Genomic DNA, 144,179 nt, shown 5'->3' with positions numbered 1-144,179 from the left:
TTGGGCCAAGAAACATATTGCAGCAAAATTCACCAAACTTGGCATTTAGTCCACTACAATAATTAATACTTTTTTACTAGTTCAAAATTATGTAGTTCACATTGTATCACATTTCTTCAGGCAACAGACTTCTGATGAGATATGTATTTTTTTTGTTGTTGTTTGTTTTTGTTTTGTTTGCCTCCAGGGTTATTGCTGTATCTCAGTACCTGCTCTAGGAATCCACTGCTCCTGGAGGCTATTTTTCCCATTTTGTTGCCCTTGTTGTTGTTGTGCTTATTGTAGTTGTTATTGTTGTCATAGCTATTGTTGTTGTTGGATAGGACAGAGAGAAATGGAGAGAGGAGGGGAAGACAGAGAGAAATGGAGAGAGGAGGGGAAGACAGAGAGGAGGAGAGAAAGACACCTGCAAACCTGCTTCACCGCTTGTGAAGTGATGTCCTGCAGCTGGGGAGTCGGGGGCTTGAACCGGGAACCTTATGCCGGCCCTTAGGCTTTGCTCCATGTGTGCTTAACCTGCTGCACTACCGCCCGACTCCCGAGATATGTATATTATCCCGAGATATGTATGTTGCAGCATTAGAGAAGATGGTTTAGTTTTTAAGTTTCACTGCATATAAAGCAGGGGAATTGGATATGATAAATACTAGAAGTTTGATGTGAACATGCTCACAATGCTCATTTGCTCCTACATTCTCTTCTGGATGAAGCCATGCATCTGTGTAATTTATATTTCATACAGTCACATCTCCTTAAAAATAACAGAATGTTTGAATTTTCCTAAAACATTGCCATATTTTATGATAAATTTATTTAGAACCATTTCCTATTATCAAGGTCTCAGCAGGATTACATTATACGGTTTCACTCATGAATATGTTGGAAGAAATAATTTTTCAAACATTGATGTAATACTACTTACTATTTCCATGTAGCAAGGTCATCTAATACAAAACTCATATGTGGAAATTCCTTAGTGTCCAATGAAAATGTTGAATTTCCTCTATAAACACATTATGTTTCATAAATAAAAATTTTAATCAAGAAAATATAAAGTAAATTATTTTATTTTATTTTTTATTTTCCCTTTTGTTGCCCTTGTTGCTTGTTGTTGTAGTTATTGATACCGTTGATGTTAGATAGGACAGAGAGAAATGAGGGAGAGAGGAGGGAAAGACAGAGGGGGGAGAGAAAGATAGACACCTGCAGACCTGCTTCACCACCTGTGAAGCGACTCCCCTACAGGTAGGGAGCCGGAGGCTCAAACCGGGATCCTTATGCTGTTGCTTGCATTTAACACCGCGTGCGCTTAACCTACTGCGCTACCTCCCAACTCCCAAAGTTAATATTTTTTTAAGAACATCAAAGTGAATAAGTGTGTATAAAGTAGATAAAATCAGAAACTTGTGGGGGAGTCGGGCTGTAGCGCAGCGGGTTAAGCGCAGGTGGCGCAAAGCACAAGGACTGGCATAAGGATCCTGGTTCGAACCCCGACTCCCCACCTGCAGGGGAGTCGCTTCACAGGCGGTGAAGCAGGTCTGCAGGTGTCTATCTTTCTCTCCTCCTCTCTGTCTTCCCCTCCTCTCTCCATTTCTCTCTGTCTTATCCAACAACGATGACAACAATAATAATAACTACAACAATAAAACAACAAGGGCAACAAAAGGGAATAAATAAATATTTTAAAAAATTATTTAAAAAATCCGAAACTTGTACAGAGCTAATATATTGAAAATTTAGTTAACTATCTCATCTTCCAACTTGTCTCCTGATTATGTTGATAACAAAATATCATAAAGGAAAGATGTGCAGTTGGCTAGGTTTAGAATTCTAGCTTAGCATATGTGAGGGTTCAAGTTTAATCACTGGCACAGTAGAGGCAGAAATCATGCTCTGTGTATGTTTATGCATGTGTGTATGTGTGTATTATGAAAAATAATTTATTCCACTTTGATTGAATAATGATTCCAGGCCCTAGTATCCCTCCTAGAATCCCTCTTGTTAACATCAACAACAACATTCCTTGCTGTTTCAATGTATGGAAAAGTATGTACAGAAATTGATTTCCTTTTTTTTAAATTTGATTATTGGTACTTATTTATTGAATAGAGGTAGTCAGAAATTGAGAGAGAAGGGAGAAATAAAGAGGGAGAGACAGAGAGACACCTAAAGCCCTGCTTCACAACTTGCAAAGCTTTCTCCCTGCAAGTGGGGAACTGGATCTTGAACATGAATCTTTATACGTCATAACATGTGCTCTCAACTGGGTTGGCCACAGTAATGGACAGAAATGTTACTATCGAAGTGGCAAAGCACACACACACACACACACACACACACCATTATCCCCAAGGGGGTAAAAATCCTTTCAATACATAATGAAAAACCATATGCAGAAGAGTTCTCTGAATTCACAGATCTTATTATTCCTGGTCAAGCCCGTGGAATGTACTGAGTTGTCAGTAGCTACGCTGAGATCCCACCTACAATCAAGAGGCTGCTCAGCACCTGCAACTTGGTATTTCAAGTCATCACAGAGATTCAAGCAACTCTGGTTCCAGGTCCAAACTGAGCATTACACATAACAAGAAGAGGAAATTACATGCACTATTGAACCAAGGCATCAAGTGGAATAAAATCCCACACAGAACAGAACTAAGACAGACTGGGGGTATAGACCCACCTGTCAACGCCATGTCCTGCAGAGAAATAATTACAGAAGCCAGACCTTCCACCTTCTGTAGCCCATAAAGAACTTTGGTCCATAATCCCAGAGGGATAACAAATAGGTAAGCTTCCAATGGAGGGAATGGGATGTGGCACTCTGGTGGTGGGAATCATATGGAATTGTACCCCTCCTATCCCACAATTTTGTCAACCATTATTAAATCACTAATAATAATAATAAGTTGAAAAAGAAGAAAATACAAAACAAAACTTGGACTGGGTTTGGTGTTTTGCACCAAAGTAAAAGACTTTGGGCTTGGGGAAGAGTTCAGATCCTAGAACATGGTGGTAAAGGACCTATAAGGGATTGCATTGTTATGTGCAAAAATGAGAAATGTTACACATGTACAAACTACTGTATTTTACTTATGAAATAAACCATTAACTACCCCCCAATAAAGAAAAGAAAAAAGTTAAGGTCCCAAGTATACTCACTGAGATGAGTTAAAAGAAAAAGAAAAGAATGAAAGTGAAGATATTAAAAGTCATGACAGAAATCAGACTTTAGAATATATAAGTTGATACATATACATATACATATACATATACATATACATAACAACTCAAAGCTTAAAAACATAAGATAAGGATAGAACAAAGGAAAACACATACAGATATAAGAAAATAAAATATGACTGAGACAGATGAAAATAACAGTTATAGGACATCAAATAGGCCACTAATTTCAAAAGATATATGTTGAAAAAAGATAGGATAGAACAAAAGAGACAGAACAAAAGAATTCTTTTTATTTTTAATTTTTTAATTTATTTATAAAATAAAAACATTAACAAGACTATAGGATAAGAGGGGTACAATTCCCACCACCAGAGCTCTGTATCCCATCCCCTCTCCTGATAGCTTTCCTATTCTTTAACCCTGTGGAAGTATGGACCCAGAGAGAGAATTCTTATTTGAATCAATAGTAGTCTGGAATTTCTTCAACAAAGTAGCAGACATCATATCCAGGAAGCTCTAAGAACTAAGAATTAACAACAACATTAATAACAGATACAAACCTAAGCTTACAAAGGTATGGGGTAACTAAATGGCAAAGATCACAGATAAAGAGAGGCATATAAAAGTAACTAGAGAAAAGTAAGCAATCACCTTTAAAGTACATCATATAATCCCAAGAACTGACTTCTCAAGATAAGCCCTAAAGGTCAAAGAGTGACAGCATATTCTCCCCAGAGTCATATACAAATTTAATGCAATGCCCATCAAAGTTCCACCAAGCTTCTTTAAGAAAATAGAACAAACACTACAATCATTTATCTGGAACCTGAAAACACCTAGAATAGCCAAAACAATCTTGAGGAAAATAATCAGAAATGGAGGCATCAAGTTCCCAGATCTAAATCTACATTATAAGGTTATCATCATCAAAATACCCTGGTACTGGAACAAAAATAGGCACACAAACCAGTGGAACAGAACTGAAAGCCTAGAACTAAACTCCCACACCCATGGACATCTAATCTTTGATAAGGGGGCCCAAAGTATTAAATGGAGAAAGGAAGCTCTCTTCAATAAATGGTGCTGGGAAAACTGGGTTGAAACATGCAGAAGAATGAATGTTGAAAAAAGAGATGATAGGACAAAAAAGACAATTTTTTTATATTTTTAATTTATTCATAAATTGGAAACATTGACATGACTATTGGATAAGAGGAGTACATTCCCACAACCAGGGCTCCGTATCCCATACCCTCCCCTGATAGTTTTCCTATTTAACCCCATGGGATTAAAACATGCAGAAGAATGAAACTGAACCACTTTATCTCACCAAAAACAAAAATCAAATCCAAATGGATCAAGGACATGGATATTAAACCAGAAACTACCAAATACTTAGAGGAAGACATTGGGGAACATTTTCCCACCTAAACTTCAAGACATCTTTGATGATACGAGCCCAATTGCAAGGAAGACTAAAGCAGAAACAAATCAATTGGACTACATCAAATTGAAAAGCTTCCGCAAAGCTAAAGAAACTATCACACAAACAAAGAGACCTCTCACAGAATTGGAGAAGATCTTCACATGCCATTCATCAAACAAGAGACTAATAATCAACATAAACAAAGAATTCAGCAAATTTAGCTACGTAAAAACAAATGACACCATCCCCATCCAGAAATGGGCAGAGGATATGAACAGAACATTCACTCCAGAGTAGATCCAAAAGGCTAACAAACACATGAAAAATTGTTCCAGGTTACTGATTGTCAGAGAAATGCAAATAAAGACAACATTGAGATACCACCTCACCCCTGTGAGAATAGCATACATCATAAAGGACAGCAGCAACAAATGCTGGAGAGGCTGTGGGGACAGAGGAATCCTTCTGCACTGCTGGTGGGAATGTATATTGGTCCAGCCTCTGTGGAGAGCAGTCTGGAGAACTCTCACAAGGCTAGACATGGACCTTCCATATGACCCAGTAATTCCTCCCTAGAGATATACCCCAATGACTCCATAACACCCAATCAAAAAGATATGTGTACACCTATATTCATAGCAGCACAATTTGTAGTAGCTAAAACCTGGAAGCAACCCAGGTGCCCAACATCAGATGAATGGCTGAGGAAGCTGTGGTATATATAAACAATGGAATACTATGCAACTATTAAGAACAATGAACCCATCTTCTCTTACCCATCTTGGATGGAGCTAGAAGGAATTATGTTAAATGAGCTAAGTCAGAAAGATAAAGATGAGTATGGGATGGTTCCACTCAGAAGTTGAGAAAGAAGAACAAAAATGGAAACTCAAAGTAAGATCTGACTGAATTTGGAGTAGGGCACCAAACTGAAAACCGTGGGTTGAGGGTGAGGGTGGATTTTGGCTTCATGGGGCAGGGGGCAGGGAGCTGGAGGGAGGATGGGATGGGACACAATTTTTTGGTGGTGGGAATGGTGTTTATGTACACTCCTATTAATTTGTAGTCATATGAATCACTATTTAATTAATATGAGAGGGGAAAATTGATTGAATAACACAAACTTTTTAATGTACAGAACATAGGCTGAGTCTTTGATATTCTGACTCTCTTAAAAGCTTAGACCAGGGAGAACAGAAGCAACCGGTGGCACAGCTATATACAAATAATGTCAAAGGACATAAATCAGGGTGATGTTGTGTATGATACATCAAATCCTAACAAAGGGATATTTCGAAGTTAACCCAATTGCCAAATAATGTGACTATAGCAATAATTATCTATTGCCTTAAACCTTAAGACAGCAGGAACATCCTGGTTCCTCTATAGAGTGATATATATATATACTCTGAGTCACATTCATAATAAATGTTATACAGATGAGCTAATTAATATTTGAAAAATAGAAATTATCAAAATCACCCATTGTCTTGCTGATAATACCTGGGAATAAACCCAATTAGTCCTGTTCCAGACTAAACTGTTAACTATCATGATATACCCATCTGCTGCCCAACTGAGAAATAGAGAGATATCTAGATCTCAGAACAGAAGAATAATCTAGTTAAAAGTCCTGCCAGAGCAAAATTTAAGGCAATCATTACTTCATCAAAACCCATAATTCCCTTCTTTCTAAAAGTAGCCGTGTACTTGTCAACAATCACCATTTTAAGACCAAAGATATTCATGTACTAAAAATTACATTTGTACATTTTAAAAGAAATGTTTTCCAATAAATGATCATATAAGCCCAATTGATCAATATATTTCTTATGACTAACTTATTGCGCTTGAGTGTGCCTGTTTCTTTAATTTTATTTTTGAATAAACAATTAGAAAAAAATAGCATATAGGTCTAGGCACTATAAACTAGGAAATGTTATTTTTTCATTTTTCGACTGTGTGGAAGATAAATCATTGCTGCCTATACATATCTGCTTCACAAAGAATAACTCTCAATGTCTAGAATTTATTGCACATTGTAGCTGAATGTTTTCTGGATGTCCACTGAGATTGCAAAAATGATGAAGTTATAGAGACATTATTATCATTTTGATAGTCCTGTTGGCCATTTTCCTCTTACTTAGTATTTGACAGAACAGAGACAAATTGAGGGGAAATATAAGATAAAGAGAGAGAGGTATCTGAAGCACTGTTTAACTGCTTATGAAGCTTACACATGTAGATAGGGAACAGGAACTTCAACCTTGGTCCTTCTACATGGTAGCTTTACTGCCCCTGTGTACTACCCCAATTAATACTTTTATAGCATAATTTGGTGATTACTATATTACAATATATTAAATTTTTGATTTAGTATTCGTGATTTAACATTCATACAATTTCAATAGCTACTTGAGATTATATAGTTTTATATAGACACTTTGCGATTCATTGTTTCTGATATGCTTACTCACGTTTTGTGAATGACTCGTTAAAATTCATGTGAAAATTGTGTTGGATTATTAATGTTCTTTCTTTGTGTTACCTGGTAAATTAAAAGCAGTATTTTAGTGGGCTGGGCAGTAGCACAGCGGGTTAAGCGCACATGGAGCAAAGCACAAGGACTGGCATAAAGAGCAGCATTTGAGCCCCCCAGCTCCCCACCTGCAGGGGGCTCCCTTCACAGGCAGTGAAGCAGGTCTATAGGTGTCTTTCTCTTCTCCTCTCTGTCTTCCCCTCCTCTCTCGATTTCTCTCTATCCTATCCAACAACAACAATAGCTATAACAACAATAATAATAACCACAACAAGGGCAACAAAAATGAGAAAAAATCGTCTCCAGGAGCAGTGGATTCATAGTGCTAGCACCAAGCCCAAGTGATAACCCTGGAGGCAAAAAAAAAAAAAAAAAAGCAGTATTTTAATATTGAAAATCACACACTTTATAATAACAATGTACTATATGTTTTATAGTACCAAATAAAGATATCGTATTGTGTTATGGACATTCTAATTCTTGCTAAGCAATTTTTCAATTTGAGTGATATGATTTTAACATTTCATGATTTTATAACTAACTTAGAATTCTCTAAATCACCATTTCTCTTCCTTAATTTACTGACTTTCAGAAGAGACAACAGGCTTGCAAAATATTTATTATGCAGTACTTTGAGAAGTATCAAGACATTATCCTTAAACCATGGCCTTTTAAATCTAGAAATCAAAATAATATTTTTGATTAACATTAATGGAAATTATTTTAAGAATTAAAAGAATAGTTTGGGGTAGGGAGATGGCACAATGGGTAAAGAGCACTTGGCACAAAGGGCAAGAGGAACGGCATAAAGATCCTGGTTCGAGGCCCCGGTTCCTCACCTGCAGGGGAGTCCCTTCACAGGCGGTGAAGCAGGTCTTCAGGTATCTATCTTTCTTTCCCACCTCTGTCTTCCCCTCCTCTCTCCATTTCTATCTGTTCTATCCAACAACAAATGACATCAACAACAACAATAATAATAACCACAAGAAAGCTATGCTGACAAGGGCAACAAAAGGGGAAGAAAATGGCCTCCAGGAGCAGTGGATTCATGGAGCAGGCACTGAGCCCTAGCAATAACCCTGGAGGCAAAAAAAAAAAAAAAAGAAGAATAGTTTGAATATTTTAATCTCAATGGTACTATTACCTTGCTTCCATTATGTTCCCTGAAGAAGGTAAAGTATGAGTAAGCACTCATAGACAGGAGTTGACAAATAAGAACAAAAGGGAAACTCAAAATCTACACTTTTTTATTTATTCCCTTTTGTTGCCCTTGTTTTATTGTTGTAGTTATTAATGTCATCATTGGTGGATAGGACAGAGAGAAATGGAGAGAGGAGGGGAAGACAGAGCAGGAGAGATAAAGACAAGACTACTGCAGACCTGCTTCACCGCCTGTGAAGCGACCCCAGTCTCCCGCAGGTATGGAGCCAAGGGCTCAAACCAGGATCCTTATGCTGGTCCTTGCGCTTCGCACCATGTGCGCTTAACCTGCTGCGCCGCTGCCCGACTCCTGTAATCTATACTTAAAATAATGTGTACTTAGCTAAATGTGTTTATATTCCATCATTTCTAATAACTTAGTATTAATGTCATTGGTTCATCCTCAGATACTCAGCTCTCCAGAAAATGAAGAAGGGAAACTAAAATGTAGTCTTAAATGTAATCTATATGGAGATTGTATACCACGATTTCACAGATTTTTAGAAAATGGGGACAAGTCAAACCCTAACATAAGGGAGGAATTAAGGGATCAGACTAACTGCCATATCATTACAGGGCTTCCTTTTCTTTGAAATTGCCACCAGGATTATTGCTGGGATTTGGTGTCTGCACAATGAATCCACAGCCCCTGGTGGCCATGTTTCTCTTGTCCTTTTCTTTCTTTCTTCCTTCCTTCCATTCTTTCTTTCTTTTCTTGTTTTCCTTTTTTGATAGAGAAAGAGAAAAGGAGACAGAAAGAAAGTCACTCTTCAACACTCACGAAGCTTCACCCCTGAAGGTGGAGACTAGTATCTTAAACCTAGGTCCTTGCCCATGATAATGTGTGAATTCTATCAGGGACTCCACTGCATGGCCCCTCAGCTTCCCTTTCTTTTTTTTTTTTTTTCCAAATTTTATCTAGACTTTTTCAAAATTTTCTTTATTGGGGAATTAATGTTTTACATTCAACAGTAAATACAATAGTTTGGACATGCATAACATTTCCCAGTTTTCCATATAACAATATTATCTAGACTTTAATAGGAAAAAGAAATGTGGGGGGGAGGGTATCCTTTGACAATGTATAAAAAAGATAACTGATGTAGTCACAGATAATTATTTAACCTTTTAAATTAAACACTAAAATATAAAAGGCAATTATTCTCTTAAGAGACTTGACATTACAGTTAATATATCCATAACTGCCCCCACCCTTGACTCTGGTAACTATTTGTTCTTCTCTACTTACTGTAAGGAACCAAACGGTTTTTTTTTTATTTCTTTTTTAAATTTTTTAAAAATTATATTTATTTATTTATTGGATAGAGAAAGCCAAAAATTGAGAAGTGGTGGTTGAGAGCGAGAGAGGTAGAGAGACACCTGCAACACTGTTTCTCCACAAGTGAAGCTTCTCTTCTGCAGGTGGGAACAGGGGCTTGAACCTGGATCCTTGTGCACTGTAACATGTGCACTCAACCAAGTGTGACACCACCCAGCCCCCAAAAGTTATTTTAATTAAATAAATCAGTGATATTGAAGGAAAAAAAAAAGAACTTCAAAGAGGTTCTGGTTGCTACAAACGTGTTTATTACTTAAAATTTGGAATTCCTACAAACTTCTAAAGTAGAAAAGATTTTTGCTCTTGGATGTGTTCATGCTGTCTTCTTTTCTCTTGATCCATTTTGGAATGATTCAGCTGAAAAATCTAAGTATTAAGAAGTAGTAAAGTTATGGTGGAATGCTTAACCTGGCAATGAATCACAGGGGTGATGTCTGTCAGTATCTCTAGGAAAACTAGCCACAGACACCTGGGCCACCTTCAGCCCTAATAAAGCCCCTCTACCACACTGACTTCTGCTGTCAATCTTTTAACTTCCCTTATCCAAGATCTGGGATAACTAAAAGGAAAGTCTCCATTGTGCTGTTTCCAAGGGCATTAGCTCACAAATTTAAAAATAAAAAGGTTGAGTCATTAGCACCAGAATCATTAGCATCACTGATCACTGAGTTAGATGACCAGGAAATGACTCTTGTGTCAACCAGTCAGTGGTCCTCTTGATGCTCCTTCCATGCAAGTCAGCAGGAGACCCAGAAGAATCTCCCCCACCTAATGTGAGGAATGCAAGTCAACAAGGAACAGGGGGGAAGAATACTACTCAGGGGAGGTTCTGTTTCCCTACTCTCTACCTCTGCTTACAGGTTTCCCCCCCTTAATCCATCTTTTCACTCATTCTGTATTCTGCCTTTCCCACTCTTCTCCCTTTCTCTCCGTCACGTTTCTCACTTCCTCTGTTTCTCTTATTTTATTTTATTCATTTAATTCATTCTTTTCTTTTCTGCTTTCTCTTCTTTAAACACTTGTCTTTGGGCCAGAAAAATATCATCCCTTACCCCCCCCTTTTTTTTCCAGTAAATTCTGTTTCCTAAAATAGCTTTTCATAAAATAACATACAGCAATGAAAATAATTTCAATGTGTGAGCAAGGCATAGTGATTCTGGAACCTGTACAGAGAATTGTGCATTATCCTGATGAAATCAATGTTTTTAATAATGCGGATATGAGTCATAGAACCAAGACCAATATAGTTAATTTGGCCTCTTGAATATTTCCGCCCAACACATATACCTTTTGAAAAGCCATATTATTGCTTTGTCAAACTGTAAATATTTTTTCTTTAGTATCAGTTTTTTATCCATTTTCTAATGATCTCATTCTTTATGGAAAGCGTTCCTTATTCTAAGTTACAAGATGTTAATAAATGAACCACTTTCTCCAGCTGATAGTAAACATTCGGTATTCCTTTATTCAATGTAATTATAGTTTGATATTTATATGATGTTCTATGACACAGAAACAGTAAAGCATTTTATGAGATTTTAAAAAGAAATTATGATATATATTTAAATTAAAGAAAACATGTCCACATGGTATATTGTCAATATTCGCATTAACATCTTATTTGAAAGATCAATGTATTTTTGGACCAATAGTTTAAAATTCAATACTTTTAGCTGTTGTTTGTATGTTTAAGGAGTTTATTCCAACTACACAGTCCTTCCATGGCTATGTTTCTGTGGCATGACTTTAATTTTTTTTATTATTATCTTTATTGGATAGGGACAAACAGAAATCGAGAGTGAAGGGAGAGCTAGAGAGGGAGAGATACAGAGAGACACCTGAAGCCCTGCTTCACCACTTGTTAAACTTCCCCCCCTTCAGGTGGGAACTGGGGACTCAAACCCAGCTCTTTGTACAAAGCAATGTGTGTGCCTAACCGGGTGCACCACCACCTAGCCCCAGCGTGAAGTTTTAAGTTGACTTACAAGTTAAACAAGAATTTACTAACATTTTTCTTATCCCCATAAACATATCTAAGCTTTAATTTTTATTTTCTTCTCCTTTTTACACTGGTACAAATAATACTAGTTAGAAAGATACTTTAAAAACATGACCCAGACTTATGCTGTCAGTTGTACAGTGGTAGTGTTGAAAGAAATAAGAGAATAGCAGACTAGAAAAGTCTCTACAGTCATTCCATATATTTCTTTCAAATGCTGCTCTCTCTATATACATTTCTAAACCTCATTGACTACATTTGTTAAAGTACTTCTGTCTACTTACCAAACTCAAGAAAACATCCCTACTCAACCGTCGTAAGGAAAATAAAGGTAAAACAAGTTGAATAATCCTTAAGATTCTTAAGGTTAAGGTTTCAAAATAAGTATACCCAAAGGTAGACAGCAGATGTAAATTATTCTTGTCTGTATTATGTATTCAGAGACATTAGAAGTAATACAAAATTTTCTCTACATAAAATAACTTTTCTAATTTTTCTAGGAAGAAATGGCCATGATTTCAGATAATATTTTATAATCAACTAAAAATCTGCAAAATAACTTTTAAAAGTGAAAACTTTGTCACTGTAAAGTTCAGTGCATTTTATTTTTACAATTCAAAACAGTTTATTCCTAACATTGGTTTAGAAATACACAATCTTCTCAAGACTGTTATCATGAAAAATAATGTATCTATTATTCACAGTTTGTTATTGTCTTCAATCTCTTCCCCTATCCTTTCACATATATACATACATATATATATATATATATATAATCATGGATATATATATATATATATATATATCATTATCAACCATTACCTGAGTGAAGAAACTTTTTCCTTTTCTGGCAAAAATAAACTCATAAAATTCCCAAAGAGACAAGTAGAAAAGATAAAACCTCTCACAAAGAACAAATTGTTAGTTGTTCTCCATTCAAAGTTGAAGAAACAGTTGTAATCATCTACCATTAATGTATTTGGGAAGAAACAGTTTAGTAAAGTGCACAAACCATTTAGCCCTCTTGAGATAGTACTCTGCATTTTGAAATATATTGAAGACGATCAAAATACAGTGTGACCTTTCCAGAATGCCTACATTTTAAAATGCTCCTTCTATTACTGATTTCTTTCCTATTGGGCCAGTGGCTTTTAACAGCTGCTAGATAATAAGAAGCCCTTGGTTTGACATCATATTTTCAAGTAGTAATTTCTCATCTCAGGTTTCATATTTACATTTGGCTTAATTCTAAATTTATTACATACTAAAAAAAATCTGAAGGATATTATGTATGCCATCTAAAATCAGTTCTTAAAGTTCAGTGATCAAGCAGTGTCACTAGAGGTTAGAGACATGGCCAAACTGCTATCATTTAAAGCAAATCAAGAGTTTAATTATGTTACATTAAATACAGCAATTATATGCAAGATGTCGTGTTGGAAGAAATAAAAGGACACTAGGCAGTTTATTGTATTAATCAAGAACCATTTAGGAAGTAAAATAATTATTTCCCAAAATAAAATCTCAGAGAACAAAATTTTAAGAAACTATACTTAAGTCGCTGGTGTATAAATAGATTGTATAATCTTACTTGCACTGGGTATTGAAATCTCCTGAGAAAGAAACTAGACAATTTGTCTTCCACCTTTATGACACTTAGGTTATGTTTCAGATCTATCTATACCCAACCCATTCCCATTTTACTCTGTAACTGAACTATTCATAGCATAACCTGCATAATCTAGAATTATGTAGGAAAGCAGCTACTTGTTTTTTCTTTGTAAACAAAATTCACTGAATTCCAAGGACAACAAATCAGAATTCAGTTATCTTAAAAATACCAGCTTTCCAAACAAAACAAAAACACAAACAAGTAACTGCCTTGCCGGGAGCCAAGGCCTTAGCTAAGACTCTCATATAGCCGGTGAGAGGACATTCCGATCATTGGAACTGAGATTACCATCTAGCTGTTTGGAAAGTTGCTCACTCACCTCCTTCCCCCACTACCTTAGCAGAACTTCCTCCTTGTTTGTGCATATATGGCGGTTGAAAAATAAAATTTTCAGAGCTTGATCAGACCTCATGTCTTGCTCTCGTTCTTCGTGTCTCTTGTCCCCTCCATTCTCTTGCCCCCTACTCTAGGTTTCTGTAGATAACCCTGCAGGCTGGGACAACTGGAGCCCGATGTGGGACCTTTTTGGGTCTGGGGTCCGAGAGAACATCGCTTCCCAGTGGTCGACCACAGAGCATAGGACTGCCACTTCAGAGTAGGAGTGAGTGAAGGTTCGCATAGGATCGCCGCTATAGCCCAGAGTGAGTGAAGATCTGGATGGTGATCACCGCAGATTCGCCCGTCTGTGAGATTGATCCGTTTTGAGGTAAGAAAGAGCGACGCAATTATGGTACAAGCACTGAGTAAACATGATTTGTTGCTTAAGGGCCTCAAAGACTCCCTCAAGACATGAGGAGTAAGGGTTAAGAAAAGGGATCTCAAGAAGTTTTTTTTTTATTTTGTGAGTGATGTTTGTCCATGGTTCCGCTTAGAAGGGACTATTGATGAAAAAAGATGGGCCACTCCATCATCATCAAAACAGCATGGTAATGGAACAAAAATAGGCACACAGACCAGTGGAACAGAATTGAAAGCCCAGAAGTAAATCCCAACACCTATGGGCATCTAATCTTTAATAAGGGGGCCCAAAGGATTAAATGGAAAAAGGAGGCTCTCTTCAATAAATGGTGCTGGTAAAACTGGGTTGAAACATGCAGAAGAATGAAATTGAACCACTTTATCTCACCAGAAACAAAAATCAACTCCAAATGGATCAAAGACCTAGATGTCAGACCAGAAACAATCAAATACTTAGAGGAAAACATTGGTAAAACACTTTCCCACATACACCTCAAGGACATCTTTGATGAATCAAACCCAATTGCAAGGAAGACCAAAGCAGAAACAAACCAATGGGACTACATCAAATTGAAAAGCTTCTGCACATCCAAAGAAACTATTAAACAAACAGAGAGACCCCTCACAGAATGGGAGAAGATCTTCACATGCCAGAGATCAGACAAGAAACTAATCACCAAAATATATAAAGAGCTCAGCAAACTTAGCCGCAAAAAAGCAAATGACCCCATCCAAAAATGGGCAGAGGAAATGAACAAAACATTCACCACAGAGGAGATCCAAAAGGCTAACAAACATATGAAAAACTGCTCTAGGTCACTGATTGTCAGAGAAATGCAAATTAAGACAACACTAAGATACCACCTCACTCCTGTAAGAATGGCATACATCAAAAAGGACAGCAGCAACAAATGCTGGAGAGGATGCGGGGACAGAGGGACCCTTTTACATTGCTGGTGGGAATGTAAACTGGTCCAGCCTCTGTGGAGAGCAGTCTGGAAAACTCTCAGAAGGCTAGACATGGACCTTCCATATGACCCAATAATTCCTCTCCTGGGGTTATACCCCAAGGACTCCATAACACCCAACCAAAAAGAGGTGTGTACTCCTATGTTCATAGCAGCACAATTCATAATAGCTAAAACCTGGAAGCAACCCAGGTGCCCAACACCAGATGAGTGGCTGAGAAAACTGTGGTATATATACACAATGGAATACTATGCAGCTATCAAGAACAATGAACCCACCTTCTCTGACCCATCTTGGACAGAGCTAGAAGGAATTATGTTAAGTGAACTAAGTCAGAAAGATAAAGATGAGTATGGGATGATCCCACTCATCAACAGAAGTTGACTTAGAAGATCTGAAAGGGAAACTAAAAGCAGGACCTGATCAAATTGTAAGTAGGGCACCAAAGTAAAAACCCAGTGGTGAGGGGTAGACATGTAGCTTCCTGGGCCAGTGGGGGGTGGGAGTTGGCAGGAGGGATGGGTCACAGTCCTTTGGTGGTGGGAATGGTGTTTATGTACACTCCTAGCAAAATGTAGACATATAAATCAGTAGTTAATTAATATGAAAGGGGGAAATCAATTGTATGTCTCAAAGTTTCTCAAAAGACAAACTGAATCTTTTTAATATATAGGCTACGTATTTGATATGCGGACTCTCTCAAAAGCCTAGACCAAGTAGATTAGAAGCTTCCAATAGCACAGCTATATACAAGATACTGGGTACTGTACAGCAAACCATAACAAAGGGACTTTTCAAAGTTAACCCAATTAACAAATAATGTGATAATAATATTAACTATTGATGGTCTTTTTGAACCCTAAGACAGCAGGAACCTCACATCTTCACTATAGAGCCCCTACTTCCCCCAGTCCTGGCACCCTTGGATAGGGCCCACTTTCCCGTATGCATCTCCCAATCCAAACCAAATAATATTGCATCCGCTGATCACAACCTAACCAAAGCAACGATTGCCATCTCAACATGCTTCACCTCAGACTGTATCCAGAGACTTCACCTGTGGAATGACAACCCATCAGCTTCATTACTTGGGTGAGACCTTTCCTTTAATAGTACACTTTAATTTCATCTCAAGTAGTTCACTTTCTAACAAAGTCCCATAATCTAGATATACACCAGTTTCTGTGAGAGAGAGCTTATGTGCACACGTATCCATAAACTACTGCAAAATATATACCTGAAAGCAGGATTACACTAGAGTTTGCAGTGAGTACCTCCCTAACACTTCCTCTCCACTATTCCAAGCTTGGGATCCATGATTGCTCAACAACTTGTTTGGCTTCATATGTTAACTCTCTTTTCAATCACCAGGTTCCAGATGCCACCAGGATGCTGGCTAGGCTTCCCTGGATTGAAGACCCCACCAATGTGTCCTGGAGCTCAGCTTCCTGAGAGTCACACCCTACTAGGGAAAGAGAGAGGCAGACTGGGGGTATGGACCGACCAGTCAATGCCCATGTTCAGCGGGGAAGCAATTACAGAAGCCAGACCTTCTACCTTCTGCAACCCTCAACGACCCTGGGTCCATGCTCCCAGAGGGCTAGAGAATGGGAAAGCTACCATGGGAGGGGGTGGGTTATGGGGATTGGGTGTTGGGAATTGCGTGGAGTTGTACCCCTCCTACCTTATGCTTTTGTTCACTAATCCTTTCTTAAATAAAAAAATTAAAAAAAAAAAAGAAAAAAGATGGGCCAGAGTAGGAAACTGTTTAAGAGATAACCTTCTGTTTGTGAGTCTGTCTCTATTCCCATGCCTGATTCAGGAGACCCCACCCCTGAAGCCGCCACGATCAATATGGCTCCTGCTAAGTCTCCTCCTGTTAAGATTTACCCCTCTTTGATAACCTTAACATCCCCTGCCAAAGATGGGCCTGATGATAATATATAAAGTAAAATATAGGACAGTTTCATCCTTCTGATAGCTAATATCAGCATTAATTCATTAGTTAAAAGATTTTCTGAGATCTCTAGGTGTGGTAAAACACCTCTGCAGTCTCTCTTACTCTTGTAAAAATTCTAAATACTACCAGCACCCCAATACCAACTGCCACTGTTTGTTAATTTGTTGATTCCATGTTTGAACTGGCTTTCTAATAACCCAGTCAGTGTAGAGCAGTGGCCTTGCCAGGAAAAAAGGGTTAAACATGATATTCCTGGCCTGATAAAATTTTTTTATTCAGCAGATGTGATTCAACAAAATTATTTAGTGTAAAATGGTCATCTAAAAGAAATGTTAACAGTAAAAATGTATTTTGAACATTTCAGCTATGAGGTTTATCTTAGCTTTTTAAGTTACCTATCCAAATCAAAGTGAAAGATCAATTAAGTTGTGTACCCACCCTTGTTCATAGCTGCCCTAAGGGTGTGATAGCTTGTGATAAGCAAAGATCCTAAAAAACAAAGTTTAACATTTTACTTAAAATTGTTTAAGTGATTTCAAAAAAAAAGTTTCCAACACAGTTCTTATGTGGTAACATAAAGGTAAAAATTCATTTGCTAAGACAGCTAAAGATTTAAAGTAAAAGTCTTAAGTATTTAATGTGACAATTCTTCACCTCCAAATTGATATGCAAATTATCTATGTATCTAACTGGAAAAGTTCCAGCACATTCTGGAGGGCCCCCAGAATGTCCTATGAACCGTTTTGTGGATATTCATCCACAGCAAATTTGTCATTTATCTGACACTAGAAATGTTTTTGAGAAGCAATGTCACTAATGTGTGTTAACTCTTTAAGTAACTTAAGTTTGTTTAAAGTTTAAAGAAAAATTTAGTCAAACTGAATTGGGTTTAGAGACCCTGGTTATGGGAATTGCTACAGGAGGTTAACAAGATAACTTTTAAATTTATGCTCTTTAAAATTCAAACAGAGCCTCTTAGAATTAGATATCATTCACTGAAGATGTGTCTAGATCTTGACTGTGATAAGTAAAAAAAAAAGGTTTTAAAATACTTTCTCAACTAAACAGACAAAACTGGCTTGGGTTAGTAAAAGATAACACAATGGTTATGTTAATTATTTACATGCCAGAGGCTTTTGCTCTGATAAATGAGGTTTAATTTAAATATGATATGTAAAAATTTTTTTTCCAAATAAAACTTATCAAATAAATATGGAGCGGCCTAATGTCAAGCTGTATAGATGTTTTAGCTAACCTTATTACATTTTATTCAAGAAGTATGCCCCTGGTTTCCCTGAGAAAGAACTTTAGATATTAAAACATAAGAGAGACTAGGTAAAAAGTTAAGAGTTTTATGTCTTATATAGACAAAAATGCTCAGGTTAAAACTTTTATTTTAAAACTTGGTAAGAGATTTTTTTATCTTACTCATGAGTTAGTTACTTTTGCTTTTACAGTGACTTACTCCTTCTGATAAAGTTGTTACTGAAATAACGCCCCTATTTAGAAAGACTACAAAAATTATTATCAAATAATTGGCTTTTGAGAGTACAGATTCTACATGTCAAACTTTAATCAGTACTTTCAGAGAGCAAAAAATTATCTGGTTTGTTTTAAGACACTGTCAGAGGTTTATTCTTGATAAATTAAGGTAATACATGGTGCTTCTGGTCTGATAAAAGATTTGTTTTGATAAAACCTGATTTAACATAATTATTATTTTGAACATTTAAGCTATGAGGTTTTATTTTAGCCTTTTAAGTTGCCATATTAGAGTTCTAAGGAGCAAAATCTATTAAGAATTTTATGTCTATACTTACTCATGATAGCTTTGTGATGAGTAAAGATCTTAGTAAACTAAGTTATAATAGTGTGCTTAAAGTGTCTAATCAGTTTAAAATAATGCTAAAAAATGGTAAACATTTTATCATGTCAACACATTAGGTATTGACTTTCTATAACATATTGGTATATTTTAATAAAATACATTCTAAAATCATATAAAATAACTGAAGCCAATTCTAACCATTAGATTATCAATTAACTTGGTACAAGTTCTCTCCCTAAGTAAATTATAGGTACATCTGCACATGAAGAACTGACTGCTCATATGGTAAGATTTAAAACTAAACATTTTTCATTTTTTATTTATGGGTGTGTGATGACTCCTTAAGTCACTCATATCCTAAAATTTTTTCTCTCATTTTTCTGGTTAGTTCTCTGTCCGCTGGTGTCAGCACAGGGCCTACCTTCCACTGCTCCAGATTTTGAGAGCAGTAGCAATGGAGGCTCAGAGATGCACTTGTTGAGTCTCAGGGGAGTCCTCTCCTCCCTTCAGCTGTCCCCTTGTTGGTGAAACAGACTGGAGATGGTGTCTTAACTGATAAACTGCCAGACTGTTACCTGCCACTTAATTTCTCCCTAAGTTCCTCTCTGTCCACCTGCCACAGGTGTTTGCACTCACTGGTGATTTTGTGGGTTCCTGAAGTCTTTCTAGCCCTGTCTTGTTTCTGTCCCAGGTGGTCTCCTTTGGTATGGCTAGTTGATCTGGGAGAGGAGACGAAAGGAAGGACACACATCTGCTGCTGCTCGTAGCCTCACTTCCAGAAGTCTCTTAAATTTTTGTAATTATCTTTATTTATTTATCGGATAGAGGCAGTTAGAATTTGAGAGGAGAGGAGGAGAAAGAGAGGGATAATGACAGAGAGACACCTGCAGCCTTGCTTCACCACTTGTGAAGAGTCAATCTATGGTGTGGGAAAAGTTTTTTATTATTATTATTTTTTTATTTATAAAAAGGAATCATTGACTAAACCATAGGATAAGAGAGGTACAACTCCACACAATTCCCATTACCAGACCCTTTTTTTTTTTTTTAATTTTTTATTTAAGACAGGATTAGTGAACAAAAGCATAAGGTAGGAGGGGTACAACTCCACGCAATTCCCAACACCCAATCCCCATAACCCACCACCTCCCATGGTAGCTTTCCCATTCTGTAGCCCTCTGGGAGCATGGACCCAGGGTCATTGAGGGTTGCAGAAGGTAGAAGGTCTGGCTTCTGTAATTGCTTCCCCGCTGAACATGGGCATTGACTGGTCGGTCCATACCCCCAGTCTGCCTCTCTCTTTCCCTAGTAGGGTGTGACTCTCGGGAAGCTGAGCTCCAGGACACATTGGTGGGGTCTTCAATCCAGGGAAGCCTAGCCAGCATCCTGGTGGCATCTGGAACCTGGTGATTGAAAAGAGAGTTAACATATGAAGCCAAACAATTTGTTGAGCAATCATGGATCCCAAGCTTGGAATAGTGGAGAGGAAGTGTTAGGGAGGTACTCACTGCAAACTCTAGTGTAGTCCTGCTTTCAGGTATATATTTTGCAGTAGTTTATGGATACGTGTGCACATAAGCTCTCTCTCACAGAAACTGGTGTATATCTAGGTTATGGGACTTTGTTAGAAAGTGAACTACCTGAGATGAAATTAGAGTGTACTATTAAAGGAAAGGTCTCACCCGAGTAATGAAGCTGAAGGGTTGTCATTCCACTCGTGAAGTCTCTGGATACATTCTGAGGTGAAGCATGTTGAGGAAGCAATCGTTGCTTTGGTTAGGTTGTGATCGGCAGATGCAATGTTATTTGGTTTGGATTGGGAGATGCATATGGGAAAGTGGGCCCTATCCAAGGGTGCCAGGACTGGGGGAAGTAGGGGCTCTATAGTGAAGATGTGAGGTTCCTGCTGTCTTAGGGTTCAAAAAGGCCAATCAATAGTTAATATTATCATCACATTATTTGTTAATTGGGTTAACTTTGAAAAGTCCCTTTGTTATGGTTTGCTGTACAGTACCCAGTATCTTGTATATAGCTGTGCTATTGGAAGCTTCTAATCTACTTGGTCTAGGCTTTTGAGAGAGTCCGCATATCAAATACATAGCCTATATATTAAAAAGATTCAGTTTCTCTTTTGAGAAACTTTGAGACATACAATTGATTTCCCCCTCTCATATTAATTAGCTACTGATTTATATGTCTACATTTTGCTAGGAGTGTACATAAACACCATTCCCACCACCAAAGGACTGTGACCCATCCCTCCCGCCCGCTCCCACCCCCACTGGCCCAGGAAGCTACATGTCTACCCCTCACCACTGGGTTTTTACTTTGGTGCCCTACATACAATTTGATCAGGTCCTGCTTTTAGTTTCCCTTTCAGATCTTCTTAGTCAGCTTCTGTTGATGAGTGGGATCATCCTGTACTCATCTTTATCTTTCTGACTTAGTTCACTTAACATAATTCCTTCTAGCTCTGTCCAAGATGGGTCAGAGAAGGTGGGTTCATTGTTCTTGATAGCTGCATAGTATTCCATTGTGTATATATACCACAGCTTTCTCAGCCACTCATCTGGTGTTGGGCACCTGGGTTGCTTCCAGGTTTTAGCTATTATGAATTGTGCTGCTATGAACATAGGAGTACACACCTCTTTTTGGTTGGGTGTTATGGAGTCCTTGGGGTATAACCCCAGGAGAGGAATTATTGGGTCATATGAAAGGTCCATGTCTAGCCTTCTGAGAGTTTTCCAGACTGCTCTCCACAGAGGCTGTACCAATTTACATTCCCACCAGCAATGTAAAAGGGTTCCTTTGTCCCCACATCCTCTCCAGCATTTGTTGCTGCTGTCCTTTTTGATGTATGCCATTCTTACAGGAGTGAGGTGGTATATTAGTGTTGTCTTGATTTGCATTTCTCTGATAATCAGTGACCTAGAGCAGTTTTTCATATGTTTGTTAGCCTTTTGGATCTCCTCTGTGGTGAATGTTTTGTTCATTTCCTCTGCCCATTTTTGGATGGGGTCATTTGCTTTTTTGCGGCTAAGTTTGCTGAGCTCTTTATATATTTTGGTGATTAGTTTCTTGTCTGATCTCTGGCATGTGAAGATCTTCTCCCATTCTGTGTGGGGTCTCTCTGTTTGTTTAATAGTTTCTTTGGATGTGCAGAAGCTTTTCAATTTGATGTAGTCCCATTGGTTTGTTTCTGCTTTGGTCTTCCTTGCAATTGGGTTTGATTCATCAAAGATGTCCTTGAGGTGTATGTGGGAAAGTGTTTTACCAATGTTTTCCTCTAAGTATTTGATTGTTTCTGGTCTGACATCTAGGTCTTTGATCCATTTGGAGTTGATTTTTGTTTCTGGTGAGATAAAGTGGTTCAATTTCATTCTTCTGCATGTTTCAACCCAGTTTTCCCAGCACCATTTATTGAAGAGAGCTTCCTTCTTCCATTTAATCCTTTGGGCCCCCTTATCAAAGATTAGATGCCCATAGGTGTTGGGATTTACTTCTGGGCTTTCAATTCTGTTCCACTGGTCTGTATGCCTATTTTTGTTCCAGTACCATGCTGTTTTGATGATGATGGCTTTATAATATAGTTTAAGGTCTGGGAGTGTTTGCCTCCATTTCTGTTTCTTTTCCTTAAGATGGTTTTGGCAATTCTAGGTGTTTTCAGGTTCCAGATAAATGATTGTAGTGTTTGTTCTATTCTCTTAAAGAAGCCTGGTGGAACTCTGATGGGTATTGCATTAAATTTGTATATGGCTCTGGGGAGAATATTCATTTTGATGATATTTATTCTTCCAATCCATGAGCATGGGATATCTTTCCATTTCTTGGTATCAGTTTATATCTCCTTGAGTAGCGACTCATAGTTTTCAGTATACAAGTCTTTCACTTCTTTGGTCAACTTTATTCCTAGGTATTTGATTGATTTTGCTGAAACAGTAAATGGGAGTGATTTCTGGATGTCTTATTCTTCAGATTTAGTGTTTGCATAGAGAAATGCCACTGATTTTTGTACATTGATTTTGTAGCCTGATACCTTGCTATATTCCCTAACAACTTCCAGTAATTTTCTACTGGATTCTTTAGGTCTTTCTATGTATACTATTATATCATCTGCAGATAGTGAGAGCTTGACTTCTTCCCTTCCAATCTGTATCCCTTTGATTTCTTTCTCTTGCCTGATTGCTATGGCAAGATCTTCCAATACTATGTTGAAGAGTAACGGTGACAGTGGACAGCCCTGTCTAGTCCCCGATCTGAGGGAGAATGCTTTCAGCTTCTCTCCATTGAGTATGATGTTGGCTGTAGGTTTGCTATATATAGACTCCACTATCTTGAGGAATTTCCCATCTATTCCCATTTTCTGTAGAGTTTTGAGCATGAATGGGTGTTGGATTTTGTCAAAGGCTTTCTCTGCATCTATTGAGATAATCATGTGGTTTTTGGCTTTGCTTTTATTGATGTGATGAATGACATTGATTGATATACGGATGTTTAACCAGCCTTGCATTCCTGGGATGAATCCCACTTGGTCATGATGAACAATCTTTTTGATGTGTTGCTGTATCCGGTTGGCCAAGATCTTGTTTAATATTTTGGCATCTATGTTCATCAGAGATATGGGTCTGTAGTTTTCCTTTTTTGTTCTGTCCCTATAAGCTTTTGGTATCAGGGTGATGTTGGCTTCATAAAAGGTGGAAGGGAGTATTCCTGTTTCTTCAATCTTATGGAATAGCTTAAGAAGTATGGGTATTAACTGTTTCCTGAAAGTTTTGTAGAATTCATTTGTGAAGCCATCTGGTCCAGGACTTTTGTTGTTGGGGAGATTCTTAATAACGGTTTCAATTTCTTTGTCTGTGATTGGTGCATTTAGATTTTGTAATTCTTCTTGGTTCAGTTTTGGAAGTGCATAGGTTTCTAGGAATTGTTCCATTTCTTCCAGATTCTCTAGCTTGGTGGCATATAGTTCTTTATAGAAGTTTCGCAGAATTCTCTGGATTTCTGTGGTGTCAGTTGTGATATCTCCTGCATTGTTTACAATTCTATTAATTTGAGTCTTCTCTCTTTTTTGTTTGGTGAGTCTGGCTAGCGGTTTGTCAATTTTGTTTAATCTTTCAAAGAACCAACATTTGGCTTCATTGATCTTTTGTATGGTTCTTTTATTTTCGATATTGTTTACTTCTGCTCTAACTTTAGTGATTTCTGTCCTTCTGGTTGCTTTAGGGTTCCTTTGTTCCTCTTCCTCTAAGTCCTTGAGGTGTGTAGTAAGGTCGTTCATTTAGGCTTCTTCTTGGTGTTTAATATGTGATTGTATGGCTATAAGTTTCCCTCTCAGTACTGCTTTAGCTGTGTCCCAAATATTTTGATAGGTTGTGTCTTCATTTTCATTAGTTTCCAGGAACATTTGAATTTCCTGTTTGAGTGAGTCTCTGACCCAGTGGTTCTTAAGGAGCATGTTGTTTAGTTTCCAAATTCTATGTCTTTTAATAACTTTCCATTTGTTAAAAGTTAGTTTTACTCCACTGTGGTCTGAGAAGATACTTGGGATGATTTCAATGCTCTTGAATTTATTGATGCTGTCTTTGTGGCCTAACATGTGGTCTATCCTTGAGTATGTGTTGTGTGGATTTGAAAAGAAGTTGTATTCCAGTTTTTTGGGGTGGAGGAGTCTGAAAATGTCTAAGAGGTCTAGTCTGTCAATCTCTTCATTCAATTCTCTTGTATCTTTATTGGTTCTCTGCTTTGTTGATCTGTCTAAGTGTGAGAGTGGGGTATTGAAGTCTCCCACTATTATTGTATTACTATTGATGTATTTTTGAAATTCTTTCAGTAGGTGTTTAATGTATTTAGATGGTCCCTCGTTGGGTGCATAGATGTTAATAATTGTTAAGTCTTCTTGGCTGATTGATCCTCTAATCATTATGTAATGTCCTTGCCTATCTTTTACTACTTTATTTAATTTAAAATCTATCGTGTCTGAGATGAGAATGGCTGTTCCTGCCCTTTTTTGTGGACCGTTAGCCTGTATGATAGTTTTCCATCCTTCCACTTTAAGTCTGTGTTTATCTTGTTGTGACAGATGGGATTCTTGCAAGCAGCATATGGTTGGGTTATGTTTTCTGATCCATCCCCCCACCCTGTGCCTTTTGATGGGTGAGTTTAAGCCATTGACATTTATTGATATTATGGATTTAATGTATTGTAGTGCCATTGTTCTAAAAAACGATTTGTTTACTCTGATATATTACAAGTATTATACTGATGTTCTTGTTTATAAGAGGTCTTTTAGTACCTCTTTCAGGGCTGGCTTGGTGATAGTTGCCTCCTTTAACTGTTGTTTGTCTAAGAAGGTTTTGATCCCTTCATCTAGCTTGAATGAAAGTCTAGCAGGATATATTATCCTTGGTTGAAACCCTTTTTCATTCAGGGCTCGATAGATATCTTGCCACTCCCTTCTGGCTTTTAGAGTTTGAGTTGAGAAATCTGCAGAAAGTCTTATGGGTTTTCCCCTGTATGTGACTTTTTGTTTCTCTCTTGCAGCCTTTAGGATCCTTTCTTTATCCTTACTTCTTCTCATTGTTACTATGATGTGTCTTGGTGTTTTCAGGTCTGGGTTGATTCTGTTTGGTACTCTCTGGGCCTCTTGCACCTTGATATCCTTTCTGTTATTCAGGTCTGGGAAATTTTCTTGTATTATTTCCTCTAGAATGTTTGCTTCCCCTTCCTCTCTTTCTTCCTCTGGCAGGCAAATTATACGAATGTTACTTCTTTTGAGATCATCCCATATGTCTCTGTTGTTGTTTTCAGTGTCTCTCAATCTCTTTTTAAGCTCTTTCACCTCTTTTTTAGTTTTCTCTAACTCATCCTCTGTCTGACTAATTCTGTTTTCTGCTTCTGTTAGTCTGCTTTGCCTTCCCTCAGCTTCTTTCTTCATTACAGCTATTTCAGCTTTCAGTTCTCTAATTGTCTCAAGATAATCAGTATTTTCCTTGGGGGTCTCAACTGTTGTTTCCCTAATACTGCCATTCCTTTCCTCCAATGTTGTTTTCATTTCTGTGATTAATAAGTTTATTATTGCTTGCATACTTTTCTTATCTATGGTTACTTCTGGCTGATTTGTGGTTTCTTCTGGGCTCTTGTCTTCATTCATTGGGGTAGCAGTTTTATTTTTTTTAATCTACCCATTTTTTTTTATTTATGTGTTTCTCTCTCTTTTTTTTTTTAATGCTCTGTTGTTCCTCAGTTGTTGTGTTTTGAGCACAAGTAACACTGTACTAAATACCTTTATGACAATTGCACTCACCAACCTCCGGAATTACAGTAGCAACTGAAGTAAGTATTGAAGGAGTTTAATCGTTACCAGTTAGCCAAAAATTTCTCCAGTCCGTGAAAAAATAGTAACCAAATCCCCGTGAAGAAAGAGAAAAGAAAGAGAGGATAGCAAGAATAGACAGTTATGCAAATCTACTATCCAGTGTATATTCTAGGGGTAACAAAAGTGTAAAGGGAACTAGAGCAGAGATACACACATAGAGAGTCCACTCTGGGTCAGATTTCTTCCCCAAAGTAATTCACAAATTCAGAAAGGCACAGAAGAAAGAAGTGTATGACAAGATAAAAATAAATAAATAAATAAATAAATAAATAAATAAAAAAGAGATAGAGAGAGATAAGAGAAAGAAAAGGGAGAAGATAAGAAGAAGGGTTGTAATTAAAGAGTAGTGCGAGGAACTTCCCAAATGTGTATCAGTGATTTAAAAAACAAAACAACAACAACAAAAAAAACCCTGTTTAGTGGTATGGGGTATCCTGCTACTAACTGTTCCCAGGCACTGCTTATGGGGGGTTGGGGGGCGGCGGGAAGGATGTATGCTTGAAAATTAAAAGGAATAAAAAGAATTTTTTCCCCTATTCTAATTCTTAACCCAAATTAAGTTATAGACACCTCCTTGGTATGACCGCTATGGTCCCTTATTGGCTGGCCTGCTAAAGGCAGAAAATCCTATTGTTTACACGAGATGTGTCCGGAGCTCAAAGGCTAGCCGCTTCTCAGTCCGACATCTTCCAGGAAACCCCTCCCTCCAGACTTTTTTAAAGGATTTCTCAAAAATGAAAACTAGCTCCAAATCCTTTGATCCAATGAGAGCTATACTCAAGAAGTCTTTGGATCCGCTCTCAGGGTCGCGGTGGACCCTGCAGACTCCCAAGAGAAAGCCCCCGAGCTAAAGTGCTCTCTCCGGGTCCTCTGCCTGCTGCGCTCTGCAACCGGCGGAGGAGCCACCTTCCTGGGCGGGCGGAGGACAATGCCCGGCGCACTCGCCTTGCCCGGCGCCGCCGGGGAATTCTGGAGCCCCGCTAGTCCGTGTCACCTTAACTCTAATTCTTAACCCAAATTAAATTGTACTCACTTTTGGTGTCACCCCTTATTAACTGGCCTGCTAAAGGCAGAAAATCCTACCGTTGCCGACGATGCGGTCAGAGCGCTCGCTGTCAGCAACTTCTCAGTCCGCCATCTTCCTCCCATCTGCCTACCAGACCTTTTTATCCCATTCTCCCCTACCCTGATAGCTTTCCTATTCTTTATCCCTCTGGGAGTATGGACCCACGGTCATTGTGGGATGCAGAAGGTAGAAGGTCTGGCTTCTGTAATTGCTTCCTTGCTAAATATGGGCATTGACAGGTAGATCCATACTCTCAGCCTGTCTCTCTCTTTCCCTAGTGGGGAAGGACTCTGGGGAAGGGAAGCAAAGCTCCAGGACACATTGTTGGGGTTGTCTGTCCAGGGACGTCTGGTTAGCATCATGCTAGTGTCTGGAGCCTGGTGGTTGAAATGAGAGTTAACATACAAAGCCAAACAAATTGTTGACCAGTCATGGACCTAATTGCTAGAATAGTGCAGATGAAGAGTTGAGGGGGTCTCTGTTTTGTAGAGTATTTTAGTTTTATTTTTTTTTAATGAGGGTTTTTATATAACATAGTCAGATGTTAATCTGTGTGTCTGAAGTAAACTAGTGTTACTTCAGCTAGGACTATATAACAATTCATTTATTTAAGAAACAAAGATATGACTGAGGAGTCAAATGACAGAGAATTCACGTGTTAAAAAAATTAATGTCTCTAGAAAATAAAACTCCAAAGTGTGTAGTTTTGAAACAGCATAGCAAAGCAGTGAACTCAGAATAGAGAAAGACAACCACTGATCAAAATTCAAAGTGAGTTGAGGCACAGGTAATCTATGTCCAGAGGGCTGGGACAGCTCTTCCTGATTAAAAAAAAAAAAATCAAGAAGTCTTGAGAAATCATGTCACCATAAAAGCTATCTGATAGAACTCTGTTCACCAGGAACCAGGAGAGGGAATACTTGACAACCTTTCACAACAATAACTAGAAAATAAATAATTCACCTGTGACACATGGAAACTACAAACCGGTGACATACTTAGAAGTGGTGTGTTGATTGATACCACTAGCAATTTATGTGAATCTCCAAGATGAGAAGTTATTCTCAAAAGGTCTCACAGCCTTGAAAATGTTATCTTTTGTGAATATGGAAGATTAAAAATGTGCTTCTAGACTATGACATAGGGTGGTAGCCAGAATAGAATGTTAAGTCATTGGAAGTTTGTAAATAGTAAGTAGACTCCAACTTACGTAAATACGAAGGGATTCCCCTCATATATAGGGACAGCTCATTTTTTTTTTTTTATTTATTTTTTCTTTTCCTCCTCCAGGGTTATTGCTGGGCTTGGTGCCTGCACCATGAATCCACCGCTCCTGGAGGCCATTTTTTTTCCCCCTTTTGTTGCCCTTGTTGTAGCTTCGTTGTGGTTATTATTATTGCCCTTGTTGACGCAATTCGTTGTTGGATAGGACAGAGAGAAATGGAGAAAGGAGGGGAAGACAGAGAAGGGGAGAGAAAGATAGACAGACACCTGCAGACCTGCTTCACCGCCTGTGAAGCGACTCCCCTGCAAGTGGGGAGCCGGGGGCTCGAACCGGGATCCTTACGCCGGTCCCTGCACTTTGCGCCACATGCGCTTAACCCACTGCGCCACCGCCCGACCCCCGGGACAGCTCATTTTATGGGTTATTTGGGATTCAGTAACTGGGGAGGAGGGAGAGTCCTCGCCAAGTGGGAGGAGAATGAACAAAAGCAAAAATAAGAGCCAGAAGAATGTTTTGTAAAATATAGTATTAATAACTATTTGTTCCAGTAAAACATAGTTTTATGTAAAAATCACTCACTTTTAGTAATTATAATCTGATATAATTTACAAAAACTCCTTATTTGTATTTTAAAAAGAGGAACTGAAAATTTCTTTTAAAATGAAAATTAATTTTACATAATTGTACAAGATTGGATAATTTAATATGCATTATGAAGTACTCTACAGCAGATACTCAATATGTGTACATGTCAAACAAGATAAAATACTTAACTTCATTTCTATTATTGTTCATATACCGACATTGCTTTTTCTCGAATGAAGATTCTCTACAAAAGATGGGTATGCAGGCATTTCATAAGAAAACATATTCACTTTGAAAAAAAGATTAAGGCACATTTTGCAAGAAAATTATAAAACTAATAATGGGTAATGAATGTTCTTACTTTCTGGAATGGAATCATTATCAGAAATTGTAACATTGGAGAGTCGGGCGGTAGCACAGGGGAGTCGCTTCACAGGCTATAAAGCAGGTCTGCAGGTGTCTATCTTTCTTTCCCCCTCTCTGTCTTCCTTCCTCTCTCCATTTCTCTCTGTCCTATCTAATAACAAAGATACCAATAACAACAACAATAATAATCACAACAATAAAACCACAAGGGCAACAAAAGAGAATAAATACTTTTTAAAAAAGAGAAATTACAACATAAAATTACATTCAAGTGTATTGACATCTATTTTTTAAATGAAATGAAAATCAGTTCTGTTTTCATTTTGTGTTACTTTTTAAATAGAAAATAAGTCATTATATAAGAAATTGTTTGTTAAGCGGTTATCTCCCACATGGAGTAATTATCTCCCTACAAACACATCTCCAGGGAGAAGCTTAGCTAAATAATATTGGAAAAAATAGGTAATATAATTTTTTCTTTCTATTTTTATTTGATAAGACAAAAAGAAATGGAGGAGGGGATAGAGAGGGGAAAAAAAAGAAAAAAAATAGACAGCTACAAACCTGCTTCATAAGCTTTCCCCCTGCTGGTAATGTGTGGGGCTTGAACCCAGATTCTTACACATAGTAATGTCTGCACACAATTGGGTGCATCATTGCCCAGTCCCCAATGTAATATTATTACTATTATCATTATCATCACAAGGCTGGATAGTGGCTTACCTGGTAGAGGGCATGTTTCCATGCGTAGGGACCTGGGTTCAAACCATGGGTTCCCAACTGTGGGGAAAGTATCATAAATGGTGAAGCAGTGCTGCCTTTCTGTCTCTCTCTCTCTCTCTCTTGTCTTCTCCCTTTTTCTCTCTCTGTGTCTTTAGACACCCTCTTTAGAAAGAAATAAAGGGAGAGGAAGAAAGAGAAATAGAAAGAAAAACAAAAAGGGGAAAATATTTGATAAGGTGTGAATAAAATAGAAAAATAAAGGCCAGAGATTAAATTTTCTAGCCATGTGTATATAACAAGTGAAACTTATTCTACTACAAATGATAAGGAAATCCTGTCACTCATGACAACATAAAAAAGGACCTTAAGGACTTCATACTAATTGAGAGCAGAGGCAGATGCTGCATAACATAATACAATGCATAAAATAGTGCAATACAACACATACGCACACAACATATATATATATATATATATATATATATCCAAAACTAAGGGAAACTTGGGAGATGTATTTTAGTTTGCAATTTGAAGATGAGCAAATTCTGGAGTGTATAGTGTGAGATTATGGTAAAGAATGTTGTACTGAATTATTTCAAAGTGAATTAAATCCTAAGTGCTCACCACAAAAAGAGAAAAAATGCAGATTATTTGTGCCAAATGTATTTATTAGCTAATGCTAGGTGGTAGTCTTATTACAGCATATAAATGCATTGAGTCAATGTTGCACACAATAAGCATACATGACGGTATCAGTCAACCATATCTCAAAAAAAAAAAATTTTAAACTAGTATGAGAGCTTACCTTTCCCTGAGCACTGTCTTTCAATTAATGGATAATTTTTACAAGTAGGAGAGTCAGCTTCATACTTCTACTTATGCAGGATGCAAACTGATATCAAAGGGTTTATAAGAATCTTTATTCATTCTTATTTTCAGCATTTCTTTTTTTAACATGAATTTACTAGAAGAGATAGAGAAATCAAGAAGGAAGGGGTAAATAAAAAGGGAGAGAAGAAGAAAGACACCTGTCACATTGCTTTACCTCTTGCAAACCTTTCCCCCTGAAACAGGGGCTGGTATTGAACTCTGGTCCTCGAACAAAGTAACATGTGCACTTACCCAGCTGCACAACTCTCCAGCCTCTTGTTATTTCTTTAAACCTCAGCCACATCTATTTTCACTACATCACAGTGGAAATATGAAAGTAACATACATAATTTTCACTTTTCCAATAATAAGACAAAAAACAAATAAGTGAATTTAATTTAAATATATTTAACTCAACTATCCAAAACATTATTTATGTAATCAATATACATTTATGAATGAGATCTTGCCACAAATTGAATTTTAATGCCCTTTCCTGAAAAACAAAATAGAACATTCTTGTCTCAAAAGCCTTTATGGTGGTATGTGACATGGAATCCTCCAAAGGGAACTAGATTTAGAATTATTTTCCTCATGTAAGAGCCTCTGCAGAGTTCTTTTGCCCTTCTGCCATGTAAGGACACAGCTTACAAGGACATGGAATGTAATCATCAAGAAAGATAGCTTACTTACAGTCTCTGCAGGAGAGTAGCAGCCTAAGTCTGATATGTACAAATTAGCAAATTGACTCTCTAATAACATTGACCAAATTTCACCTTTAATATTCTCAAATATTTTTCTACTACCTTATTCAGGGCTTAAAATTCCTCTACTTTGTTTGTTTGTTTGCTTTTTAAGCAAAATTGAATTCAGTTTACTTGCAATAGTTTTGACCCTTACTGCAGCAGTATTATGGTAGAATTAAATTAAAGTTTATAGAATATTGATAACACATCTGGTGTTATCAATATTCTTTGAAAGAATATTCTCTCAAGGACAATTATTTGATATTTAATTATCTGTGTATAAAACCATATATGTTATAAAGTTTAAAGTATGCATTATGTTCTATGATTTTGTGTTTATGTATTTTAAGAATTTGTTCAGGGTCTGGGTGCTGGCTCAACAGTCTGAGTACCTATGTTACCAAGGACCCCGGTGGGAGCCTTCACTCCCCATTTGTAGGAGGAACACTTCACAAGGTGAGAAAGTGTCTTTCTTTCTATCTCCCTCTTACCTCACACTCTCCTCTCAACTTCTTTCCTAAGGACTTTGGGGGCAAACACAAAATGAAACATGGACTGGACATGGTGTATTGCACCAAAGCAAAGTACTCTGAGGAGGGAGAGAGGGGAAAGAGAGGAAGAAAACTCTGGGGCCTCATATATAATGAAATTGTATGTGTATGTCTTTGATTGCACTGCGAAGCAGTAAGCTCCTCAATTAAAAAAGAAAAAGGAAAAAAAAATGGTCAAAAGGAGCAGTGGATTAATAGTGCCGGCACTGACCCACAGTGATAGCTTTTGGTGGCAATAAAAGAAAAAGAAAATATAGCTACCAAGATGCCAACTGGACTTCCCTGGGCAGGAGACCCCACCAGTATGTCCTAGAGCCCCGCTTCCCCAGAGCCCAGCCCCACCAGGAAAGAGAGAGACAGGGTGGGAGTATGGATCAACCTGTCAATGCCCATGTTCATCAGGGAAGCAATTACAGAAGCCAGGCCTTCCACCTTCTGCACCCCATAATGGCCCAAGGTCCATACTCCCAGAGAGATAAAGAATAGGGAAGCTATCAGGGGAGGGAATGGGATATGGAGCTCTTGTGGTGGGAATTGTGTGGAGTTGTACACCTTTTATCCTATGGCTTTTGCCAGTGTTTCTTTTTTATAAATAAAATATTTTAAAAATTACAATAAATAATTATTTCACAGAAAAAATAATAAAATAAATCATTCAAAGATATAGTTATGAAGTCTTCTCCAAATATAAAATCAACATTTTTAAGATTAATAAAACATTAAAAACAAAGGATTAAATAGTATGGAATACTGTATCTTAAATTCATAATGTGAGAATAATTTTCAATATGCATATGAACGGGCTGAGTTTGCAATATATAGTTATATGATTCTTTTAAAATGCTCTATTATACTATTTAGCAACTAGCATAAGCAAGAAATCATAATGACAATGTCCAAATAAGGACATTTATTTATTTATTTTATTATTTAAATGAATAAATAAATTCAAACTTTTGTGTCTTCTTACAAGTTCAGGTCAAATTTTCCTGAATATTTCATGAGAAGAAAATTAACTTGTACACGTTTCATTATTCATTCAGCTGTTTTAATTACCAGAAAACTTGAAACGGTGAAGAAGCTGGGCTTTTTTGGTTTTTTTCTTCAACTATACACCCTCCAGCTATTTTTTTTAACTTCTTCATGTTTTATGCTTTATGATCAACTGAAATTAAAAGGAAGCAGTTTTAATTTAATACAAAAGTTAATTGTTCATCACATTCTGCCAGCTATTCTGGTCTTAAGTCTAAGCACTTTGCCTGAAGCTATACAACTGCAGTTACTCAAAATACATACATTTGGAGGATGCATGTTATTTTCAGACTTCGCACAGACTGGCCACTGAGTTACCTTCTGTTGTCAGTATGTAGTGATCTGTTCATTGAGATATTATTTCCAGCAGATTTAGTCTTCCATAGCCTGTAGCAAATAAGACAAAAAAAAAAGTGACTGAAAAGGTAGCTTTCATTTTTGTAACAAGTGTTACTATGAGGCTCTATAGAATATACCATCTGGAGGAAGAAAAACTTGAGGAAGCAAATGATTTTTATTGTACATGTTGTAGACCCAATTTATTCAGGGTGGTTGAGACAAAAATGTATCTGTTATGGAAAGTAATTATTGGACTATTGAATATCAGAGCTTAAAAGAATACATATAAATAATCATATGGTACAAATATAGTAAATGTTGATTAACACATTTTATTTTTTAAACTTCATTGGAAAGGTTAATGGTGTACAGTGTAGCCCAGGTGTACTCTTTAACACATAGACACAGTTTATATCATCTCCTCTTGATTGGTGTTTAGGCCAAATAACTTCTTTAATGTAGAATTACATAATTTTGCAGGGTTTTCTTTTGTTTGCTTTATTTTGTCTTTTACCAGAGATCTTCTCAGTTCCAGTGTATGTTAATGCAGGGGTTCAAATCTGAGACTTAGGAACCTCAGGGATGGAAGTATTTCTGCATAATATTATGCTGTCTCCCTGGTCCTCCTTTTTTTTCAGTTTGAAAAAGATTGTATCAATATCATTAAGAACAATTTCATGTTCACAGCACAAGTTATAGAGACATCTTGTTGACTTCTGAGTTTTAGCAATTTTCCTATGAACTTGTTGCAAACATTTATGTAGAAGTAAGTTTAGACCTTTGAATGAAAACCAAGAAATGTGATGGCTGTTCTGAAATGATATGAGTATTTTTAATTTGGCAAGAAATGACCAAGTTCCTCCAATAATGTCTCTACCAATTTTGCATTCCATCTGGCAATGAATGCCAGTTAACGTCTATATTCTGACTCTGTTGTTGTCAGTCTTGCATTTTGGTCATTCTAACAGATGTGCATAAGTTTCCAGTGTCATTCTAACTTGCATTTCACTGAAAACAAAAGATGGGGGAGCATTTTGTTATGTGTGTGCTTAACCAAGGTGTGCCACTGCCTGGCCCCTGGGGAGCATTTTAAAATGTGTTTCTATGTCATTTGTATATATCCAGTCATGTTATCCACAAAGCATGCAGAGCATTGTTAGTTAATAAGACCTTAATTGGCAAAAACAAACAAAAACTTGTAAGTGGAGAATAAGTCTGATTAGCACAGATTTTATACTTAACTTTGGAGGTTGGAAAGAAGGTCTAGCTTTATGCTGAGTGGAGTTAGGTGACATAAAAGTCAGTGGATACTTAAGATTTTACCTGTAGGAAATAAGTCTTCTAAGAGAGAGATCACTGAGTGTGCACAGCTGAGGGACATGTAGTGATATGTATCGATATGTGTGTGGATAATAATATGTCACATGGACAGTCAACGATGGAGAAAATACATCAGAGGTGTGTTTTTATTCTGGCAGTGAGAAGACAGGTAAATGTCAAAGTGATTCTTAATCTACCATTTCTACTGGTTATTTGTTATTATTATTATTGTTGTTGTTATTATTTTAATTATAGCATCTTTATTTACAATAGACCAAGAGTGTAAATTACCAAACATACAGCAAGTAAATGAATAAACATAGTGTGGTAATTTTTATATAGTGGATGCAATCCAGACCAAAAGAAATAAATCACTGAGACACATAGCAGTATCAGACCCATTGGTTAGTTTTATTCAGCCATAAGCCAAAACTTTATTGCATCATAAAACTGTAAGTTTTATTCAAGCCATAAGCCTTTAACAACACAAAGGTGTTTGTAAGATCCTGTTTTGATCTAAACACAGTCACTGTAGCACCTCTTAGAAAAGGGTTATAACACTGTCAGACTATGAATATCACCAATTTGGTTTAATGTCCTTTACTTTGGAAAGTTCACATCGGTTTTGATGGGAAGGCACAGTGTTACAAAGTTTTGATTATTTACTTATACTTATTTTCCTAGATGTCTGTTAAACTCTTTCATTGACACATTTCAAATCAGATTGTTTGCTATTGTGAAAATTTGAGAATCATTCATGTTTTTGACTAAAGGCAAACATATATTTTAACAGCATATATATTTTTATCAGAAGATGAAGTTTACAAATATCTTTTCCCATCTTTCAAATTCTCAACAGCAACTTTCACAGAACAGAGATTTTTTTAATTTTAATAAAATCCAGCTTATCAATTATTTCCTTCATGGGTTCTGTCTTTGGTGTTGTATCTAAAATGCCATTGCCAAAATCAAATCCATCTAGATTTACCGCTATTATTCTTGACCTTTTACTTTTTTCCCCATTCCTTTTTTTCAAGGTAAACTCAAAGTACCCTGAAGTTTTCCCTCCCTTTTTTGTCATTGTGATGCAAATTCATTTTACCTCAAACTACCATAAGCTTTCTCTGGAGGGAGCAATTGTGTTTTTACACAAGAGAGAATATTAGAGACAGAATTAATAAGCTCAAGAGAAGCCCTCAACCAAGGACATACACAAAATCAATTTATGAAAACTCCATCTCTCATGCCCCTCAGGTAGTTTAACTTTGACTTTAATTTTCTAAACAGACTTCCAGAAAACATACCGTGAATTATATATACATATTCGCCCCTAAAATATGCATTTATATTACCTTGGAGAAATTATCCTCTTCCTAGTCTCTGGGTATAAGCTTTTTTTTTTAATTATTTGAAGGCATATTTCATTATTCCACAGTTCAGTTTCCTCATGTTATGTTAAAAATGTCAATTTTGTAAGACAATCTTATTATAAATCAGGAGATATGGCTTTATAGACCCAAAGACACAATACTTTTTAAAACAGTGAGTAATAATCCAGTTCAAAACTTTATCAATTACAGAAAATAATTATTAAGTAAAACTATTGCAACTGAAAAACACCTTTGAAGTATTAAGTTTACATTCCAGTTTTAGGAATGGGGGTAGGTAGCATAACGGTTATGCAAAGAAACTCTCATGCCTGGAGTTCCAAAGTCTCAGGTTCAGTTCCCCCCACCACCATAAGCCAGAGCTGAGCAGTATTCTGGTAAAAAAAAAAAAAATCCAGTTTTATCAAGTTTCATTTATTTTCCAAAATGGCTTTATGGCCTTTGCATATGTGAGATTTTTTTTTAATATTTTGTTTACTATAGTTTTTTTTTTATCTGATGAGGGAGGAATCATATATATATTTCTTGTTGACTCATTTTATGTCCTTATTATTCTCCAAGGATGGAGGAGTAGAATTATCTAGTAACTGTGGGAAAAATAAACTGATCAACTCAATTTAAGTCAATGCCTGTAGAGCCAGACAGTGGCTCACCAGGTTAGCGCACATAGTATGAAGCACAAGTACCCATTCAAGGATCCTGGTTCCAGACCCTGACTCCTCACCTGCATGTGGGTGACTTCACAATCACTGAAGCAGGTCTGCATGTCTCTCTGTTTCTCTCCCTCTCTATCTCACCAAGCCTTCTTTTTTTCTTAATTTTTTAATTATCTGTATTTATTTATTGGATAGAAACAGCCAGAAATTGATGGGGGGAGAGGGTGATAGACAGTAAAAGAGACAGAGAGACACCTGCTCCACCCCAGCGGGGGGGGGGGCTTGAACCCGGGTCCTTAGGCACTATAGTGTGTGTGCTTAAACAGCTGCGCTCCCACCCAGGCCCCTACTCCTCCAACCTTCTCAATTTCTCTCTATCCTATCTAATAATAATAAAAGAAAAAATAGTGGGAGGTCTGGCAGTAACGCAGTGGGTTAAATGCACATGGTGCAAAAGGCAATAACCCACTTAAGGATCCCAGTTCAAGTCCCTAGCTCCCCAACCACAGAAGGGGGGCAGGGTTCGCCTCACAAGATGTGAAACAGGTCTGCAGGTGTCAATCTTTCTCTCTCCTTCTCTGTTGTCCTTTCCTCTCTTGATTTCTCTCTTTCCTATCCAACAACAAAGACAGCAAATAACAACAATAATAATAACAACAACAGTAATAAACAACAAGGGCGACAAAAAGGAAAAATGGCTTCCAGGAATGGTAGATTCAAGTACAGGAACCCAGCCCCAGTAATAACCCTGGAGGCAAAAAAAAAAAGAAAGAGAGAAAGATGGCCACTAGGAGCAATGGATTTATATTGCTGGCACCAGGCCAATGATAACTCTAGAGGAAAAATAAAAAATAATAATTATTATAAATTAAATTAATTAGTGCCTCTTTCTTGGATGTAAGGCTGCCTATAACAAATTGATATTCTACTTCATTTTGCTACTGTGTGAGTTATAAAAAGACTACCAGCATACTAGAGTATATATATTCTTTGTTTTTGAACAGTAGTGACTTTTGGCAGAACATTTAAATCAAGTCATTCATTATTATATTAACTATCTTAATTGGCCTGAAACTCTGCTCAAGATCAATGTTATTAAAGAAGCAATTGATAGTTTGTTCATCCATTCATTAGTTTTTAATTTCTATATGGATAGGTTTGCTGAATATATCTGTACACAGCTAAATGAAATAATGTCAATATTAACCCCTTCACATCTTGACTTTATTCCAGACAAACGAATGTCACTTATATATCAGTTCCATAGTTAAAAAAAAAACATAAAATTCAATCTGTGACTATAGAAGGAATTTTGATCTTTCATACCCATTTCCTAGAAACTCCTCTTACAATATATTTTATTATTTTGTATTATATTAAAATAGAGTGAGAAGTTGAGAAGAGTGTTGAGAAACAGAGAAAGATAAACACCTGAAGACCTGCTGCACCACCCATGAAGCTTCTACCCTGAAGGTGGGGAGAAGCGGCTCAAACTCTGCTCCTTGTGCAAGAAAAAATTTACACTTAACTGAGTATGCCATCTTCCAGCACCCCCTATATGTCCTTCCTTTCCAGGAATCAGCTATATTTAAAAAAATTCTTCTGTGCCCAAGACAGAGCCTTACAAATATCTTTGTACAGATAAGGTGCCCATATATCTGACCAAAAAGAATTTGTCAATAAAGACCTTGCTCCAATGCCTTCCTTAATACTCATCTAGTCCCTTTTTATTCTAAAAGTACTATATCTGTACATTTGACACAATTATTTCTGTTCAGAGTACTCTCCCATTGTACATGCTCTTCCATTCCTTTTTGTGAATATGCATATCTTTCCTGAGACACTCCTAAATAAATATATATGCCAGGCTAGCATGAGGGTGCCTCTTCCTGGGCACGTACTCTCTGGGTTGGAGAGAACGCAACCGGAGCCAGCCTGGGCTGCTATTCACCCAGCGATGTGAGGGAGATGACTCATGAACCAAGCTTGTGGCGAGACAATGTAATTCTTTATTGATCAGAGAGCCAAAGCTTTTAAAGGGCAGACCTGGAAGTGGCAAGTCGGAAACAGAAATGGATAGGAAAGGGGCAGAGAAAGGCAAAATGGAGCTGGAAAGGTAGGAACTTTCTTAGCAACTGTTGCGAGGGTTTTAACTGGTAGGATTAATAATACCCTACGGGCAGGGAGGGTCTTGAGGGTAGAAATAAGATAGATCAAAGGAATTGAATGGTTGGGGATCTTTAAGGCAGAACAATGATTATGTAGATAGGCCATAATATCAGGAATGCAGGGTGGAACAAGGGGAACTTGATTAATGTTTTAAGGAATGCCAGGCTCCTGGAGGCAGAAATATGCAGGGTGCTTTGTGAGGCTCCTCACAATTTCCCGACATCTCCCCTTTTCTTTTTATCCAATGGCCATAGTATCAGGAATGTGGGGTGCTTTGTGAGACAGAGAGTCTGATAAGACAGGGCTCACCTTGGGGTTAGTCCTGTCCATCCTTGCTCAACATCTCGGTAGAGAGAGAGACTGACAGGATAGATGCACTCCTCAGATCAAGCCCTGCCAGGCTCTACCACATCCTCACAATTTCCTGTCATATATAGATTGCTGTGACAGCATAGCAACCATAGTGTAACATAACTATGCTAATCAATCACAAAGCCAGATTTTCCCTACTCCATTTTTTAGTGTGTTCTATAGCTTAAGTCAATCAAAATTACTTTCTGACTTGCACTTTGTTTTTTTTCTCCAATAAATTCCTTCTTTAGTTAATTTTCTATATATATTTTATTGATTTCTTGGGTAGAAACAGTGAGAATTCAGGAGAGAAGGGAGAGATAAAGAGGGAGAGAGATAGACAGCTGCTGTGCTGCTTCACTTCTTTCAGAGATGTTTCCTTCAGGAGAGGATGGGGTGGTGAATCTAAATAAATTCCTTTTCATTTCAGATGTCCTTGTGATTATGGGGAAGAAAATACTATTTTTGAACATTCTTTTGTAATTAAGGAAACTTTCCAAACTAAGCCTAGTAAGACATCTTTTCAGAAATAGTGCCATGGTTTAGATTTAGAAGTTCAAAGAAATTCTCAGGAAGTATTTATTTCACATGTACTTCTCTTCAAATATGTAGATACTGTGATGATCCTGATAGATAAAAAGTTTTATGCATTTCCATCTCAATCACACAAGTTGATGAAAAGGTAGAGACCATGCAGTCAGATCTATAACCAGATAATGAGTGTTACACCAATAAAGCAGAACCTCATTGATGCAAAAATAGCAGGAAGAGTGAAAAACAAAAATGGCACATCAAATGAGCCCAGGTAAAGGTGGTCCTTATAACACAACACTGAATTGTGTTTTAATATTAAGCATTCTATTTTGTTAACTTTTTTTTGAGAAGAAGGGGGAGATAAAGTGGGAGAAAGATAAAGGGAAATCTGCAGCCCTGCTTCCTCACTTGTGAAGGTTTTCCCTTACAGTTGGGGACAGGGGACTTGAACCCTGGTCCTTGCACATAATAGCACATGTGCTTAACCAGTTGTGCCACCACCTGGCCCACATAGGTTTTGTACCACACATCATCCCATTTTATTGTTCATTGAATTAAAGCTGATGTTATTGTAATGTAGTTTTGCTCTAATAAGTATTAAATTTGTATGCAATTTATTGAGTTCTAAAATAGAACTTGTCCACATAAATGTGGTAGTAGCACATTTGAGATTGAATCTGATATAAAACATTTTTGGAGAGGTGAAACTTCAGGACACATTGGAGAGTTTGTCTTCTCAGAGAAATCAATATGGAATCAGTAGTGTCTGCAACTTGTTGGCAAGAAGGGAGGAAGATACAAAGCAGGACAATTTGTTTAATAAACAAGAGCCCAAAGATAGGAATAGAGCAGTTTAAATTAGGGTCTTTGGGTTGGAAAAAGCTAGGAAGTCTAGGGAAAGATAAAAAGAGACTGGGGGTATGGATCTACCTTCCAATGTCCAGGTCTAGCAATGAAGCAAATATAGAAACCAGACCTCCTACCTTCTGCACCCCAAAAATAATTTTGGTTAATACTCCCAGAGGGAAAAAGAGTAAGGGAGTTTCTAATGGAGAAGATGAGATATGGAACTCTGATGGTGGGAACTTTATGGAATTATACCCCTGTTATCTTACAATATTGTTAATCATTAATAAATCATTAATACATATTTTAAAGGCCATAAAAATTCTGACATAGAGTCTCTACTTCTTTTTTTTTTTCCTCCAGGGTTATTGCTGGGCTTGGTGCCTGCACCATGAATCCACTGCTCCTGAAGGCCATCCCCCCCCCCCTTTTGTTGCCCTTGTTGTTGTAGCCTCATTGTGGTTATTATTATTGCCATTGTTGATGGTGTTCGTTGTTAGACAGGACAGAGAGAAATGGAGAGAGGAGGGGAAGACAGAGAGGGGGAGAGAAAGACAGATGCCTGCAGACCTGCTTCACTGCTTGTGAAGCGACTCCCCTGCAGGTAGGGAGCGGGGCTCCAACAAGGATCCTTACGCTGGTCCCTGCGCTTTGCGCCACATGCGCTCAACTCATTGCACCACGGTCCGACACCTCCCTGGGTCTCTACTTCTTTTGTGTAGAGTTCAGGAACTTTGCCCAACATAATTTCTACCTCTTCTTAAAGTTTGTTGAGACAACTATAGTCTAGAAACCAGATATTAATGTTAGAATTCATATTAGATCTATGAGTTCTATCATATTAGCTCAGTCTTACTAAGATTCAATCACAACACTCCTGCTGAGTTTTAAAGATGTTCAATTTAACATTTATAATGAGTAAAATGCAGAATATTATTTAGTTCAAAGCCAATAATTTCTCCAGGAAGATTCAGATAGTGGTAATAAATTTGCTTAAGTGTTAAAGATTTATGATTTCACTGAAACTTTTTTTGAGATCACAATGAATTTTTAGGCAGTAGGTGACAAGGCACTGAACAGTTCATCCTGATCTTTAAGTCAATGCACAGCATGAGTCATGGAGGCTATAACAAGCAAATGAAAGGACAGCCACGTAGACTAGCCAGGCAGAAAAATTGCCTGAATTAAATTTTAAGCTCTCTGGGAAGATTGTATGGATAAATTTTGCAGGTTGAATGACCATAATGAATGGAATATGTCAGTCATTAAATGATCATATTTGTAATACTGATTTTAAAAACAGCAGGGAAGATAAAATAGAATACGAATTGGAACAATTAGGTCTAAGTATGGTTGAGGAGTGCTGGAGGAGAAAGGCAAAATAAGTAAGTGGAACATGATCATGCAGTACCTTAAAAATCATGTGAATGAAGGTGAGTGAGAAACCTCACTGAGAAGAGTCTCTAATTTACCGTAATCATGACCCTGGTTTGTTCAAATCTCCACATACAGTGGCACTGATGGTGATATGGTGGTGTTATATGTGTGTGAGGAGTGAAGGTGGGGAAAGGTCCTTCGATGCTATGACCTCTTTCTCTCTCCTCCGTGTACTTTTTTTTTTCTGGAAAATGTCAATATTTTTCCTTTAAATACTGATTTTTGTTTGTTTGTTTGTTTTATTTTAATGAGAGAGAGAGAGAGCGAGAGTGAGAATGTAAGACTGAAGCACTGATCAGCTCTGGTTTAAATTATAGTGATGCAAGGGATTGAATGTGGGATGCTTGGAGCCTCAAGATTGAAATTATTTTTTCTTTTTCTCTTTTTAAAATATTTTAATTTATTTATTAGTGGGTAGAGAAAGAGAAAAATTGAAAGGAGATGTGGAGAGAGAAAGAGTGGGAGCATGAGAGAGTAAGAGACCTGCAGCTCTGTTTCACCACTTGTGAAACTTTCTACTTGCAGGTGGAGACCAAGGGCTTAAACCTGGGTCCTTATGAACTGTAATATGTGTGCTTAACCAGATGTACCATCTACCTCGAAAATCTTTTTTTAATTTTTATTGATTTAATAATGATAAGATAATAGGATAAGAAGGATACAATTCCACATAACTCCACCAGCAGAATTCTGTATCCCATCCCCTCCATTGGGAGCTTCCCTGTTCTTTATCCCTCTAGGATTATGGACCCAGGATCATTATGGGATGCAGAAGCTGGAAGGTCTGGCTTCTGTAATTGTTTCTCTGCTGGGCATGGGCATTGGCAGCTCAATCCATACTCCCAACCTGTTTCTTTTTCACCCTAGTGGGGAAACATTCTGCAGAGGTGGGGTTCCAGGGTACATGGGTGCAGTCATCAGTCCAGTAGAGTCAGGTTGGCACCATGGTAGTATCTGCTACCAGTGACTGAAAAAGCATTACGATATAAAGCAGAACAAATTATTTAATAATCAGGAATCTAATGGTAAGACTCTAGCAGATGAAGTTTTTTGGAAAAGGCTGGTAGGTCTATTTTAGGTATATTCCAAGGGGCCCATGGATTTACTAATTTTTTACTTGGGCCTGAGAGCTAATATGCAGGTGGGCTAAAGGTATTGTCTGGGGAGATGGTGTGAGAGTTGGAAATGTGACTGGAAAGCTGTATCTGGGCAGAGAGTAGCTCCCAATTATGTATTATTATATAATTTGATCTGGGGCCCAGATTCAGCACAAGAGCCTATGTGACTTCTGCATCCCTGTAGGCCTAAGCTCGCATTTTGTGTAGTCATAGCTAGGAAGATTCTAGGCTGCACTCATTGCAGGACCCATTTTCAACAAGTGGCAGAGTATGTTGACATAACCTCCCATTGGAGAATGGGGCAGACTCTACCAGTGTTGACCCACAATGAGGACAAGGCCCTGTAGAAACCCACAAGAGGGTCTACTATATTGTTCCTTATGGAAATGACCAGTGCTATGTCCTCTGCCTGTTTATTTATAGATTTATAGAGAACCAGAACCTCATTCTACCATAGGCAGTTCTTTGTATGTTTGTCTCTTTATCTGAAAAATTCAGCACAGAGCGATGAATCCCAGGTAACAGACAAAAGTAACAGCAAAAAATTAAACAGTTTGTAGTTTTCTTAAAATCAATAAGAATTAATGTGAGCAAGTGAATGAGGGGATAAAATTTACCTTTAGGGGCCCATCGTGGTGCACCTGGGTGAGCGCACATGTTGCAATGTGCAAGGACCCAGGTTCAAGCCCCCAGCCCACCTGCATGGGGATAGCATTGCAAGTGGCAAAGCAGGCTGCAGGTGTCTCTCTGTCTCTTTCCTTCTCTATCTCCCCCTTCTCTCTCAATGTCTGGTTGTTTCTATCCAATAAATAAATAAAGATTAAAAAAAAAAAAGAAAAAAAATGGCCTTTAATGATAGTGGACTAGAAAGAAGAAGATTGGGAGAAAAGAGGACAGATCTGCAGGCTTACTTATCCATGGAAACATAGATTAACACCTTTTGTTTTGATCAAGGATGGGCTGCAAAATTTCCCTACCTTCAGCCGATCTCTCTTTCTGGGACTCTGGCAAAACTAGAAAGGATGCTAGAAGACAAGGGACATTCATTCTCCTAATAAAACCAAACCAAGTTTTTCTCTTAATTTTCATTTCCTCTCACCTAGGATGGTTTTTCTCTCAAGAAATAAGTATGAGAAAATCAGTAGTGGGAGACATTGAGGAGATGAGATAATCACTTTTTATTTTACTGCTTCATTTTTTTATTTATGTTGTTGTTGTGCTTTGTTTTTGTTTCTTAGTCAGTGTCAGGGTTTCAGTACCCTGGGATGACTTTTTCAGACAAATAGAGGAAAATAAAGATAAAAAGAAAGAGGATGAGAGACCAAGAGAGAAATATGCAGAGAGAGAGTGGAAAGACATTACAGCACCCAAGTTTCCTTCAGTGCTGAGCAGTGTGGGTTCTAATTTTGGTCAGGCATATGACAAAGTACTACATTATCCACATCAGTTATTTTGTTGGTTCTTCTTAACTGCTTTAATAAGAAGTTAGGGAAAATATCATGTGCTTTCACAGATTCGTGCTTTATTTTATAGAAATGACATTGATTTATGTGTATTAATTTTCTATGCTAACACTTAACTGAATTTATTGATGATTTCCAGTAGTGTTTATTGTTTGGTAGAATTTCTAGAGTCCTTTAGGCACTTTGTCATGCTACCTACAAAAAATGAGTTGAACTTCTTCCTTTCCAATATGAGTTTCTCTGATGTCCCTTTCTTATTTGATTGTACTGGCGAAGACTTCTTTCACTATGTTTAGTGGTAGTAGTGAGGATAAATATCTTTATTTCCTGTTTTTATGGGGAATTTTTTCAATTTTTTTTCCCATTGGTTATGAGTTTGTCATATATAGGAATTTTCCTAGAAGAATGAGTTTACATTGATTTAAAAGATCAAACCAAAAATATCTAAATGAGAATTGACTAAGTAGGGTGGACATGGAGTGGATGGTGGCAAACATAGTTGAGTGTGAGCATTACCATGTGCAAGGACCCAGGTTTAAATTCTCCAATCCTCAACTGCAAGGGGAAAGCTTTACATGCAGTGAAGCACTGCGATAGGTATTGGTCTCTCTCTCTCTTTCTCTCTCTCTCCCTCCCTCCCTCCATCTCCCTTCTCTACTTCCCCTTTTCCATCTCAATTTTCCTGTCTCTATCCAAAATAAATAAAGAAATGTTTTTAAAAAGAGAGTGAAATGACTAAGTGGTAGGATTTGGAATTAAGAATAAATGTAGAGAACTAAGAAGATAGCTCAGTGTTTTAAAGCACAGGGTTTTCATGCCAGAGACCCAGTAGATTCTGCTTTAGTCCCTGGAAACACCACAAACAAGAGCTGAATACTGTTCTGATCTCTCTCTATATATATATATTTTTTTTTTCCTTTGAATTAAATTATCAAATTGAGTTAGTAATGCATTCATTTTAGTCCCCACCATTACATTCACACTTATTATATAAATTAATCTTATTTAAAAGAAATATTATTGTTATGTTACCATGTCCTTAATGCAATGTGGCATTCACATTCTCCTATTTTTGTATTTCTGATCTAATTCTAGTAATTTTCCTCTGCATAGTGAAAATATTGATGATAAAAAAGGGGTAATCATGGCTGGGCAGTAGCGCATCGAGTTAAGCAAACAGTACAAAATATAAGAACCAGAGCAAGGATCCTGGTTCAAGCTCCCTGGCTCCCCACCTGTGGGATGGTGGGGGTCATTTTGCAAGCAGTGAAGCAGGTCTGCAGGTGTCTTTCTCTCCCCTTGTCTCTCAATTTCTCTCTGTTCTATCCAATAAAAAAAATGGGAACAATGGCCTCCAGGAGCAATGAATTTATGTGAGCCCCAGAAATAACCCTGGAGGCACAAAAAAAAAGAAAGAAAGAAAGAGAGAGAGAGAGAGAGAGAGAAGAAAGAGAAACACACTGATAATGTAACCGATTACTAGAGATTTTTCACATGTGATTTGCATGGTTACAAGTCCCTAGTCCAACACTAACAAAGGAAAACATCATGAGTAGTGAAGCAATGCTGCAGGTCTCTCTCTCTCTCTCTTTCTGTGTGTGTGTGTGTATGTGTGTGTGTGTGTGTTCTTCCCTCTCTTCCCCTCTGCACTCAAATTCTGGCTCTATCAGATTAATAAATAAAATAAAATAAAATATTGAAAAAAATTAAGATGGTCATGTTGTGGTTAACTAGGTTGAGTGTATTCACAAGAAAGCACAGTGATCTCTTTTCAAATCCCATGTCTCCACCTGCAAAGAGATTTTTTCTCTCATTTTTTTTGTCTATATCCACCTCCCAACTTCATTTCTTTCTGTCTTGTCAAATAAAAAAAACATAATATGGCCGGTTGGTGACACACCTGGTTAAATGCACATGTTGTAGTGTGCAAGGACCCGGATTCATGTCCCTGTTACCACCTGTAAGGGCAAAGCTTTGAACCAGCTGTGAACCAGGTGTCTCTGTCTCTCTCCCTCTCTATCACCCCTTCCCTCTCAATTTCTGGCTATCTCTATCCAATAAATAAATAATTTTTTTTTAAAAAAAGAAAGAAAATCTGTCTCTTTAAAAAAAGAAATAATACAATTTTTAAATATGAATAACATATTTCTCATTGAAATCACAGAACTCAGCCTGCAATTTATTATTATTCAGAGAAAAAGTTTGTGTGAACATAGTTTCTTAAAAACCTGCCATTAGTGATAGAAATTTTTCTTTACCTTTCTTCTAGGGCTTCCAAATGTTCTGTTCAGATGAGGGTGCCTATTGCTTTGTTAGCAAACCAAAAATTCCTGTTTACTATCCCAAAAATGCCAGTCAAGAGGCAAGAGCTGGTTCAAGTAAAGCAGATCAATTAGGTGTCAGCAAAACCTGAGAAGATGACAGATTTATGTCTCAAAGAACCATCTTTCTTTGAGTCTGGAGTTCATAAAAGGTAGTGTGGGTGAGTGTCTGGAACAAAGGCTCAGTCACTTAACCATCTGGCTCAAGTGAAAGGTATTACCATAAGGCTGTCCATCTAACTGGAAAGAATCTCATCACAAGATTGTTTCTTCAGGTTTAGAAGGGGTCCATTTAGGGTAGTTTGTCAAACTAGAAGGAGTCCTGTCATTTATGTCACATGGAATGAGGCATGGGAGCTTAGTGATTTGTAAAATATCAAGTTAGAATCATTCAGCAATAGCTTCCTCCACCACCCAAGTCTCCATAATAGGTGTTTCTTTTCTTGGAACTCTAGCTGGCTAGTTTAAGATTTGTGACATTAAAACATAAACATTGGGGAGTCGGCCTGTAGCACAGCGGGTTAAGCGCAGGTGGCACAAAGCACAAGGACCGGCATAAGGATCCCGGTTTGAACCCCGGCTCCCCATCTGCAGGGGAGTTGCTTCACAGGCGGTGAAGCAGGTCTGCAGGTGTCTATCTTTCTCTCCTCCTCTCTGTCTTCCCCTCCTCTCTCCATTTCTCTCTGTCCTATCCAACAATGACAACAACAATAATAACTACAACAATAAAACAACAAGGGTAACAAAAGGGAATAAATAAATAAAAAAATAAAAAAATAAAACATAAACATTAAAAACGTAAATATGGAAAGTAAGATGAAATATGTAATGCTTTTTCACTTGTTCACTATAAGAAAATAATGGATGCAATAGTAAATAAATTATCTAAATTCAAACTAATTTATAGCACTTGTAACACTACTAGGTAGAAGACTACAACTAGTTTTTTCACTAATTTGGAGCCCCACCTCCCCAGATCCATGCCCCACTAGGGAAAGAGAGAGACAGGCTGAGAGTATGGATCAACCTGCCAATGTCCATGTTCAGTGGGGAAGAAATTGCAGAACCAGACCTCCCACCTTCTGCACTCCATAAAGATCCTGGGTCCATACTCCCAGAGGGATAAAGAATAGGGAAGCTATCAAGGGAAGGGATTGGATATGAAGCTCTAGGGTAGGCACTGTGTGGAAATATGCCCCTCTTACCCTATAGTCTTATCAATATTTCCATTTTATAAATAAAAATTTAAAAAAGAAGTGTTTTCATCTTATACATACTTAACTTCCTTATAATAGTACTTTATGTGGTGACTTTGAAATACAAAAGCACAACTGAAATAATTTATAAAATATAATTATTCAAAGCATCACTGTTTTCCCTAAAAATTACCTTTATTTTATAGATAATTAAGTTTCATAGGAACACAATTGGACTAACACAATTCAGGACATTTGCAAACTGAGCAATGAATAAACCAAAAACATATTTAACTCAAGGTAATTTTTAATAGTTAAACTATATATTTATACTTTTAACCAGTAAATCTGTACTGTGACTGACCCACTTCAGAAATGTCATTTGTGGAAATCAAGTTAAAGACCTCACAGGTAAGTAATTTATGACTGTATCTAATTAAACCTATCCAATAAATTAGAAGTTTCCTTCTTGATTTAACTTATTTCATATAATACATAACACTTCCTAAACATGTGTTTATATACATATATAATACAAAGTGTTCATTAATGCTAACATTTTCTCATTAGCTGTTGTTAAAATTCGGAGGCTCTAGCTGGCCGGGCTAGCGTCGCGGCGGTAGACAGAGACTCGGGCAGGGAAGCTGAATTTCTTTATTCAGGAACGATTCATAAACTAAACCAAACTAATCACCAAACAAAACTCTGCTGTATCCTTCCTCCGCGGCAGCGCCAACAATTCTCGAACTCTCCAACTCTGTTACTTTGGAACTCTCTTGGGGTTCCTTGGGGCGGGGACAAGCGGGCCCGTGAAAACTAGCAGGACTGAACCAATTTTCTTGGCGGGGGAGAGCTAGAACAAACCAATGTAAAGCATACAACAATTAGCAACTGAAATTCTCATTTAGATAAAATTTATGGAGAATTCATATGGATTTACAAAGATTTAGCCACTTGGTGACGATAGTAATGGCTAAGTGGCAGAGCTAGAATGTAATTCATATTAATTCATAGAAATTATCATCTTATAAATAATAGTAACATCATGACATTTAAAAGGGAAGTGAATGAGACTAATCAAGATTTGGAAAATTGTCTAATCTAGCAGCAAATTTTATGCATTTAATTTTATTTTTTTAAACATTCAGTACTCATCTCCAAACAAATGTGTTTCAAGCTGTGCTGAGAGAATACTGTCAGTACAGAATAAACAGTAAACATTTATTTGTAGTGTTCTTTGGAAGTTATAAGATTTTTAAAAAATCTCTTCTTATTTTATAGCAATAAAAAGTTGAAAGTAAATACATCCATCCGTATCAAATTCAATTGAGTCATCCAACATATGGTCATTGCATTCCCTTGAATATTGCATCAGAAGATTAATCACCAACTGTCACCCACATAAACTGATTTGATGAGCAAGATGGTCATATATAAAAGCTTGGTTGCTTTTAGCACTTTAAAAATTGTAGTATTCTAGAAATCAGCAATATTTTTCATAGGACACATAGGTAAATATTCATTCCAGTAATGTTTTTTTTTCCCCCCTAAGGTCAAGTTTCTTTATCCTGTGTCATAATATTTTATTATTTGATTGCCTTCTCTCTGGCTAGTATAGTCTAGATCACCAAGAATATCACTTAGAAAAGATAACATAAAATTAATTAACTCTATTAGATCATATACTTCAAATTCTAGAACTAGAGAGGATTTTCTTTGACCTAGAGCTTGATAATAACTTTTAAGATTGCATATCTGTTTGTTTGTAATTATTTCTGCTTTTTTCTTTTTACTGCCTTAAGTTTAGACTTACTTCATTCTCTACATGGTAACCAAGGCACTGACCATGGTTGTTCACTCGATTATTTTTTTTTTCTGAAAAAGAGAAAAATGATTACATCAAGTCTAGTGTTATTTCATAGAGGTTTTTTTCCTTTCTTCAGTGAGAATAATGTACATTTTCTGAACCACTCATTAAAGGTACAGTAGCACCATCTGCTATCTTATTTTACTTTTATATAATTACCAAGGTAGAACAATGTTGAACCAACAGGTATGCTTCTAAAAACCCCTTCTGTTTCATTAGTTTAATCCCCCCTGCTTAACACTGTATTCTATTTACATAACTACTGTATTCTATTTACATAACAACTGTAGGGCATTGGTTCAATCCCCACTGGTTCATGATATGTTTTTGCTCCGCCCCTCTCCTTGTCACACTCTGATTTTCACCAGTCACTTTTCTTTCCACCCTCTCTGTGTCGCATCCTTTTCCCACCCTACTGGGCTAGTATATTTATAAGGACAAGATTGTTTGTAGTTTTTAGGTTAGCTTATCTCGGCTTAGATTGTGCTGCGTTCTGCATGAATAAAGAGATACTGCGTACAGCTCAACCATGAGTCCCTGGTCGTCTGTTACCCGCCCGTGAAGCCAGCCCGTCGAAAACAACAGAACAATAGCCATGGCAAACACCAGGAACAATAGAACTGACAGAATTATTATGCTCTTTCGGGGTGTCTCTCTCCTTCTCCGGCAGGGTGTCCTCCAGGGGAAAGGTAACAGGCTGGTTCTTTCTCACTCACGACAGGGGTGACACGAAGTAAAAGACACCAGGGGACTCTTAGCGTGAATCTAGAATCTGAGTCCTTGAGTCCCAGAATCCTAGAGTCCATTTATTAGCAAAATTGACATGAGTTAAATAGAAAAGCAATGGAAGTAATTATTGTTGCAATATGACAGAAATTACAGGTTTCTTAACAGTCAGCATGCCCCTAAGGTAGGGGGTTGGTATGACAGGAATTGATGAGATACAAGACAGTTATTTTCCATAACACAAGCAACTTAATTATCCAAAGGTATTTGAGAGAAGCATAGGGGTTAAACCCGTAGGGTGAGACAGAGAGAAGATGAATATCAAGAGGCCATATAGTTTGGCATTTCTCTTGTCTGGGGTCTGAGGTGTGTGATGAAGTGTGTGATAAGGTGTGTTCTTCTGTGATCAGAAGGTGACTTTGAATGAGTGAATCTGTGGCCATGTGGCCTGCAGTTAATGGAGGGAAGTATTGGGGTATCTGTGGGCCTGAGAGTCAAGAAGGAAAGAACCAAGTCTGAGTTTCCCCCCCTTATGCTCACCTCGGTTGAGAGAGACTTACCAAGAGGTTATCTTCTCCGACCTCCATCCAAAGATGGGGGTGGTTCTCCCTAAGCTCTATCAGGCTCACACATGTTCCCAGCAATGCTCAGCTTCAGTCAATTAAGTCCATCCTTAGGTATTGGAATAGATTCAAAACAGTCTCTGAAGCATGGGGGATGTGACTTAGTTTTCAGAAACAAATAGAAGAAAACAAGCAACAAAAACAACAAAACTCTGAAATATTGTGTAAAGAAAAATAGGATAAAGGTATAAATCTGCAAGTTTTGTCATACATTTTAAATTTCTCCATTCATTAAGTCATTCATTCATCCTGATTCTACTCATTAATGTAAAAAAATCAGTTTAACTTACGTAGCATGTTTTTTAATTAAGTAGGATACATGTTAAAAATAATATTTTTTAGAAAAATACCAAGCAAAGGTATGTATCAAAATTGAGCAATTTACTGAGAACTATGAGTACTAGATTCCAGCTTTAATGAAAAAAATATGAAATAAGCATCACTAAGTAGAGTTTATTTACTTGGTTATTATTACCTTACTTTTATATTAGTATATGAGAAATAATGACAGAAGTATCCCATTAAATTTAACAAGTTGATCTAGTAGTACTGGAATGAAAGATGCTATTTAAATTATTTTATTATTTTATCATTGTAAAAAAATAGTATAAGGAGAGGAGGCAGGCAGTGGTACACCTGGTTGATCACACCCATTTCAATGTTGAAGGACCCAGGTTTGAGTTCCCATCCGCCACTTGCAGGGGTAACTTCATGAATGTTGAGCAGGTCTGCGAGTGTCTATCTTTCTTCCTATTAACTCCTACCTTCTCAGTTTTCCTCTGTCCTAGCCAGTAAAATAGAAAAAGAAAAATGATCACCAGGAGCCATTGGGTTTGTAGTGCCTGCACGAAGACTCAGAAAATAACCCTACTGGAAAAAATAGTATAAGAATAAAGGAATAAAATTGTGGATATATGCTGATAACAGTAACACACACACACACACACACACACACACACACACAAATTAGAGCTCTGGTACTAGGGAGTTATTTTGTGACCCTTAGCATACAAATCCTATATCTTACTATTGCAAGTCCACTATCAAATATTTAAGAAAAAAAACCCTACTGATTCAGGGTTGCTTGCTATGGCATCATAAAAGAGACAGTCACATTTTAAATTATTATTTTTTTTGTTTAAAGATTTTTTAAAGTTTAACAAGAAGATACTATTCACAACTGAAAAATTTTACAAAAACAATCAGTGCTGACAAGAATGTGGAGGAAAAGCACTTTTACATGGCTGACTAGAATGTAAAGTCATCCACTTTCTTTGGAAAACAGTCTGAAGTTTCCTCATAACACTGGAAATGACTCTTCCCTATAGTACAGCATTTGATCTCCTTGGGTTTTACCCAAGGAATACAAAAATAAAACAAAAGATCAGAAGATATTGATGTACACTCATGATGTACATTAATAATTAACATCTCTTGCATCTATCTATAGTAAAAACATGAACTTAGAGACAACCCAGGTAACAACAAATGAAACATATCCATGTTAGTTACCAGGTTCCGACAAAAGTTACCAAAGTTATGAGACTTTTGGAATATGCCTACAATAAACTTCTTAGCTTCTTCCCACACCAAGACCCTTAGTTCCATTTGCTCTACTCTTACCTTTAGGTTCCTGGTTATTAAACAATTTGTCCTGTTTTATATCTTACCACTTTTCAGTCATCAAGTTGCAGATGCTTCTGTGATGCCATTTTGACTACCCTGGGCAGATGACCTCACCAATGTGTCCTGGAACTCCACCTGTGAAAAGCTTTACCCCACTAGGGAAAGATAGGGGCAGACTGAAGGTATAGGTCTACCTGCCAGCTTTCATGTTCAGTGTAGAATCAATTACAGAAACCAGACCTTCCACCTTTGCACCCCATAAAGAATTTTGGTCCATACCCTCAAAGGGATAACGAATATTGGAGTTTCCAATGGAGGGGATGGGATATGGAACACTGATGGATGGAACTGTGTGTACTTGTACCCCTCTTATCCTACCAGCTTGTTAATAATTATGAAATCAGTAATAAAAAATAAGTCACTTGCATGACTAAAAAAAGTCATGGTATATATACAGAATTGAATACTATTTAGCTGTTAGAAATTACGAAATCTTTCTTTAATCTCTCTCTCTTTCTCTCTCTCTCACACTTTCTCTTTTTCCCAAAACACTGTTCATCTCTGGCTTATGATAGTGCTGGGAATTGAACCTGGGACCCTTAGTGCCTCAGGCATGAAAACCTATCTCCCCAACCCTCTTTTATTTCCCTAGGATAGAATTAAGGATCAACACCACCTGATCTCACTTACAGGTGGAACTTAAGAAAAAAAGGGAAAAATGAAGGTGGAACTTGGGCTGGGTGTGGTATATTTCAACAAAGTAAATAACTCTAAGGGGGAAGGTAAAGGGGGTATGGAGAATTATGGGAACCCAGTACAGGATGGTAGAGATTAACTGAAGTTGATAGTGGGAGTTACAGGGAGAATAGAAATTGTACTCATCAGTAAGTACCAGTAAGTAGCTGTCCTGTAAGCAATTGTTTCCCCCTAGTAAAATGATTTCAGCATAAAAAAAATTTAAATAAACAGAAAAAATTTCTAAAATCACAAAAATTAAGAGGCTTTCAATAGGACTGCATGACTTGTATTGAATTTTTAAGTTCAGTGGAAATATGAGCATATAGTGTGAAATGGGCAGGTAAGTAAAGATGATTGTTGTCAGGTCAGGAAGTGGCGGGGAAATTGGTGGATACTTGATTAAGGAAGGTATGTTGATGAAAAACCCCAACAAAATTGCAACAAAGCAACGTCAAAGGACCATACACCATGATCAAGTTAGAATTATTCTAGTTATACAAGAATGGTCCAACATATGTAAATTTAAGATGCTATACCAACCACATCAATAAAATGAAGTGTCAAACCATATGGTGACTGTGAACAGATACAGAAAAATATTGACAAAACTAACAGTTATTTGTGGTAAGATCTAAATAAAATACATATTGAAGGAAAGCATCACAATATAATAAAGACTATATCTAATAAACAAACAGTATTATACTATAAAGTGAAAAACTAAAAGTTTCCCTTTAATACATAGAACAGGAAGAAGATTATCACTATTGTGTGTGTGTGTGTGTGTGTGTGTGTGTGTGTGTGTGTTTAACATAGTCCTAGAACTCCTATGTAGAGTAACTGGAAAAGCAAACAGCAAATAAATAAATAAATAAATAACAAGGATATGATATCACAATAAGAAAAGAAGTAAATTCTTTTCTTTTTTAAAAATTTTTTAAATGATCTTTATTTATTGAATAGACACTGCAAGAAATTGAGAGGGAAGGGGGTGATAGAGAGGGAGAGAGAGACAGAAAGACACCTGCAGCACTGCTTTCCCACTTGCAAAGCTTTCCCTCTGCAGGTGGGGACTGGGGGCTCAAACCTGCGTCCCTGTGCACTTTAACATGTGTGTTCAACTAGGTGTGCCACCAACTGTCCCTGTCATTTTTACATATAGATCTCAAAAAATATTCATGAAAATTTATTATAAATAATAAACTTAAATTGCAAATCACAAAGCCAATAAACAAAAATGACTACATTTCTATATGTAGAAATGAACCATTAGAAATTAAGAATATGGGGGCAGGGACAGAACCAAGATGGAGACTTGGAGACAACACCTGGTATGAGCTCCAAAAAGAAGTAGCTTACAAACTTGTATCCTCTGGACAGGTTAGGATATCTAGCATATCTGTGAAAGTGTGAATAAGGGTGGGTTAGGGTGACACAAAAAAAAGAGTCCTGTAACCCACTCTTGGGCTGGCAAAAACAGAGGCCTAAAGGACAAGAAAGAAAAATCTTTATTTATTTGACTATTTCTGAACTCACCCAACTCCCAACTCCCCCACTCTAGAACCAGTCACTGCAGGCTGGCCAGACACTCCTAGCAGGCTTCCTGTGGAGCTATTTTCTTTGCCAAGATTCCCTGCTCAGCAGGAGTGTCATTCCAAGTCTTTTTTTTTTTTTTACTTTTCTTTTTGAAGGGGGCTGGAGCTCTATTTGAGTGACAGAATACCTGACCAATCAGGGCCTCACCCCTGCCTGGGAAAGACTAGCTGGAGTTGTTTTTGGGTGTTTTTGATACTTCTTATAAGTGGATGTCTTTACTTGGTTTAGGAAGGGGATCAGCTGCATGCAGCCAGTCTAGAGCAGTCCAAGATGCAGACTGAGTGTTAGGGTTTTATACTCTATTTTATTTTATTATTACTATTATTATATACATGTGTCCCTTTTCCCTCCTCTTCTGGTTGACCAAAATTAGCTGTTGTTGATTTTTCCCTTGATAGGTGACTGACTGTCCTATCCATTGTGGGAGGAACTTGTTTCCCTCTCCTCCTCCCTCCACCCTCCTTTTTCTCCCCTCCTAGCTAATTAATTAAAAAAAAAAAATTCTTTCCCTTCACTGCTATTTGTTTCTTCTTCTTCTTTCTTTTTTTTTTTTTTTTATTGCTGTAGTTATTGTTATTATTGATGTCATCATTGTTGGATGGGACAGAGAGGTCTCTCTCTCTCTCTCTATTTCTCTCTCTCTCCATATGTGTGCAGCTCTCTTTTCTAATTTCTTTACTCATCTTGCTATCCTTAGAATATATAGTGGACAGTAGATTTGCATAGTTGTCTTTTCTTGCTTTGCCTTTTTTCCTTTCTCTCCTTTTTCTTGTTTTTATTTTCTTGGACTGGAGATGTCTTTTGTCTAACTGATATTGGTTGAATTGCACCAGTCCTTATTTCAGTTGTTATTGTTGTAATTCCTGAGGTTTGTGACTGCATTTGTGAAAAGACACTAGTATAACATGGCTTGTTCTCAAATCAAACAAATGAAGAAAGGCAAAACAGAAAAAAACAAACCACATCAATAAAAATAAAATGGTTAAATTGGGAGCAAATAATACTGCTACCACAATGAATCAGGACAGGAACTCAGAAAAAATTCAAAATCAGTCAGAAGTAACCATAGATGAGAAAAGTATGCAAGCAATAATAAACCTAATAATCACAGAAATGAAGACAACTATGGAGGAAAGGACTATCAGAATTAGGGAAATGACAGATGAGAAAATGAGTATTTCCCTCAAGGAAAATACTAGCTACCTTGAGGTAATCAGAGAACTGAAAGCTGAAATAGCTGAACTAAAAGGTCAATTAGCAGAACAAGTTAATACTGTAACTGAATTGAAGAATGAAGCTGAGGGAAGGGAAAGCAGGCTAACAGAAGCAGAAAACAGAATTAGCCAGACAGAAGATGAGCTAGAGAAAACTAAGGAAGAGGTGAAAGAGCTCAAAAAGGGATTGAGAGAAATTGAAAACAACCACAGAGACATATGGGATGATATCAAAAGAAAAAACATTCAAAAATATTTTTACCAGAGGAATAAAGAGAGGAAGGGGAAGTAAACATCCTAGAGGAAATAATAGAAGAAAACTTCTCAGACCTAAACAACAGAAAGATCACTAAGATTCAAGAGGTCCAGAGAGTCCCAAACAGAATTAACCCAGACCTGAAGAAACCAAGAAACATCATAGTTACAATGGAAAGAACTAAGGATAAAGAAAGGATTTGAAATGTTGCAAGATAAAAACAAAAAGTCACATACAGGGGAAAACTTATAAGGCTATCAGCAGACTTCTTCACTCAAACTCTAAAAGCCAGAAGAGGATGGCAAGATATCTATCGAGCCCTCAATGAAAAGGGGTTTCAACTAAGGATAATATATCCTGATAGACTTTCATTTTGACTATATGAAGGGCTCAAAACCTTCTCAGACAGGAAACAGTTAAAGTAAGCAAGAATCACCAACCCTACACTGAAAGAGGTTCTAAAAGACCCCCTATAAACAAGAACATCACCATAATACTTGCCAAATATCAAAGCAAATAAAAAATGTTGAATAATGGAACTGCAATACATTAAGTCCATAATATCAATAAATGTCAATGGCTTAAACTCACCCATTAAAAGGCACAGAGTGGGAGGTGGATCAGAAAACACAACCCAACCATACCATACGCTGCTTGCAAGAATCCCACCTGAATCAACAAGACAAGCACAGACTTAAAGTGAAAGGGTGAAAAACTATCATACAGGCTAATGGACCACAAAAAAGGGCAGGAACAGCCATTCTCATCTCTGACACAATAGATTTTAAATTAAATAAAGTATAAAAGATTGGCAAAGTCATTACATAATGATTAAATATCAATCAGCCAAGAAGACTTAACAATTATTAACATCTATGCACACAAAGAGAGCCCATCTAAATACATCATCTACTGAAAGAACTATAAAATACATCAATAGTAATACGATAATATTGGAAGACTTCAAGAACCCACTCTCACACTTAGATCAAAGAAGCAGAGGATTAACAAAGAAACAAGAGAATTGAATGAAGAGATGGACAGACTATACCTCCTGGACATTCTTAGAGTTATTCACCCCAATAAATTGGAAAACACTTTCTTTTCAAATCCACACAGCACATCCTCAGGGATAGGCCACATATTAGGCCACAAAGCAGTATCAAAAAATTCAAGAGCACTGAAATCATCCCAAGTATCTTCTTAGACCACAGTGGAGTAAAGCTAACATTCAACATAAAACAGAAAGTTACTAAAAGTCACAATATTTGGAAGGTCAACAACATGTTGCTTAATAATCGCTTGGTCAAAGTGACACTCAAGCAAGAAATTCAAATGTTCCTGGCAACAAATGTAAATAAATATACAAACTATCAAAATATTTGGGCCTGATAAAATGCTGTCCATCCCTATTTGTTTACTGCACCCATTGTCTGAAGTAATACCTGTGTAGTAAATCAAGTTCAAGGAGATAGAAGGAAATTTCCATAGATACCAATTCACAAAGGGGAAGAAGGCAAAAGATAACTAAGCAAAGACTGAGCAGGAGAGGTCTTTGTGCTTTCTATAGTGCCCTGGTGTCACACTGTAATTTCATCTTTGCGTTTCACTTGAAATATAAACTCTGCAGTTTGAACAGAAACCTCTACAGACAACTATGCCTAGTGATCTTTTCCAGCAATTAGGCAATAAGGGCAATAATTAAAATTTTATGTGTCTTCTCCCCAGGAAGACTGAAAAAAAAAAACTATCAGTAACAGTTAAACCATTGAAGGAAATATAATTAAATTTCTCCATTGAGAAACATCCAGGTACCTGAATCATTGCACAGAAATAGCCTCATGATTTGAAACATGTTATTTATCCTATGTAATAATTCCTTGTGAAATTTAATGATAGTTGTGTATATAAATAGTGTCTGTTAATATGCTTTTCAGATAAAGGTGAAGTTATGAAACTGACTACCTGCAAAAATCCCCAAGCATGTAATAAGGATTTCAATATTTTTGTTTAGAAATGGTACACTTGGGGGCCAAATGGTAGTGCAGTGGGTTAAGTGCACATGGGGTCGCTTCACAGGAGGTGAAGCAGGTCTGCAGGTGTCTATCTTTCTCTCCTCCTCTCTGTGTTACCCTCCTCTCTCAATTTCTCTCTGTCTTATCCAACAACAACAACAGCAGCAATAACAATAACAAGGGCAACAAAAATGGGAAAAATCACCTCCAGGAGAAGTGAATTAGTAGTACAGGCACCTAGTCCCAACAATAACCCTGGGGGCAAAAAAAAAAAAATAACAGTGCACTTTTTGCAGCCGTGGAATTGTAACTAATGGGATGAGGATAGGTAGAGAGTTTTTGTGTTTACTAAGCAGATAAATAGAAACCTTTAGCTCCTGGTAAACAACATCATGGTGGGGATGCAATTGATATCTAGGGCTATATGAAGTTTTATAAGTTCCACTGTGGAGCTACTACTGAACATGGAGACATTCAGTACTCTATTCATCACAATATGTTTTTTAATAGGTAAGGAAATAATCACCTGAGTAAGATAACCCCTGTTAATTCTCTAGGAGGAATTCAATAGCAGGCGAGTGAGGCATTTTATTTTATTTTACATTTTATTTTTACAAAAAGAAAATAACAGCACTGTATGTCTGGAGACCACTTGTTCAAGTGCCAGGACACTTGCTGTTAATTCTTCCATCTCAGGAGGAATAACGAGCCTTCCTTTATGTCTTCCTTATGTCTTACATGGTGTTCATTTAGCAGCAATTAGAAATAAACTGGGTAATGGCTACAAATCATGTTTTTATTTTTTTATTTGTGATTAATGATGAATTATAAGATTGTAAGATTACAGTGCATATTCCACATGACACCATCACAAAAGTTCTGTTCCCACCCTCTCATCTCTCAAAGATAACCACCATAGTTACTACAAGTCTTAGAAACAGTTTGCTTGCTCCTTTTTTTAAATCCATTTTAATTTGTTTAAGGACTCTCCATACAATCTTCCAAATGATCTTCATCAGTTTGCATTCCCATCAGCAGTGCAGTAGAATCCGTTATTGTTCTGATACGTTTTGGTAATCCTTTACCACAGTAGTTTTAGTAAATCCTTGGCTTTCTTGTATTGATATTTAGTTTATTACTAGGATATATATACCTAAAATTTGAGGTTCACTTATTAGCAGAACTTAATAAAGTAGGGATGAGGAGGGAGAGCAAAAAGTGAAACATGGACTAGACACGGTATAGTGCACCAATTCAGAGGTCTCTGGAGAGGGAGGGAAATGGAAGAAAGGAAGAAAACTTTCGGGACCTGGTAAATAATGAAATTGTATGCATATATCAACGAGTATACTGTAAAACATCAATCCTTTCAATAAAAAGAAAGAAAATAAGAAAGTGTATACATGTGAAAAAGAAAAGAATTGAGGTTCACACAGAGATTCTACATTTTTCTTAAACAAGCAATTCTTAGATTTCTTCAACCTTTCAGTTACTTTTCAGGTTTCAGTAAAGGTTTAATTTGACAGCTCAGACAAAGGCTCTCATTATTTTTATAAAGGGAAATGTTGTGAGATATCCTTACTGTATCACTCGAGATACCTCTTTGGGTACATCACAATTCAATTTAATTTGTGTTGACCTTGTAAACGGTTTATAACCCCCTCCACAAATGTGTTCAGTATAATTCTGTACACAAGAAACTATTTAAACTATTGGGTGCTGGTGCTTTGTCAGGGGTCCTGGTAGGGTAACACATTTTGAGGAAGTGTTAAATAGTACATCTAAAACTTTATAGGCTTGTTACCTCAACAAATAAACTGCTGAAGCATTCAATAAAAATAATGGGCAAAAGATATGCACAGTTCTCTAAAGAAGCGATTCACATGGCCCACAGACATATGTGGAGATGCTCCACTTCACTCATCATTAGAGAAGTACATATTAAAACCACACTGAGATTCCACCTCAAACCTGTGAGAATGGCCTTCATCAACAAAACAAGAAAGAGTGTTACAGGGGTAGACAGCTTAATGGTTATGCAAAGAGACTCTAACACCAAAGGTTCCAAAGTTCCAAGTACAATCCCCACACCACTATAAACCACCAGAGCTGAGCAGTGCTCTGGTAAAAAAAAAAAAAAGAAAGGGGAGTCGGGTGGTAGTGCAGCAGGTTAAGTGTATGTAGCACAAAGCACAAAGACCTGCATAAGGATCCTGGTTCGAGACCTCGGCTCCCCACCTGCAGGGGAATCACTTCACAGGCAGTGAAGCAGGTCTACAGGTGTCTGTCTTCCCCATCTCTCTCCATTTCTCTCTGACCTATCCAACAATGATGATATCAATAACAACAACAATGAAAAACAAACAGGGAAAATAAATAAATATTAAAAATAATAAAAAAGAAAGAAAAAGAAAATGAATAAATAAATAAAAGTAAATAAGTTAGTAAAAGCAATATGGTGATTAAAAATTAAACTATTAGTGTTGAGAAAGAGGGAGAAAGAACTCAGTTACTTTAATGATAGAAATGTAAACTTACACAATCATTATGGAAAACTATGGAAAATCCTTAAATAAATTACAATATAAATACTTTATGATTCAGCAATTAATACTACTCCTAGGCATTTAACCAGAGAGTTGAAGGCCCTAATTTGAAGGGACATATGCAGCCCCATGTTCATAACTGCATTATTCACAATAATAAAAATGTAGAAGCAACCTAAATGTCCATTGATAGATGACTGGATAAAGAGAAGTTCTGAGACTTAACACTTCATAGAATATTACTTACAATTTACAAGGATGATGTTGTGTCGTTTGGTGAAATAAATGGAACTGAATGAAGGTAATCATGCTTAGTGGAGTAAATAAGGAAATGAAGGACAACTATCAGCTGATAGAGAATCTAGAGAACGGAAATACATGAACATTAAAAAAAAAAAGGTTGTCAATCAATTTCTAAGGTCTTAGAAGTAAGGTTGTTATTGTTAGTATGGGGAACTGGGAGAGGAGACAGAACCTTAGTGGTAGGAGTGGTATGGGTCCATATACCCCATACTATGTGATAATCTTATAAACCACTATACATCACTAGTAAAAAGTATAAAAAATAGTTAAAACAGATGGAAATGTGTCCTGGAGCCCCAATTCCCCAGAGCCCACCCCACTAGAGAAAGAGAGAGACAGGCTGGGAGTATGGATTGACCTGTCAATGCTCATGTTCAGTGATGAAGCAATTACAGAAGCCAGACCTTCCACCTTCTGCACTCCATAATGACTCTGGGTTCATACTCCCAGAGGGTTAAAGAATAGGAAAGCTATCAGGGGGAGGGGATGGGATGCACAGTTCTGGTGGTGGGAATTGTGTGGAATTGTATTCCTCTTATCCTATGGCTTTTGCCAGTGTTTCCTTTTTTTTTTTAAAAAAAAAGTTATTTATTCCCTTTGTTGCTTTATTATTGTTGTTGTTCCTATGTCATCGTTGTTGGATAGGACAGAGAGAAATGGAGAGAAGAGGGGAAGACAGAGAGGAAGAGAGAAAGATAGACACCTGCAGACCTGCTTCACCACCTGTGAAGAGGCTCCTCTGCTGATGGGGACTCAAACTGGGATCCTTACCGCGGTCCTTACACTTTTTTTTTTTTGTTGTTGTTGTTTTGCACTTTGAACCAGCTATGCTTAACCCAGTGTGCTACCGCCCGACTCCCCAGTGTTTCCTTATTATAGATAAAAATAAAATTTTTTTAAAAGTACACTTAATAGTAAAAAAAAAAAACAGATGGAGAAAAACAGTGTTAAAAATAAATACATGAATTCTTGACATACAAGGTTATCTATCACTTCATAATGATTTTCAAGGCTCTGTGCAAATCATAATTCAATTTTTATAAACATATTTAATTCATGAATACAGGATTTTCTGTTTAGTGTGGTTTTCTTTTATTTTTTTAGGGGACTGGTTAGTAGCTCATCTCATCTAACAGAGCACATGTGTTGCTACACAGTAGGACCCAGGTTCAAGCTCCTTGTACCAAGCTACATGAGAGAAAATTATAGGTGTTTGTCTTTCCCTCTATCTTGTCTGTCTGTCTGTCTATCTGCCTGCCTATCTGTGTTTCTCTCTGCCTCTCACTTTCTGTGAAAATGTAAGAAAAAAAAAAGGCCACCAAACACAGGAATACAGGACACACAGGACTAGAGCAAGGCCTAAGTCACAGAAGTAATCCTGTTGGCAAAAATAGATAAATAAAATATTTGTTTTTATTTCTTTCAGCTATCTGTATTTTTCTCTTCTTCTGTGTGATTTTAAAGCAACTATATAAAGCAGTACTTATAAATTTAATTTATAGGCCTATAATACAAAATTGTGTAACTTATATTACAGTACCTCTAAAGGAAGATATTTTAACATGTATTTTAACAAGGTTTTTGTAAAGAATGTGAGTGAATTTTTAAGTTAATTACAAGTTAATTTATTGGCTAGAGACAGATAAATTTAGAGGGAAGGGGGAGGTGGAGAGGAAGAGAGAGAAAGAGAGACACCTGCTTCATTGCTTATGAAGCTTTTCCCTTACTGGTGTAAACCTTCCCCTGAATCCTGGTCCTTGTGCATTGTAACATATGCCCTCAATCAGGTGTTCTGCCATTTGATTCTTGAGTGAACTTTTTTAGTAAATCATGTATTTATTGTTGTTTGTTGATAGAGACAGACGGAAATTGATAGGGGAGAAAGTGATAGAGAGAAAGATAACTGCAGCACTGCTACACAACTTATGAAGCTTTCCCTGACAGATGCAGTTTGAGGGCTTGAACCAGGGTCTTTACATATGATAACATATGTGTTCATCTTGGTGCATCATCAGTGCCTTTCCTGAGTGAACTTTATATTAAACCAAGAGCTATTGTTTTAAGTTATATATCATAATTTCTAAGGTATCTAGTGAGAATATATTACAAAGTATATGGGGGGCACGAGGGTTGAGCAATGGCGTAATGGGTTACGAGCACATAGCACAAAGCATAAGGACTCTAGGATCCAGGTTTGAGGCCTCAGCTCCCCACGTGCAGGGGAGGGGCATTTAGCAAGCAGTGAAGCAGTTTCTGCAGTTGTCTGTCTCTCTTTCCGGATCTCTATCTTCCCCTCCTCTCTCGATTTCTCTCTGTTCCACCCAAAAAAATGAATAAAATGGCCACAGGAGCAGTAGATTCGTAGTGCAGGCACTGAGCCCCAGTAATAACCTTAGAGGCAAAAAAAAAAGTGTATGGTAAAATAAATAAGGCAAGGTGTTATAGAAGAAAATGTATACTGTTTGGTCTGTTGCACCAAAGTAAACAACTCTGGGGGAAGTGGGATAGGGAGAGGTTCAGGTCCTGAAACATGATGGCAGAAGAGGACCTAGTGAGGGTTGAATTGTAATGTGGAAAATTGGGATGTGAGGGTCTGGGTGGTGGCACACCTGGTTGACCTCATATGTCATAATGCACAAGGAAGCAGGTTTGATCCCCTGGTCCCCACCTGTGCAGCCTCACTCCGGGTCCCCACCCCCTAGCCAGTGGAAGTGAGGGTCAGAACAGCCCCCTGGGTGTCCTGGGGTGGCTCTGCATGGCAGGGGCAAAGTGCTCATAAAGACAAGCAGTCAGCTCTGGGAGAGCCTCAGTGGGACAACTTGTTTATTGGGGGCAAAGCAGGCAAATATACCCATTGCTTGGGGGGAAGGTTGAGGTAATTATTAACCCAAACACAGAGCAACACAATGCATAGTCACATTTTGACCTACGGACTATTTGATCACAAGTAAAAGGTTACCACACAAGGTTTGATCACAAGCGTCACAATGTATATTTTTTCCAGGGGTAAATTGCAGGCACTTTAGGCAAGGGGGAACGGAAGCAGCTGAGCAATCAGGATATTTGTTGGTGGTTTTCAAGTTAGCCATCACAGTAATTTATGGTCTTTGTTTAAAAAGGGAGAGGGTGACATGTGTAGAGAGGCACCCATGTCTGAGGATCCAAGTCATAAATTCCAGATGTTAGGAGGGACCTGCTGTATCTCAACCCACAGGGGGGAAGGTCTGGGGTCAACCACTCAGACTCTGGTGGAAACAATGGCCTGGACTTCCTGGGCAGTGGGCCCAGCCCACAACACACCTGCAGGAGGAAAGCTTTGCAAGTGGTAAAGCAGGACTGCAGGTATCTCTGTCTCTCTTCCTCTCTATCTCCCTTTTCCCTCTTGATTTTTGGCAGTCTCTATCCAATTAATAAATAAAGACAATTTTAAAAAAAACTGAGAAATTTTATGCAAGTACAAAGTATTGCATTTTACTGTTGTCTATAAACTATTAATCCTCCAATAAAGAATTTTTTAAAAAAGAAGATATACCCTTCATGCAAATAATTAATACAGTGATAGCATATCAAATAAGATATAAATGCATATAAAATGTAAAATTGGAAAGTTTAAATCCCTTATTATAAAAAAAATACAAGGGGACTGGGTGGTTGTGGTGTACCCCGTTGAGCACAAACCTTACCATGCTCAGTCTTAGGTTCAAGTCCCCAATACCCACCTGTAGGGGGGTAGCTTTACAAGTAGTGTAGCAAGGCCACAGGTGTCTCTTTTTCTATTCACCCCTCACATCTCAATTTCTCTTTGACCCATCAAGTTAAAAGAAAAGGGGAAAAAAAGAGAAAAAAAAAAAAGAAAGAAAGAAAAGAAAAGGGGAAAATGGCTGCCAGAAGCAGTGAATTCATTCTGCAGATATCAAGCCCTAGCAATCCTGGTGACAATAAAAAATACACAACTATGAATTCAAAAATCTACTAATCATAAGACAAAGGTTAGCAGAATGGGAGGGGGGACCAAAGTTATAAATATATTTAAAATAAATATTTGTAAAATATATAAAATGTATAGTATTTAACAAGACGTTTAGGATGACAAACTAATATGAAAAAAATGTTAGTAGAAGGGCTTGGCAGTGGTACATCATATAGAGTATACAGGTCACTATGGGCTTCACATGGGTTCAAATCCCTGGTCCTCATTTGTCCGAAGGAAGCTTCATGAGCCATGAATCAGTTATTCAGATATCTCTTTCCTGCTCCCTCTTCCCACTCAATTTCTCTCTGTCTCTGTCCAAATATATATATATATATATATATATATATATATATATATATATATATATATATATATATTAGATGGAAGGGAAAATGGCTTCTGGGAGTGGTGGTGTCAGTTACAGGCACCAAGCCTTATCAATAAGCCTGATGCCAGTAACAGATATTAAATAGAAACAAAGAAGTATCTTTTATTGCAAACATGTCATATATGCTTAGATGGATATAAAGTATCCTATTTGGCTTTCAAGCTATCTTGATTAACCACTATTTACCCATAGCATCTTTGTAAAAACTCATGAATTTTTGGTGCAAAAAAAGTATTATTATTGTTTTTTATTGGATGAGGGTTATTGGGTTACAGTACAGTTGTGGAAGCATAGGTGCAATTTCTTATCTCCTTGTGGTAGGCGTCTGCAAAAATACTCTCACCCCCAAATTAGATCCTTGTCTACCATCATGCAGGACACCAAAGCCCCCCTAACTCTCTTCATTCCTTTCCTTCCCTATAGTCCTTCTGGGTATTTGTTTGTTTCCCTTCTTGGGAGAAATTGCCAGATAAAATTCTAATTGAGTAATGATATACCTTTATGTGAAAAAGAACAAAATGGAAATTTAAATAAAGGACACTGGAAAGAAGAACTGCATGGCATGCCAATCATAGATATAACACAGTTAGTTTTATTGGGTTAGGTCACATATAGTTGCTCTCTTTGGTAATTCACTAAGTTTAAATAGTTGTGATTTTATAGAATCCAATATTAGTGTATTAGAGTCAGTACAGAATTCAGCCCCCTAAAGAACCGTTGTACATCCCTAGGAATACATACATATAGTTTGGAAAATGCATCATGTTACACTTAAGTCACTGCAAGTTTAAGTTATTGTAATAGAAGTGAGCCTTTTCTTCAACTAGACTCATGATTTCTGGAAAACAATGAGTCTTGTCTTATTTTTAATTCTGCAGTATAGAACTTTATATCATCTAAGTATTAAAAGAGTAATCAAATGAATATATAAAAATTACACTTATTTACTTTAATGTATAAACCCACCGTGTAGAATTCATAAATATTAACCTCTGTGATATTTACTCAAATTGCACTGATTTTATTTTCTTTTAATTTTTTTATTATCTTTATTTATTGGATACAGACATCCAGAAATCAAAAGGGGAGAGAGAGAGATAGAGAGGGAGATAGACAGACAGAGAGATACCTACAGCCCTGCTTCACCACTTGCAAATCTTTCCCCCTGCAGGTTGGGACCAGGGGCTTAAACCAGGGCCCTTTTGCATTATAACATGTGCTCTCAACCAGGTGCACCACCACCTGGCCCCAATTAAACTTTCTTAAATTCACTAATATATCTCTCATCTAAAGAACTCCACAAATATCCTTTTACTTCTGCTTCCTTGATTACTTCCCTTCCATTAATTCATTATTCAAATTCTATTTCTTCAGAAACATGTGCAGTGACATATCTTTTGACACAAATAAATTTCCTCTTGACATGTGCTATATAACATGTTATATGTGTGTGTGTGGTGTGCATGCATGATCATTTTGAAAATGTGGAAATTTACAAAGTATTAATTTCAAAAGCATGTATCTGTAGTATTTATATGCTATTTCTTTCTATTGATATTATACAAGTGATAATATATATTGCATATAGTCATATGTATTATATTTTTAACATTCACTTGATACACTCTATCATTCAGACATATGGAATGATAACCATGTTTTGTTGATCATTATTTAGCATTTCATGTGCATTTAACACTTTATAAATAGCAATGTCTCATTAAAATTTCTACTAGGTTGTCATTTATTCCCTAATTTGAACTACTTAGGAAAAAGAATTTATATGTCGAGGTTATAAGATGCTAAAAGACAGCATTTAATTATCCTGTAGTTGAAAAAGAGCATGGAATAGGACTAATGGACCAGCAAAAATGCAAAGTACCATTCAGCATTCAAGTAATTGAGTTGAGCAGTAGAAAAGATTACAGTAAGTGATTACTTCATTAATTTTAAAATTAAAGGGCAAGATAAGGTGGTCACTATCATGAAGTTATTAAGGTAAAACAAGCAAATCAGCACAATTCAAATGTAAAGTTGTTGGCTAATCATCTAATGATTACCAATTTCTGAAGAGTACAAGAGAAAGCAATTTATTTTCACTTTATCAATCAAACCATGCAACTAAATGCTTTACTGAAGAGGAAGAAACCTTCTTAATTTATTTTTTATCTTTTCTTAATATAATTGGACAATCATGCATTCGTAGAAAAACTATTTGAATATGGCAAATTTTAATGCATCTTCATAAACATTCAAAAATAATTTTCTTATCAAAATGATGTTAAATGACAAAGTCTTTCAAGCCTGCCTACACTAACAAGGTCATTGTTAATGTAAACCGTAGGCTATATTCTATCCTCTTTTATAAAATTAAAGTTGTACTAGCACAAATCTTACAATCAAACACCATGTGAAATAATAATATTGTACTTACAAAATGCTAATTCTGGAAATGACGAATGGTACATCAGATAAAAACTTCTTTTTTAAAGTTTATTTATTACATCACAGTTTTTTATAGTTTTATAAAAACTTAGAACAGCTTAACATCTTTGTATATCTCATAACCACTAATGCTTTTTTGTAAATGTTTGTATTTATTTATTTATTTATTATTGGATAGAGACAAAGAGGAATTGAGAGGGATGGGGGAAACAGAAAGGGAGAGAGACCGAGAGACACCTGCAGCCCTGCTCCACTGCTTGTGAAGCTTTCCCCCTGCAGGTGGGACCAGGGACTTGAACCTGTAACCTTGCACACTGCAATATTTGCACTTAATCAAGTGAACCACCATCTGGCCCCCTACCACTAATATTTAAGTGTCATCACATCACCAGAAAATGATACCATCTACCTATTCTCATTGTCTCTGCCTTCCCTTCTGGTAACCACTGTTTTTGTTTGTTTTGTTTGCTTTTATTTGAAAAGATGTTGCTGAGGATAAACTGATTTGTAATAAAGAAAACAGAGTTAAAATAGTTTTTGAAAATAATTATATTAAATTAAACAGAAAAAAGTATTTTAAGTTTAGCTAATATAAAGTTCCTAGGATTGCAGTGGAGTTCATTATGTATCTACTTTAAGAGAAGAACAACAAATTGGTGCTCACGGATGATCTCAGTAGAGAAATAGTTTTATTTAAAATGGATAAATAGAAGATAAGTAAATATTGGATTGATGCTAAATATATGTATCTACTTTAACGTAAGAGAAGAACAACAAATTAGTGCTCACAGATGATCTCAGTAGTGAAATAAGTTTGTTTAAAACTGATAAATAGAAGATACGTAAATATTGGACTGATGTTAAATATATATATATATATATATATACATATATATATATAGTTTAAAATTAAGTTTTACAACAAGATAGCATTCTCTAAAAATGGTGCAAAACACAGAGAATAGGGGCCAGGTAGTGTTGTACGTGGTTGAATACAAACAGTACCATGCACAAAGACCCAGGTTCCAGCCTCCTGCTCCCAACCTGCAAGGGGGATGCTTCATGAGTAGTAGAGCACGTCTGTAGGTATCTATCTTTCTCTCTTCTTTTCTGTCTCTCCAGTCCCTTCAAAATTTCCAATTACTGTCCATGCTATCAAAGAAAATAGGGGGGAACAAAAGGAAAAAAAAATATCACTAGGAGCTATGGATTGACTCATAGTCCAGGCACCAAGCTCCAGCTATAATCTTTGTGGCAAATAAATAAATAAATTGATTTAACTAAAGAGAGAGAGAGAGAGAATATGAAATATATAATTGACTATAAAATAACTACCAGGGATAGAAAACACAATGTCTTAAAGGTAAAATTAATTGATGGAGATATAAAAGTTTAATTATAATCACATGCATCAGTGAACATGCATCAGTGAACATATGAGTTGGACATAGAGGACATAAAAAAGAATGAGTAAATCACTAAAAAAAAGTTGACTCGGGACCAGGCGGTGGCTCACCTAGTTAAGCACTCATAGCTCATATTATAGTGTGCAAGGACCCAGATTTAAGCCCCTAGTCCCACCTGCAGGAAGAAAGCATCATGAGTAGTGAAGCAGGGTTGCAGGTCTCTCCCTCTCTCTCTCTCTCTCTCTCTCTCCTCTCTCCTCTCTCCTCTCTCCTCTCTCCTCTCTCTTCTCTCCTCTCTCTCTCTCAATGAGAGCACTTCTCAGCTCTGGCTTATGGTGGTGCAGGGGGTTGAATCTGGGACTTTGGAGCCTCAGATATGAGAGTCTCATTACATAAATATTATGCTATCTATCCCCACCTTTATTTTTCCCCTTCTCTATCTCCCCTCCTCTCCAAATTATATGTCCCTATGCAATAATAAAAATTTAAAAATATATTTAAAAAAGAAAAATGTTGACTCAATCACTTGTATCCAATGGTATAATATAAAAATATAAGGAAAGGATATGGACACAAGATTCATCAAAGAAGAGATCTAAAGACCCAACAGATATATGAAAAAAGTGTGAAGAGTCACTGATGTACTGAGAAGTACAAATAAAGACAACAATGAGGGGGTAAGCTTACCATTACCATGTATAAGGACCTCATTTGAGATTCCCCCCCCATCAGCAAGGGGCAGGGGTCTCTTTATGAGCAGTGAAGGATGTCTACAGGAGTCTACCATTCTCTCTCCCCCATCTGCCCTCCATCTCAATTTCTCTCTGTTCTATAATATAAATAAATAAATAAATAGATAAATAAATAAAATTAGAAAGAGGAAAAAAATGGCCCCAAGAATGGTGGATTCCTGTGCCAGCCCCAAGTCCCAGCAATAAACCCAATGGCAATAAAATAAAAGAAAATAAAATATTTTTTAAAAAAATTTCAAAAAAGGCAAAGACAGGGTAATACTTCACTCCTGTGAAAATGTCATACATCAGAAAGGACAGTAACAACTAATGGTGAGAAGGTTGCCAGGGTAAAGGATCTCATCTAGGTAGAGAGCAGTCCAGAGAACTCTCAATAGGCTAGAAATAAACCTGCCCTATGACCAGGTAACTCCTCCCCTGGGGAAAAAAAATGGCTAGGAAACAAATGTACCCATTCAGGTATTTATGTATACCTACACTTATAACATCAAAATTTGTAATAGCCCAAACTTGGAAGAAACTCATGTGTCTAATAGCAGATAAGTGGCTAAGAAAGAAAGTTGTGGAATATAGACACAATGGAATACTACTCAGCTGTAAAGAATGATGAAGTCACCTTCTTCAACTCATCTTGGATGAAGCTTGAATGAATCATGTTGAGATAAACCAAAAAGAGAATCATGAATAAGTGATAGTCTCCTTAATAAGTGGAACTCAAAAAACATGAAGAGAAATATTTTTTTGGGGGGTGGGGAACCGGGCGGTGGCACAGTGGGTTAAGGGTTAAGTGTACATGGCAGAAACCACATGGACCTGGGAATCATGATCCTGGTTGGAGCCCCTGGCTACCCACCTGCAGTGGGTTCACTTCAAAGGCTGTTGAAAGCAAGTCTGCAGGTGTCTGTCTTTTACTCCCCCTCTCTGTCTTCTTTACACAAAGTCTACTTTACACAAAGTAAATCTTGGGCTGGTTTGGTGTATTGCATTAAAGTAAAGAGAGCAGAAAGGGGGTTTGAGGGGGGAAAGGCTTTTGGGTGCTGTGATGGTGGCAAAGGAACTAAGTTGGGGGTGAGAGGAGAAATTTTACCTATATGTCAACAACACTACTGTAAACTGCTAATACACAAATAAAATGAAAAAAAAAGGTCTGAAATAATGAAAGAAGTAGAGAAAGGAAGGTAGAGGACACACAAGCATGCACGCGCGTGCAGGCGCGGGCATTAAACTGAACCAAAGCAACTCAACTGCCAGCTAAAACAAACTGCTACTATCAGGAAAAATAACAACAACAAAAAAGTTTTATTTTTTTTTCCCTTTTTGTTGCCCTTGTTGTTTATCCTTGTCATTGATGTTATTATTGTTATTTAATTGCTGTCATTGTTGGATAGGGCAGAGAGAAATTGAGAGAGAAGGGGAAGACAGAGGGGGAGTAAAAGACAGATACCTGCAGACCTGCTTTCAACAGCCTTTGAAGTGAACCCACTGCAGATGGGTGGCCAGGGGCTCCAACCAGGATCATGATTCCCAGGTCCATGCGCTTTCCGCCATGTACACTTAACCCGCTGTGCCACTGCCCAGCTCCCACCAAAAAAAATTTTATTGTTGATAATAAAATTTAACTTATTGGGGGCCAGGTGATGGCACACCTGGTTAAGCGTACACGTTACAGTGTGCAAATATCTGGGCTTAAACCCCTGGTCCCCACCCTGCATTCAAACTCCTGCTTCCCACTGCAGGGGGGGGATCCTTCAAGAGTGGTGAAGCAGATACTGTTGATGTCTCTCTATCTCTCTGTGTCTCTCTCTCCCCCTTCCTTCTCAATTTCTATCTGCCCTATCAAAAAAAATAATAATAAATTAAAAAGAAAACAGTCAGCCATAGCAGTCTATTCTTTCTGCAGGCAATGAATGAGCCCCAGTGTTGGCAATAAAGAGGAAAAAAAATTGGCTATGAAAAGAGCATTTACACTTATTCATATAGTCAAAGTCATACTTATACATATATCAAATAGAGATGATCTTGGAAGATATATTTGCACTCTCATTTTTATTGCAGCATTAGGGGCTATACCTAAAGATGTGTAAACATCCAAAAATGCCCCCCCCCCCAAATAAATGGATTGATCATGAAAACTCCCTGTCTCTCCATGTAGTGAAATTTTACTTTGTAACAATCTGGATGAGTCTGAAGTTTAAGATCATATAATTTCACTTATGTATAGGGTCTAAAATACTCAAATTAAAGCTACTGAGGTGGATCCGTAAAGTATAAGATTTTTTAATTATCATTTAAAAAATTTATTGGATAGAGATAGAAATTGGAAGGAAGGGGGAGATAGAGATGGAGAGGGACAGAGACACACCTGCAACACCTCTTCAACCACTTGCGGAGCTTTCCCCCTGCAGGTGGGGACCAGGGGCTTGAACCTGGGTCCTTGAACATTCTAACGTGTGTGCGCTCAACTAGGTGCTTCACCACCTGGTCCCAAGTATAAGACTTTTGTATGTAAGACTACGATTCCATTCTTGCCACCACACATGACCAGGTGGTTTTTCAGCACCACTTTGGATTGAGTACGGGGGTGGACATACTTGCACAGACACAAAGAATGAAAAAAGTAGTTGATAAGTAGATAAATGTGATATTAGTTAGCTTGATAGTTTGACCACAGTGACTATTCAAAAAACACATCTATATGGCACCTTATACCAGTTCCTTTCTTCCTTCTTTTCTTTTCTTTCTTTCTCTCTCTCTTTCTTTAGTTCTTTCAATCCTTTATTTTTCTCCATAGCACTCCTGAACTCCAGTTTATGGCGGTGCTGGGGATTGAACCTAGGACCTTTGGTGCCTTGGGCATGAAAGTTGTTTTCATAACCATTATGCTTTTTTCCCAGCCCCACTTTTTTTAAATTGCTACCAGGATTACTGTCGTGGCTCAGCACCTGCATGATAAATCCACTACTCCTGGTTTGTACATCTCTCTCTCTCTCTCTTTCTCTCTCTCTCTCTTCCTCTCTCTCTTTCTCTCTCCCTTTCTCATTCTCTCTAATAGGACAGAGAGAAATTGAGAGAGGAAATGGAAAATACAGAGTGAAAGAGAAAGAGAGATACCTGTAACACTGCCTCACCAACAGTGAAAGATCCTGTCTATAGGTGGGGTCCAGGGTTTTGAGCTTGGATCCTTTTGCATAATACCATGTGCAGTCAGTCAGTGAAGTGTGCTATTGTCCCCAGCACAAACACACTCTGCTTCTCATTATTTTTAAAAGGCAGACAAGGGAGTCGGGCAGTAGCGCAGTGGGTTAATCACACGTGGTGCAAAACGCAAGAACCTTCATAAGGATCCGGTTTGATCCCACGGCTCCCCACCTGCAGGGGAGTCACTTCACAGGTGGTGAAGCAGGTTTGCAGGCATCTATCTTTCTCTCACCCTCTTTGCCTTCCCCATTTCTCTCTGTCCTATCTAACAACGAAGACATCAATAACCCTCTTTGCCTTCCCCATATCTCTCTGTCCTACCTAACAATGAAGACATCAATAACACCAACCATAACTACAACAACTATAAAAAAGCAAGGGCAACAAAAGGGAAAATAAATAAATATATATATAAAAAAAGGCAGACAAAATGTGTTGGTCTCTTGGGTATATATGTCTTTTCTTCTATCTCTCCCTAAACCTCTATGTTCTTTGAACATATGAATAAATCTATTTATCCTCTTTTCTTTTAGATTTAGCAAAAGTGTTGAAGTATAATCATATTGGAATGTACAGGTCAGTATAAAGTCCACTGATATTTTTCTAATAAGTATTAACTGGTAGCTTAAAATTAAATTAATAAGCATCTTAAGCATGTGTAAATTTATATATCTCAAAGCTTATTAATATATATTTGAGTAATGAGAAAGCTACAGTGACTCATTTACTAATTGAAGGTTGAACAATAGCCAAGAAAGTGTGAAGCTGAGCCTATTCAATATAAATCTTTTATTTTTCCAGTAAATAAGATACTCTGGGTATAGACATTTTAATTGAGTAAAGAATATTTGTCATAGTACTACATTTAAGATACCAAAAATTCACTTCATTAGTGGTACCAGTCACCGAAGTTCAACTTGTTACTGGAAGTGTATTTTTAGGTCAGCGGATGGCTGAGTATCACTCTTTAATTCCTTATGTGTTAAAACACAAATAACAAATTTATTTTTTATTGTGACAAGATACCTGTGAAGTCATGGTCTTCTATAAATAATTGTACTAAATTTTGGTCAATAAACATATAATAAAGTATAATTTACCTGATCATTTTTGTATATCAAGGATTATAATGATGTTTTTTCTTGAAAAGAAAAAAAAAACATTTAACTTGTTTAAAGTCCAAAACAGCAACTCTATCTGACTTCAACTTTTCATTATTCATTCACAATATATACCATTGAAAAATGCTATCATTTGGGGCTAGGTGGTGGGGAACCTGATTGAGTGCACATGTTACAATGCACAAGGACCCAGGTTCAAGCCCCTGGCTCTCACCTGCAGGGGGCAAGTTCCACAAGTGGTGAAACAGTGCTACAGGTGTCTCTCTGTCTCTTTCACTGTCTATCCCCCTACCTATCTCTTGATTTCTCTCTATCTCTGCTGAAATAAAGAAATAAAAATATAAGAAAAAATATATATCATGTACCTTCTCGTTTAGGTCTCTGCTCTTTCACATTCAATTTTTTATTGGCTTGTGACTTTTCCTTTTACAGATGAAAAAATGAATTAAAATAAAATGATTTTGTTTTACTATGAGACAAGATGTTATCTTTTACCATAGAATCATTAATCTCACCATGCAAAGTAAATAAAAGATTACTTGTGCTTCCTAATTGCAAAAACATTCCAACATGCATAATCCCATTGGGAAAATAGTTGTTTCAGAATGAAGCACTCACTACTACACAGGTTCACATCAAATCAGTGTTTATCTTGCTACTGTCCATGGGAGTCTAACAACTAGTGTTTACTTTACTTTTTAAAAATATTATTTATTTATTCCCTTTTGTTGCCCTTGTTGTCTTATTGTTCTTGTTATTGATGTCATTGTTGTTGGATAGAAAAGAGAGATATGCAGAGAGGAAGGGAAGGCAGAGAGGGGGAGAGACAGACACCTGCAGACATGCTTCACTGTTTATGAAACAACTCCCCTGCAGGTGAGGTGCGGGGGCTGGAAGCAGGATCCTTTATGAGGTCCTTGAGCTTTGTGCCACATTGCGTTTAACCCGTTGCACCACCGCCCAACTTCCAGATATACACAATTTTATACAAAAAAGTATTTTATACAAATTATTTACCTTAGGATCCAGAAGATTAACTACAGCAAAGCATAATCTTCATTACCACTGTAGCATTTTCTTTAAATGGTGAAAATGGTATGTCAGAACTAAACAACACTATGTTATAAAAAAAAAAAGAAGTGAAGCAGCATCTAAAAGATGAAGTGCTGAGCCTTTCCTGTTGTCACTAGTGATTTTCCTAGTTCTGAGTTGTATTTTCTATGACCTTGGTTATATCACTCACTTATAAAAGCTGCAGAACACAGAGAGTAATATTTTATGTAAACTGGATAAAATGCTTTACAAAATTGAGATAATAATATTGGCCACCTACCAACTTCACAGGAATATCCTGAGGAATAATGAGATGGTGTTTGCCACGTTTTATGAGATCAATGGATGAAAGCGGTTATAAATGTACAAAGTCCTGGAAGAAAACCTGCTGTGTTCTGATTGACAGGGATAGTGTCTATGTAAGAAGAATACAGTTTTTTGTGTTAGGTGAACTAAAGGATATTATGAGAAGTCATATGTGTGAAGAACAGTGCCCGATGGGATCTAAGCCAAGATATATATTTTATTAAAATATTTCTTGTTTTCAATTAAGTATTTAAGAACTGAGATGAAATATAATTAGTTTGAATGAGTATGTATTAACAAGAGAAAATACTGTCCTGCTTTTTTGAATCATTCTTTACAAAGATCCTGTCCAAATAATTGTTTCTGGGAAAGAAAAGCTATTTTTCTTAAACTGTGATAGAGGATTATAAACGCAACATCAAAATTCATATTGCCCATTCCACTTCCCCCCTTTCATTAAGTACCTCCTTCCAAGTACACACACACACAAAAGTTTTATAAAGTAATTCAGAATGATTCAACTCAGGCATCAAAGTTCGACATCCTCGAGGAAACACTCACGAAAGACATGTCTATGATATCTGATTACTGTAAAAAATGGCGACTAATCCCTAGCACTGCAAAAACGGTATAATCTGTTTTCCATCTACATCATGCCTCGGCCTCGCGTGAGCTTAATGTGCAGCTTGGCGGTACGAGAATCCAGCATGAAGCCCAGCCAGTCTATCTTGGCGTTACTCTCCATCGCACTCTGTCATTTCACGAACATCTCATAAAAACTGCAGCAAAGGTGGGCGCGAGGAATAACATCATTGCAAGACTAGCTAGCTCCTCATGGGGCGCGAGTGCTTCCACACTACGATCATCATCTCTGGCATTATGCTATTCCACTGCAGAATACTGTGCCCCAGTATGGTTCCGTAGCCCCCATGTCCACTTGGTCGATTCCAAATTATATTCCTCCATGAGGATAATTTCTGGAACCATGCGTTCCACCCCAGTTCCATGGCTGCCAGTTCTTAGCAACATCGCCCCGCCAGATATTCGTCGGGATGCGGCATCATCTAAGTTCATTTCCCACGTCTACGCTAGACTCACGAAAGACATGTCTCTGATATCTGATTACTGTAAAAAATGGCGACTAATTCCTAGCACTGCAAAAACGGTATCATCTGTTTTCCATCTACACCATGCCTCGGCCTCGCGTGAGCTTAATGTGCAGCTTGGCGATACGAGAATCGGGCATGAAGCCCAGCCAGTCTATCTTGGCATTACTCTCGATAGCAAACAAAGCTTGTAAGTGATAGGAGGCCCTGCTGTTTGCCCTGAAGGTAAATGTAATGCAAAAAAAGGGGGGTTGGGTGGGGGTGAGGGGAGTTTCTGCTAGATTTCCTTTATTTTGCAAATTTAGTTTTATCAGTTACTAAACTGCTTTTAAAGAAGTTTCTGTAAACAGATCTTTTATTTACCTCACTTGGTCAATTTCAGGACTTCTCCCCCCCCCCCCCAAAGCTGTCAGGTAGTCTTGTCTTTGGGCTAGGGGATTAGAGGCTGGGTGGATCACAGTTTCACAATCATTTAAATTGGGTAATTACACTATAAATATATTAATAAGAGGGGCAAATGGTGGCACACTGGCTTAAGCACAAGTAGTAGGAAGCACAAAGACCTGTTCAAGGATCCTGGTTCTAGCCACTGGCTTCCCATATGCAGAAGGGTTGCTTTGCAAGTGTTGAAGCAGGTCTACAGGTGTCTATCTTCTCTCTCCCTCTCTATTTTCCCCTCTTCTCTCAATTTATCTCTGTTCTATCCAATAAAACGAAAAAAAAAATGACAGCCAGGAACAGTGGGTTCTTAGTGCAGGCACTGAGCCCCAGCTACAAACCTGGAGGAAATTATTAAATTAATAATATTTCTTTAGTATAAATATGTTTTTACTGTTATTGATAATAAAATTCATACTGTTATTAGAGTGATTATTGATAAAAATCACATAGCTAATAATTTTTAAAAAGCCAAAATTCAAGCGAAAACATTTTATAAAATTACATTTAGTGATCTAAATAATAAGTAATGTTATAATGCTAAAATAGAATGTATTTTGGAAAAAAATATTCTTTTTTAAAAATTTTTTAAAATATTTATTTTATTTATTTATTCCCTTTTGTTGCCTTTGTTGTTTTATTGTTGTAGTTATTATTGTTGTTCTTGTTGTTGGATAGGACAGAGAGAAATTGAGAGAGGAGGGGAAGACAGAGAGGAGGAGAGAAAGATAGACACCTGCAGACCTGCTTCATCGCCTGTGAAGCGACTCCCCCTGCAGGTGGGGAGCCAAGGTTCCAACCGGGATCCTTATGCCCGTCCTTGTGCTTTGCGCCACCTGCGCTTAACCCGCTGCACTACAGCCTGACTCCCAGAAAAAAATATTCTTATAGAATGTTTACTTTGTTAGGAATTAAACTGGAAATTGATATGCTAGTATCCTAAATATCAAGGTAAAAGGAGAGTTTGAGGGAGTCAGGCGGTAGTGCAGTGGCTTAAGCACACGTGGTGCCAAGCACAAGGACCAGCATAAGGATCCTGGTACAAGCCCCCGGCTCCCCACCTGCAGGGGAGTTGCTTCACAATCCGTGAAGCAGGTCTGCAGGTGTCTATCTTTCTCTCCCCTTCTCTGTCTTCCCCTCCTCTCTCCATTTCTCTCTGTGCTACCCAACAGTAATGACATAAACAACAACAACAATAATAACTACAACAATAAAACAAGGGCAACAAATGGAAATAAATATTTTTTAAGGTGAGTTTGAATGATATTTACCATGAGCAAAAGTATTTACTAAAGACATTTTAACAAAGAAATTGTTTACACGTATTTTTATGACTCATCTGGCTTGATATTATTAATGAATAGAATTTATGAAAAATAAAAATAAAGAAGAGTAGTTATGGTAGTACTGGAATCAGCTTATTACAGGATGTATTTAGCTTTCAGTATAACTAATTTTTTTTAGATTAACTGTATTGAGAGAAATTGAGAGAAAAGGAGGGAATAGGGAGAGAGAGGTATCTGAAATTTTGCTTCACCACTTATGAAGCTTTTCTCCTGTAGATATGGATAAGGGCTTGAACCAAGGTCCCTGCACACTGTAATGTGTGTACTTACCCAGGTGCACCATTACTCACCACTCTCCTGCCAGTATGACTAAAGCTTATCAAAGATATAAACGTCTCAAAGATAGTTATACACTCCAATGAAACAGATGAAACAAAGCATTAGAACGTGGTAAAACTAGAAACAATCTAGAGTTTAATCTGCAATTGGAATGGAACTGGGCTGAGTAACTATATGGCTGCTAAAGAATAAGACAAGTATCTGCATATTTAATCTGGGGAACCAAAACTGAGCAAATTATGGAGTACCTGAAATCTCACAGATTACTGGGGCCCTGGAGGCAAAAAAAATTACTGCAATATTAACTGTACACCTGTTAAAAAATTAAAGCTAAGGGAGTCAGGCAGCAGCGCAGCGGGTTAAGCACAGGTGGAATGAAGCACAATTGACTGGAGTAAAGATCCCGGTTTGAGCCCCCAGATCCCCACTTGCAGTGGGGATGTTTCATAAGAGGGAAAGCAGGTCTTCAGGTGTTTATCTTTCTCCCTCTTTATTTCCCTCTTCTCTCTCAATTTCTCTCTGTCCTATTCAATAAAATAGAATAAAATGTCTGCCAGGAACAATGGATTCTTAGTACTGGCACTACCCTGGAGGCACCAAAAAAAAAAAAAAGAGAAAGAAAGAAAAATGAATATTCAGATATTCAGGGCCAGAGAACTGTCTCACTAGAAAGATCACCTGCCTTGTCATAGACTACAGTCCCAAGACCATGTAAGAGTTTCTATGGAATTGGCAAAACATCTGGTATTTAAGCACTTCCCCCTCTGCTTCTCTCATTAAAGGAGTGAATACGCAACCTGGAACAATGAGATCATACCTGTGAGGCCACAGCTCGTGGTGGGGTGAAGAAAGATTATTCAAGACTAGAACTGGGAGATAGTGCTTAGCTCTCTGTGTGTAATTGGCCTCCATTTTTGAGATCAGATCTCAGTCTATATAGATAAGCCACATACACAAAAAGAGTAATGCATAATAATTCTCTAACAAAGAGCACCAGTTAATGTTTAACATTTCAGGTTAACTAAGGGAGAACAGTGCCAACATTGTTGATTAATGAAAAAAAAAGTTATTCTTTACTTTTAAAGTGGTCCACTCATCTTGCAATACCAACTCAGTGATAGCTGTTTATACAAGAGAAAATGTAAAGAACAAAGTTTATTTGAATCTCTTATCTTAGAGAACACCTCTTAAACACAAGAGTGTGGTCAAACTATTAGCTCATGCTCTTTCGTCCAGCAGGTGGTAAAAGTAACTTTATGAGAGGCAGGCTTGGTATGTGGAATTTTCTCAGCGTTTTGCTTTTCACTATTAGACCCTTTCATAGCAAACAAAACCCAAAATTGTATTCCAGCTTCTTATAGAGTTTCAGTATTTGTATGAAAGCAGAGGAGATGTTCCCATCAGAAAGAATTCTGATAAAGAGTACAAGCAACAACATGAATGAATCTCAGAAATATTTCACTGAACCAAAGCCTCTTACATAGAATACATTATCCCAGACAAAGGTAATATGATGGGGAAAAATAACTCAGTGGTTGCCTCTGAAAAATGAGGGTAGGGATTAATGGGCAAGTATAGAAGCAGTTTCTGGTGAATGTTAGCATTCAGTACCTTGATAGGAGCTTGAATTCCACAGTGTGTGTGTTGGTATTTTTAGTATATTTGTAGCTGGGAGGCCGTGAGGGTGGGCAGTAGCACATGGGGTTTAGTGCACATAGTGTGAAGCACAAGGACCTGTTCAATTAAAGGTTCTAGTCCTAGCCTTCCCACCTGCAGGGGGTTGCTTTGCAAGTTTTGAAGCTAGTCTGCAGGTGTCTATCTTTCTCTCCCTCTATCTTCCTCCCTTCTCAATTTCTCTCTATCCTATCCAATAAAATGAAAATATGGCCTCCAAGAGAAGTGGATTTGTAGTGCAGACACTGAGACCCTGGAAGAAAAAGAATATATACATATATATATATATATATATATATATGTATATATACATATATATATACGTATATATATATGTAATATATATATGTATATATATATGTATATATATATGTATATGTATATATATATATAATTTAATTTAATTCTAGCATGCATACCTAGAGTTTCTGTTTCTTTGTTTTGATCCAGAAAGCACATGTGAACTCCAAATATTCATGCTGGAGTATAAAGAGCACATAGCCCTTATGTTTGGAATTTACTTAGCAATATGATAGACAGATGAAAAGACTGAAGAATGAATAGATCTATATGTGAATCAACAACTACAGTAAAATGTTAATAACTGAAGGGTTTCACAGGTGCACGCATTTATTTCAATATAAATCATTTCAATTTGATGTATTCCAAAAGGTCTTTTTTTTTTTACAAAAAATATTATTATAAAAATTAAAAATTGTGGGGGGTGATGGTGCACCTTGTTGAGCACACTGTTATTATATAGTTCAAGTCTCTGGTCCCCACTTGCAGGGGGAAATCTTCACAAGTGGTGTAGCAGTGCTGCAGGTATTTCTCTGTCTCTCACCCACTCTATCTCCCCCATCCTTCTCAATTTTCTTCTGCCTCCAATAATAAATACAAATTTAAAAAATAATTAATTAAAATTTGGTGAGTTGGTCAACTAAAACAATGTTATGAGTAAGATTAGCTACATATTACTGATACTTTCTATTTACCAAGTTGATTTAGCTTCCCTTTGATCTCACTGACACCATTGTAATAATGTGCAAATTATAATATCCATAGACTAGATGAGAAAACTGAAACTTAAAACACCATCTCCACAGATAATACCTTTAGCCCACATACATGTTAGCTGTCAGGGTCAGGCAAAAATTAGTAAAGTCGTGGGCCCCTCAAAATATACCTAAAATAGACCTTCTAACTTTTTCCAAAATGGAAATCCCAAATCTCATCTGCTCTATTCTTGCCTTTGGGTTCCAGATTATTAAACAATTTATTCTTCTTTATATCTTAATGCTTTTTCAGCCACCAAGTTGCTGATGCTATCATGACACCAACCTGACTTCCCTAGACAGACGACCTCACCATTGTATTCTGGAGCCCCAACTTTTCAGATCCCTGCCCCACAAGGGAAAGATGGTAACAGGCTGGTAGTATGGATTGACCTGCCAATGCCCAGTTTCATCTGAGAAACAATTACAGAAGCCAGACCTTCCACCTTCTGCACCCCAGAATGATCCTGAGTTCATACGCCCAAAGAGATAAAGAATAGGCCACTGGTGGGGTTGGGATATGGAACTCTGGTGGTGGGAAATGTGTTGAATTTTACCCCTCTTGTTCTATATTTTCTATTTTATAAATAAATTAAATTTTACCCCTCTTGTCGATATTTTCTATTTTATAAATAAATTAAATTAAAAACAAACAAAAACCTCAAAAAAAAAAACCTGAGCAAATAACTAGTCAAAGGAGTTTTTCTGATAGAAATTCATGCCTTTATCCACACAGACTATACCTTTAAATAAATCAGTACTACTTATACAGAAATAGCTGCTGAATATTTGAAGCCAGCAATATGAAAATGAAAATAAAAGTAGAGAAAAAATCTCAAAAGGATAGACAAGAGTAAATAGGAAAAGAAAAATAGGATATATGTATATGTATATGTTTATATATTTCAGCATAGCCTTTGTAAGAAAGATAGCTACAGGATTGGAGTATAGTGAAGTGATACATTTATGTTGTTAATTTTAATACTCTTGTGTTTGTACCTGTAAATATAACCTGCAAAACCAATAGTATACAATCAATCTAGATAATTAATTAAAGGGTAAATACAAGACACCTATTTTCTAAGGCATTTTGTCTGAGGAACTGAAACTATAAGTATGAATACCAGTGGATTCTTGACTTGAAATAGATTCAAGTCAGGAATAGGGAATATGTAATTAAATATCAACAATATATTGGGTATAATAGATACCTTTGGAGTGATTAATTCTTTTTTTGAAAGCGTGGATCATATATTTTAGTCCATAGTCACTACCACAAACTTTCTGAATGAAATAGTGAAAATACAGTGGTTGGGCTCAATCAGATCAATGTACCTGAAAGCAGGGCAATCTGAATAACACAAGGTTGATATTGAAAGGTGCCATTTTCATGTCTGACTAAATTCATGAAAGGATGTTAAAGTTGTGTGGCGGCTATTTGTCCGTTCTGCAATGTGAGATCCTATTGTTGGCACAATCTTAACTGCTGAGCAATAAAGTGCTGGGTTTGCCTTTTTTTGATCTCCTTGCTCTCTGTATTCCATTTGGCAGAGCGCAGCTTCAGGAACAGCATTCTATAACCGTCTTCAATTCAATGTTACTTTATCAATGAAATTTTTTGAGTCTCAAGGCAGAGCTTTGTACCTTACATTGTAACAAACGACCTCAATTTTCTTCAAGTTTACTGCCAACTTGTAACCACTGACTCAGCATAACGATTTATCATCCTTTCTTATGATGAGTGGGTTCTCTGAATGCAGTTATCAGCATATGGCAGAGTCTATATGACTGGTTCAAGGACTTTTGGAAAGGCTTGCATGTAATTGAGAATTCATGAGCTCTTCCACAACTGTGTCTCTTTGGATGCACACATTTAGCAAATGATGCAGCCAGCTTTCAAAGGCTAGCTTGGAATTACTTATTGCTCCATGGTTTTCATTTCACCGAAAGCTAAAATGGCAATCGAAATGTTCTCAACATAACTGTACTAACTGCATCAAAGTGAAACAGTTTTCTGGTAATGAATACGTTTAATTTGTCTAGGGTAAAATTGATTTTTCCCTATCAAAATTAATTGAAAAATTATTTGTTATTTCTTGTTACCTCTTTGTTCCTGGACTGGAAGTAAAAACATTATTAAAATGACCATTTTACCAAAAGCAATATACTCAGATGCATACACATGTATGTAATATATATGTACATATAAATATAATATGGATGTATCAGTAAAATACCTTTAAGTATACAACAGAATTCTCTTAATGTTAGTTCTCTCATATAAAAAAGCTCGACAACTTGTAAAAATTTTAGGAAGATTTAAATTTTTTTATCTACGTTCTTCTAAGATGAAATGTACATTTATAAAGCTAAAGTTTTGTATATTTTACTGTGAATTTTCTTTATTTTTCATGTTTTGACTAGCTATGCATGTTTTCTACAAAAACAGGAATATAAGGAAATATTTATTTATTTATTCCCTTGTGTTCCCTTTGTTGTTTTATTGTTATAGCTATTATTGTTGTTGTTATTGATCTCATCTTTGTTAGATAGGACAGAGAGAAGTGGAAAGAGGAGGGACAGACAGAGAGGGGAAGAGAAAGATAACTGCAGACCTGCTTCACCGCTTATGAAGCAACTCCCCTGCAGGTGGGGAATAAGGAAATTTTTATTACTTAAATTTTATCATTTGTTCAATTTTTTCCCTAATTCTCTTACCATCTACTTATATCAGATTCTCTTAGCTAATAATGATAATATTTTGGCTTATTGGAATGCTTTACTTTCTAAAAACCTCAAAAACCTTTCAGGCTTATACTTTCAAATTCCTCATGTTAGCTTTTTAGGGAACGTAAACATTACTTCTTACAGTGCAGTTTTAAAATCTGAGAAAAATAAAAAATACATCCGATTTTAATTGCATAGTGGACTACAAGAAAGATAGCTAGAATTTACTTTTTTGAACAGTGTCTGAAAAATAAATCCAAGTGGAAATTTAACCAGTCACTGAAGTTCAGTCAAGATGCATGTTTAATGAATGTGCTATGTTGTACATCAATATTAAATCACTAATACAATTAAAATTAAAAAATGTGTTAATATGTCGAAACTATGCTTATTATTGAACAATTTCTTCAGGAAAAAAGTTGTGTGGCCAGGTGGTGGTGCACCTGGTTAAACATACACGTTGCAGTACACAAGGACCTAGGTTCAAGCCCCCGGTTCCCACCTGCAGGAAGAAAGCTTCATGATTGGTGAAGGAGGCCTGTATCTCTCTCTCTTGCTATATCTACTCAATAAATAATATAAATGAACATTATTTAAAAAGTGGCTGAAGTAATAGAAAAATATTGTGAGAAAGACTTTAGTTTTGAAATTCTAAATGTTAAACGAAAAACTGACCTATTCATGCTGCTATTTTATGTAATGCTTCCAACCTCGGCCCTTTTTTGTCTTTGCTTTAGTTGCCATTTCACATGGACCTCATATTGTCTTCATTGTGTGTCCTCGAATACACTCATATCTGATGGTTGTGCACCTGGTACACTGTACATACATAACCATACAGGAATACTTAGGTTTTTTTCCTCACCTGCAGAGGAAAAATTTCCTTCATGAACAGTAGAACACTACTGCAGTTGTTTCTCTTTCTCTTTCCCTTTCTCTCCCCCCCTCTCTATTTTTCTCTGTCTCTACAAGAAAAAGAAAAGTAGATGCTAAAAATGATGAAGATGTCTCCTTTGCATCCTCTTGGATGAAACTTGAGGACATTGTGTTGCCTGAGATAACCCAAAATGAGGACGGATATCAGTTATTTCACTTATTAGTGGAACTTACTAAAGTAGAGGATGGGGAGAGAGAGCACGAAGTTAAACATGGACTAAACAGCCTTTGCACCAAAACAAAGGATTCTGGGAGTGAGTATGAACAAAACCTTGAGGGCCTGTTACACAGTGAAACTGTATGCATATGTCAATGATTGCAGTGTAAAGCGTTAAACTCCCTAAATAAAAAATAATAATAAAACAAAAATAACCACACACACAAAAAATATGCTTGATACATCTTGGGAAAAATGTGTATATTTTTATCTTCATGTATATTTATTGATGACAAAGGGAGAGAGAGAGAGGTAATCAAAACACCACACTGGTGCATGCAGTGCTAGGGATTAAACTCATGCTTCAGAGTCCAGTACCTTGTCCACTGTACCAACGCCAGAAACACAACCTATACTTTTTGATTTAGAATAAATACATTAGCTAACAAATTAATCACTTTCATTTTATTGATTCTACATTGATGTATGAAAATTAGTTCTTTGGTTTTGCCAGCACCTTTTACACATCCATTCTTCCAAATACACAAATTAATTCCAGTTCTTCATTAGTCTATTTTATAAAAGATTTTCCCATACAAAATTCTGAGTTTATGCAACTTAACATATGCATGAAATATATATATAAAATATCAGTACTGGGTTAATATTCACTAGCATATTGCTATATTCTAATTCTTACCTATTATAAAATGTTCACTAGTATACTCTATTTCTTTCTTAAGCAATATCTCTAGAAATGTCCCTAGTTTTTAAAATGTATGATTATCTGGTATTAATAAGCCTCATACCTCTATGATATAGTTGCAACATGGACTTTCCTTTCTATGAATTTATTATTCAGATTTTTATTGCTATTTTTCAATTAGCTACCAATATACTTATAGTCATTTTATGGCTCTATTTTACTCAAAATTCAATTACATGTCATATATAACATGTGACTTATTTATACATTAAAATATTTTTGGAATTAAATACACAATAGATTTGTGTCTTGACCATAGTTATTTATATAGATACGTTTTTTTATATCTAAACTGAAATTAACAATTCAAGTATTTGTAGATTTAAAATAACAAAACTTTGTACCATAATTTCTTCAGTGGCATTGTTTTTTTTTTTTTCCTTCTGAATGATACATTTCTAGAGATTAAAAGCATCTAAACTTTGACAGCAAGTTTTGCCTTTTAATTTACTATCCTTTAGTTTTGGTCATTTAACATATATTTGATAATTTGTCACATCATCAACAAAATTTCTTTTTTAAATGTAATTTAATAATTTTGAAAGCCAAGTTATTGTTTCACTATCTCCTATTTTAAAGCTTTGCTTTAACAAACTTTTAGTCATATATATTATCCTACACTTTCTACCATTAGTTTTGTAATTTTACTAGTTTAATTTGGACACTTAATCTAAACTATCTGGAAGAGATTATGGAGGAAACATGTTTCCTCAGATCTCTTTCTCTTTTATTTTTTTTCCCTTCAGATTTCTTATAGTTTTGAACACAACAGTTAAACTGAGACATGACCAGTAGGGGAGAGAGCAGGAGAAACTACTTGTAAGCCTGAATAGCCAAAAAGAAGCTAGAGTGAGTGACACCCAGACTGACTCATTATTTAAAGCAGCTGCTTAAAAACAGTCTGTATCAAAGATGATGAGCAGAGTGATCAGCAAATGAAGTCTGCTTTCATGTTATTGTCATTACGATACATTAATATAGTAGAATTATGCCCCCTCATGCTATCAACAACTGCCATGGCAACCACTGGAAAGGACCAAATAAATAAACCCAGATAAGGGTATATCTGAGGAGTTCTTGTTTTTCCCAAATTAATCAGATGAGTACCCCCCCCCCCCCGCCACTACTTAGATTAGAACAGCATAGCACTGGGAGTTGGGCAATAGCTCAGCGGGTTAAGGGCAGGTGGCTCAAAGCACAAGCACAGGCATAATGATTCAGGTTTGAGCACCTGGCTCCCCACCTGCAGGGAAGTCCCTTCACTGCCGGTGAAGCAGATCTGTAGGTGTCTTTGTCTTCCCCTTTCTGTCGTTCCCTCCTCTCTCCATTTCTCTCTGTCCTATCCAAAAGCAATGACATCAATAATAGCAATAATAACTACAACAATAAAAAAGACTTTTAAAAAAACAGCATAGCACTAAGTGTTTAAAATACTAGAAAAAGCTGAAATAATAAGATCAGTAATCCTTTTCCCCAGCCAGGGGGCTGCCAGTTTCTTTTTCTTTTTCTTCCCCCCCCCCCTTGTTGTTGTCATTATTATTGTTGTTGTTGCTGAATAGGACATAGAAAAATTGAGAGAAGAGGAGAAGGCAGAAGGGGGAGAAAAAGATAGATACCTGCAGACCTGCTTGTGAAGTGACTCCCTGCAGGTGGGGGGGAGGTTCAAACCTAGATCCTTACTCAGGTTCTTGTGCTTCACACCATGTGCGCTTAACCCATTGCACTGCCAAAGCTCACCCCCCCCCCGCAGTTTCTTTTGGTACTATTAGCTTATAAAGTTAGTTTATTTTTTTCACTTTTTGGCACACAGTTGAATTTTATTCTCTGCAATGTGAAGGACCCTCTTTTTTCATGACTTTCCCCTTTACCACTAGTAGTAAACACAAAGTAAAAGTCTTTAAGGCTGCCAGAGAAAATAGTACATTACTTATAAGGCAATAATAATAATATACATACACCTCAATTCTCATGAGAAGTAACAGATGCCATTATACAATGCAATAAAATGATTTAAATCTTAAGTTAAAAGATAAAATGCATATGAGAATTTTCAATTTTACAAAACTGAAAATGTAATTTTTAAAATTAAGGGGAAAAGTAAAACCAACAAGAAATGTAATACTGTATTCACTTTTGCTACATTGAAGCCAGACAATATCTTTGTTCCCAGGCATAATTTTTCACTCTTTTAATTTTAGGTGTGTAAAGAAAAAGAGAAGGAGAAATACCACAGTAATGGAGTTTTCCCTGCTGCCATGACAGTCCCATGGGACTAGGAGTAGGGCTCAAATGTATAGCATCTATATGGTCTTCTGATCCCAAACACAAGAATTTATTATCAGCAGTCTTGAAATACAAATATATATATTTGTACCAGAGTACTGCTCAGCTCTGGTGTATGGTGGTGCAGAAGATTAAACCTGGAACCTGGGAGCCTCAGGCATGAGTGTCTGTTTGCATAACCACTATGCTATCTCCATCTCCAAAAAATATTTAAATCATTATGATTGAGGGGAAATGATATGAGAAGAAAAATATAGGTATACAGAAAATAGTGAAGATCATCAGAAGTGATAATTATACAAGTAACTGAAAAATACTATAAATACAACTTTATACACTATTTTTAAAATTTTGTTGAAAGAAAAATTTGTAACACAATAATATATTAGTGACTATGAAATAGCACATAATCTATAAGACAAAAATGGCACTCAGGATGGATATAAGAGTGAAAATAACCCAAATTCCCATTGACATCAATAGTTATGATATCTATATGCTAGTAAATGTTATAAATATTTAGGAAAGAAGGAAATTATTTCATTTACAGCATCATAAATGGAACTCAAAACATTTTAAATGGAATAAGTTAATTAGATAAGGGTAAAATACCACATGGTTCCATTTATTTATTTTATTTTTTTCTTTTCTCTCTTTTTTTTTTTCTTTTTTTTTTTGCCTCCAGGGCTATCACTGGGGTTCATTGCCTGCACTACAAATCCACTGCTCCTGGAGGCTATTTTTTACCTTTTTGTTGCCCTTGCTCTTTATTGCTGTTACTGTTGTTATTGCTGTCTTTGTAGTTGGATAGGACAGGGAGAAATAGTGAGAGGAGAGGAAGACAGAGAGGGGGAGAGAAAGATAGACACCTGCAGACCTGCTTCACTGCTTGTGAATCAACCCCCCTGAAAGTGGGGAATCGGAGTAGAACCGGGATCTTTACACTCATCCTTGTGTGTTGAAGTGGTACTGGTCGCATTGATTTGATTGATATCAGCAGATGCAGTAGCTAATGGTATATATCAAGAAAAGCTTGCAGGAAAATGAGCCACACACCACAGGTTCAAGGACTGGGAGAAATACAAGTTTTATATAGAAAGGGTAAGGTTCTTGCTGTCTTAAGGTTTAAGAAGGCAATAGTTAGTTATTGTTGTAACCATGTTATTTGGAAATTTCGTTTACTTTGAAAATCCCATGGTTAGGATTTGCTGTGACATACAAGACCTCATCATGATTTATGCCATTTAATTTTATTTACATATAGCTCTATTCTATATAATGACACAGCCAGTTGCTTCTGGTTTCCCTGGTTTAAAAAATTATAGGTGATTTAATATTGCAAAGAAATAATCATTATTAGAAATGTATTAACAATTTAAGCCATTGCTAAAATTCAGTCAGGTTACCAATTTGAAGTCTTAAGTGCTTAGATTGAAGGGATAGATGCATAGAACTGGGGTCTATGCATCAAAGAGTTTGAGACATTCAATCTATTTTCCCCTTTCATATTGATTAAATTGTGATTTATAAGACTATAAGTTAATAAGAGTTTATATTAGCACCATTCCCACCACCAAGGGTCTGTGTCCCTATGCCCACACCCCTATAGTGAAGCTGAATGTCTACCCTCACCCTCCAATTTATTTTAATTTTTTATGATTTAATATTAACTTATGAAATTATAAGATAATAGGGGTAAAATTCCACCTCATTCCCACCAACCGATTTCTGTGACCCTTCCTTCTACTCCAGCAAAAATGGTAATAGTTTTTTTTAATTTTTATTTATAAAATGGAAATATTGACAAGAGGGGTACATTTCCATATAATTCCACCACTAATCCTTTCCCTTCATAGCTTGACTATTCTTTATCCCTTTAGGAGTATGGACCCAGGATCACTGTGGGGTACAGAAGGTAGAAGGTCTGGCATTGTTTGATTTACATATGTTGAACCAGCCTTGCATTCCTGGGATAAATCCCTCTTGGTCATGATGAACAATATTTTTTATATACTGCTGTATCTAGTGGTTCAGGATCTTATATTTTCACATCTATGTTCATCAGAGATATTGGTCTGTAGATTTCCTTTTTTGTTGTGTCCCTATCTGCTTTTGGTATCAGGGTAATATTGGCTTCATAAAAGGTGGAAGGGAGTGTTACTGTTTCATTGATCTTTTGGAAAAGCTTTAGAAGTATAGGAATTAACTGTTTACTGAAGGTTTTTTAAAAATTTATTTATAAAGCCATCTGGTCCAGGACTTTTGTTGTTGGGAAGATTCTTAATAACTGTTTTGATTTCTTTTTCTGTGATTGGTGCATTTAGGTTTTGTAGTTCTTCTTGGTTCAGTTTTGGAAGGGCATATGTTTCTACGAATTCTTCCATTTCTTGCAGATTCTTTAGCTTGGTGCCATATAGTTATTTGTAGAAATTTTGCATGATTTTTCTTTTTATTTCTTTGGTGTCTGTTGTGATTATCTCCTCTATCACTTTCAATTTTATTTATTTGAGTCTCCCCCAACCCACTTTTTTTAGTGTGTCTGGCTAAGGGTTTGTCAAATTGTTTAATTTTTCAAAGAACCAACATTTGACTTCATTGATCCTTTGTATGGCTCTCGTATTTTCAATACTGTTTATTTCTGCTCTGATTTTAGTGATTTCAGTCCTTCTGGTTGCTTTAGGGTTCCTTTGTTCCTTTCCTCTAAGTCCTTAACACATGCAGTAAGGTCATGTATTTGAGTTTTTTCTTGTTCTCCTATGGCTAATAGTATGGTTATGAGTTTCCTCCTCAGTACTGCTTTAGCTGTGTCCCAAATATTTTGATAGCTTGTGTCTTCATTTTCATTAGTTTATTGGAACATTTGAATTTCTTGCTTGAATGCCTCTTTGACCCAGTGGTTCTTAAGCAGCATGTTGTTGAGTTTTCAAATTTTGTGACTTTTAGTAATTTTCTGTTTGTTGCTAAATGTTAGCTTTACTCCATTGTGGTCTGCAAAGATACTTGGGATGATTTCAATGCTCTTGAATTTATTGATACTGTCTGTGTGGCCTAACATGTGGTCTGTTCTTGAGTATGTGCTGTGTGGATTTGAAAAGAATGTGTATTCCAGTTTCTTATGATGAAGAACTCTGAAAATGTTCAGGAGGTCTAGTTTGTCTATCTCTTCACTTAATTCTTTTGTTTCTTCATTGATTCCCTGATTTGTTGATCTGTCTAAGTGTGAGAGTGGGGTGTTAAAGTCTCCCACTGTTATTCTGTTAATATTGATATATTTTTGTACTCCTTTTTTATGATTATTAATTTTCCCTTTTGTTGCCCTTGTTTTTCATTGTTCTTGTAGTTATTATTGTTGTTATTGATGCCATTGTTGTTAGGACAGAGAGAAATGGAGAGAGTTGGGGAAGACAGAGAGGGGGAGAGAAAGACAAATACCTGCAGACCTGCTTCACCTCTTATGAAATGACTCCCCTGCAGGTGGGGAGCTGGGGCTCAAACCAGAGTCCTCATGCTGGTCCTTGAGCTTCACACCATGTGCGCTTAACCCACTGCACTACTTCCCTACTTCCGTATTTTTGTAGTTATTTCAGTAGGTGTTTGATGTATTTAGATGGTCCCTCATTGGGTTTATAGATGTTAAAATCATTAAATCTTCTTGGCTGATTGATACTCTGATCATTATTTATTGTCATTGCCTATCTTTTAATACTTTATTTAATTTAAAGTCTATTGTGTCAGAGATGAGAATGGCTGTTTCTGCCCTTTTTTGTGGTCCATAAGCCTGTATGATATTTTTCTATCCTTTCACTTTAAGTCTGTGCTTGTCTTGTTTTGTCAGGTGGGATTCTTGCAAGTAGCATATGGTTGGATTGTGTTTTCTCATTCACACTCCCACTCTGTGCCTTTTAATGGGTGAATTTAAACCTTTGAAATTTCTTGATATTTAAAGTATTGAAGTGCCATTATTCAACAATTTTTTATTTGCTCTGACATATATATCAAGTATTATGGTGATGTTATTACTTATAGGAGGTCTTTTAGAACCTTTTTCAGGGCACACTTGGTGATAGTTGCCTCCTTTAACTGTTACCTGTCTGAGAAGGTTTTGACCCCTCCATCTAGTTTGAATGAAAGTCTAGCAGGATATATTATCCTTGGTTGAAACTGTTTTTCACTGAGGGCTCAATAGATATGATAGATATCTTGCCATTCTCTTCTGTCTTTTACAGTTTGAGTGGAGAATTCTGCTGATAATCTTATGGGATTTCCCCTGCATGTATTTTCTTGTTTTTCTCTTGCAGTCTTTAGGATTTTTACTTTATCCTTACTTCTTTTCATTGTAACTATGATGTTTTTTTAGTGTCTTCAGGTCTGGGTTGATTCTGTTTGGGACTCTCTGGGCCTCTTGAATCTTAATGTCTTTTTTTTTTGTTTAGGTCTGAGAAGTTTTATTCTATTATTTCCTTAAGAGTGTTTACTTCCCCTTCCTCTCTTTATTCCTCTGGTAGGAATATTTTGTGAATGTTTTTTCTTTTGAGATCATCCCATATGTCTCTATTGTTGTCTTTATTGTCTCTCAATCTCTTCTTTTAGCTCCTTTACCTCCTTATTTTTTCTAGCTCTTTCTCTGTGTGGCTAATTCTTTTTTCTGCTTCTGTTCATCTGCTCTCACTACTCTCAGCTTCCTTCTTCAATTCAGCTATTTTTTTAATCTTGCTCAGTTACAGTACAGTTGTTCTGCTAGCTGCCCTCTTAGCTCAACTATTTTAGCTTTCAGTTTTCTAATTACCTCAAGGTATCTAGTTTTTTTCTTGAGGGTCTCATGTGTTGTTTCCCTGTTTCTTATAGCCTTTTCCTCAATAGCTATCCTCAATTATGTGATTAATAAGTCAATTACTGTTTGGATACTTTCCTTATTTATTGTTGTTTCTGATTTATTTTGAGTTTCTTCTGAGCTCCTGTCCTGACTCATTGTGGTAGTAGTTTTATTTGCTTTCAATTTAACCATTTTTTTAATGTGGCTTGTAATTCTTCAGTTGTTGTGTTGTGTGAGTACAAGCTACACTAAACTAAAGTCTTTCACAAATGAAGTCAAAAACCTCAGAAAGTACAACAAGAGTTACTTTGGTAACTGGATTAATGCAGTTCAGCTAAAACCAGTTAGCCAAGCAACACCTCCACTCCAAAGGCAAAAACAAACAAAACAAAAAGAAAAAAGAAAAGACAGAAAATAAAAAAGACAAAGCAAGAATAGACAGTTCTGAAAATCAACTGTCAACTATAAATTCTAGAGATAGGGGGTAGAGAAAGGAAATGGAAACACACACACACACAGAGGGAGAGGGAGAGGGAAAGGGTGAGGGAGAGGGAGAACATCCACTCCAAGTCCAACTTCTTCCACAAGATAATTCACAGACACATGCCAGTGAATACAGAAAGAAAATGAAAAAAAAAAAAAGCAGTGAAAGAAAAGAGATTTTTTTTGGGTCAGCTAAGAGGAAAGAAAAAGAAAAGTGGAGAAAATCAAGTTCCTCCCACAATGAATAGCACATCCAGTCAGTTATCAGTGGAAAAAGCAACAACAGCTAAATTTGGTCAACCTGGAGAGGAGGGAATACAAACAAACACAAGTAACAATAAAATAAATAAAATACCCTAATATTCTGTCTGCAGATTAAACTACTCTACATTTACTGCACACAGCCTCATCCTTTCCCTAACCCAAGCAAAAACAATTACAAGAAGCAACTATGAAACAAATTCAGAAGGTAGATGAAAGAAAGAAAGGTAATCTAATTCTGGCAAGATTGAGGCCCTGATTGGTCACTGAAGGGTCCTGTCACTCAGAGCTCCAGCCCCCTTCAAAAAGGAAAAAAAAAAAAAAGACTTTGCTTAGTGAGATATCCGCCCTCTTTGGATGACACCTCTGCTGAACCAAGAAACTTGATAAAGAAATTAGCTCCACAGGAGGCCTGCCAGGAGCAGCTGGCGGGGGGTTTGGTCTTGGGGTGGGAGGAAGTTTAGAAAGAAATAGCAAAGCCAATCTCCCCAGATGAATCCTTATTTCCTTTGTCCTTTTCGACTTCTGTTTGTCGCCCCATGAGTGGATTATAGGGCTCTTCCTTGGTTCCACTCTGACCACTCCGTTTCACTCCTCCTCCATCACTGGCTCAAAAATCCTACCCTCACCTGAGATTCCCAGGTTGAAAGCAACTTCCTTGCAAAGCTCACAACTGGTGTTGTTTCCAAGCTGCCATCTTGGCTCCACTCCCCCAACAATAATTTTTCTAAGGTCACAGATATGGGTTAACTTTATATCTATGCTAGAACTTCAGTGCATAGAGCTCATGTTCATTGTTATTTCCACAAAAATGTAAAGGCAAAGGGACAAAAGAAAACATCTTTTGGAGGTAATGAATATATGCATGTATTCATTACCTCCAAAAGATTATATATATATATATATATATATATATATATATATATATATATATATATATATTTATGGTGATACTCTCATGGTATATGCATTGTCCAACACATGAAAATGTGTACATTTAAATAGGTTCATTTTTTTCTTGTCACTAGAACTATGCCAGTACAAGCAGCTTTTACAGATACATAGAGAGAGATAGAGGAAGAGACACAACTGCACCAAAACTATAATATTTGTGTATGGTAATAAATTCAAACCCAGGTCATTGGAATAAGAAAGCAGGCAACCTCCAGATGAGTTATCACTCCAACTCAAGAGGTGGGTGATTTTTTTTTTTTTTTGTATATCAAAGATACCTTCAGAATGCTGAAAGATATGATTTTACTGCAAAAGCCAAACATACAAAAATATTATTATAAGAAGAATTAAATAACGCAGAAAGCAAATCTTGCCAGATTATGTATGAGAACTAGGCCTTATACTGTCTAAGAAAAGACAAACTTTACAAATAAAGACACAAATATATTGACAGTAAAAAGATGGAAAAATAAACATCAGGCAATCAATATGTATAAGAATTCTGGAAGGGATTTCTGCTTCACCTATTTATATCTTCTCTCTTAACTTCCCCCTTTCTTTCATCCTGGCTTCTCCTTGCTTTCTGTCCTTCCTTCTTGAAAAATTCACAGCAAAGTTATTTGGTAAACCATGTATAATAATATGCTATATATCTATATGAGATGAATGCATAGGAAACTCAGTAACACAGCATGCAATTTTAAAGTTCAGGCAGGACTAAGAAGGTTTCTGTAGAAAAGTTGGAAGCACTTCCTGGACACAAGTTGAGTCAGGTAACTATGTGTAATGGTGGCAAAAGTCCTCTGATAACTTTCTTATGCCAAGCAAAGCAAGAGTGTTTTCCAGTGATTGGTGATGCATCACAACAATAATGTGGCTTGAAATTCTCAGTGCTATATAAAATAAAACAAGTTCTAGCATAAAAACTTGGCTATCTTCCTTTAGCATATGTGTAGCCCAGGTTCAAATCCAGCATTAGAAAAAGCTTTGGTGCTATGTTGTTCCTCTCCTTCTCCATATCTAAAAGAGTTGACTTGACAACATACATAAATCAATGAATCAAATTATTGTATAAATGGGACAGTTGAAAAGGGTACATTTAACATTTGTAGCTAGGAAAATAAATAGTAATTTTTTCAAAAACAAAAGAAAAGCATTATGACAAAAGGTAAAATGACAATATCAACATCGAGCATCATGAGAATAATATCTCTAAATTTACAGTTTTTTAAAACAAGTTGAGGATATCTCCCATAACAGGAATTTTGCATTACATAAGATTTTGACACTTGTCAAGAGAAAATAATTTGTCTGTATTTCTAAAGCCTTGTATTTTATGTTTAAGATATATTTATCTATTTCTTAAACACTTTTTAAGTCTTGTATGGTAAGGTCATGTAACCATCTGTATAAGACTAAAGTTTCATTTTTTTTTATCTGCACATCCATTCATAATACACAGTGACAATATAGTAAAACATGTGGTACTTCAACTAAGCTATTACAAGAAAAAAAAAGCAGTGAAGACACACACACACACACACGTGTGTGTGTGTGTGTGTGTGTGTGTGTGTGTGTGTATTTACAGTGTTTCCTTTTATTTCAGAGAGGAAAGTGTAGAAGTAGGATTGAAAAACATGTGTAGTTGTTGATATAGGCAACTGAACATCAGGAAATAGTTCAAATATGACATTATGATAATGTGTTCTCATTCAGTGAATGGAAACCAATAAAATGCATAGTTCAATTTTAAAAAGAGATTTGGAGTATTGCACTAAAGAAAATCTGAAAGTCATGAATATTTACTGAGCATACCATTTAACAAAAACTAATATGGCCAGGAGGAAAGCAGCTATTATTTCATATAAGTAAATTTTTATAGATGACGGTATCACTGATAATAAATTCATATAGAAATAAATTATTTTCTTCTGTTGTTTTTTATAGGACAGAAATAAATTAAGAAGGGAGGGGAAGACAGGGAGAGTGAGATACAGACAATTGCAGACCTGCTTCGCTGCTTGTGAAGCTTTACCCTTGCAGGTGGAGAGAATCCTTTTCTTCTGTTTTTTCTGAGCCAAGTCCTTTTAAACGCTTTCTCTATCCCCCTGTTTGGAAGAGGGAAGGAGAAATGATAAGTAAAGTATTCTCTCTCTTTATGACTTTAAGATTATGTTTAGAAATCTGGGGGGGGGGGCAGCAATGGAGGGGGGGAAAGCCATGTACAGCTCACAGTTGTTGAGAGTAACAAATTAAGAAATATTTAATGACTCTCATCTCAACTTTTTACCTCTCCCTATTTCTGTATGTTAGTAACTTTATGGGTGAGAAGCAGGAGGAAAAACGATTACACAACAGAAATACACCAACCCGAGATATTTAGGAGATGATTTTGGTCAAGCTTCATAACTGGGAGACTTAATGTATAAACATCTTGATGAATATTATTTAACTGAATTTTACTCACCATCACTAAAATTGACCTTGTTATTGAAATCGGCTATAGTATTTTTTGGACATGCTTTGCTGTGAACACAGCAAGTTGCATTTGAATTCTACCCCCACCACATATAAACTCTTCAATATAGATCTAAATGTTTCTTAATAAGTTTTGTCACCCATATAATTGAAAAATCAATAGTTAACATGGGGTCATTGAAAAGAATGTGAATGCTATGTGTAAAAACCTTGTGTATCCCTACTTAGAAAAGGAAAGTTTCGGGAGTCGGGCGGTAGTGCAGCAGGTAAAGCGCATGTGGCGCAAAGCTCAAGGACCAGTATAAGGATCCATGTCAAGCCCCCACTCCCCACCTCCGGGGAGTCACTTCACAAGCAGTGAAGCAGGTCTGCAGGTGTCTTTCTCTCCCGCTCTCTGTCTTCCCCTCCTTTCTCCATTTCTCTCTGCCCTATCTAACAACTATGACATAAATAACAACAATAATAATAACCACAACAACAACAAAAAAAGGGCAAAAAAGGGGAAATAAATAAATATTAAAAAATTAAAAATCTGAGTTCCAGCTTCAGTTTTTCATCTTTTCCATAGTATTATTTTACACATGTATGCCTCATTATTTCTACTGTTATTCAGAAGTCTGTCCCCCAGGGTAATGGTCTTTATTCTCTTTAGCCTTTCTCTTCTCTTTTAACAAGATTCTGTAAAGCTTAATGGTTGTAGCTTATCCACACTTCCTTTCACACAGTCCTTGCCAATTGGCTCCAAAAGTATTTTCCTATAGAATACTCAGAGACCATGTTTTGCTGTGTTTCAAAATTTGAAAATCTCCCTGTGGGATATGGCTAAAGTTTTAGGTGGTTAAAATATTTTTTCATATTGAAATGAGGTATCTAAAACTTAAATTCAGGCATTACTAGAGAAAGATGATTGCAACAATTTAATGTTCTTGATATATATATATATATATATATATATGGACATGCATAATCCACATGGAATGTCTGCACTGTGGCATACTTTGTTAAGTACACACATTACCATGAGTAAGGGTCTAGGTTCAAACTTTGGGTCCATACCTGCATGGGGGAAGCTTCACAAGAAACAGTAGGTATTTTTTTTAATAGGACAGAGAGAAATTAAGAAGGGAAGAGAAGATAGAGAGGGAGAAAGATGAACACCTGCAGATCTGCTTCACTGCTTGTGAAACTTCCTCCCTGCAGGAGTCACTCCTCTCTCATACTCTATCTCCCCCTCCCTTCTCAATTCCTCTCTGTCCTATCAAAATGAAACATTTCTAACCTAATTACATAAAATTAAATGACATGCCATATTTATTTATTATACATTAAATTAGAAGACAATTATGCCAAATTGCAAACAGTAGCAATGTACATAATGTAGACTAAATGGGAAAATTACAATTGCATAATACGAACCTCAATATATAAATGTTTCAAAACTAGATATATATATACTGGAAAATGAAATAAAGTGGTCATGTTTGTATACCTATATAAAATTATGCTAGAAACAAGTCCAATAGAAAATATTGAAATTATAATAAAATAAATGTTCTTTCAATAAGTTTCTAACTGAATCAATTTCCTTTTATTGGAAAAAAAGAGGAACGATCATTTCAACTGAAAGTATAATGAAATTTATCGATGTCTGGAGAAATAGCATGATGTTTATGCAAGTATCTTTCATGTCTGAGGCTCTGAGGCCCCTGGTTCAATTCCCAGCACCACCAATAAGCAGAGATGTGCAGTTTTCTAGTCTATCTATATATTTTCAAGTGTGTGTGTCATTTAAGTAATACAATAAATAAAATATTTTTAAAATGTTAGAGCAAACTAAATGGAAAAATAAGACATGCCACTTTGTCCTTAACAATCACTTTGTGCTTTTTTGTTGTTGTTGCTATTCTGTAACATACAGTAGTTAAAAAAATGAAGCTTCTACCAAAATTCCCAATACCTCTTATATTTTGACTTTAGAACTGAAAAAATTCAAATTTCAAGGAAGTATTTCATTGGTAAAGCACAGGATTTACATGCATAGTGTGTCAGAGTAAACAAAACAGGAAAAGAGCCAATGAGAATAGGGATCTTAGTGTGGAGGTAAACTAGGAAATCCATTTTAGGCATATTTCCAGGGGGCTACAGATATTGCAGTTTTTGCTTGAATTTGATTGCTAACATGAAGCTGGATACAGATATTGTCTGCTAAAATGATGTCAAAGTAGAGAAAAGGTCTATAAAGTGGATTAAGACACAGAATAGCTCCCATTCTTAAAAAAAATAAATCTATGAATAAAGTTAACTATTTATCCCATCCAGCCAACCCAGGGCCCATATATATATAGCACAAGAGCCTGTGTCATCCCTGAGTCCCTGTCAGTCTGAGCTCACAGTTCATGGACACAAATAGGAACATTGCAGGCTGCACTCATTTCATGACCTGTCTTCCTCAAGTGGCAGAGCCAGACATCGCAGCCTCCCTTCCAGCACTGGGGCTCTCTTCACCATCCCAGCTTTATGGTGAAGGCAATGTCCTGGGAAGGCCGGCAAGAGGGTTTATGATGGTGTTCCTGATGGAAATGACCTGTGGTGATGGAGAGAGGGATCCATGAGAGGTCTAGGCACATCATATTTGTGTGGGAATCCAAGGATTCCCTGACTAGGGCCCCAGATAATGATGTGGTTAAGCATTGCTCCAGTTTTTAACATGAAATGTTCATAATTTTATAATCTGTTTGATAATTTCCCCATGTTTCTTACTGATTTTATAATAGTATGTTAAATGTATAAAAGTGTGGTTCATATTTAAATTAAATTGCTTCTTTAAATATATAAATGATTTATATCAAAAGGAAACTTGAGGTGCTGGGTGGTGGCGCACCTGGTTGAGCACACATGTTACAGTGCATAAGGACCCAGGTTTGAGCTGTAGCTTTGCAAGTGGTTAAGAAGTGTTGCAGCTCTCTCTCTCTCGCTCTCTCTCCTTTCCCTCTTGATTTCTGGCTGTTTCTGCCCAATAAAATAAATAAATAAATAAATGGAAAAATAAAATTAGCTCATCTCATCTATTACAGTGGGCTTTATACCATAATTGTAAGTAACAAAAATATTCCTTTACATTTAAAAAAGGTTAGTACCACTCTTTTAGAAAACATTCTTGTATGAAATCCTAGTCCTTTTTGAGGTTTATGATAATATAACAACAGAAGCTTAGGAAAAATATGTGGGTAAATCTATTGTAGATAGTATGAGATTTTCTTAAACAAGACAACTATGGTTGAAAACCAAGCGTTGTACTTGTAATATTGGACAACTTAATTACCTTAATGATCAATTCTCTGTTCTAAGTTGCTCAAATCATCCAGGATTTCCTGAGATTTTACTAGTCTTAGTATTGAGTAACCCATGTCCCAGGATGCATGTTAGTACCAGGACAGCTCATGATATATAGACAGTTTGCTATCCTAATTTTCCCATTAGAAGCTCCAGATCACATCAAATCTATGGGGTTTACAGTAATATTTATGCCCCTTTCCCATATTAGGGAGCTGCTTTCTTCCCTGATTCAGCTTTCTGGTCCTTTTCCCAGCTATGACATCATCTCCCCCAGATGATAATTAGGATCCACATGCATATCAGATTTCAGACTCAGGAAAAAAACAACAAAAATAATAATAAAAATTAGTATAGCTACAGGCCCTTTGAAATGTAACTAAAATATGCCCACTAGCTATCTACAAAATGGAGGACCCCCCCAATGCTTCATCTGCACTATTCCAGCCTTTAGGCCCATGATTGTTCAACCATTTCTTTGGCTTTGTATATTAACTCTCTTTTCAGCTACCAGGTTCCAGATGCTAGTAGGATGCAACCAGACTTCCCTGGACAGACAACTCCACCAATGTGACTTGGAGCTCCACTTCCCCACAGCTCTTCCCCACTAGGGAAAGAGAGAGACTGGATGGGCGTATGGATCGACCTGTCAATGCCCATGTTCAGCAGGGAAGCAATTACAGAAGCCAGATTGTCAACCTTCTGCATCCCATAATGATCTTGGGTCCATACTCCCAGAGGGCTATGGTGAAAACCCTGTGGTAAGGGGGAGGGTAGACATTCGGCTACCCAGGGCAGCGGGGTGTGGGGGGGTGTGGGGGTGGGATAGGACACAGTCTTTTGGTAGTGGGAATGGTGTTTATGTGCACTCCTATTAAAGTGTAGTCATATAAAGATATATCTAGTCTCTCAAAAGCATAGACCAGGGAAAACAGAAGCAACGGATAGCACAGCTATATACAAGATGCTGGGTATTCTACAGCAAACCCTAATGAAGGGACTTTTCAAAGTTAATCCAATCACCAAATAATGTGATGATAACAATAACTATCCATTGTCTTCTTGAACCTTAAGACAGCAGGAACCTCACATTTCCACTATAGAGCCTATATTTTCCCCAGTCCTGGAAACTTAGGGTGGGGCCCACTTTCCTGCATGCTTCTTTCAATTCATACCAAATAATATTGCATCCCGTGGATCGCAACCTAATCAACACAACTAGTGCCACCGCAGCATGCTTCACTTCAGACTGTGACTAGAGACTTCAGGTGTGGAATGACAACCCTTCAGCTTCATCACTTGGGTGAGACCTTTCATTTCATAGTATTCTCTAATTCCATTCCAGGTGGTCCACTCCCCAGTAAAGTCCCCAAACCTATAGACCAGGTCCCTTGAGATAGAGCATATGTTCACACATGCCCATAAACCAGGGGAAAATATATATCTGAAAGTAGAAGTACACAAGAGTCTGCAGGGAGCACCTCCCCCCCCCCAAACACTTGATCTGCATTATTCCAGCCTTTAGGTCCATGGTTGTTGAACAATTTGTTTGGCTTTGTATGTTAACTCTCTTTTCAGCCACCAGGTTCCGGATGCCAGCATGATGCCAACCAAAATTCCCTGGACTGATGACCCCACCAATGTGTCCTAGGGCTCTGCTTCCCCAGAGACCCACCCTACTAGGGAAAGAGAGAGGTGGGGGGGTATAGGTCTACCAGTCAATGCCCATGTTCAGCGGGGAAGCAATTACGGAAGTCAGACCTCCCACCTTCTGCAAGCCACAAGGACCCTGGATCTATACTCCCAGAGAGATAGAAAATGGGAAAGCAGTCTGGAGAACTCTTACAAGGCTAGACATAGACCTTCCATATGACCCAGTAGTTCCTCTCCTGGGGATATACCCCAAGGATTCCATAATGCCCAACCAAAAATATGTGTGTACATCTATGTTCATAGCAGCACAATTCATAATAGCTAAAACCTGGAAGGAATCCAGGTGCCCAACAGCAGATGAGTGGCTGAGAAAGCTGTGGTACATATACACAATGGAATACTGTGCAGCTATTAAGAACAATGAGCCCACTTTTCAAAGTTAACCCAATTAACAAATAATGTGATGATAATATTAACTATTGATTGTCTTTTTGAAGCCTAAGACAGCAGGAACCTCACATCTTCACTATAGAGCCCCTACTTCCCCCAGTCCTGGCACCCATGGATAGGGCTCACTTTCCCGTATGCTTCTCCCAATCCATACCAAATAATATTTCATCCGTCGATCACAACCTAATCAAAGCAACGATTGCCATCTCAACATGCTTCACCTCAGAGTGTATCCAGAGACTTCACGTGTGGAATGACAACCCTTCAGCTTCATTACTCGGGTGAGACCTTTCCTTTTATAGTACACTCTAATTTCATCTCAGGTAGTTCACTTTCTAACAAAGTCCCATAACCTAGACATACACCAGTTTCTGTGAGAGAGAGCGTATGCGCACACGTATCCATAAACTACTGCAAAATATATACCTGAAAGCAGGATTACACTAGAGTTTGCAGTGAGTACCTCCCCAACACTTCCTCTCCACTATTCCAATCTTGGGATCCATGTTTGCTCAACAAATTGTTTGGCTTTGTATGTTAACTCTCTTTTCAATCACCAGGTTCCAGATGCCACCAGGATGCTGGCTAGGCTTCCCTGGATTGAAGACCCCACCAATGTGTCCTGGAGCTCAGCTTCCCCAGAGACACACCTTACTAGGGAAAGAGAGAGGCAGACTGGGAGTATGGACCGACCAGTCAACGCCCATGTTCAGCGGGGAAGCAATTACAGAAGCCGGACCTTCCACCTTCTGCAACCCTCAATGACCCTGGGTCCATGCTCCCAGAGGGCTAGAGAATGGGAAGGCTATCATGGGAGAGGGTGGGTTATGGGGATTGGGAGGTGGGAATTGTGTGGAGTTGTACCCCTCCTACCTTATGCTTTTGTTCACTAATCCTTTCTTAAATTAAAAATTTAAATAAAAAAAAAAAAAAAAAAAAGAACAATGAGCCCACCTTATCTGTCCCATCTTGGACAGAGCTAGAAGGAATTATGTTAAGTCAGCTAAGTCAGAAAGATAAAGATGAGTATGGGATGTCCCCACTCATCAACAGAAGTTGAGAAAGAAGATTAGAAAGGGAAAATAAAAGCAGGATCTGATTAAATTGAGAGCAGGGCACCAATGTAAAAACACTTTGGGGAAGGGGAGGGTGGCCATTGGGCTTCCTGGCATGGTGGAGGGTGGGGGGTGGGGGTGGGTGGTGGGGATGGGACACAGTCTTTTGGTGGTGGGAGTGGTGTTTATGTACAATCCTCTTAAAGTGTAAACATTATATAAACCACCATTTAATTAATATGAGAGACAAAAAACTGATGATATGACTAGAACTTCTTAAAACACAGACTGAGTCTTTTTAATACATAGGCTGTCTTTGATATGTTCTCTCCCAAAAGCCTAGACCAGGGAGAACAGAAGCAACCGATAGCACAAGATGCAGGGTACTGTACCCCAAACCCTATCAAAGGGACTTTCCAAAGTTAACCCTATCACCAAATAATGTGATGATAACAATAACTATCCATTGCCTTCTTGAACCCTAAGACAACAAGAACCTCACATTTCCACTATAGAGCCTATATTTCCCCCAGTCCTGGAACCTTAGGGTGGGGCCTACTTTTCTGCATGCTGCTCTCAATTCAAATAAAATAATATTGCATCTGCAGATCGCAACCTAATCAACACAACAAGTGCCACCGCAGCATGCTTCACTTCAGACTGTGACCAGAGACTTCAGGTGTGGAATGACAACCCTTCAGCTTCATCACTCGGGTGAGGCCTTTCCTTTCATAGTATTCTCTAATTCCATTCCAGGTGGTCCACTCCCCAATAAAGTCCCCAAACCTAGATATAGTCCAGGTCCCCTGAGATAGAGCATAGGCTCACCCGTGCCCATAAACTAGGGGAAAAATATATACCTGAAAACAGAAGTACACAAGAGCGTGCAGGGAATACCCCCAACACTTCATCTGCACTATTACGGTCTTTAGGTCCATCAATGTTCAACAATTTGTTTGGCTTTGTATGTTAACTCTCTTTTCAGCCACCAGGTTCCGGATGCTGACCAGACTTCCCTGGACAGATGACCCCATCAATGTGTACTGGAGCGCCACTTCCTCAGAGCCCCACCCTACTAGGGAAAGAGAGAGGCAGACTAGGAGTATGGATTGACCAATCAATGCCCATGTTCAGTGGGGAAGCAATTACAGATGCCAGACCTTCCACCCTCTGCAACCCACAACGACCCTGGATCCATGCTCCCAGAGAGATAGAGAATGGGAAGGATATCAGGGGAGGGGGTAGGATGTGGAGATTGGGTTATGGGAATTGTGCAGAATTGTACCCCCCTTATTCCATGGTTTTGTTAATGTCTCCTTTCTTAAATAAATAAAAAAAAGAAATAGGGAAAAAAAAGAAAATGGGAAAGCTATCAGGGGAAGGGATGGGATATGGAGATCAGGTTGTGGGAATTGTGTGGAGCTGTGGTTTATCCTATGGTTTTGTTAATATCTCCATTCTTTTTTTTTAAAGTTTTTTTGTATTTATTTATTTTCCCTTTTGTTGCCCTTGTTGTTTTATTGTTGTAGTTATTATTGTTGTTCTTGATGTCATCATTGTTGGTTGGAAAGGACAGAGAGAAATGGAGAGAGGAGGGGAAGACAGAGAGGGGGAGAGAAAGATAGACACCTGCAGACCTGCTTCACTACCTGTGAAGCGACTCCCCTGCAGGTGGGGAGCTGGGGGCTCAAACCAGATCCTTTCGCCTGTTCTTGTGCTTTGTGCCACGTGCGCTTAACCCACTGCGCTACCGCCCGACTCCCAATGTCTCCATTCTTAAATAAATAATTAATTTAAAAAATGGCTGCACCATAGAACTGCTTCATAAACCTACAAAAATTAAACTGTTACATACTTACAGAAGTAAAATTGTTCTTCAAAAAAAAATAGGAAAGCTATCAGTGGAGGGGATGGGATATGGAGGTCTGGTGGTGCAAAGTATGTGAAGCTGTACCCCTCTTATCCTATGGTTTTGTCAGTGTTTCCTTTTTATAAATAAAAAATTTAAATACACACACACATATATATATGTATATATATATATGTAATCATCACAATATTTTGTGAAGTTAAGTGATAGATCAAAAAAACTGGGGCTCTAACGGTTTGGAGCACACTTATTAAGACAATATAACAGAGCAAACATGGCACTAAACTCCAAATATGCTTGCTATATCTTCAAATTGATGACTAGATAAAATAAGCTAGAAGACAAAATATGCTTTAATAAAAAATAGACAGATTAATTTATATTTTACTGTACATTGAGTACATTAGTACCTATTCTAATAATAGAACTGCATTCATCAAAAATCACAACTAAAGATAATTGAATGTTATTTGCGTGGAGTAGAAATTCCGTTAGGGTGTAAATATTTTATTTTTCTGTAATTGTTTCCTTTTTTATATTAAGAGCTAAAGTTGTCGATAATAGCGAATATCACATAGAAAATGGAAAAATAGGACAGAAGCCATCAAATTCATTAGTATGCATGTCTCGACTTTTAAGCAGTTTAGTTATTTCCTTAAATTAGGGGTGCCATAAAATATTAAAATGATGACCAAGTCTTTGACTATAGTAACAAAATATTCAGCTTCTGCATTATACCAAACTGTATTTACATAAATTTCTGTATGTACCTTGGAGGGTGAAAATGAAAGAGGAGAAGACAAAACAATAGCACAGAATTATCATACAGTATATCGAGAATTCAGTGGTCTTTAGACATTATTATATATGAATTAAATGCACACATCTTAGTTTATATTTCACCAGAAGCCGATTTTGTGACTGCCAATTAAGTTTGTTTAGTCTACTTAGGTAGAATTCCAAGAAAGGGCAATATGAAAGTAAGTCAGATATAGAATAGAAAGTAGCTATAATGAGTGTAGTATTGAGTCCCTATCAGAAAACCACTGGAATCTGACCCTGCTGGGGAGCCAGAGGAAGCAATGCCCAAAAGCATGCCTTAGGATCTTCCAGGAAAAGATAATGTATCTATACCAACTCACCAATTACCTTCAACCATTAACAGAAGGTAACTGGCAGTGGTTATTTATTCTCAAACGTTCTGCAACCAGAGCAAGATTCAGCCACCAGAGAGAGCCCTCAGATAGTTGAAAATAGTACAAGGTGTACAAAACACACAACTCAGTAAGATAAAGCCAAGAAAAAAGTGTCTGCCATACCATGCGAATATTATGCTACTTGTACCTCAACATATGTAATCCATTATATTATCTAATCTCTCTCTCTATATATATATATACATACATATATATAAAACTTTTAATTATTTTGTCTTTGTTACAGGTGTTTAGTCTTTTTGGATAGCTACATTTTTTTTCTAATTGAGAAGCACAATATATTAAGTGTCATAAATACAACCTTTTATGAACTTCTCTCCAAATATTTTGAGAAAAATAATCATAATATGATGCTCATAAAAATTTAACAGCATTTACCTATGCTTCCAAATTAACCAGAAGTTATCTACAAATTTGCATCTTTAAAAAGTTTCAAAGTACCAGTTTTATACAGTTTGGATTTTAAATTGTCTTTTATATTACTCATTACTCATGAGGTAGTCAATGAAACTCAAATTGTAGCAATTAATCATCTTAAATGTTAAAATCACAATGTTAACCAACTTTTGAACATTGCTATACATTTGTATTTAAGAAATAATTAATATAACATAGCTCTAGTTAAAAAATATTCACAAGACTAATCCAAGAGCAATAAGTATGACTCTTAGTCATACACAGAAATTTCTTCATATACAGAAAGTATATGAACGGCATAAGGATCCCGGTTCGAGCCCCTGGCTTCCCACCTGCAGGGGAGTCACTTCATAGGCGGTGAAGCAGGTCTGCAGGTGTCTCTCTTTCTCTCCTCCTTTCTGTCTTCCCCTCCGTTTTCCATTTCTATCTGTCCTATCCAACGACGACATCAATAACAACAAAAATAATAACTACAACAATAAAACAACAAGGGCAACAAAAAGGGAATAAATAAAGTATATGAAAATCTTCAGATTGACTTCTGTAGTTAATATGTAACTACAACTCCTAGGCAGACAAATTTTAAGTTTTCTTTGAATTTTTTCAGGACAAATATTTTTCAAAGTCTGAGGGAAATCCAAGGAAATACTTTTACTTTTCTATCATTATTTTTCTATAAGGTTCAACATAATTTTTCATATCATAAAAGTTTTATTATGTAAGTAATTCATAAGGCAACTTCACTTACTAGTAGAGATAACCAAATTCCAAGTGTTTATCAAAGTTAAAGAACATCCCAATGATTATATCATTAAAAAATTATTCTCCATAATGACCCTGGGTCCATGCTCCCAGAGGGATAGAGAATGGGAAAGCTATCAGGGGAGGGGGTGGGATATGGAGATTGGGTGGTGGGAATTGTGTGGAGTTGTACCCCTCCTACCCTATGGTTTTGTTAATTAATCCTTTCTTAAATAAAAAAGAAAAAAATAAATTAATTAAAAAAATTATTCTCCAAATAGATAACTAGTTTATTTTTAAACTTACTATTAAATTGCATGCATACTTGACAAATTATATTTTAATTAGCTTTCTTTGTGTTGTAGAGTTTATATTTAGAAATGCAATTCTTAAGAGTAGTTTTATGTTTATCTATGAAGTATATTCTTGTACCCAAGATAACAAAAAAGGAATATTATTTAATATAATAAAATAATCATATAAATTTGTTTTATTTAAAATAAAACATGTTATTATATAGCCAGAAAGACATTAAGTCAGCGCACTATTTATTTATTTGCTTATATTTATTTTTTAAACTCATTTTTCTCTAGGGCTTAGTTCTTACACAACTTCCACTGTACCCAGCAACAATTTTCTCTCGTCTACACTGAGTATAAGAAATAGAAGGAAATAGAGTGGGGAAAAGGGAGGCAGAGAGAGAAGGAAAGGCACAGATCTGCAGACCCAGTTAAATTCACGTAGTATTAAGCTAAAGAACCTGCCCAAAGACCCGGGTTTAAACCTCCAGCTCCACACCTGCAGGAAGGAAGCCTCACAAAGAGTGAAGCAGGTCTGCAAGTGTTTATCTTTCTTTCTCCCTATCTCCCCTTCCCCTCTCAGTTTCTCTTTGTCCTATCAAATTAAATGGGGGAGGGGGAATGGGCTCCAGGAGCAGTGGATTCATAGTGCAGGCACAGAGCACCAATGACTGAAGGTGGGGGGATGGTGGAAGAGAGGAACAGAGAGAGAGAGAGAGAGACAGAGGGACTAAAATACAACTCCACCATTTGCAAAGTTTACCCCTTTCACTGCAGGTACTCCTCTGTGGCAACTAGGGGCTTTAATCCAGGCACTATAATATGGATATGCATGTTCTATACCAGGTGAATGACCTGCTAGATCACACCAATATTTATATTTTACCTAAAAATACAAATAATTAGGCCCCCAAAACAAATCTAATATACAAATGTTAGAAAGACAGAAATACACATTGTTCGTATATCTTTAAAAAAACATTTTATTTATTTTAAAAACTTTCATTCACTTATTGGGTTAAGATAGAAACTGAGATGAAAGGAGAAAATGAAGTGAGATAGATAGATAGACAATAGATAGATAGATAGATAGATAGATAGATAGATAGATAGATAGATAGATGATAGACAGATAGATAAGGAGAGAAAGAGAGAGGACTGCAGTACTGCTTCAACACTTTTGAAGCTTTTCCTTTATTAAGTGGAACCAGAGGCTAGAACCTGGGTTCTGACTCATAGTAACATGAATGTTCAAAAAGGTACACCATCACCCAGCCCCTGTTCATATATCTTAATCATATGAGTTTCAGAAGAGGTGATCGATAACTGCATACTGCTTTTTTTTTTTTAACATTTTATTATTTTTTTAGTAATGAGAGGGATAGGAGAAGAAAGAGAAAGAACCAGACATCACTCTGGTACATGTGCTGTCAGGGATTGAACTCGGGACCTCATAGCTTGAGAGTTCAACACTTTATCCACTGTGCCACCTCCCAGACCACCTTTTTTTTTTTTTAATTAAATTAATCCAGAAATCAGACACAGAGGAAAATAAGTCTAGCGATGTAACCTAAAGATCTAATTAATCATACCATTTGTTTTAAATAAGTTTTTAAAATCTTATTTTCTAATTTTATTTATTAACTTATTTGACAGGGCAGAAAGAAACTGAGAAGGGAAGGGAAAATAAGAAGATAGAGAGGAAGAGAGACAGACACCTGTAAGACTGCTTCACTGGTTGTGAAACATTCCCCCTGCAGGTGGGAGCCAGGTGCTTGAACCTGGGTCCTCATACACTGTAATGTGTGCTCAGGCAGGTGCGCAACCACCTAGCCCCATAATTATGCCTATTTTATTTCATGGTAATAAAGAATTGGTATATTGAACAGGTTAGCATTTCTCAAACATTTAGTTTCAGGAATGCTTTAGATTTTGAAAACTGCAAGTTACTCCCAAAGGGATTTGTATCCAGTTAGGTTATATCCATTGATAACATGTCAAAAGTTTAAAACTGAGAAACCTTTTAAATTATTTTAATCATTAAGATAAAAATCCATCAAATCTTAAACTACATAGCTTACAAAAAGTAGCTTGACTTCTATTAAACAAAAATAATTTTAGAGGGAACATTTTTAAACATTTTCCTAAATGGATCTGGAGCTTTATGTAATAATAAAAAAACAGGCATTTTCAATGTGTGTCAGGTAGTTTCTAGAAAGAATCTACTGTCTATTTTAAAAAATGAAGTAAAACCTGTTAAAATGCCATGTATTAGAAAAGACAGCACCAACAAATGTTGGAAAGGATGCAGAAAAAAGGGTCACTCCTGCCTTGCTTGTGTGAGTGTGAATAGGTCCAGCCTTTGTGGAAGGCAGTCTGGAGATTTCGCAAAACACTAGAAATAGACCAGCCATATGACCCAACAATATCTCTCCTAGGGATTTATCCAAAAGAAACATCCATCAGAAGAGATCTACATATACCCATGATCATAGCAGCATAATTTGTAACTGCCAAAACTTGGAAGCAACCCAGATGTCCTGTGACAGATGAGTAGCTAAAAAATTTGTGGTACAAATCCACAATAGGATCAGCTGTTAAAAACAATGAAGCTATCACCTTTGCATCATCTTAGATGACCCTGGAAGACATCATATTAAGTAAGATAAGCCAAAAAAGGAGAGACAAATTTCAAATGATCTCATTTATAAGTTGGACCTAAGAATTAAAATCAAGATGCAAGAAAACAAAGTGAAATATGAACTGGGAATGATGTATTGCATCAAAGCAAGGAACTCTGGGGAAAAGGGATGTAAGGAGGGGTGGGAGTGAGCTGTGGGGGCCGGGTGCATAATGAAATTTTATGTATGTGACAATAACTGCACTGTAAAGCATTAAACCACCCTATAATAAAGTTTAAAAAATAAAGTAAAGTAAATGCCAACTTACTATTCTAAAAATAGTTTTAAGTTTATGGATTCTGTAAGTCTAAGCTATCTGAAGGAATCCAGACTGCAGTTTGAGAGCTAATGCAGTACTGTATGTGTCTCTGCGTAGAAAATGAAAACCAGGGAAATAAACCTCCTTTTTCTAAAAAAATTATTATGTTTATTTATTTGATAGAGACAGCCATAAATTGAGAGTAAAGGGGGAGTATAGAAAGGGAGAGAGAGAAAGAGACACCTGCAGCACTGCTACACCCCTTGTGAAGCTTTCACCCTGCAGTTGGGGACTGAGGGCTCAAACACAGGTGCTTGCACATTGTAACATATGCATTCAACCAGGTGCACCACCACCCAGCCCCAGGAAATAAACCTTCTATAAGCACAGTATACTATATTACTATACTGTACTGTACTAACTTACTAAATTTATACCATGCCACAGTATGCCATACCATACCAATTATACTTACATACTGTAGGGAAACGAGTTCTGAACTAAGGGAAGAACCATAAATTGAATACCTCTTTTTATTAATGTGAAACATAAACTTTATGAACTTAAACTTCCTAATGGAGATAAAGGGAAACTGGTGGTACACCCAGTAGAGCAGACACATTACTATGTGCAAGAGACCAGGTTCAAGCTCCCACTCCCCACTTTCAGGGTAGAAGCTTCATGAGACATGAAGCAATGCTACATGTATCTTCCTTTGTGTCTATTATTCTCTACAGTCCTTTCTGGTCATCTTATTTTATTTATTTTGGTTTTTATTTTAAAAAGCAAAAGAGAAAGTAAAAAGAAAAAAAAAAAAGAAAGAAAGTTGGCCACCAGGAGTGTTGAATATGTTATGCAGGCATAACAACCCTAGTGGCAATAAACCTAGGTGGCAATATCTTTAATGGTTTCTTTTATTTATTTATTTATTATTGGATGTAAACACAGAGAAATTGACAGGGGGGAGGAGTTAGAAAGGGAAAGATGGACAGAGAGACAGACACCTGCAGCCTTGCTTCACCACTTAAGAAGCTTTCCCCCTACAGGTGGGAGCAGGGGCTTGAACCTGGGTCCTTGCACACTGTAATGTGAGCACTTAACCAGGTACACCACCACCTGGTCACCACAATATTTTTTTAAGTAGAGATAAAATGAGCATTTTCAAAGCCATATTTTAGAAAGTAAATGATATGAAATGAAAACCCCTTATGAGATTTAAATTTATTATAAATATTCTTGTGATTATTTACTTTTTATGACCATCACAAAGCAAACAGATTTAGCGTGAGAAACTTTTCATAGGTTTACCTTTGTAAACCTAGTTCCAGATGTTTCCACATCTGTATCATGTACTTGGAAATTAACAGCACACCATCCACATTATTCTTGCTATTTAAATAAGTAACTATAATAAATGGACCACCAATTTAACTAATAAGAGCCCGCTTAATATTTAGATTATTGGAACTAAGTAAGTGCTTCAATTGTTTCTAATTTCCAAATCACCTTATTAAAGATAACAATGATTTACAAGATATTTGTCATGATGGTGGGGACACAAAAATCTGGCAGTAGGTGTGGTGTAGAAATATGCCCTATAATCTTATAATTTTGTAAACCACTATTAATCATAAATTTTAAAAATTGACTCAGGGTAAAAAAAAATATTGCATGAGCAAAAATTCTTATCTTCCTATGATATGTATTTGCAAACCACTCCCATCTCCTATATAAGTCCTCCTTCACCATCCTGAATTATGTCCCCAATGTTCTCTGACCCATCTCCTGCATACCCCCTTTAAAGTTTTTAGTTTTGGGGGTTGGGCAGTAGCACAGTGGGTTAAGTGCACATGGCACAAAGGCCAAGGACCAGCCTAAGAATCCCGGTTTAAGTCCCCAGCTCCCAGCCTGCTGCAGGGCCCCTTCACAATTAGTGAAGTGGATCTGCAGGTATCTATCTTTCTCTCCCCATCTCTGTTTTCCCTCTTCTCTCCATTTCTCTCTGTATTATCCAACAACAGTGATACCAATAACAACAGTAATAATAACAACAACAAGGGCAACAAAAGGGAAAAAAATAACCTACATGATTAGTGGATTGGTACTGAGCCCCAGTAATAACCCTGGAGGCAAAAAAAAAAAAAAAAAACCAACCAAAAACGTTTCTAGTTTTGCAACCAAAAATTACAGCTAGTTTAAATTCAACCCTATGTTTTCATCTTCTCCTTTATTTCTTAAGTTTCACATTTGAGTAAGGTAATGCTGTATTTATCCCTCTGGTTTAATTTACTTAGCATGATCCCTTAAATCTCCATCCAAGATAAGGCCAAAGAGATTTCATCTTTTCTAAAAACTGAATAGTACTTCATGTGTTTATATACCAAACATTCTTAATCAATCATCTGTCCTTGGAAATTTGGGTTGTTTCCAAACTTGAGCTATTAAAAAATACTGGTGCTATGAACATAAGTGTACATAGATCTCTTCATATAGCTATTTTTGTGTCCTTTGGCTAAATTCTTAGGAGAGATATTGTAGATTCATTTGTGTTATGTTGTAAGTTTGATACGTACTCAACCAATCTTGGGGTAAAGGAAGGGGAATGGTATGAAAATCCCCAAAGTGCCTGTTGGTTGTTATCTTATTGTCAGAACCAAGCCTTCAGACTTTCATTCACTTTCATATCAACCTATGCATGGTTCCTTAGAGAAACATGAGATCTCTGTAAATGGTGACTCTCATCAACTAAGCATTTCTGAAAGATGTTGAAAGTTATAAGCTCACTATTATCATAATCCCTGCAACTATATAGGAAATTCTCCCTTCAAGATATTGACTAAATGGCTTCCACACAATGAGGAACTACAGAAGAGTATAATCAACTGCTATTTGAAAACACGTAAATCTCATCAGCATAGTATTGAGTGAAAAAGTCAGAGCTACTCCCTGAGAAACAGAAGGCTATATATAAATGATTGTAACATATGCTTTACAAAAATAGGCAAACTCAGCTGACAGTGTTGGGAAGCAATTACAATATTTATCTTCAAATAGTTAAAGCCTAAGTCTTACTTCATATAATATTCTGATACACTATGAGTCTATAGATGGGTACAGGTTATACGGTCATAATTCCTCAATGATTGCATATTTTTCTTATAGAATTTAATATTTAAAAACCATTTTATCACACCCAACCAAAAAGAGGTGTGTACTCCTATGTTCATAGCAGCACAATTCATAATAGCTAAAACCTGGAAGCAACCCAGGTGCCCAACAACAGATGAGTGGCTGAGAAAGCTGTGGTATATATACACAATGGAATACTATGCAGCTATCAAGAACAATGAACCCACCTTCGCTGACCCATCTTGGACAGAGCTAGAAGGAATTCTGTTAAGTGAGCTAAGTCAGAAAGATAAAGATGAGTATGGGATGATCCCACTCATCAACAGAAGCTGACTAAGAAGATCTGAAAGAGAAACTAAAAGCAGGACCTGACCAAATTGTAAGTAGGGCACCAAAGTAAAAACCCTGTGGTGAGGGGTAGACATGCAGCTTCCTGGGCCAGTGGGTAGTGAGAGTCAGTGGGAGGGATGGGTCACAGTCTTTTGGTGGTGGGAATGGTGTTTATGTACACTCCTAGTAAAATGTAGTCATATAAATCACTAGTTAATTAATACGAGAGGGGGAAAATCAATTGTATGTCTCGAAGTTTTTCAAAACACAAACTGAATCTTTTCAATATATAGGCTGTGTAATTGACATGAGACTCTCTCAAAAGCCTAGACCAAGTAGATCAGAAGCAACCAATAGCACAGCTTTATACAAGATACTGGGTACTGTACAGCAAACCCTAACAAACGGACTTTTCAAAGTTAACCCAATTACCAAACAATGTGATGATAACATTAACTATCGATTGTCTTTTTGAACCCTAAGACAGCAGGAACCTCACATCTCCACTATAGAGCCTCTACTTCTCCCAGTCCTGGAACCCTTGGATAGGGCCCACTTTCCCATATGCCTCTCCCAATCCATATCAAATAATATTGCATCTGCCGATCACAACCTAACCAACACAATGATTGCCACCTCAACATGCTTCACTTCAGACTGTGTCCAGAGACTTCACGTGTGGAATGACAACCCTTCAGCTTCATTACTCGAGTGAGACCTTTCCTTTCATAGTATACTCTAATTCCATCTCAGGTGGTTCACTTTCTTTTTTTTTTTTTTTTTTTTGGTATGGAAGTTTGTTTATTTGTTAATTTTTTTTTGGTATGGAAGTTTGTTTATTTGTTAATTTGTTTTAATTTAATTTTTTATTTAAGAAAGGATTAATGAACAAAAACATAAGGTAGGAGGGGTACAGCTCCACACAATTCCCACCACCCAATCCCCATAACCCACCCCCTCCCATGATAGCTTTCCCATTCTCTAGCCCTCTGGGAGCATGGACCCAGGGTCGTTGAGGGTTGCAGAAGGTAGAAGGTCTGGCTTCTGTAATTGCTGCCCCACTGAACATGGGCGTTGACTGGTCAGTCCATACTCCCAGTCTGCCTCTCTCTTTCCCTAGTAAGGTGTGTCTCTGGGGAAGCTGAGCTCCAGAACACATTGGTGGGGTCTTCAATCCAGGGAAGTCTGGCTAGCATCCTGATGGCATCTGGAATCTGGTGATTGAAAAGAGAGTTAACATATGAAGCCAAACAATTTGTTGAGCAATCATGGACCCAAAGCTTGGAATAGTGGAGAGGAAGTGTTAGGGGGGTACTCACTGCAAACTCTAGTGTACTTCTGCTTTCAGGTATATATTTTGCAGTAGTTTATGGATACGTGTGCACATAAGCTCTCTCTCACAGAAACTGGTGTATATCTAGATTATGGGACTTTGTTAGAAAGTTAACTACCTGAGATGAAATTAGAGTATACTATAAAAGGAAAGGTCTCACCCAAGTAATGAAGCTGAAGGGTTGTCATTCCACACATGAAGTCTCTGGATACAGTCTGAGGTGAAGCATGTTGAGGTGGCAAACGTTGCGTTGGTTAGGTTGTCATCGGCGGATGCAATATTATTTGGTTTGGATTGGGAGATGCATATGGGAAAGTGAGCCCTATCCAAGGGTTCCAGGACTGGGGGAAGTATGGGCTCTATAGTGGAGATGTGAGGTTCCTGCTGTCTTAGGGTTCAAAAAGACAATGGATAGTTAATGTTATCATCACATTATTTGTTAATTGGGTTAACTTTGAAAAGTCCCTTTGTTATGGTTTGCTGTACAGTATCCAGTATCTTGTATATAGCTGTGCTATTGGATGCTTCTAATCTACTTGGTCTAGGCTTTTGAGAGAGTCCGCATATCAAATACATAGCCTATATATTAAAAAGATTCAGTTTGTCTTTTGAGAAACTTTGAGACATACAATTGATTTTCCCCCTCTCATATTAATTAACTACTGATTTATATGTCTACATTTTGCTAGGAGTGTACATAAACACCATTCACACCACCAAAGGACTGTGACCCATCCCTCCCGCCCACTCCCACCCCCCCCCACTGGCCCAGGAAACTGCATGTCTACCCCTCACCACTGGGTTTTTACTTTGGTGCCCTACTTATAATTTGATCAGGTCCTGCTTTTAGTTTCCCTTTCAGATCTTCTTAGTCAGCTTCTGTTGATGAGTGGGATCATCCCATAATCATTTTTATCTTTCTGACTTAGTTCACTTAACAGAATTCCTTCTAGCTCTGTCCAAGATGGGTCAGAGAAGGTGGGTTCATTGTTCTTGATAGCTGCATAGTATTCCATTGTGTATATATACCACAGCTTTCTCAGCCACTCATCTGGTGTTGGGCACCTGGGTTGCTTCCAGGTTTTAGCTATTATGAATTGTGCTGCTATGAACATAGGAGTACACACCTCTTTTTGGTTGGGTGTTATGGAGTCCTTGGGGTATAACCCCAGGAGAGGAATTACTGGATCATATGGAAGGTCCATGTCTAGCCTTCTGAGAGTTTTCCAGACTGCTCTCCACAGAGGCTGTACCAATTTACATTCAGGTGGTTCACTTTCTAACAAAGTCCCAAAACCTAGATATACACCAGTTTCTGTGAGAGAGAGCATATGTTCACACGTATCCGTAAACTACTGCAAAATATATGCCTGAAAGCAGAAGTGCACTAGAGTTTGCAGTGAGTACCCCCCTAACATTTCCTCTCCACTGTTCCAAGCTTTGGGTCCATGATTGCTCAACAAATTGCTTGGCTTCGTATGTTAACTCTCTTTTCAGTCACCAGGTTCCAGATGCCATCAGGATGCCGGCCAGGCTTCCCTAGACTGAAGACCCCACCAATGTGTCCTGGAGCTCTGCTTCCCCAGAGACCTACCCTACTAGGGAAAGAGAGAGGCATACTGAGAGTGTGGACTGACCAGTCAACGCCCATGTTCAGTGGGGCAGCAATTACAGAAGCCAGACCTTTTACCTTCTGCAATCCACAATTATTCTGGGTCCATGCTCCCAGAGGGATAGAGAATGGGAAAGCTATCAGGGGAGGGGTTGGGAAATGGAGATTGGGTGGTGGCAATTGTATGGAATTGTACCCCTCCTACCCTATGGTTTTGTTAATTAATCCTTTCTTAAATAAAAAATTTTAAAAAACCATTTTATCATTTTGTTGAGGGAGTAATGGTTTACAGTAAAACTGTTGGCATATGGATACAATTTCTCGTCTCTCTGATAGTGTTTATAAATATTTCTCACCCCCAACTTAGGTCATTTTCCACCATCATGCACTAGTACTCCCCCAACTGCTTCCCATTCCACTTCTCCCAGAGTATTTTGCTCTGATATAACGCTTTAAAAAAACTTTTGAAGAAAGTGTTAAAATATGGCTATTGTATTAATGACAGAAATATAATAGGACTGCAGTCAGTTATTTGCTTCAAAGTCTCATTAATCTGTTTGATAGCTTGCTTTAAAATTTCATGGTAATAATGATGCTTCATTTGAGATTTATTCATAATCTGTAAATACCAAGCATAGCAGTTTAAGTAAATTAAAATTTATCTATTATTGCAAAAAATTTAGTGGTGAATAATTAAGAGATACCATGTCAGCATTGTTCCTCAACGTCTTAAAGGATGCTGCTCTTTCCAGGTGATTACTGGAATTCCCAAATATAAACCTTTGTTTTTTGTGTGCATAATAATAGCAAAACTATAAAAACAAATTCTCATTTTAAGCAGTAAATCTGAGGCATCTAAAGAAGAAAAAAATCATTAGACAAATGTCAATTAAAGCACTATTTTCTGTTCCCTTCTTATTCTTTCTTTTCCTCCTTTCTTTTATTTTCTTTTTCTCTTCCTACTTTCTTTCTTCCTTTCTTTGATAGAGACAGAGAAAAATCAAGAGGGGAGAGGAAGATAAAAGGGAGAGAGAAATGGACACACCAACAACTCTTTTCCACTGCTTGCAAAGCTTGATCCCTGCAGGTGGAGACTAGCAGCTTAATCCTTGGGGGCTCTGCACATAGTAAGATGTGCATTCAACCAAGTGCATCACTTCCCAGCCTCTAAAGATATTTTAAAAGTCATTCACAAGTGCTCTGAGAGATAACTTAATGGCAGAGCAATTACACCTGCAAATGTAAAGTTCGGAATTCAATCCCTGGTGTTGCATACATAATGTTTCTCTGGTCTGTATGTCATATGTCTGTCTATCTACATATCTATCTATATCTATCTATCTATCATCTATTTTCTACATATCTATCATCTATCTTCTATCATGAATCTGTCTATCTACCTATCTATGGAAATAAGAAAAATACATCTTATAAAAGAAACATCCACAAGGTCATTTCTACTGGTCCCATATCCTGTAATTAGCCACATACCACAAGTCAATTATTTTGAACAAAAACATTTGAGGAGTAAAAAATTTGACTTGGATGTTCATGAGCCTATCCAAAACTTAAGCCTTCTTTTTGCTCTGGGAGAACAATAAAATAGCTATTAGGTTCAGTCATCAATTTCTATTGCACAGGGGAAATTATAACGATTTTTCTGTACTCACATTAAAATAACAATAGTGAGATTTAAAATGTCAAATTTACCATGATGAACTTTAGGGAAAAGTTAGTATGAATTATTCTAACATGATTTAGGAAAAAGTGATTACCTGAATAAAAGTGAGGTTATACAGTGTACAACTAAGACAAAGGATTATCTTAGTTAATGGTCTGTTATTAATTTTTTTGAAAAATATTCTGTCACCAGATGATTGCAAACACTTTTGACGAGTGCCAAAGGTTCAGAAAATACAAAGTAATAGGGAAAGGAAAGTAGATGTTCTCACAGATATTACATTTCATTACCTTAATCATATTGGATAGCACCCAAGAAAGTATATTTCCTTTATAATTTGTGAAGGTGAAAAAGTCATGTTCCCTGAAAATTGTTCCTGATTTAACACATCCTGAGAAAAATATTCTATAAAACAGGGAAGTATTTTACATTTCTGAGTTAAATTATAGCCATATGCATTACACATATATAAGAAATGTAATTATGGTATGATGAAAAGTACTTAAAATATATAAGAAATTATTTTCCATTTCAATAAAATTATGTTTAAATATCTTGGCTAAACTTCTGTCCTTGGTCTGCAACTATATATCTTCATTGATTTAGAATTACTAATAGATTCTTTAAAAAAAAAAAATATATATATATATATATATATATATATTGCTATTTCCTTGTGGCTTATTCAGAATTTTGTAATCTGGTGTCTCACCTCAGTACTATATTAGTTTTGATAAATTTACTATTAAGAACTAAGTCTATCTAATATTTTCCTAGAACTAGTTATGCAGCATTTGGTAATACTAGTCTTACCTGCATATTTTTCTTAAGAACCAGATTTTCCCTCCAAATGAGACTGCTCATATAATCTCCATTTCACTATTATTAACTTTATAAATTGTTTAGATGACATCTGAACATGCTTTTGGTTGGTCTGGATTGTTATTTATCTTATCTCTTCTGTGTAAACAAGAAAGCACATTTATTTCACTTTAGTGTTTTATTATCCTCACAATAACTACACTAGTCACTGACAATGCATTGTAGCTGATTTACTGCAGAATTCTAGTATGATCTTTTTATTTCTGAAAGTTGATCCTCAGACAGTTAAGTAATTTTACCAAAGCTTATTTAATCATGCCACTTTTTTTTTTTTGTCAGAACCTTGAAACTGTGCCCAATTTCATTTTATTTAATTATTTTGCAGCATTGGAGATGTGACCATAAGAAATTTCACCATTCAAGTGCCAATGTTTTGTTTTATTATTATTATTATTCCAGAGAGACAGAGAAGCTATCACAATTGTGTGTGGGGGGGGGGGTGTGGTTGGGTGGGAGCCGTTGCTGAAAGAGAGGGAAAGACACTACAGCACCAGTTTCCTCTGTAGTAAGACATCCCTATGTGGTACCAGGGCTTGAAGTTTTAGGCTACTTGCAAGACAAAGCCTTTCAGGTGAGCTATCTTCTGCTCCTACCCTTTTTATTTTTGAAGGGTTTTGAACTATTAAAGCCAATTCAATGATAACCTACAAGACAGAATATGAGGAGGTGAGAATGCATATAGTAGAACAAGTTAGGAATCTACTACAATATCCCAAGTAATAGTTTGTGTTTACCTGTCCTTTCATGATGACTGTATTGAAGAGGGGAAGTCATATTTAAATACTATTTAAGAAATGAAATATGTGATACTAGGGGGTGGCTTATAAGTAGGGGACTAAATAAAGAACAAAGGAAGCATAAAGAGTGAAGTATCTAGTTTATTAAAGTTCACAGCAGAAGTTTAAACTAGATACATAAAGTTGAGAATTTGGGCTGGCAAGTCAACTTACCTGCCTAGTGAACCTGCTTTGCCAGCTTTGGTGTCATGATACACTTCCTCTCGCCTTTGTCTCTTTAGCCTTGAAAATCCTTTCCTTTTAATATTTGATTACCAGCTAGAAGAACATGCAGTACCAATTGTGGCTGACAACTAGGAAAATGATTATCTGAAAGCTTCAGTGTGTGAAAAGCTCATGGATAAACTTTCAGTCACCAGTGATAATTAAGTTGGGCCAATGTTGAAAGCTATATTTTGGATTTAGCTATATAGGGACAGTTTCTAAACAAAGATGTCAGGACAGGTGAAAGAAGTTTTGGATTTCACTAGACTGAGAAGCAAGTGAAAAGGGGAAGAAATGAAAATTTTAAGTAATTTTCTTGTCAAAGGGAAGTAAGATATGATGTTTGAATAATAAAAGCATATGGAATCAAGGAGGATTTTGAGAGTATGGAGAACTTTGAATATATTTATATACTAAAGAAAAGATTTTAAGTGGGATGGCACTGGTATTTGATAAGGATCAAGTGGAAGTATGTCTAAAGCACTGTAGAAAAATGACGTTTACATAGAAAATTCAATGCATGTGTAAAGTAAAAATATGTGTAAGATTTTTGTATTTCTTGCAGTAGTAAGTAGAATAATGAATTCAATCTTCTATGTGAAGTGAAAGGAAAGATTCTTTGAAGGGTGTTGGAAAAACCCGAGATTTGCAAGCAGTGAAATTTCCCAAAGTATACCTTTCCCTCTAGGAATTCTCTGTAAGTAGTGAGTCAAGACCCAGCCAAGAAATTGGATACAGAAGAATCACACTGATATAAGATATTCCTACTTGGAAACCACTTCCATAGAAATAGGGATAGAGAATGGGAAAGCTATCAGGAGAGGGGATGGGATATGGAGATTGGTTGGTGGGAATTGTGTGGAGTTGTACCCCTCCTATCCTATGGTTTTGTTAATGTTTCCTTTCTTACATAAGTAAATAAAAAAAAGAAAGAAATACCAATCAATTTGTGAACTTAGAACTGTCACCTGGCATGATGCTTTCTCCACAGTTACAAATTCCAGATAAATTCTTATCTTCAAGGATAACATATATCCAAAAACTGAGACATTAAAAAAAATAAAGTTCCTTTCCTTTAATAGCCTTCCTTGCTTTATTTGTTGAGAGTATGTTCTCCCTCATTTTGTCTCCATGTGAAAATTTCTGGAAATATCCTGTAGGGATCTTTTTTTTTTTCCCTGCCTATTTTTTTTTTTTCCAGAGAAAGATGATGTGTGTTTGTGGGGTTGGGTACAACACTAGAGATTCTTCCAAAGCCATATATCTCCCTTGTGATTTGAGGCCTCTAGGTTGTGTGTGGCAAAGCATGCACTCTATCAAGTAGGCTATACAATGGAATACTACTCAGCTATAAAAAATGGTGACTTCACCGTTTTCAGCCTATCTTGGATGGACTGTGTTATTCTTTTTTTTTTAATTTCTTTATTGGGGAATTAATGTTTTACATTCAACAGTAAATACAATAGTTTGTACATGCACAACATTTCCCAGTTTTCGATATAATAATAAAACTCCCACTAGGTCTTCTGTCATCCTTCTTGGATCTTTATTCTCCCCACCCACCTACCCCAGGGTCTTTTACTTTGGTGCAACATGTCAATTCCAGTTCGGGTTCTACTTGTGTTTTCTTTTCTGATCTTGTTTTTCAACTTCTGCCTGACAGTGAGATCATCCCATATTCACCCTTCTGTATCTGACTTATTTCACCTAAAATGAAATTTTCAAGGTCCATCCAAGATCAGCTGAAAACTGTGAAGTCACCATTTTTTATAGCTGAGTAGTATTCCATTATATATATACCACAACTTGCTCAGCCACTCATCTGTTATTGGACACCTGGGTTGCTTCCAGGTTTTGGCTATTACAAATTGTGCTGCCCAGAGCATATGTATAAACAGATCTTTTTGGATGGGTGTGTTGGGTTCTTTAGGATATATCCCCAAGAGACGAATTGCAGGATCATAGGGTAGGTCCATTTCTAGCTTTCTGAGAGTTCTCTAGACTGTTCTCTACAGAGGTTGGACCAACTAACATTCTCATCAGCAGTGTAGGAGGGTTCCTTTGACCACACACCCTCTCCAGCATTTGCTGCTGTTACCTTTTCAGATGTATGACATTCTCACAGGAGTGAAGTGGTATCTCATTGTTGTCTTTATTTGTATTTCTCTGACAATCAGAGACTTGGAGCATTTTTTCACTATGTTGAATAGTAATGGTGACAGTGGGCAGCCCCATCTAGTACCTGATCTGAGTGGAAATGTTTCCAGTATTTTACCATTGAGTATGATGTTGGCTGTAGGTTTGCTATATTTAGACTCCACCATCTTCGGGAATCTTCCATCTATTCCCATTTTTTGTAGTGTTTTGATCATAAAGGCATGTTGTATTTTGTCAAAGGTTTTCTCTGCATCTATTGATATGAACAAGTGTTTTTGGTCTTGCTTTTGTTGATGTGGTGGATCATGTTGATTGATTAACTTATATTAAATCAACCTTGCATGCCTGGGATAAACCCCACTTGGTCATGATGAACAATCTTTTTAATATGCTGCTGTATCTGGTTGGCTAGAATTTTGTTCATTTATGTTTATTTATGTTTATCAGAGATATTGGTCTGTAGTTTTCTTTTTTGGTTGTGGCCCTGTCTGCTTTTGGTATTAGAGTGATGTTGGCTTCATAGAAGCTGGGAGTATTCCAGTGTCTTCAATCTTCTGGAAGACTTTTAAAAGTAGAGGTAGTAGTTCTTTGGAGGTTTTGTAGAATTCATTTGTAAAACCATCTGGTCCAGGACTTTTATTTTTGGGAAAATTTTTGATAACTGTTTCAATTTAATAAGCTGTGATGGGACTGTTAATGTTATCTACTTCCTCTTTACTTAACTTTGGAAGTTTGTAGATATCTAGGAAATCATCTGTTTCTTCCAGGTTCTCTAGCTTGGTAGCATATAGTTGTTCATAGAAGCCTCGAATGATATGTTGAATTTCTGCAGTGTCTGTTGTGATACATTCACTTTCATATACGGTCCGATTTATATGGGCCTTCTCCCATTTTTGTTTTGTGAGTCTGGCTAAGCATTTGTCTATTTTGTTCACTCTTTCTAAGAAACAACATTTACTTTTGTTGATCTTTTTATTTTCAATGTTATTGATTTTTGCCCTAACTTTAGTGATTTCTGTCCTTCAGGTTACTTTAGGGTTCCTTTGTTCTTCTTCTTCTAGTTCTTTAAGATGTGCAATCAGGCTGTTTATTTGTGCTTTTTCTTTTTTCCTAATGTGTACTTGTATGGATGGCTATGAACTTCCCTCTCAGTACTGCCTTTGCTGTGTCCCAAATATTTTGATAGCTTGTGTCTTCATTTTCATTGAACTCTCAAAACATTTTGATTTCTTCCTTTATTTCCTCTTTGACCCAGAAGTTGTTAAGAAGAGTACTGTTGAACTTCCACATTTTGGGACTATTACTAATCTTTTGTTGATTGTTAAGTGTGCTGTCTTTGTGGCCTAACATATGGTCTGTCCTTGAGAATGACCCATGTGGACTTGAGTGAAAGGTGTATTCCATTTTCATGGGATGAATGACTTTGAAAATGCCCAATAGTTCTAGTTTATCTATCTCTTCATTTAGCTCTCTTATGTCTTTATTGATTTTCTGCCAGGATGATCTGTCAGGTTGAGAGAGTGGGGTACTGAAGTCCCCTACTATGACTGTGTTGCTGTTAATATATTGTTGTAGCTCTTTCAGTAGACGTTTGATGTATTTAGATGGCTTCTCACTGGGTGCGTAGATGTTAATAATTGTTAAGTCCTCTTGATTGACTGATCCTCTGAGCATTAAGTGTGATCCATTACTATCTTTTTAAATCTTATCTATTTTAAAGTCTATCATGTCAGATATGAGAATAGCTATTCCTGCCCCTTTTTGTGGGCTATTGGCTTGTATGATAGTTTTCCATCCTTTCACTTTAAGTCTGTGTTTGTCTTGTTGAGTTAGGTGGGTTTCCTGTAGAGAGCATATTGTTGGGTTGTATTTTCTGATCCATCTTCCTACTCTGTATCTTTTAATAGGTGAATTCAGGCCATTGGCATTTATTGATATCAAAGATTGAAGATATTTTAACGCCATTCTTGTAGAGTTTTAGAGTGTTCTGGTATATGGCTTATTTATGGTGGTCTGACTGTTTATAGGAGTCCTTTCAGAACTTCTTTCAGGGCAGGCTTGGTGATAGTTGATTCTTTCAACTGTTGCTTGTCTGAGAAGGTTGTTATGCCTCCATCTAGTCTGAATGACAATATTCTTGGTTGAAAGCCTTTCTCATTGATATCTCACTCGATAGATATCTTGCCTTTCTCTTCAGGCCTGTAGTGTTTGTGTGGAGAAGTCCACTGCTAATCTTATGGGTTTTCCTCTGTAGATGACCCTTTATTTTCTCTTGCAGCCTTCAGGATCCTTTCTTTATCCTTATTCTTTTCCATTCTAAATATGATGTGTCTTGGTGACTTTAAGTCTGGGTTAATTCTATTTGGGATCCTCTAGACCTCTTGAATCTTTATGTCTTTGATGTTGTCTAGCCTAGAGAAGTTTTCAGGTATTATCGCCTGAAGAATGCTTTCTTCCTCTCAATCTCTTTCTTCCTCTGGTAAACCAATAATGTGTATATTGATTCTTTAGAAGTTATTCCATAGGACTCTGTTGTTGTTCTCAGTATCTCTTAACCTCTGTTTGAGATCTCTTACTTCTTTTTTAGATGTCTCTAATTCATCCTTGATCTTGCTAGTTCTGTCTTCAGTCTCATTGATTCTATTCTCTCTCCCCTCTACTAGAGTTCATCTATTTTTTGAACTCCTCTCTGGAGTTCATCTATTTTTGTTCTGATACTATTTTAGCCTGTTCAGCTAGTTGTCTTCTTAGCTCAGCTATTTCAGCTTTCAGCTCTCTAATAACCTTGAGGTAAGTAGTGTTTTCTTCCAGAGTCTCATTTGTTGTTCCTGTATTTCTGATTACAGTTATTTCAAATTCTTTACTCACTCCTGTAATTATTTCCTTAGCTAGTGTTTGGATGTTGACATCATTAATTTGTGCTTCACCCTTTGGGGAGTTTTTAGCGGGACTCTTGTCCTGGTTCATTTCTCCAATATTTCTTCTTGTTGGTTTAACAATTTTATATATTATGTTATGAGTTCCCTCTCTCAGTACTTTTCAAATTACTGATCACTATTGCCTGGATTGACTTGTGTCTAAGTAAACTAATTAAAGGGTTCATAGTGGTGGAAGTTAACAGTTGTTTCAATAGTACTTTAATCCCTGATTTAGAGCTCAGTGGCTTAAAAGCCTCTTTTGTGCTTTTTTTTTTTTTTTTTTCCCTGTAGGTTATGGGAGCCTGAGGACTTTTAAACTATAAGTAGGCTTCTTAGCTTAATCACTGACTCCTGACCAAGAGATAAAGCAGGGTGTGGCAGAGATAATCCAGTGGTTATGCCAAGAAACTTTCACAGCCCCACTGCTATGCCACCAAGATATAAATCTTCTCCTGAGTTTCCTGGTTAGATTTCTGTCCTCTGGTGTCCCTCCCTGCCTTGCTCCAGATTTTGAGAGTCTCCAGGGAGTCCTCTCCTCCCTCTAGCCATCCCCTTGTTGGTGGAACAGACTGGAGGTGGTGTCTCTGATAAATTGAGGGACTGTTACCAGCCACTTAATCTCTCCCTAGACTCCTCTCAGTCCACCAGCCACACGTGTTTGCATTCACAGGTGATTTGGTGGGTTCCTGATGTCGTTCTAGTCCTGTCTTGTTTTGGTCCCCCTGAAGTCGTTCTAGTCCTGTCTTGTTTTGGTTCCAGGTGGTCTCCTTTGATATTCCTAGTTGTTCCCACACTGTGTTATTCTTTTTTTAAAAAAAAATTTATTTTATTTATTTATTCCCTTTTGTTGCCCTTGTTGTTTTATTATTGTTGTAGTTATTATTGTTGTTGTCGTTGTTGGATAGGACAGAGAGAAATGGAGAGAGGAGGGGAAGACAGAGAGGAGGAGAGAAAGATAGACACCTGCAGACCTGCTTCACCGCCTGTGAAGCGACTCCCCTGCAGGTGGGGAGCCGGGGTTCGAACCGGGATCCTTATGCCGGTCCTTGTGCTTTGCGCCACCTGCACTTAACCCGCTTTGCTACAGCCCAACTCCCAACTGTGTTATTCTTAAAGTCTAATAGGAGGAAGTTCTGAAAGGTTTGAGAGGATTTAACCTTTAAGATGCATTGGAATTTCCAACGTAGAAAATTATACTCAGTACATATTAATTAAAAAGCAATGTAACTAACATGTTAACTCCCTTGAGGAAGTACAATCAATTTATTAATATGACAATAGTAACATTGCTTTGTTAAATATGTCACAATGTGAATTTGATATGCTGTACCTTGAGTGAAATCCAAATTCAAACAACAGATGAGTATGTGCTTGTCAAAATGGTCATAAGATCATTTAATGAACTCATCCTTACAGTGGCCCTTTTCCAAAGTACATTCTTCATACATTAACTCAAAGTCCAATGTGATACTCCATTTTGGAGAGTGAATAGAAGAATATATTCCATAAATGTGTAAAACTCTATGAGGATCTACTACCAGGAAGAACATTTTAATGCTTCAGGGATGTTTATTATGTACTTAACTATTTCTGTAGCAGGTAATATATTATGCACTACCCATCTATAATCAGTTTTTATTTTTATTTATTAAATCATTTTATGTTTGTTTATTTATTAAATAGAGACTACCAGAAATTGATAGGGAAGAGGGTGATCAGAAGAGAGACAGAGAGAGACACCTGCAGCCCTGCTTCACCACTTGCAAAGTTTTCCCCTTGCAGGTGGGGACTGGGGGCTCGAACTCAGGTCCTTGAGCACTGTAGCATGTACACTCAACCAGGTGCACCACCACCTGGCCCCAAAAGTTTTTATTTTTTTGAAGTATCTAAAATGACATATTGCATCTAAAATAATGACAAGAAAAAGTACCTCCTAGACATGAAATCAAAACTGGGATCAGGGAATTCGTACTTTACTTCTGTGATGAGAAAAGCACTCTGGAACCACTGATTTTAGTCTCATACATTCCATTCCACTGCATATAACTGAGCACAACAGTGTGCATCCAGGTCTCTTTTCCCCTTTGAAATGAATCTATTCTGTCAGCCATTCAATCAATTCAACACGCATGGCACTCATGCACTACACACTGTGTTGGATGTTGTTGCATACAGTAAATTTAGACATACCTCCTGTTCTCTAAATTTCACAGTTAAGTTAATTAAAATTAGTTCAGTGAATCCACTGTCCTCTGTGGCATGCAAAAATCTCAAAATTCAAATAGAATTTCTTGCTATCCATTTGGCTGTCTAATAGGTGCTTAGAGCTTACATTTTTTCCCCCTGCATTAAAACATCTGAGTGAAAGTTTACTATTTCCTAATATAAATAAAAAATGAATGTTAGCTTAAGGAAACCTCTGAAAGACACGCTGTTAGTAAAGGATGATCCAGGATATGAAAATAAATTTGATTCAATAATCTATGGTAGAAATGGTATCATCAAATGCCACCAAATGTCAGCTGCCTATAAACATAAGGGCATGTGTTACAAAACCTTCTGTCCACTTTCCTCTAAACTCATACACTCTGGAACAGAGTTCCTAGCCTAAAAAATAGCTCCGACTTCAAATATCATCCAGGCTCCATATTATTACACACATGCTTGATCCAAGCGGAAGCAGAGTATCTGTATACAAAAAATAATAATTATAAAATAAATTCAGTATAGCACTTTGAAATGTAAGACTCTAAGGGCTATATTCTGGCTCCATAAAGCTGCTTTGACTATTACAACAAAATGTCTGTGTTAACAAACCAGAAAATGATGATAAGCATTATACTTATCTATAGACTGTTCCTTCGACCCAAATAAATATAACCTAAAAATATCCTTTCTCCACTTGTGGCCATAAAGAATACAAACCACCGAGACAGGACTGGATATTCCTTGGACTGTGTTTACACGCAAATCATCAATCCAGGACCTGGAACTTCTCTTGGCACTTGACTGTGATTCTGAAATAGTTCCCCTGTGATCTGATCATGTATGAAATTTCATACATAATTGCTCATCCAATCACACAATGAGCCAACTCTTCCGGAAACCCTTGGAATTTTAGAAACTTACGTATGTTTGCTTAGTCCAGAAATCTGGGATAGAGAGAGAATATATATTCATACAGAGTAGTAAATCTACCCAAGACAAAATGAAATTATCGGCTGGAATTGTACTCTAAATTAGGAGTTTATATTAATCTGAGGGAACTTTCACTATATAAACTATAAAATGCTAACAAATTGACAACATATGTACTTATAGATGCTCTCATTTCTTGCATTCCAGGGTCACCTATATTAGATCTAAATATTGTACAGTAGCTGATGGATGACATTTTCCATTAAAGATACTTGTAAGAAACAAGATGTAATTAACAGGACATTCACCATAGTAATTTATTTAAAGTATAAGTTGACCAAGAACTATTCACCTAAGAATTAATTCAATTATTCAGGATAACTCTTTTGTGCATAGGATTTGGTTGCTTAGAAACAAGAGTTTAATTCATAATATTAAAGATGTTTAAAGCTAACTAAATAGGGAATGACGTTAGAAAAATGAGTATGGTTCTTCATGATTGAAATGAAAGGGTAAATGTTACCAGTTATAAGAGATAGGTAAGAAGGTGGTAAGAGGGTGGTGCACCTGGTATTAGCATGCACATAGGCCTGGGTTCAAGCCCCCACTTCCCAAGTCTAAGGGGGACATTTCATGAATCAGCAAAGCAAGTACTACAAGTTTCTTTCTTTCTTTCTTTCTTTCTTTCTTTCTTTCTTTCTTTCTTTCTTTCTTTCTTTCTATATTTGTTGTATAGAGACAGAAATTGAGAGGGAAGTGGGTGATAGAGAGGGAGAGAGACAAAGAGACACCTGCAGCACTGCTTCACCACTTGTAAAGCTTTCCCCCTGAAGGTGGGAACTAGGGGCTAGAACCTGGGTTCTTGCGCACTATAATATATGTGCTCAACCAGGCGCACCCCCACCTGGACCCTTGCAAGTGTCTTTCTGTCTCTCTCTCTCTTCTCCCTCTCCTCTCAATTTGTCTCTGTCCTATCAAATAAAAGAAAAAAAAGAGGAAAAACTGGTAGCCAGGAGTTGTAGAATCATTGCACAGGCTCTGAGCCCCAGCTATAACGCTGGCTGCAAATAAATAAATAAATGAAAGAGAGAAAGAGAGAAAGGAAGAAAGAGAGAGAAAGGAAGGAAGGAAGGAAGGAAGGAAGGAAGGAAGGAAGGAAGGAAGGAAGGGAGGAAGAGGGAGAGAAAGAAAGAGGGTCGGGTAGTAGTGAAGCAGGTTAAGTGCACATGGCATGAAGCGCACGGACCAGAGTATGGATCCCAGTTCAAGCCCCTGGCTCCCCACCTGCAAGGGCAGGGGTCGCTTCACAGGTAGTAAAGCAGGTCTGCAGGTGTCTATCTTTCTGTCCCAGTCTTTGTCTCCGTTATCCCTAGATTTCTCTCTGTCCTATCCAATAGCAACAACAGCAATGACAAGAATAATAATAATGACAACAACAAGGGTAACAACAAACTGGGAGAATTGGCCTCCAGAAGCAATGGATTCATGGTGCAGGCACTGAGCCACAGCAATAACCCTGAAGAAAAAAAATGAAAATGAAAAAGAAAAAGAAAGGAAGGAAGGAAAAAAAATAGATGTCCAACCAGTGATCATGATAATAAGTGGGTGTTTATGTGTATTTCTTTTTTAAAAGGAATATCACATGACAATTTAGTCTTATCTTAACATTTCAAACATTAGTTTTGTTACCAGTAATATCAATAATTACTTGTGTCCTCATATTTCATTATTCTGGCTGGATAAAAGCTTTTTATGCATCAAGAGATCATTGAAAAAATAGCAGTACTTCCTTTTACTACTGTATTCAAAATAAGAGTATTTCTCTATGTTCCCATCAAGCATTTGTGCCATACTTACATAATATTTTTATATCATTACATAAAAACCATACTGAATTACAGCTAATGAATTACAATAATAAATAAGGAAGAAACATTCAGACTATATATATATATATATATATATATATATGTACAACACTTATATGTGTGTGTATAAATATACTAATTACTTGAAAATTCAAAACACATAAAGATTGGAATGTGATTATAAATTAATGAAAATTTTATAAAATTACACATAAAACTTATTTACAGGTGTCACCAGTCTCTGCTATTCCCCCAAAGAAACAGACTCAGGCTGGGGGCAGCAAAAAGATGGAGCAGAAACAGAAGGAGATTATCGAAGACAAAACTTTTGGTCTGGAAAACAAGAAAGGAGCAAAGCAACAGAAATTTATCAAAGCTTTCACCCATCAAGTTAAATTGGTCAGTAAAATCCATGTCAAGTAAGACAAAGTGAAGCTGAAAAGAAATTGAGGGAAGATGCTAAGAAGAAAGAATTACAAGGGTAAAATGAGCTGTTCAAACCTGTAGTCGCTGCTCAAAAAATAGGTGAAGGTGCAGCTCCCAAATCTGTGCTATGTGTATTCTTCAAGCAAGGACAGTGTGCTAAAGGAGATGAGTGCACATTTTCTCAGGACTTGATTCTGGAGAGAAAGTGTGGAAATGAAGTCTTTACATTAATCCAAGTGATGAAAAACTTGAAAAAGACACTGCGGATAACTGTGATGAGAAAAATCCTGGAAGAAGTAGTGAACAAGAAGCACGCTGAGGCAAAAAAAGAAAAATAACAAAATCTCAAGTAGTATACAAGGATTTCCTTGAAACTATTGAAAACAACAAATATGGCCAGTTTTGGGGTATGCTCTCTTGTGGGTGATAAATGCATTTATCACTGCCATGATTATGATGATGATGATGATGATGATGATGATGATGATGATGAAAGAAGAAGAAGAAGAAGGAGAAGAAGAAGAAGGAGGAGGAGGAGAAGGAAGAAGAAGAAGAAGAAGAAGAAGAAGAAGAAGAAGAAGAAGAAGAAGAAGAAGGAGAAGGAGAAGGAGAAGGAGAAGAAGAAGAAGAAGAAGAAAAGAAGAAGAAGAAGAAAAGAAGAAGAAGAAGAAGAAGAAAAGAAGAAGAAGAAGAAGAAGAAGAAGAAGAAGAAGAAGAAGAAGAAGAAGAAGAAGAAGAAGAAGAAGAAAGAAGAAAGAAGGAAAGAAAGAAGGAGAAAGAAGTATTCTCTATATGTCTTGTCTTCTGAATTTGGCTACATCTCATAGTAAGTTCAGAGTAGTTCATGAGAAATTGAAAATATAATGGTCACTGGTGTAAATGATTGGTCAATGTACTTTCACTCAAGTAGAAAGTGTAATTGTTTTTCCAAGATTTGATTTCCAATAGGCATGTGCTACTATAAGGACAGCATGTAGCACAGCAAGTTAAGTGCATGTGGCACAAAGCACAAGGACCAGCATAAGGATCCCAGTTGGAGTCCCCAGCTCCCCGCCTACAGGGAAGTCACTTCACAAGCAGTGAAGCAGGTCTGCAGGTGTCTATCTTTCTCTACCCCTCTCTCTGTCTTCCCCTCTTCTCTCCATTTCTCTCTGTCCTATCTAACAACAACAACAACATCAAATAACAACAACAATAATAACTACAACAGCAATAAAAACAAGGGCAACAAAAAATAAATAAATAAAAATAAATATTTTTTAAAATATCTTTTAAAAAAAGGAGGCCTAGGAGGTCGGGTTGTAGCATAGTGGGTTAAGCGCAGGTGGCACCAAGCCCAAGGACTGGCCTAAATATCCCCACCTCAGGAGAGTCGCTTCACAGGCGGTGAAGCAGGTCTGCAGGTGTCTTTCTCTTCCCCTCTCTGTCTTCCCCTCCTCTCTCCATTTCTTTCTGTCCTATCCAACAACTAATGACAACAACAATAATAACCACAAGGCTACAACAAGAGCAACAAAAGGGAAAAAAATGGCCTCCAGGAGCAGTGGATTCATGGTGCAGGCACTGAGCCCCAGCAATAACTGGAGGGAAAAAAAGGATGCCTAAAATATCAGCACTGTTCTTTACAGAGGAAGCTGCATAAACAGAGTCAGTATTGTAAATCTTTGGACATTTAGGTGGACATTTAAAATGAAGTTTCTCTAGTTTGACAGGATCAGCTACTTTGTCCTGTATTAAATTGTTTCCAAACTTTCCCTTTGTGCCAATAACATTGTAAATAAAGGTCATCAAACATTACAATAAAAACTTATTAAAAACTGTTTATAAGTAAAGAATGAAGAAAAGGAAAATAAAAGTTTTAAAGTTAGTGGTCTTGGTACTTTTAGAAATAATAGAACAAATGCTAGTAAATTGGGAAAAAAAACTGATAAGTAGAAACACAAACTGGGAAGCACTCAGAAGAAGATGTGACATTGTTTTTAGAACTCTCCATAGACACTTTTTTTAAAAGGTTACTACAGGTCACTCAGATAAGAGAAATGGGAGACAAAAAAATTCTCATTCTGCCCCATACAGCAAGCATTACATTAGCATCAGTAGTATGTTATAAAGTGTCTTTATTAGAAAATATCCTCCCAAAATAGTATCCAGCTGCAACTTTGTCCTTTCACCCCACAGAGATTATTGAAATCGTGCTTCAGCTCTGTGAATCCATTGTTCTTAGTGGCATTCATGTAGAATCAAGTACATAGACAGACCTTCGTAGGTCAGAACTCCTGATGTGATATTTATATAACATATTAGTGGGAAGCTAGAAAAAAATATTCCCTTTCCAGATCTGCTTTAGAACAATAAGTTAAACATATTTAATAGGCTGCATTATTTTATAACATTAACAAATAAATTCCTTTAAGGGGATATAAATTGAAACCTTCTAACACATGAAGAAGTTGACAGTGTCTCTTGTGTTGAAACCATAGGAACGTGTGTGTGTGTGTCTATGTGTGTCTATTTATTTACTTATATTTCTTAATTATAAAAAGCTTGTTTCAGTCTTGACACAAATGAAAGGGGTCACCGAGTTGCGCAAAACCTTGGTTATCTTATTACAAAAGAAACACAAAATGTAAATTCATAGAACACAACACAACACAAATGAAAAAACTGCAAAACGTCTTACATGGTTTGGTATGCCAGATATCTCACCTCCACCAGAGCACTTCCACTGTCATGATGCTGACCTGAGGTTGAGTCTTTCCTATGCTACATGGACATACTATGGCAATGGGGGAAGTTTAGGTGCTATAGTTTAGGCACTTTCTCTTTTATCTGAAAATTTGACTTAGTGTAGTCAAATGGCAAACACCTGGCAATGATAGCTGAGAAGTTATCACACATGGTGTGTTAGTTTCCTCCAACTTCTGTAACAATGTTCCATAAATTTCTGCCTCAAAACAACATGTACCATAATTGTCTTATACTTTAGAATCTAGAAATTTGGCATGAAAGTTTTAATAGGACTACACTCTGAAGAGTTTTTTTTTTTTTTTAATATCTTATATCTTCTAGTTTCTGCTGTCCCCAGACATCCTTTGGCTTAACATAACACCATTTGAAACAATGACCCTCAAAAGGACAAGACTTCTTTTTTATTGTTATTACAAGGGGCCCATAACTTTACTAATTTTTGCCTGAATCCCACAGCTAACATGCAGGTGGGCTAAAAGTATTGTCTGGAAAGATGGTATTAGAGTTGAGGGCTAGAAATCTATATATGGGCAGAGAGTAGCTTCTAAATATGGGAAAAGTATATAAATACTGTTAATTGTAAACTGTTAATTGTAATTGTTATTAATGATTAACATGACTGTGGGTAAGAAGCGTCCAATTCCTACCACTAGAGTTCCCTGTCTCATCCTCTTCATTGGAAGGTTCCCTATTCTTTATCCCTCTGGGAGTATGAACCAAATATCTTTATGGGGTGCAGAAGGTGAAAGGTCTGGCTTCTGTAATTGCTTCACTGTCAGACATTGGCGTTGACATGTTAATCCATACCCCCAGTACATTTCTCGCTTTCCCGAGTGGGGTAGGGCTTTGGGGAGGTGGGGTTCCAGGACACACTGATGAGTTCCTCTGCCCAGGGAAGTCAGGTTGTCATCATGGTAGCATCTGCAACTTGGTGACTGAAAAAGATTGATATAAAGCAGAAAAATATTTAATAATGAAAAACTTAAAAGTAAGAGTATAGCAGATGACATTTAGGGTCTTTATGTGGGAAGAAGCTAGCAAGTCTATTTTAGGTATTTTACAAGGGACCCATAACTTTACTAATTTTTGCCTGAATCCCACAGCTAACATGCAGGTGGGCTAAAAGTATTGTCTGGAAAGATGGTATTAGAGTTGAGGGCTAGAAATCTATATATGGGCAGAGAGTAGCTCCTAAATATGGGAAAAGTATATAAATACTGTTAATTGTAAACCCCATTCATCTGATCTATGGCCCATGTCTATTCAGAGTTAGCACAGGAGCCTGTATAACCTCGGCATCTCTGTCAGTCTGAGCTCACATTACATGGCCATAGCTAAGAAAATTCCAGATTGCACCCATTTCAGAACCTGTTCTCTTTACGTAGCAGAGTATGTTGACCCTGCCTCCCTTCCAAGAGTGGGGCAGTTTCTACATTGCTGTTCTACATTGAAGGGAAGATCCTACAGAGGCCCACAAGAGTGTTTATGATGCTGTTCCTGATGGAGATGACCAGCAATGACAGAGAGAGGGATCTGCTAGATATCTAGATCCACCATATTTATATGGGAGTCCCAGGATTCCCTAACTAGGGCTCTGAGTGATTGGGTGGCTTGGTAGTGACCAAAAGGGACATCATTAAAGTGTGCTGGTCTTTTGTCTTTATCCAGCTTTTGTAGTCCTTACTTTATCTGACAGCATTAGGCTTAGAATGATTGAGGGAAGTGAAACAAGAAGTAGGTGAGGAGAGTATCTAGGTCTAAATAGAAAATATTTGATTGAGTTCTTTATGGTGTCACTTTTAGGTCTTTCAACTTGCTTGCTGCCCTTACTGAGTCACTGAAGACTACTGTGCACTTTTACTTTAAGATATATAGTTCCCCGTAACTTATGGATACATGTGCACATGTGCCTTATCCCTTGGGCCCTGGTGTATATCTAAGTTCTATAACTTTGTTGGGAAGTGAATCACTAATATGCGAGACAAAAAAGAGACTGAATGTCTTGAGCTTTTAAGTGCATGGATTTTAGTTCTGATTATAAATTTCTTTAATCCAAGTACTGAAGGTTTCAAATTAGTAAACTGATTGAATTATAACACTGGGCTTACATTGTTAATGCATTTCTAGTAATAAGTTTTTTTAAATATTAAATCACCTATAATCTTAGATCAGGGAGACCAGAAGCAACAGTCCTGTCAGTCTATAAGTAATAGTTTTTTGTATAGTATTAAATGACATAAATCATGGTAAGGTCTTGTACGGTACAGTAAATCCTGACCATGGGATTTTCAAAGTAAACCAAGTTCCCAAGTAACTTGGTTATAATAAACCAAGTTCCCAAGTAACTTGGTTATAATCTATTGCCTTCTTAAACTCTAAAACAGCAAGGGACCTTCCTCATTCCCTATAAAATCTGTAATTCTCCCAGTCCTAGAACCTCTGGTGTTTGGCTCATTTTTCTTCTTGCTTCTCTTGATCCATACCATTATTACTGCATATGCTGATCCCAACCACATCATTGCAACCAGTGCTACCTCGACTTGTTTTATTTCAAACTGTCTCTATAGATGCCAGGTTTGGAATGCCAAGGCTCCAGTTTCAATACTCTGGTAGAGACCTTTCCTAGTTCATAGGAATCCTTAGTTCCATTTAGAGTGGCACACTTGCCAACCAAGTTACAGTACAGGTGTATGGTTAAGCAGGACATTTGAACATTGAGATATAGCTTGTTGACAAGTAGTACTATTACCTGGTCCAGACTAAACTACTTCCAGCTCCTATTTAAGGGTTTAATAAGCAATGAGTTTGGTTTTTTATATTTTCTGACCTGGTAAATGCATCAGTCTACAGGACTGCCCAAACCACTGACCTATATGCCACGACTGGAGGAATTAAGGGAGTTTAAGAGATACATAGTTCTCTCATGTGATGTGCTCTTTATAAATCTTTTTTTTTCTTTAGTAGCTATTTCTGAACTGAGCCAAGTTAAATACAACAGATTTGTGAAACCTTCAACAACTGCTTAGAGATATTAACATGTTATTGTAGACCAATTTTCCTAGAAAGACACAATGTATTCATACAATTACAGTCTTGAACTATTAAATTTTTTAATCCACTGTGCATTTCAAAGGAAAGTAATCATAATGCCAAAATGTAGGCAACTAATGTATGGATTTGCAAAAGTACAGAAACTAATAAGGAAGCAGGATTGATATGTTTGGAAATATATTTGGAAGATATTCTATTAGCAGGAAGAGAGACATGGAGATAATGTACTTGTCTGGTTAGGGATGGGCTAGGTGAGTAAAATATATCTGCTCTGTCATAGATTATTTTTAAACATTTAATTTATTTATTACTGGATAGAGAAATAGACATTGGGAGGGAGAGGGAGAGAGACACCTGCATCACTGCTTCACCATTCATGAAGCTTTCCCCCTACACGTAGGGACCAGGGACTTGGACCTGGGTCCTTGAGCACTGTAATGTGAGCATTTAACAAGCTGCACCACCTGGCCCTACTATAGGTTACTTTTATGGGACTACAGATTGGTCTGTTCTTTCTTTCTTTTTAATTAATTTATGTGTATTTATTTTAATGAAAGAAAAATACAAAGAGACTCAGAAAGACTAGAGAACTGCTCAGCTCTGTCTACCACAAAATTGTCATGTTTCCTTATTATTGACATTGAATCTATGTCATTTGAGAGTAGTCTATAAACCCAGATGTTAAACCTGACATTCAGAGTTAAATATTTATTTCATAAATCTAGTTCATACATTAATGTTATAATTTTGTTCTTTCTCTTTTTTTTTTTATTAACTTTATCTATTTATAAGGACAGCCAGAAATGGAGATGGAAGGAGTGGCAGAAAGGGAGAAAGACATTGACACCTGCAACACTGCTTCACCACTCATAAAGCTTTCTCTCTTCAGGTGGAGACTAGAGGCTCAAACCCAGGTTCTTGTGCATTGTAGTATGTGCACTCAACCAGGTGCCTCATGATCCAGCCCTAATTTTGCTCTTTCTAAAAAGCATCTACCGGGAGTCGGGCTGGAGTGCAGCAGGTTAAGCACAGGTGGCACAAAGTGCAAGGACCAGCCTAAGGATCCCAGTTCTAGCCCCCAGGATCCCCACCTGCAGGGGGGTCACTTCACAGGTGGTGAAGCAAGTCTGCCGGTGTCTATCTTTCTTTCTCCCACTCTGTCTCCCCCTCCTCTCTCCATTTCAACAACCATGACATCAGTAACAACAATAATAACTACAACAATAATAAACAACAAGGGCAACAAACGGGAATAAAAAAAACTTAAAAAGCATCTACCTCCTCACCATACTCCGCAGAAAAGAAAGTAACTCATTAATATATATAATAGGTGAAGTTTACATATTAAGTGGAAGCTGAAGGCTTGCTGAGATATGGTATTAACAATCGATTGAATTTAAATGACACATGATCTTTTTTAAAGAAACCAACAAAAACTAATGGCTATTAAAATCTATAGGGATCAAAGGAAATATTATTGTATATTTTTCAAGAGTTCATGCAAATGCCTTATCTTAGTATATCTTCTTCACTGACATCTGAGAGGATGATTGTATTAATATTTTGTGAGGCAACACTGAGATGGAAGAGAAAGGAATCTAATGCTTTCTAGAAAAATATTAGAACCTGTATATATCTATTAGTTCAATTTAGTAAAATAAATAAATAAAATACTTTGCTAAAAATATTATGCTTTTATGCTTCTTGAAAAAAATATCCTGAAACACCAAAATGAAGTGTTAAATATATATTTATAGCAGAAAACCAGAGAATGTTCTAGACTGAATCACACTACTTACAGGAAACAAAGAAGAATGGGAAAGGGAGAAAAGTCAGATAAAGGAGCTGATAATAAGTGAATCTGGGAGAAGAGGTAGTATAAATGAAAGGGGAAGAGGAAGAATATTAAAAGAAAATTATAACCTGTATAAAATCACTAATATGGAAATTTGAAATATAGACATTGAATTATCAACATAAAATTTTCAACTGAAAAAATTTTAGGCATGAAAGGCAAGACAAACAGAATGAATATTTTAAGACAATGGAGGAAAGATTGACACTGAGGGAAATAAAACAGTCCAACTGAAGAAGAGTCTGTTCAAGGAAGAACCAGATTAAATTTTAAAATGCAATAGAAGTCATATCACAGGGACAAAGAAAACGAACAGTTTTCAAGTCCTAGGTTAAAGTGTATTTGAAATTTTTAACACTTGTACTTGTGTCAGCAGTATGATATATTTTTTCTTTCTATCCCTAAATTTCATTTGACAAGTAAAGTGAAATATTATATTTATGTCTTTGCCAATCTTATAAAAAATTTAAATGATTTATAGCATTGCAATAGATAGTGTAATGATAGCAATAATATCTGGATATTTAAAATGTTATGTGCTGCATTACTTTATTTTTTCTTTCTAATGTTGGTAATATTATTAAATCTACATTATACATGAACCTTTAATATTTAAAGAGATCAAGTAACTTTTACTTTGTTAAATGATTAACATGCAACAGAAAGCTGCAACTGAAAATTATCTACTCTTAAATCAGAGCTGTGAAATTTTATTCTCTATTGGTTTTTGTAGAAGCTCTTTAAACATTAAGGGCAGTAACATTTCTCAGTCAGGTATATAAAAAGCTGTTAAGTTGATACTTGACATTGTTATGATAACTATATCAACCAATTTTCTTGGATATTTGTGTATATTGAATATATAATGTATTTGCTTCTAAAGCATCTTTGCTATCTCATTATGCTAATAGTCATGTCAAATTTAAAGAAATGGTCAATACTTTAAGATCTAAACTTATTTTAAAAATACCTTGCATTAATTTTAATGTATGTTAGGAAAGTGTTATATACATTCATATTTAATTATAGATTGTTTTCTCAGTGCTATCTATTTTATCACATATCCATTAATTCCACTTAGTGAGTTTTGTACATAATCTATTACACTACTTACACACTATCAAAATAAGTATCTATTAATAAAATACCAGATAAGTTATTTTTAATAGTTTTACTTTATTTTTTATTATTTTTATTTATTAGATAGAAGCAGCTGGAAATTAAGAGGGAAGGGGGACATAGGGAGAGATAGAGAGAGACACCCGCAGCCCTACTTCACAACTTGTGAAGCTTTTCCCCTGCAGGTGGGGACCAGGGTCTTGAAACTGGGTCCTTGCGCACTATAATGTATGCACTTAACCAGGTGTACCACTGTGTGCCCCCCAGCCAATTTTCTATTGTCTATGTAATTTATCTTTTTATAACAATTTCTTTATTTTATAGGGAATGAGTAATGGAACAGATAAGATAGGCCAGAGCACCATTCAGCTTTAACATATGCTAGTGCCAGGGATTGAACCTTGAGCTTCTGGACCCACAGACATACAAGTCCTATGCTCTAACATGAAAATTTGCCTTTTAAATATATATATTCAATACATAGAAGACCCAATACCCAATTAATGCATTTCTTTCTTTTAAGAGTGTATTTCTCTTTTTTAATATTTATTTATTCTGTTTAGTTGCCCTTGTTGTTTTTTATTATTGTTATTATTGTTGATGTCGCTGTTGTTGGATGGGACAGAGAGAAATGGAGAGAGGAGGGGAAGAAAAAGAGTGGGAGAGAAAGATAAACACTTGCAGACATGCTTCATCACCTGTAGAGTGACTCCCCTGCAGGTGAGGAGCTGGGGGCCCGAATTGGGATCCTTATGCTAGTCCTCGCACTTCACACCACGTGCACTTAACCCACTGAGCTACTGCCCAACTCCCCAATTAATACATTTCAATATATTCTAAGCTTACTGACTTGATTTCTTTTTTCAAGATAAAGTTGTATTATCTTAGTATAACCTTAAAGTGAAGAGCAGTACTACTGAACTTTTTATTATACTACCTTTTCTATAAGAACTCGACTATAGAGAGGTAGCTAGCAGATAGAAAAATAAAACAAATAATCTAATGATCAGAACTTATTGTTATGATAAAACTACTTGGCAAAATTAACTTACATTTACTTGTTTTGTGTGGTCTCTTTCCTTTCCTCCTCCCCTGCTGAGAGAGAGAGAGAGAGAGGGAAAGAGAGAGAGAGAGAGAGAGAGAGAGAGAGAGAGAGAGAAACCACAACACTGAAGCTTCTTTCAGTGTATGGCAGCCATGCTTGAACCTGGGTCAAGCACATGGGAAATCCAGACACTATCTAAGTGAATTATTTTGTTGCCCCTTTTCTATTGTTCTTTCTATTGTCTTTTTGTTGGTATGCATGAGACCCCTTCTGTTTCATTTGGTTTAAATCCCCCCTGCTTAACACTATTCTACTTACATAACCATTTCATTCTATTTACATAACCACTGTTAACAAGTTCCACCCTCCCTCCAGGGCATTTGTGGTTCAGTGATAGGATTCTTGCCTAATCTGCCCCCTCTTTGTCACACTCTGATTTTCACCAGTCACTTTTCTCTCCACCCTCTCTATGTCACATCCTGTTTCCACCTTACTTGGCAAGTATATATAAAGACAGCATTGTGAGTTTTATAGTACTGTACCTTGAGTTCAGCTTAGCTCGTCTTAGATTGTGCTGTGTCCTGCATGAATAAAGAGATACTGCGTACAACCCAGCCATGAGTCCCTGGTCGTCTGTTACCCGCCCGTGAAGCCAGCCCGGCGAAAACAACCTAGCCCAGTGAAAACAACATATGGCGCCTGAACAGGGACTGAAATAAGCCCTGAAACATGGACCAGCATCAACGTGGGACCCTACCCACCCATCGTCCAGATAAGTAAACTTGGCTACCCATCCACCATGGGTTGCCTTTCTACTTATGAAGAGGTTTGCCAAAGCCTCTACTGTTTCATCATGATACAGTTAGTCTGTCTCTGGAACATTTTACTCTGGGCCACATTTCGGTTCCCTGACCAGGAACTTTGGTTTCTTATGACTGGGATCATAGAGCTTGGGAGATGCACGGAGATTTCTCCTTGGACTTTCTGGATTCCCTCTCCCATGTTTCCTGAGGAAAAGGACTACATTTTGCTCCGGGCCACAGTTTGGTTCTTTATGACCTTGATCGTAGACCTTGGGATATGCATGGGGATTTCCCCTAGGACTTTCTGGACTTCTTCTCGAATGTTTCCCATGGAGAAGGACTACTCTAGTTTGAGGAGCATTCTCCAGTACCCTGGCAGTTGCCAAGTATGGAGACACGTTGTTAGTTCTACTCTCCTGATTGGATTCTTTCTTCGATGGGAAGACACTTTTAAAAATGGGTGCCTGAAGCAATCCAGCAGGAACAGTCAGAAGCACCCTAAATGGAATTTCGAGGAGCTTTTTGGACTAGGACGCCCTCCGGGGATTCTTAATCCTACATGGTGAGATCTTGATAATCTGGTTCAAGTTGCGTTTCATAAGAGAATGATTTGAATGACTGAATTTTTGTTTGACATTGACTTAAAAAAAAAATGCTGGACGCAGCC

At 37.0% G+C, this 144,179-nt stretch overlaps 1 pseudogene; it reads left to right on the top strand.

Moving 5' to 3' along the window:
- Positions 1 to 48,908: 48,908 nt before the first annotated feature.
- Positions 48,909 to 133,868, top strand: LOC103124313 (zinc finger CCCH domain-containing protein 15-like; annotated as a pseudogene).
- The last annotated feature ends 10,311 nt before the right edge of the window (positions 133,869 to 144,179 follow it).

This window comes from Erinaceus europaeus, chromosome 1 (assembly GCF_950295315.1).
Source record: "Erinaceus europaeus chromosome 1, mEriEur2.1, whole genome shotgun sequence".
NCBI classification, from domain to species: domain Eukaryota; kingdom Metazoa; phylum Chordata; class Mammalia; order Eulipotyphla; family Erinaceidae; genus Erinaceus; species Erinaceus europaeus.
The sequence above is the reverse complement of the archived record's forward strand: the minus strand, read 5'-3'. Positions and strand labels throughout refer to the sequence as shown.